We start from the raw sequence: 144,179 nt of genomic DNA, 5'->3' as shown, positions 1-144,179 counted from the left end.
ATATGAAGGTTTGAGCATGAAAATCTAACTTTGGCTTTGGTAGGAATTTTTATTAATTTGAGGAGACAAGCTATTGATGATTTTTTGTAAAAAGAAATTTCAAGTACTTTGCAGGGAAGAGCATGGTTCCGTTCATCCAATCATATCATATTACTTAGAGAGCATGGGGTCCCTATGAAAATAATTGTTCACAAGAAGTAGAAAGAATGTAAGGAATAAAGAGTATGCAAGTTTATTCATGGATGTGCTTGAGTGCAAAGGGTGATAGGCAAGGTTCATTAAGTTTTATTTTTAGTGATTAGCATGAATTCATTTAAACTCAAGAACTTAGGGGGTAAGAGGAGTGTGTGAGGGATGTGTTGCACATACCATCACTGAAGAGGAAGAAGAGGGAACTGCAGGAAGCCATAGGTGGTTTAGTCGAACCAAAAGATCGACCATCCCTTCTTGGATTCCTTCTGTCCTGTTCTTTAGCATGCTGAACCATCGATGATGTGCAACATGTTTGAGGGAGAGATATTAAACTAATTTGAAATTGGTCATGTTGAGAGATCTCCCCCACACTTATTCTTGTACCTGGAGATTTGCCAAGCAACGAACAAAAATGCAAGAGTTAAGCTTCATAAACATGAAGCAAAGCATTGCATTTGTTCATCTTGGTTTCTCGTGCATCTGTCTTCCCTTTGGACCAAGGAGCGTTGTGTTGAAGCTGGAGTTATGAACACCACTCCTTGTGTTGTTGTTTTTTTTCCTGCAAAAGGTTTGTGGACAACAAATACTCGAGCAATGCATAAGGATTTGGATTTTTTTCAGATTTGTTGTTCACATCCATGCTTTAAGGAAAAATCAAGTTCAAAGATCCAATGAGCATCGATCCCAAAATGCTTGCCATCATTTTATTTTATCTTTTTTTCGAGAGAGATTTTTTTAAACAAAGAGTTTTTTTTCTATTTATTGATCACCAAATTTTTATCATTTTAGCAAAACTCAGGCAAGGCTGAAATTAAACTGCATGAACAAAGCATAGGGGCATTTGGTAGAGTGCACAAAGTGCACTTTTCAAACGCGACTTATGCCTCCTTTGCGTGCTGTGCAAATTTTATTATTTGATGCACTTCTGAGCCTTGCCTTATCTCCAGCATGAACTTGAGGATTTAACCCAACAAATTTCAAAAGTTTCTTGTAGAGGTTTGTTCAAAAAGATTTGCATCCAAAGTTTATGGTAGTATTACTCCAAAGTTCATTAACCAAAATTTTGACACCATGTCTCATTTTGATTAAAGAAGGCTATTTAACCTAAGCACCATGCTTAATTTAAAAAGCCTATGGAAGTACCATATGAGAACATCCAAACCAGAGCATATAGACATAAATAGAGGAAGGATGATTTTATAAACTCTGCCCATGTGGAGATAAAGATAAAGGATTGGTGAACCTTACCTTTGCTTACCTGAGTATACTTTCCGCCAGCATGAAGGATCGATTTCTTGGAATTGTTGCAATGATGGCGTGTAACACTCCTACCTCGTGTGTGGGAACAATGCTTCTTGGAGGCCTGATCAATCTGAGTGGAGCAGCAAAGGCTTGGAAAGGAAGTGGAGCAGCCTCTTGATTTGTGTGCGTGTGCTTCTTAAGTGTGTGGAGCCATGGCTCTCTCACTCTTTCCTTCTTCCTTTCTCTCTTTTTTTCTCTTTTTTCATATATCTCTCTCCTTATTTTTTTTTGAGCAAGCTAGGACTGACATCTTCTTGAAACAAGGATACTCCTTTGAATGGTTAGAACTTGCAGCGAGACGCTCAGTGATTTCCCCCACACTTGGACTTTTGTGTGAATGTCAAGTGTGCAATGTTGGGGTCTCCTTTTGAATGTGTTCCAACTCCAAAGAGTATCAAAGTGTTCAGCTGATGCAGTCCTCATGTTCTCGGGCATCGTATGTCCCTTGTTCTTCTTAATCATCACCTGAAATGGTTAGGACCAAGAATACCCGAAGGTGCATACTATGCTTAAAAACATATTCTTGCTTTATTGCTTAGGAGAAATTTTTAGTTTTTAAATTACTCCGGGCTATCTCCCGGTAGTGCTTTGTTTATGGTCGCAAGCTCGACCATGGGGGTCCCTCTTGCAGTTGTCAATTGTGATGTAGTCCCCAGCTTTACCACCATTTGTTGATTTATCATTGTTCAAGCTGCAAGGTTAGTGCACAAATGCAACAGCGAGCCCTGCATAGATATTATGATAAGCATAACCCAAAACAACCATCCTAAAGGGCATCTATGATGGGAAATCCTAAGATGATCGTACGGCTCGTTGCGACTTGGCACAACAGAAGATCTCGGAGAAATCAAGGATGAGCATGGCTTTTGTGATGAATCAGAATAGAACTTCATGCTCATGGAGTGAGAGGGTTGATCTCCGGATAGAGCAACTCAAGAATGTTCATAGCCCCATAATGAAAGAGGATGTGTAACTCTGTGGGCCATTGAAACGATTCTAAGTTCGGGTCATGAGGGAAATGAGTTTCTTTTAACTCATCCCCACCTTAAGTAGGAAGCTTCTTCTGCTCAGAGCATCTGGAAAGCAACGGCCATGTTGACATAGCTTCTTCTGCTCAGAGCATCTGCCACAACATTGGCCTTACTCGGATGATAGTGAATCTCCAGGTCATAATCCTTGACCAATTCTAACCATCTCCTCTGCCGCATGTTCATCTCATTCTGTGTGAATATATACTTGAGGCTCTTGTGATCAGTATAGATATCACACTGCTGCCCATACAAGTAATGCCTCCAAATCTTCAGAGCATGCACAACTGCAGCTAACTCAAGACCATGAGTGGGATAGTTCAGCTCATGCCGACGTAACTGCCGTGAAGCATAAGCAATCACTCTTCCCTCCTGCATCAGAACACAACCAAGACCATCCTTCGACGCATCACAATACACCGTGAACCTCTTGCTCTGGTCTGGCAGAGTAAGGACTGGCGCCGTAGTCAACCTCTTCTTCAGCTCATCAAATGCCATCTGACGCTCATCTGTCCATATGAATACCGCATTCTTCTCTAGCAAGGAAGTCAAAGGCTTCGCGATCTTGGAGAAATTCTCAATGAACCTCCGATAATATCTTGCTAAGCCCAAGAATGACCGGACTTCCTTCACCGTCTGCGGTGTCTCCCACTCGAGCACATCCTTCACCTTGCTCGGATCAACTGTAATACCTCCCTTGGAGATGATATGACCAAGGAATGGAACCTCGTCAATCCGGAACTCGCACTTCCTGAACTTAGCATACAACTGATGACTGATGCTCCCTCAATCTCTGCAACACGAGCCTCAGATGTTCTTCATGCTCTGCCTCTGTCTTGGAGAAAATCAGAATATCATCAATGAAGATCACCATGAAGACATCCAGATAATCCATGAAAACCATGTTCATCAGATGCATGAAGAAAGACGGGGCATTAGTCAAGCCGAAAGACATGACAGTGTACTCATACAGCCCGTACTTGCAGGTGAATGCCGTCTTCGGAATATCCTCAGGTCGGATCCTCAGCTGAAAATAACCCGAACGCAGATCAATCTTCGAGAATACCCGAGCACCTCAAAGCAGATCAAAGGGATCCTCAATACAGGGCAGAGGATGCTTGTTCTTGATGGTAACTGCGTTCAGCTCCCGATAATCGACACACATTCTCTTCGAGCCATCCTTCTTATCTACTAGCAACAATGGAAAAGCCCAAGGAGAGAAGCTGCGATGGATATAGCCCTTGGCTAGCAACTTATCAATAGTCTTCTTGACTTCCTCATGCTCTATTGGTGCCATGCGGTAGGGCCGCTTTGCAATAGGAGCTGTGCCAGGCAAGAGATCAATAGAAAACTCGATGTCGCGTACAGGCGGCATACCTGGCAAATCATCTGGAAAGACATCTAGGAATTCAGACACCACACGAATACCATCCGTGGGTCTAGCCTCCATCTGATGAAGAAATCCCGAGGGCTCTGAAGCACTGACTGTCACCTCTTGGCCATCAGATGCTGACAAGTGAACTGTCCGCTGAGCACAATCAATACGGACTCCCCATCTAGTAAGGGTCTCCATGCCCAAAATCACATCTATCCCCGAGGAATCAATGTCGATCAAACCAGTGCGGAACTCTGCCCCCCTTATGACAATACTAATTCTGGAGCATATAGAACATGTGTGTATCTGGCCCCCAGGTGAGGTAACTACCATAGTTGTCCTCATACAAGAAACTGGTATACCATGCTTCTCGGCAAATGACTTGGAAATGAAAGAATGAGTAGCACCGGTATCGAAAATCACTGTAGCGGGGTGAGAGTTGACCATGAACGTACCAATAACCATGTTAGGAGCCTCGGCCGCTGAATCGGCCGTCACGTGGTTCACCCGACCCTGTGCTGGCGCCCTGGGCTGAGCTGGGCGCCCCTGCTGTCCCGCCTGCGCCTTCCGGGGGCAAGAGTTGGCGTAGTGCCCCGGCTGGCCGCAGTGATAGCACACGCGAGGAGTTACTGGAGCCTGCTGTCCGGCAGGAGGAGCTGCCTACCGTGGAGCCTGCGGTGCTGGCGGAGCTGGTGGAGCGACACGAGCCGGAGGTTCCAGTAACCTCGGGCCCTGGCCTGCCTGCTACTGCTGTCGAGGCGGGTACTACTGCGGCCTCTGCTGGTACGGCTGGGGAGGCTAGTACTGCTGGGGCGGCTGGAGGCGAGGACGGGTGTTGCTACCGGAAGCAACGGGAACAATCTTCCTCTTCTTGTCCTCCATCTCCAGGTGCTTGCGCTCCGTGTTGAGCGCGCTGTCAACCAGATGGTTGAAGTCGTCGAAGTAGAGGTTGAGCAGCGCGTACTGGATGTAATCCTCCAGTCCCTCCATGAAATGCTCCTGCTTCTCGCGATCATCTGCGACCTCGGCAGGGGCGTAGCGAGCGAGCTGAAGGAAACGATCACGATACTCCGTGACCGTCATAGTTCCCTGAAGTGAAAAGGACAGATGTATGACAAATGATTAGCTCATGCTTCAGAAAGATAGAACAAGGGGGATACTAGCTCAAAAGGAAAATGCTGAAAAGATTATATCTGAGTTTACCTGCTTAAGTGCAAGGAACTCCTTCGTCTTTGTCTTCATAACGCCCGCGGGGACGTTGTGGCTGCGAAACCGCTCCCGGAACTAGATCCAGGTGAAAGCCTCGCGGTCCTGAACTGGGTGGGACTCCCACCAGTCCAAAGCTGCCCCTCGCAGCTGTCCTGCTGCGTACAAGACTTTCTCCCGACCAGCGGGGAGGCGAGGCCACGGCGGCGCGGGGCTCTGCTTCGGCGGAGCTGCAGCGCAGGGGTGGCTAGGGTGTGGTGGCGGCTGTGGGGCGAGGATAGGGTTCCCTGTGTGGCTGCGGGGTGGTTTAAAGAGGGAGCGCCAGGATCTCGGCATGCGCGCCCGATAAGGAAGGCCGGCGAGTATCTCGGACGGGGATCGCGGCGTTCAGTTGCGAGACCGGGAGAGGCGGGGAAGACGGGCCTGACCAGATGGAGTCAGCCCGTCAGCGAGAGAGGCGACGTGCGTGCGGGGCGAGCTGGAGACGGGGAGAGGGCGTGTGCTGTGACGGGCCGAGCGGGAGACGGGGAGAGGGGAAGTAGCTAGGCCGCGCTGGGCCATGCGGAAGGGAAAGGAGGGGGGACGGCCTGGGCCGTACGGGGCCTGGCCTGGGCCGGTTTGGGCTGATGGGATTGGGTTTCATCCTTTTCTATTTTCTATTTCCTATTTCAAACACTACTCAATCTAAAACCATTTGAATTCAAATTCAAATTTGAATTCGACCCTAGCATTCAAACAAAAAGAACAATGCACCAGCATGAATGCAACAACAAATTTTAAACTTAGACAAAATTTTAATTACTTGTGATACAAAATTAGATTTAATGCAAGACTAACCAAAATAAACCTTAGAAAATTAAATAAAGCCAATTAAATTTATTAATAAATGCCAGAATTTAAATTAGGGTGTCACAAACGCAGCAACGATGTTTTGTGTATCTCTGTTGTGTCTTCTGCGTGTTTTCATGTCATTCCCGACTTGTGTCCCTGCAATCAACAATTCACCAACACTTGTGGAATTCGTTAGTAATAACTCCTACCACTACTGTTGATATTATTTTTTATGTCTTCATGCAGGAGTTGAAGGCACATATTTTGGACTTAACAGCCGTCAACAATAAGAACAATATCTACAAGGACAAGATCTTACTGAAGATTATAAGAGTTGTTACAAGCAGATTACTCTGCCAAGTACTTCGGAATTTCCTCAGCGATTACTTCTGACTCTTTACAATAGTCCTGGAATTTCTCATCGGAGCAATCAGGAGCTATTCCTTTAGCTATGGGAGTCAAATTAAACTGAGGCAAGTAAGACTTAACAACTCCAATCATGTGGGTTAGATAATTCTTGGAGGTAGCCGTCATGGCGTCAAAGAACTTCTTGGGAGCCTCTTCTAGACGCTCTACCAAGGATTTGCTACTCAACGACCCATCCTCAGAATCTACCATATCCACAATGACCTGAGCTGCTGCTACTAGTCGAGTATGGTCACCTGGAGAACCTGATAGAAGGATATTTCAATGATTATCATTGGCAAAGCAATATCAAGACAAAAGATCAAATACTCACGGGCTTGAGCAATCTGCAACTGTTCTTGAAGCTTTGACTTCTCTTCTTGGAGCTTCAATTTCTCTTCTCCGAGGCTCTTGATTTGCCGCTTCATGTCACAAAGTTCCAGATGATGCTTTCGGTTCGCTTCATAAAGCTTGTTCTGAGTAGCAAGGGATTCATCTAGTCGTTTGGCAATCAAGGCATTATGCTGCTCCAAGGTTTTTCGATTATCAACAGTCTTATATAAAGCATGAGACTTCAAGAAGGACCGATTGGCAACGTCCTATAACATACAAAGCAAGACTGGTCAGATATCACCAACTACTCGATGTAGGCAAGCAGCAGCCGGGGAAGGTTTACCTTGGTATATTTAAAACACCATTGCATGGAATCTGCGAGCTTCTTTACATTGTCCACATACAACAATGGATCGTCAAAGAGATCATTACCCAATTCCTCTTGGGTAGATTGTGGCATTGACTGAAAGGGTACTAGTCGAACAATGGGATTCTTCGACCCTTCAGCTTTATCACTGCCAACTCCAGCAGCACTTGAAGTACCTTGAGCAGTTGCAGAAGGAGTAGGTGCGGGTACCTCAAGAACTGGCTCCTTTGATGTCCCAGGCATGTCCATGTTCGGGGAGAGAGTAGTTGAGTTCTTGATCAACCCAATTATTGGAGACTCGGGGGTGGATCGAGTACTTGTCTCTGGACTACTCTCCATCCAATTATGGAAGTCCTAGATTTGATCTTTCTCCTGTGCTGGAAGATATTGGATCCTAGCCAAGCAAAATTCCAAATCAGAAAGCTGAGGCAAACAGGATGTAATTAAAAAGTATCAAATTCTTACTGGCCAGCATTGAGATGGGGTATCTTTCTCTGTAACAAAGCTCCAGGAGCTGCCTTTCGCTTTTTGCTTTCATCAGGAGCAACATCTCCAGAAGTCGGAGGCATGCAATACCAGGTCTTATAATTTTGCTGCAAAAGAGGCAAGGATTCGTCAGAAGATTAAAAACTTTATCTACAAGTATTCGGCAGTATTTTTTAGCACTTACTCTGGTCTTCTCGGTAGGATTGGCTGCCCAGAAGAGTACTAGAAGCTTCAAAGATTTGTTAAAGTTGTCGAGTACTTTGCAACATCTTCTGATTACCTCAGAGTTAGCCATTGCTTCGGGGGACATCCTAGTGGGGTCCTTTGTACCTTCATATCTGAAGGCAGGATGTTTTCGATGCTGGAGAGGCTGGACCCAACGGCTCACAGAGGAGAAGACCACATGGTCACCGGTAACTCCTTTGTTTTTCCAACTTGCAATGGCTTTAAGTTTGCACTTGACTTGCTTGCCACCAGGTCCTGTACTCGACCAGTTTTCTTGCACTTGGGGGGCGCCAGGAACTCTTTCTGGAAGTGGAGATTCAAAGTTCCCGACATGAAACCAGAATTTTTTCCACTCGGTTCCTTTACCCGCTAGATCAAAAGCTAAGTACTTGTCCCGGGTTTCAGGGCGGAGTACTAGTTCACATCCACCAACAACGGAAGGTTTAGTGGCATTTGGAATGGGCACAAGGATGAAAAAGTGTTGGAAAAGATGGAAATGGGGAAGAATCCCAAGGAATGCTTCATAGAAATGAGTAAAAATAGAAAGATGCCAGATGGATTGGGGAGTCAAATGATGCAATTGGATTCCCCAGAATTGTAGAAGAGCATAGAATAATTCTGACATGGGAAGTACAAGACCTCGTTCCACAAAATCACGGAACACAACGATTTCAAGGGTACTTTGAAAGGGATATTCGTCTCCTTTGCCTGCGCGCCATTGGGTCACGGCCTGACTTTGGAGAAGACCCATATTCTCCAGTTCTTGCACCACTGATTCAGACATTTTGCTCTTGCGCCAGCCCGTTGAAAGATTTGCAACTGCTTTGTCTTCAACCTTGGACTTGTCCTTCTTGGGACCCATCTCAAGGTCACGGGTTTACGCTCGGGGGCTACGAGAGGGGCTAAGGATGTTATAGGCAGCTGGGAAGTGTGAATCTGAATTCGACGGCGGCCAGGAGTTAATAGGGTAAAACCCTACGAAGTTACCAAATGGATTTATATGGTCCCTGGTGGCAACTTTATGAATACTTGGAAGATCAGCGGATTCTTTCCTTTTCAGGGAAGTTTTCATTACTTATTCTGCCATGAGTTTTCCTCGATTCTTAAATCTAAATTGAGAGATTTAAAGTCAAGACTCGGGGGCTGCGGGATATGTGTATCAGAGACTTATTTTTCATTTTTTTTGGAAAACAATGAAGGAAAAAGACTGAAGTGACCCTCAACCTGATTCTGCGATTCAACCTAAGGCTCGGGGGCTACTCCATATGGAGCGTGAGTACTTCGCGCACCATATATGATCAAGATTTCGGGGCTTGAGCACCTCACAGCCTCGAACCAACCAGAAGTACTTGAAGGACTACTCGACGTGTTTGAAGGAAGACCTAGAAGATGTTCTGACTACTTGAAGTACTCGAAGACGCCCAATCAAGTACTCGATGCTTGCAAGACTCGGCTACGAAGAGCTCAGGGGCTTGTCAGACTAGGGGCAGCGGGACTGCTTATAGGCATAGAATGTTCTAGAGTAAGGGATAGCTCATGGATGTACCTTACCTCTCTTGTACCTATCCGAATAGGTGTAGGACTAGTTGCAGTACAAAGGAAACTACCCGATCATGCTGTAGTAGAACTCCAATTATACTCAGCTAGGACTTTCCATGTAAACCTGTCCCCCGAATATATAAGGGCAGACAGGGACCCCCTCGAAACACATCAACACCTAAGGCAATACAAACAACCACACAAGACATAGGGTATTACGCAACTCACGGCCCAAACCTGTCTAAATCCTTGTGTTCCTTGCACTATCGAGTTCCAGAGCAGTCGATCCCTACCTACGAACCCTACTGCTAAGGGTATCCCTAAGCAAGCTTGGCAGTAAACACCGACATGGTAGACCTCGTCGGTTTAGTGAGAAGATGCTAAGGCCGCAGTGTGTGGTAGTGGTGGTTAAGCATTTGAACGTGCTAACCACATGTCGAGAAATATGGTAATCAGTAAGCTTAAGTACCTGATTGGCCCAGCAAGTGGACTTGTCCCTCACCTCCTTTGAACTTTTGTTAGGATGAGCGCAACATGTGGGTGCAGAGTAGTCGTACTTTGTAGTCGAGGGGGTGACACCGATCCACAACTCGGAAAGAAAGGGGAAAAGTCGTGTGGGTGACTAGGTCCCCATGCGTGTGTGTTAGGTTTGCCTTGCAAGGTTAAGAAATTCGATTCGAATTGTCCGCTTCTTATGGTCATTGAGACTGCTTAATGCTTCTCCCACATGGAGTAACAAGTGGAACATGATGATGTTGAATATGAATGGTTGGTTAATATTTCTCCACCATGATTGTTTAGAGATAGTTGCTCACTTAGAATGGTCAAATCAAACAAGAATCTTGAAGCTAAAACTTCAAATTAAGGACATACTCTTTGTTGCTTTTCTGCAAAAGAAACCCCAGAGCTAAAAAGCCTTGCATGTCTAGCTAAGTGGACTAAGTATATCCTTTGGTCGGGTAAGCCTTGCTGAGTATTAGTATACTCAGCCTTGCTTGTGGCATTGTTTTCAGGTGAGTCGTTTGAAGATATAATCGCTGGTTTGACTTGGCCATGTACTTTGCCGCCAGGTTGGTCTATGGAATGGGATGCGTCCCCGACCAACAATGACTCTACCTCTGCCGAGTGATGTCACGTACGGGCTTCATCGTGGCATCAGGATCGCCGTTAGCTATCATGTTTTACCTTTCCGCTGCAATAAAGAACTCAGATGAACTTTATTAAGTTAGACTTTTCCAAATACTTGTTTAAATCTCAGGACCAGTTTGTAATAATAAATTCAGTATCAGACTCTGTGATGTAAGAAGTGTTTAATGTTGTAATCTTTGGGCTCGCCTTCGTGTGAGTTGTTTCTTGTTCGATCCAGGTTTATGTGGCTTTCATCGGGAGTACCCGAGGGACTGCCGAGGTTACCATCTGAGGTGCGAATTAAGCCTGAATTGCCTTTGCGATGACGGTTAGTGCACTTATGCTGGTTTACTTTGGGCGGTTCTTCCACATGGCGCGACCGTGCGAGCGTAGCGCTCGCTAGGGCAGAGCCGTCTACTCCGCCGCCCATGCATACCGCCTCTAGCAGTTGCTACACGCAGTTGGCCGCAGTTGCCTACCTCGCCCTTGCGCGCCGCGCTGCTCCATTGGTGTAGCACCCTCACATTGATCCACGCCATGCATGCGGATTAGAAAAAAAGAAAAGGACAAAAATTAGGAGCTGCCATAAAAAACTAGACCAATCTAGTATCTATATTTGGAACGAACTGACCCGTTTGATGATGATTATTGCCATCGAGTTCCACGGGATCGTCGGTGATCTGTGACACGCTGGACGCCAGCTGTCGGTGTTTTACCATCACGCCTACCCAGGGATACCATTGTGTAGGGAGATGATCATGGGAAGTCGAGATCAAGAACACGATGGTATGAGCAACACAAAGGTTAGACAGGTTCGGGCTGCAAATTGTGTAATGCCCTACGTTCTGTTGGGTGGTTTGTATTGCCTTAGATGGTTGTGGTATTAGTAGGTGTGTTGGTGGGGTCCCTGCCCGCCCTTATATAGGCCGAGGGAGCAAGGTTACATGAAAACCCTAGGTCCATGTGGTGACGAGAGTCCCTCCCGAGTTCTACTCGTGTGGTTATACTCGATCCAACTAGTACAAGATATGATACGAATAGTTACATAGCGTATCTATACATGACATATCCTACCCTATACCTCGTTGGACTTAGTTATCCTGTGGCCCCGGGTCTGACACCCAGGGAAGGCCGTGGTGGTAGGGTAGCAGTCGGGCAGCTACTAAGCTTAGAGCAAGATTGAGTCCTCGACTCCGCAAGCTCAGGCGTCGGCCGCCGCTGCCTAGCACCTTTGGAGTGCCCCGAAGTGCTCAGAAGAGCTACAGTACTGCAACAATGTCCAATGGCATGACATCAGGCACGGGAACCAGGTGTTGGACCACCACCAAGGGGGTTTATCGCCCTCCTTCTCATCCTCCAGCCACTCATGATCGATCCTCTAACAGCAGTCAGCAAGGGATCGGCAAATGGTCCGGGCTGAGCAAACTCAAGCTCTTAGAGGTTGAAGTGATCGAGCGCCATGGCTAAGAGGAAACTGGGTGACTTGGCGCGAAACCAAGGAGCCCATAGCCTCTATTTATAGCCATGCGAGCGGCCTGCATGGTCAAGTCAAAATGGTCCACTGCAATGCCCAGGCGACAAATGCGCACACTTACCCCAACTACTGCACCCCCGAGATAGTATAGCGCGGGGCAGGTGTGACACGATGCCATGAACGAGCAGTAGGCGGGTCAGGACCACATCGTGCACAACGTACTATCATGGAGATGGACGCGATGACTGCCGATCAAGAATCCACGGCACGGTTGCTTCCGTCAGCAGAATCCTACTCGAGTGCCCTGGCATCGACAGAACAGAATGGGGAGATGGAGAGCTTGACAGAGGCACTAGCACAGAACATGCTTGCGAGAGCACACTCTTGACTGGCTTAGCGATGTCCCATCCACGCGGCGGACATGATAAATAAGTGTTTGACTGGACGGGACATCCGAATTCAAAGCATCGAGCTTTGCAATGATAAACTCCTGAAGGAATTGGACGCCCGGGTTCAAAGAATCAAGCTTTGTGACTCCCTTGGGACTCCACCCTCTGCACGAATCTCTGACTCGCCCAGAGGCTCGGGGGATACACCCAGTGAGTGCGCTCGCGCGCACCCACCGGAGTTTGAGAGGGACCCGGCTACTCTCCGACCTTTCCCGATCAACGGTTAGGAATCAAGCCATAACGAGATAACCCTCTGCATGATTCCATGATCCATTCAGAAGGCTCGGGGGCTAGACCCATTGGGTGCCCTCATGCGCACCCAACGTGAACTGTAGCACCGGCTAAGAACGTTTCTACTTAGCAATGAGACCCCATGCGAGATCTAGCAAAAAGATCCCAACAAGGGCTCAGGGGCTAATGTCGAGTTTAAATATCCTGGATACTTGAAGATGGGGGATTAAAAGGTTAAGCCATTCCATCAGGCGAACTGATGGGGACAGTGGCATGAACCGGCCTGACCTACGTGGGAGGGTTCCGCTTCGCCCGACTGGAGAGGGGGGTTTCCTCCCGCCCGACCTTGGGGAGGAATCCCCACCTCGCCCGACCTACTAGATGGGACCCACCTCGTGAAACAACCTAGCGGATGAGGGAACCGCGCTCGACCTATAGCAAGGGCCCGCCACGACCCGCGCCATGCGGGTTTGACAATGGTGTGAGTCGACAGGCGACCAGGCGTGCTCTGCTACGGCCTGCACTGACACAGCGCATAGTGGAGCGCCCCTCCGTCACGTCCTATGGTGGGGTAGGATGTAGGGTAGGGGTCGGGCGTGCTGTACCACGACCAAGACGCCACCACTTATCCTACTCCGAAGACCACGATATCAGATGGACCCGACCGCAGAGGCAAAGGGTAGCAACGGCAGGGTGAAGAGGACCCATGACAACTAGCGCAACAGGAGAGGCACCATGGATGCATAAAGGAAAGATGACAGAGAGGAAAGGGGGGGGGAGAGAGCTCTGGATGATCAAACACACGACTGATCACACCACCAGAGCACACGAGCACGTTCTCGCTGCTAGGAAAGAGGCTGGAGGAACTCCGGGCAGTTCTTGCCGGCAACTTTCCTAATGAGACGAGAGCCACAAATGCGCTTTCTTCCCACAGATTCTAGAGACTTGGGGCGCTCACCCCTCTCTCGACTGTTTGTACCCCCCTACTACAAACCAGTGCAAGATACACAAGCAGCAGGAACTGGATGTAGGTTATTACACTTTCGAGCAGCCTGAACCAGTATAAATATTTGTGTCTTCCTGCATTACCATCTGCCACTAAACGCGCATCAACAAGAATCACTAGCCGGTGCTAAAAAAAAGCCGATAGGTTGGTTTGGAATGAAAAGATTTGTAAGAGATAATCCAAGATCTGTCTTCCTTCCGTTGGAGTAGTGTGTACAAATGAAACCCTGACGGTGATGTCGAGGTCTAGAGAAGACATCATGTCTAAACCCGAGCAAAAGATGTCCAATAATATTTCATCGTGTATAAATAGGTCTAGGCTGGATGCCAAAAGGCATAAGAATCTAGCTCATGCTGCTCCCAAAGACTCGTCTATTTGCTTGAAGTTGTGGATGTCTTTCAGTAGGGAGTCTACGCGTTCTGAAAGGGAGAGCGAGTAGCAAAAGCCAGCTCAAAGTTCTTCCTAATCATAGCTCATACTTCCTATCGCGTTGGTGTACCATTGTTCCACCCTCTCTATGAGAGAAAGGAAATAATTTCCACAGCAAGGCTTCCTATGTCGTGCTCCAACACAGTTCCTCGAACACTTCCAAGTGATTGGAGGGATCTTCATTGAATGCTCCAGAGAAAGGTCGATTTCGATCCATGGCTTTGAAGGTAGAGCGGGGTTCACCGCTTGCCGAAAGGAATGGATTCGATGAGGATAGTAGCTTCCAGAACTCAATTGTAGGGGTAGAGAGCCATGAGAAGGATGGGTGCTGCATGGGTAGCAGGGGTAGAGGTAGAATCAAGGAAAAAGAAAAAGATACGAGGACGAACTAGGTTCTTAGATAATATAGCTGATGTTCCCCCGGCAACAGTGCCATAAAGTTAGCTCACATTTTAGAGTGTCACGAATATAATCTACAAGCGCACGGATATCGTCGTAGCTTTCACCCAGGTGTACTCTAGGGTATCATATCCATTGAGAAACATTAGTATATTATCTAAGGCTTTGATTCGTCCAAGGACACAACACTACCGAAGAGGTATGGGGCAGAGAGGATTTCTATGGCTAAGAATCGAAGGTAAGGTAGAGCTAACTAGTTGTTTACTTCGGGCTATCAGCTTTGCCTAGATAAACTAGAAGTTTTGATAAAAAGGCTACTAACGTACACGAGAACATGAAAGATTACGATGGCACAAAATAGGCCTACCACCACCTACAAGCTACCTCTATGAACTGTGGGATGTCACAATAATCAATAGCTAGAGTCTAGTCTAGACACCACGTCTACACTGTCTTCTACTAACTCTAATGTCGTACGTAATTATCCATCTTTATCAGGAGTCCTACTCTACAGGCATCCACTAATCTAGTGAACTATTGATCTTGTAAACAACTAGGGAACTAGCACTCCTTAACTAAGAAGTTAAAGCAGAAAGAAGATCACAAACACTTACTATGATTGATAAGCATTCATCGAGGTACAAGCTGGTGACACTACATGAAAAAGCCTAACTGATAACAGGCATAGATTGCTATTAGTAATGGGCATAGCGCTCGTTGCCCTGTTTGGGTTACTAATGACCCATCATCGGTAACGGGCATTTTCCTGTTACCAATAACAGAATATTGATAATGGGCATCAATTACGCTCGTTACTGATAACAGAAGTAACGAGCATCAATACGCCCATTACCAACAACAGTTATATGTAACGGGCATTATGGTAATGCCTGTTACCTATGTGGAATTCAAAAAAAGAAATTAAAATTTCTTCTATTCCTTTATTACATCCATACACATTTTTAGAGTCCTACAGAAAACATGAATTGTATCCAACAAAACAAGTAGATGAGCAATGCCATCCCTCATGCCCTCTAGCTCTATACTAGAAACTGATCTGCCCACAAATATAGAGGCCTAAATCATATCAAAATTGAAATCATTAAACACAAATAATGAAAGAAAAATGATTATGCATCACATCACATACAAGTTAGTTTGACATCTAAGTTGCTTCAACTAAAAGAAAGCTCGACTTCTAGAAAAACACATTTACTGCAGTAAATTGCTTCAACTTCTAGGAAAAACACAGTAGAAACAAATTACTTGTGTAGCAGGGATACATAATGGCAAACTAGTCTAATATCTTATTTCCTACATGCTTGTTCTGAAACATTGGGACATGTGAGCTTCTCATGTATTCTTGCCTAGAATGAACATCTTAACAGTTGTCATGCTGGATGCTTAGGTCTATTACTCTTATAAGTGCTTTTCTATGCAGCTATTATAATCTTCAAATAACTTGATGGCACAAAATATGTGGATATCACGGAACATATCCAAAATATGTAGAATTAAGCTTATTGCACATGTAAAATGTTAGTGCAAACATGAAAATATGCAAAAGTTTGCAGATAGATATATGCAATATAAATTTACAAAATGTGCTCTCAGTCCAGATTTATAATGCAATTATTCCAACAGAGCTAAGCCAGCAAGCAACCCAAGTTACAGATATACCCAAGTTACAGATATTGCATTGATTGTACTTTCATCAAACCTCAAGCTAATCTGTAGAATATCTGTTTAATGAAACAGTGCAGGGCCTTTCTTTCTTTGGGGCCTGCAACGAGACACGCGAGCAGATTAGACACCCGAGCAAATTCCATGGACAATATCTTAATTCACAGTAATCAGATTAGACACCCGAGCAGATTCAAGATACACAGTAACTTCTCATAAACAACTATGGAACTAGCACTACTTAACTAAGAAACTAAAGCACAAAGAAGATCACGAACACTTACTATGATTGATAAGCACCCATTGAAGTACAAGCTGGAGAAGAGTGCCGGGGCCAATTGGCACCTCCCCGACTCACCCTTACCCTCTCCCTATTTTCCTAGCACTAGCAAGCCAGCACTAAGCCTCTAAAACAAGCCCCTAACTCCAAAAGTGAGAGAGGAGTAAATGTGAGATGTCTCAGTTTCCCCCAACCCTCATATTTACAGGGGGGAACTAGGGGTGTCTCGGCCCAGAGGAAGCTTGGCACGCCCGGAACCGCCTTTAGGGAAGCACCAGAGACCGCCATGTGGAAGCTGGAGACGAGAGGGGCCACTGTTAGGTCATGGTCGGCCGACCATTGGCCACCATATTTCGTCCCCATCTTTGTCTAGGAGGCTGACACGTGGGTCCATAAGTTGTTCTTGATGATTGGGCAGAAGATATGTCGATTTGCCTTGGTTGTGGGCCCATAGATCCTCGTTCTCACGCCTGATTGGTCGAGAGAGTGTCACCTTGGATGGATGATGTGTTTCTCTTACACTCAAGGTGTGTTTCCTCCTCATTTCAAATGATAAATAACCTACACACAAATATTCACCAACGCCTTGTGGAATTTGTTACTAATAACTCCTACCACTAATGTTGACACTCGTCTTTTATGTGCTCATGTAGGAGCTGACGCTGTGCTCTGGTCCATGGAAGGCTAATTGGCATGCTCTGACTGGTCGGGTTTTGTAACTTGGAGCTTGGAGTATGATTTATCTGCATGTCAGTCCAAATTCCGATATAGCAATATTTCAAAGAGGAAACGTAGAGTTGGCCATTTTTGGGTAAAATGTGCTGGCATGAGATTTGAATTCTCATAATTTTTAGCTCAAAATAAGCGTCAACAATAGTTCGTTGTGGGATAAGTTTATTTCTATTAATCTCAACAACCATCATACCTTTCTTCTTTTGCACAACCTGAATGGGGCTTACCCACTTGCTGTATGGCACATGATACACTATAAGGTTTTTTGGGTAATGCCACGGTTTTCTTGGCAACAACTAATTTTTATTACCATATATAAGGGTTATTGCGACAACAGTTGATTTTGGTTGTGATAGGGTAACATATTGCCACCAGGCGACATATTGCCACCATTCATGTCCTGTTGCGATTAAAATTTTGTTGGTTGCAATAAGTAGAAGATGTCACAATGGATATTTTGTTGTTTGAATTACGGTGAAGTTATTGCCACGCTATTTTGTAATGGTTACAATAGTTGCCTATTTTGCATCGATTATAACAAGTTGCTATTAGTTCTATCTTGTGTCGCAATTGAATCTTAGATACAAAACATAAAGAATACAATACAAGCTGAAATGTCCACAGCCAACCATTCTGATCAAAATTCAATGCAAAAAAACGTCTTGATGCCCCATATAGTGCAAAAGAGGAGTCAAGAGCACCCTCAAGACTAGTCATCGACATATAGAACATCTAGAGACAAGAATTCATAGCTTTTTATCTGCCAAGTAGATGGCGAGCTCGAGTGTTTGCTCCCTTAACCCGGAAGTTCAGCTCGTCGTAATCCTTTTCTGCATCTCCCATTGCCTTTGTTTGCCTAAATCCAACAAATGTAAAAAAAAAAGAATACTCATGTCCGAGGTTAAGCAACAATACTCAAACATAATTACAGAAATACCATGCCAGAGTAACATCACATTGGAATCTGCAGATTACTTTATTCATAAACATTCCTTGTTATGGTATTAAGATAACCAAGATACAACTGAAAGAGTCGCAGATACAGTCAGATACTGGTTATGCATCTAACCCTGTAATTTACTACAGAGTGAGTATCTTTATCTATTTCTAAAGCATGTAACGTTTCCACCAAAAGTCTTGGTTTGGCCCAACAATATTACCGTCGGGTGGACCCGAAGCATATATAATAAGAATTGAACATCAACACTATATTAACCTAAATAGACTTGAATACAATGAGAACGTGAAAATACAACGAAATCAGTATCGAAGAAAGGAAAAATCAGCACAACACGTATATGGGACCTTCTCGATCGTAGCAATGCGCATGAATATTAGCTATTAAAACATAGTATAAGGATGAATTAACGTGACCACAAAATAATATGAAAACAATAGAGAAACGTGATGTTACCTCTCAATTTCAGAGCCCATGTCAACGGCCATCCCTTTCAGCTCGGTCAGTATGTCGCTTAGATCAGACAGAGCCTCATCCTGCTTTGCTTTCTCCATCTAAAAAGAAACAATCATATCATTATGCAACAGACATGTATCAGACACATTAAAATTTCATCACGAGCAGGAGCAGCATAAGATCCACACGTGACTACAATACCTCAACTTTCTCAAGTGCTGATGTTGGTTCAGAATGAAATTCACGCACATCCGATCGAGGCTGACCGACCAGCCCTAATTTCTGCCTTTGCTCCAAATGGCTGCCCCTTCTTATGAAGGAATCATCTGCATCCAAATCCATTCATCCTTTGTCACACAACAAGCACGATAGCCAATATTACGCAGTACAAGTTTCTCTTGTCATCTTGCAGTCTAGGTTAAGGTGGCAATGGAAATTACCTCTACTTAGCATAGGACCCTTGATTGTGCCATTTTTCTTTGGCTTCCACTTCTTGGAAAATAGGCCCCCAAGATCACCCAATAGCTTCTCACTCTAAAAAATGCGTGCAAAACAAAAAAGCATTTATTCAGCACCTGTCAGTGTCACTGGCATGCCAACAATGTGTAAAGGAGCACCACGATTTGCATGTTGCAGTTACAAACATACAACCCAAAGTAGATGCCATGTTACCATTACACTTTGACGTTTTAAACTCCCCTTCCCTATACGTAGAATAACATACAACCCAAAGTAGATGCCATGTTACCATTGCACTAGTGAAGTTATTAGCCAGAGGGGCTTCCCCCGCTGTACAGTTTTCAAAAAAAAAGTTATTAGCCAGAAACCCAAATTTCTGGAACTATTTATATTCTGGTTTGAAATTAGGAGTGTTGTAATAATCCCCTACATTAGCAGAATTAGGCTCTTAGTACAAGAATTTCTTCATCCTGGTCAGTATGTGTAAATGGAGCACCATAAACTTGTAAGAAATGAGCGTGCTTGCAGGTTCCGATTCCCCTCTGCAAATTAGTCAGTTACCACTGGTGACATGGAATTCCATACTTGGTGCTCAGAATTCTGAAACTGTCTGCAATTTCTTTTTTGATAACTTTTTTGGATAATTGTCTGCAATTGGGAGAACAGTCACAATCCCCTCTTCAGCGAATTGAACTATGCTAGTAGTAGAATCTCATTAACTAATGTCACGCGGCAAATCAATAGGAAGAAATTTCTGTAGTCGCAGTTACCCTGGAAAGGTCCTGGTCGATGTCGACGGCCATCATGTGCGTGCGGTGGATCTGCTGCCCCTGCTGGTGGACGGTGACGAGGGTCTTGGACGCGGTATCCCTCATCTCCTCGGCTATTGTGACGCATCCCTGAGCCCGGCGCGTGGTCTCCTCGGCCTTGTACGTCGCGTACCCCTCCAGCTCCTGAACTGACTGGCTCTCCAGGCCGCCAGCGTCGCGGAAGTCGTTTCGGTAGTGGCTGTTCCTCGGCGCCTCCAAGGAGGATAAGAGCCCGCCCCTTTCTTGGCCGCCGGCGCCGGCGCCGAAGAGGGAGACACGCTGTTCGGCCGGGGGCGGCACGGAGGAGGCCTGCGCCGGCCGCTGCTGCTTCTTATCGCCGTCGTCGGAGTCGGAATCGAAAGGATTGGTGGCCTTCTTCTTGGATGCGAAGAAGGATCGCTTCCCGCTCATGCTGACTGACGGGAAGGCAGTCAATTTTCGCGGAAACTGCCGTCCCTGCGGAGAATTTTGGGCACCGAATTTCATGGTCACACATAATTCAAGAACACCAACATCCAAGAACGAATCGACTAACAAGAAAACCCTCCAGAAATGAAACAACGGCGACAAAAGCAACAAGGTTGAAATCAAGCACCTGGACGAAGTCAGCAAGATCGCGGGATCCGCTGGTGGGGATCGGCCAAGAACTGGAGCGCACCAGGAAGAGGAAGGAGTTCGCGGTGCCGGAGGGGCGGAGGGCGGAGGCAATATAACAATGGGAGCACGCGAAGATAATATATCCACGTTGATGCAAGCGAGTAGAACGGGAGAGGGAATAAACGGAGCAAGGAAAGCGGTAAAACCAAGGACCCAGTCGCGGGATCGCGGACGCAGCCATACGGCTCGTGCACGTACACGCGGTTCTTGTTGGGAAAATTATTAATCCACGTGTTTATCGACGCGGTTATGGCTGGGTCAAGGATGTGGCCGGCAGAGGGGCGCGAGAGTGCTAGGAAAACTGATTGCTAGGCTCAGCGTGGATTGGTTGGCGTGTTTTGCTGCTGTTCTCTCTACTTTTGAGAGAAGGAAGAAGCCGGGATAGTGCCAAGCTTGGCTTTTTTTTTTGCCTATCGCAGAAAAAAAAAAGGACCTGAGTGCTATATGTATGCCCTCGCACTTTTTATCTCTACTCCTAAAAATCCCCTAAGCGGGACGCCGCTTTCCGTCGTACGTCCCCGACGTGCGATTTTCGTCCGCTCGCTTCGTTCAGCCGCGGACGAACGCCCACCATCCGATCTTCTAATCCCCGAGCATCTGACGTCGAGCTCCGTGCCCCCCGCCCGCACGCGACCACGCCTGCCCCTGCGCCGCCTCCCCCCACCGCCGTGCTACCCTCCTCCACCCCCGCGCCCCCACCGTCGCGCCACTCCTCCGCCCCCCGCGCCCTGCCTCGCGACGGTCTGCTGTCGAAGACTCCGCTGGTCCGCCTCCTCCATCCCTATCGGTGGAGAGGGCCATTCCGACTGAAACCCTACGCGAGGGACGGCGGGTCCAGCAGCGGCCTCCTCTCCGACTCCTCCGCCGGCGCTCCCCCTCCTCTCCGACTCCTCCTCCACCGTGATGCCCTCCTCGCGCAGCCCAGCCGCCTGCCACCGGCCGCCACCGTCGAGGTTAGTCTCCTACTCCCTCACTCGGCCTCCTCTCCTGGGGTTTGATTATTCGAGGGTGTGGAGGATTGGGCTCTCTGGGCTCCCATTTGGCGGAGAATGCAAGGCCGCTTGCTTGCTGCAGCTGATTCCGAGGGAAACGGGTCTTGGGTGGCGGTTCTGTGGGAGATCCGGTGAGCGGGGATGCAGCAAGAGCAGCGAAAGAAGGTGCGTGCAGGGTTCCTGCGATTCCTAACTCTTTGATGTTTGTTCATGAATTTCCAGGTTATCTTTTGCACCAGCGTTGATGCTTGATGTCAATTCCAGTTCTAGGCTGCTAATAAGCGTGAGTCATCGATTGCTAATGTTGGGAACAACTTTTTTTTTTTTGAATTTTCTGATTTGTTTTATAAGTTTTGACGGGACTTGTTCATGTTCATACCATTTGCGGAGTCTGAATTTGATCTGGGTATTGTTGTGATCTGAGTTCTTTCTCTATCAACTACTCTGGGCCCTCAAATACATTCATACTGATATGAAACCATTCCTTTTATATATTTGCTTGCCACAACGATTCCCTGAATGCCCCATCTGGGATTCCACATCATTTCCACTTATGTTTAGGATGATCGCATTCCCTTTCATCTCCTTTTAGATAGCAACTCACAGCGTACCAGAGTAACTCACAGCCCCATCTGAAAATCACTGGCTTGAGTACTTCAGATTCTTCCATGCAATATTATTCAACATGATATAAGGACAGGCGTGGAGCTCCAATGGGTTGATCAGATTGCGCCACCTGATCCCTGCAACTAACCAGAGGTGATAGGTTGATCCAATTTGCTGATGTTGTTTTGATATACACATGTTCCTTTTATCTATACATTACAACGATGAACTTGAGTATAAGCTATATCTTTTTATGGACAACTTTTTTCTTTCCTTTGTATGGAGATCTTTTTCCCTATTGAACATGATGCTGTGAAGGCCATGATTTATGCGGTATTACTCATTCATATTGATGTATAGCCTTTGTATGGTAACTTAACTTGCTCCCTTTAATTTAAACTGTATACTTGAATATATTTTTCTTGCACTCACTGAGTGTATTTGTATTCTGGATTGTTAGTATTCCAATTGTACCCATTGAGTGATACTTGTAAAGAACTATAATTTTCTTGCAGCCCGTAGCAATGCACGGGCACGACCCTAGTAAGGATTACTAACTCCATCCTGGAAAGTAAGATATTGGATTATTTAAAATTTGTATCCAAATGCATATAGTTTTTTGGACAAAAAGACATACTAATCTTCTTGATTTTGGTTCTAGTTTTGTTAAAAACTAGTGGAGATGCACGTGCCACGACCACGTGTTTAAAATCAAATTATTTAAAAAATGAATTGGATTACATCAAATAATTACTTAATGCTAAGAATCAGTTTGGATCAAACACCTAGAGGGAAATAGAAGCTCGGATCAAACATGGCACGGCCAAAAAGCTACCAGAGACCCTCCTCATGGCTGCGCCGCCGCCGGCCCTCATGCTAGCGCCATCGCTGGCTGGCCATCCAACTAGTGCCTTATCAACCAACCAGTGCCTTATCCATCACATAATTTTAATAGAGATTAAAATTAAACTTTCAAAAGACAACTTTATCTTCTAACCAATAGTAATATAGACTATCCAACCACATGATCCAAACAGAGATGTGTCGTTTGATATCCCTCCTAAGGCCAGTCTCAATGGGAGTGTCATCGACACAGTTACCAAAACTGGAAACTTGATAACTGTACCAGTGGAGTGTCATGGTGACACTCCTCTCTCCTCTCTCCTCATACTATTGGTACAAGTTAACAAATTTAATGTCTATGACACTCCTATAACACTCCCACTGAGATTGGCCTAAGATCTTTCGAAAAGTGTTTGAACCAAACTTTCTTCATCTACTCATCTGATCTCCAAACACCTATATCGTTCATAACGCCTCACTCTTTGTCCGATATCCGGTGGAAGTGATATCCGGTGGAAGTGAACGGTGGCGCATCTCTTCGAGACGTATAGAAATTGATTGCAGATAAGACCGAAAAAATATTTAATCAGTGTCAAGCTAAGAAAAAAGGCTGGAAAGCAGAATACATAAACTAAAAAATCACTCTACCTGCATGTTACCAATGAGAAGAGTGAAGAGGATTAGTCTGAGCACACATAAAAATAGAGAATAGCACTTCTCCAGGGTATATGTTTGTTGAAAGCCCTTGACAAAGGGTGCTGTTCAATGGAAATGGAAATTAAGATAGCGGGAAAAGATAGTCTGTAAAATAGAACAGCTCCTAATACCAGATCTAAAAGGAGTTTGTATTTCGAGAAAGCTGGGCTCATTTTCTGGGCATTGTTCAGCTTCAGAATTATCCAAACAAATCTAAATTCTGCATTGTGAGAAATCTCGTAAATAACAGCAATGAAGTGCCTTAGATTTTGCAATCCCTACCAGAAGCAATAACACAATTTTTGAGATGAAATTTCCTGGACCAATTATTCCAGAGACAAGTGCTTGCTGGTAATGCCAAAGTTGAAAGGATCAGGTTGGGTACCATTGCACAGGTTGAATACTTGGGTACTACTAAGCCATTTGTCGTAGTCATCATGCCGATTATTATTCCAATGCAAGTAGCTGCTATGGCATCCACCATCGGGATCACAATACTGATGCCAGCAGCTATCTTCACGTTGTATGGTTAAAAAGTACCACAAAGCACCTACATTCTGTAGCAAATAATACATATAAAAACTACAGTATAAGTCATGGGGAATATGTAATCAATTATCAGGAAAATATTATGGTCTGTAATCAATTTTTTTTCATATAGCTACACTAAGAAAAATGCATTCAAAAAATAAACCAAGTGGACCACCTTGCTTATAGCATTTCATTATCAGGAGGTCAAAGGCCAATCCTGGTACACAAAAGAACCCCCAAGTATTTCTGGTCGCAAGATAGATTTACCAAATATAATGGTGCTTCGCTATGTATAGATGTTTTGCGGTAGTTTTATGCAACTCATGTGTACTGTATTACCTTTGGCCTCTTTTTGTTTAAATTTTCTTTCTTCTTGCTCTATTGCTCTGTCATCTCCATGAGCCAGTTCCCGGACAATGGTAAAACAGAAATTTTACCCTTCCTTTGCACTCTTGATGCCTTGACCCAAACATTTTATTCCATTTCTCTGTAATCATTATTTTGGGTTCTTCCTCTGCACTGTACACATACCCATCCACCTCATATCGACTAGCCCTGGAATGTAAAGTATGTTAGCATATTGAGACAATCCCTTGGCAAAACAGAATTGAATGAACTGCCCCACACCCTCACAATCAACGATAAATGAAACGGGGTGTACTATAATACTAAAATTAAATAATTGGCAACATCAAGAGTCACTCAACTACAAATGAAACAAGAAATTGATGGTCAATATCATACCCAAACGAACCACATGGCTGGAAATATAGCAGAACTTTGTCTCCAGTTGTCAGGTTTGTCAAGACCATCTCTCCAGGTGAATCAACCCAAGTGCGGTTAGTTCCATCATTCATGCGGTTCCCAGTCTTCAGAACTGCATCTAGCAACTTCATGAATAACTTGCTGCTTCCCAGATCTGCACAGGCTGCCTGAAAAGGTTCTGAAAAAATATTACGTTTTGATAATTGGCCTGAATGTACATATTGTCAGTTTCTCAAATTAACTGAATTGGCAGCAGGTTACCAAGCCTGCAAATGTTTTCTGAAAATCCATCAGTTGCTTATAAACATATAATCTGTGAATCCTACAACAAATCTATATATAAAGGATCCTTGCAATATTATAAACTGCAGATCCTTGCAGGTTCCATGATGGTACAAATCAGTAAAATCGACATTATCTATGTAAAATTATCAATGGTAGCATATGTATTCAATCATACGAGCATCCAACTTGTAGAATTCACAATTTAGCTAGCATAAAACTTAGTTCATCTAAAAACCTCTCATTGGTTCTCCATGTGACACAATGTTCAATCAACAGTAGGTTGGCATGAAGCAAATTTAATAATAAATCTATATATAAAGGAAAGCATGATGTGCTAGCTTACCATTGGAGTTTGATATCATGTCATAGCATCATCTTGTGATTCTTCCATCTGCTTGCAGTTTGCCGTCGGTCTTGACCTTGATGCTGCTAGAAGATAATGCTCGAATTAGAAAACAAGAAAAATAAAGAAGAGCTCCAGAAAATCAGTTAGCTTGATTATGTGATTTACCTTGCCCCCAAAGTTTCTTTCTTTTTTCAATCACCTCAGTAGTGCTCTACAAATCTGATTGGAAAAGGAGAAAAAGACATACTGTCAACGCCATCTGGGGAACAAATTCCATTTGTATGCATATACAGACACTGGATTTATTGGCCAATCGAACCAACCTAGAGCTCGGTCAGGACTCAGGAAGTAGGGGGGGCGTATGGGTGCAGTGTTGTCCTTCAGGTGCAGGACTATGGAGGCAAGGGGGAGCCCTAACACGTAGGTCCAAACTCCAACGTGAGAGGTATGGTGAACCTAATAAAGGCCAATCAGACACCAAACCTAGTTCATGTTCTAGTTGCCGCAAAGATAAGAAACATAATTAGTGATGATGATGCTGAAATTGATCGAATCGAACTGCTTGTATTGGGAGAGGGGATTAACTGGACTAATCCCTAATCTGACTTCAGCTCCAATTTCTACTACGAAATCAAATCAGACGCAATCGCAACTGGATGACACACATTAACCTGGCTCTAGGATCACAAACAAGGAAAATGCACAGGCTTGGACATACGTGTGTTAATTTCTCAACGCTTGGTTGAACGTGATTACGCAGAACGAATTAAACAATCTCATCCAGAGAGCAACAGTGCTTACGATCCAATTCCGTGTCTTGGCAAGTCGCCGAGCAAGCGCATGGATGCAGTAGGCGACGTCCGCCCGGGGCCTCGCGATGGAGGTCGCCGCCACAATCTCTGCAACACGACCACCGACAGACCCATCAGACACCAAACGCGAACCGCGAAATGGGGGGAGAAACAATGGCGCTCGACGATCCGGCTAGCCCCCTCATCTCATCGCCCGCTAAATTAAGCGAAAAAAAAAATCGGAAGCGAGAATAAAGGAGGAATCCACGCACTGCGCAGGTAGCGCTCCTTGGGCGGGCTCTCCACGTGGTTGGTGGCCCTCACGATCGCCACATCGAGATCCTGCAAAAAAGATCATCAGAAACCGAAGGAAGCCACAAGTCCCAATGCAACGCGGGCATCGCACGCCGCCGTAATCCGAGCGCGTCACGAGGGGTGGGGGCAGGAGGATTCGACGGCGGACCTTTTAGTCGGAGTTGAGGTTGGCGAGGCTGACGGTGGTGGAGTCCTTGAGCGCGTACGCCTTGCGCCAGCTCTGGAGCGCCGACATTGCCGCCGCCCGGTGGCGCCCTCGCCCCGCACTCGCTTTGCTGCTACCTCTCCTCCGGTTTGGCTTGGCCCTTGGGGTTTGGTTTGGTTGCGTGAAATTTCGGCCGCGGGCTCGCGTCGCGGGGAACAAACAAGGAAAATGCACAGGGGCAAGGGCGGCCGGACTTGGGCGGCGGCAGTGACCGGCGACGGCGTCGCGCCAGGCGGCCTTGCGCGCGGGCCTGGTGGCGGCCGCGCGAGGGCGATGGCCGGCCGGTGGCCACGGCGTGCGCGGCCAGGCCAGCATCCACGCAGGGCCCGGCGGCCGGCGGCCACCAGAGGCGGGTTAGGGCGGCCGCGCGCGCAGGTACCGCGCCAGGATGGAAGGAGATGCGGCGCGGCGGCGTGGATGGAAGGAGATGTACTGCCGGCGTGATTGGCGGGCGGGATTGGAGGTGGGTGCACGGGCGGGTAGAAAAAAATCGGGTGAAAAAAATAGCGTTAAAACGGCAGAAACATTTTGCCTGATGGTGTTTTTACCTCTCACCTAATTTGGTCAAGCACTAAGTTCTTCCATGTGAGTTTAAAAAAGATATTTTGTGAGAGGGGTGGGTGGGTTAGAATGGGTGAGAATTGTATTCAATTCTTTCATCCTTTATAGTATAGATTCAGCTGCGGTGGACCGGGGAATAAAAAAAGCATGCTAATCTCTTTGATTTTGTTACCACAACTGAAAATTAAGCAATTAATTAATTGACACAATACACTAATGAGTGGTACATACTTCTTTTCTTTATCTTCATAACCTATCTGGAAAAATCTAGAGCGCCCTACATTTTAAGACAGAGGGAGTAGAACATGAAACACACTTTGCGCACCTGATCATGATTTCAGTTTATTACCTCTCAAATTATGATTTCACATCATGACACCTCTCAAAATCATCCAATTATCTTAGCATAGCAGATTATATAGGTTTAGTCTAATAAGATAAGTTTGGAAGGCATGGACAAAGAGTCAACAAAGAGGAAGAAACATAGTCATAGTTCATTATAAGAACATGCGAATGTTGAACACCTCATGCGGAATGAAAGTATGCAAAGAAACAACAAAGGTAGGAAAAGTTCACCATAAGTTAAAAAAAAGTTCACTGGGACAAATTTATGGCAAATGTCTCATATAGATAGCTTATTTTGATAAGTAATAAGATTCAAGAACAAACATTTTATAGAATTTTCATGTTAAGATGTTGGCTGACAAGAAGAAGAAAGAGAACCAGCTAGGCATAAAAATAAACCAAACAGAGTGAGTAGCTTTCCACTTACTACATGTCCAACAATGAAATTGACAATACATAAATCGGTAGACAATAATAGCAAAAATTTAGCATCTCAGCCATTTACATAACTAATATGTCGCTAGATGCAAATAATTATGGGAAACAACACATGAGAAGATCTTATTAAATAACAAATTGGGGCGATCTCCACTTCATCTGGATACAGAAAACTCAGGATAATCATCCTACTTGCTCAAGGAACCATCTTAGCCTACAAGATAACCGTCACAATCTCACTTAGCAAATCACATAACTCTCAATCCAACGAATAATTTAAATTTTGTTATAAGGACCACAAGGAAGATAAAAGCAACGACCGACTAACTTACTATGATACAGAGTTCTAGCTAGAACATGATCATCATTAGCATTTCAGTAGATCCATACCTCCATAGTAAAATGTTGTTAGATAGAACAGGACATGAAGCATTGGTGTGATGGATAGCTCTGGCAGGATTAGCATCCTCAGCTGTTAGCAGGATCTACACAGTCTACTAATTTATGCAACACCAGCAAGCAAGTGAATTAGAAACACGTACATATCAACTAGAGAAAATCATGAACATGGGCAAGACGAAACCCATGATCACACGGTTTGCCTAAGTTTATGACATCCATTAAAGACTGACACTCGAGGAGACAAAGACATGACCTGAATATCGCACAAACCTTAGTTAATCTCATGAAATGAGAGAAAAAACTAAAGAGATCAACTAAATCAATCTTGTAGGGCTAAGGTGTTAGATCTCTACTATATCCTATGAGGTAGGAAAAGTATGATTTAATCAACCATGACTATCATATGACAAGGCAAACTATATGTCAATATGGATGAAAAAACTATCATTTACAGATGCCAGTCCTACTTAGAGAATATTATTGGCAAATAAAAAATGGTAGGACAGACCCAGTGCTGGAAGCTCCCACGCAAGGTGGGGTATGAGAAAGGATATATGAGGCAAGACTTACCCCTGCAATAATTTGCAGAGAGGTTGCGCATGTGGGTGGACTTAACCACTACGGCCAGGTCTGTCCTTCAAATAAAGAATGGTACGTGAAGAAAATTATCCAGCAAAACCAATATCTATTTTTTGCCTCCTATTTTTATTGTAATATGTCTTCAAAATTGCCTCCTTTGCATGGTGATTTCTATCCAAAATTTCTAAAGTACAAGGAATCCTATAGGCCCATATATTTCCCACCCATAGCAAGCCTAACCTAAAAATTATTAGCTACTATTACTAAAAGCTAAGGGAGCCAATTTGGTATTTACTACAACAGTTCTCCTCTTTGAAGAAACTAACATCTTTGAGACTCCATGGCCCCTCTCAAAAAATGTCTAATCATCTAATTTTAGAATAATATAATTAAATCAATAACTTGCTAATCCATTTTTTAAAATTGCTAATCCATATTGTGTATACAGGGCCACAAATATGCTAACCCATATTTGTGGCTATGTATACACAATCGATACTACAAAAAATTAATATATCCCCTTCACACATAGGAAGCTTAGACCGTTCAAAACAAACACCAATGACTGTGAATAAGACAGATAAGTGATTATTCCTTATTATCTTGTTGTGGATGGGGTTGTGGCCAATCTCATTAGTGATTTTGAAATAGCGGATGCTCTTGGCACCTAGGCGCAAATTGCCTTGTAAAGTCAAGCATTAGCTATGATCTTGGCACTTGCTCCTTCTCATTATAGATGTTGTTATATATAGTTTCCCAACTCCATGTATCAGAAAAAAGAAAAAAATATACCAAAGGACGAACACAGAGAACAAAGCAACCAGCGATAGCACCAACAAAGTTTCAACACAAGAAAAGGGTATAGTTTCCTAAACTGCTGCTCAGCCACAGGGTACCTGACATGGCGCGGATTAGTACCGTGTATGGGATGGGGCATGTCCCATACCATGCATCTTGTAACCAGTCATACAAACTTAGAACTAGTCGGAATGGATAGGAACCACCCGAGTAGTACTCGGATAAGCTTCTATGCTCATAACAACCTAGGGTTCCCGTGTAACCCTACTCCCCCAGTCTATATAAGGGCAAGCAGGGGCCCGTCCAACACATTCATGCATACCATGACCATATGAGGCAATACAAACCACCCAATAGGACGTAGGGTATTACGCAATCTGCGGCTCGAACTTGTCTAACCCTTCTGTTGCTCGTACCATCGTGTTTTTGATCTTGGCAACTTCCCACGATCATCTCTCCACCCAAGGATATCCCTGGGTAGGCGTGACGGTAAAACAGCGACAGCTGGCACCCACCATGGGGCCGATCTCTGGCGATCCTCCGACAAACTCGATGGCCATCTTCAACTTCCCCATCGCCATGCCCGAGGAAGGTACAACTTTCATCTTCGAATCATGGGTTTGTGTAGCTAACGCCCCGGGAGGCTTTCACAGCCACCTAAACAACTCTGCAGAACTAGAGATCAATCAACTCAGCGTTATAAATAGCGCCATGGAGCTTCCTAACCTCTAACGATCGAAAAAAGATCCAATTTGAAAACTTTTTCAATCCCAAAAAAGGTTTAGAAGGTCTGCACGATGAGTTCCCGAATAATGAATCAATAATCATTATTGGTCAACATATGGATCTCACAATTATGTCTACGCCACAAGGTCAGTTCATGTACGGGAAGGGCTTGGAGCCCTCATAACTACTCGGACTTGATGCACGACTAGTGGCGTGCATCCCTGACCTTCCATATCAGGAAGGAAACCAAATCTCTCCAATCCAGGAGGAGGGAACATGTCAGACCCAGGGCAGCGGGACTGCTTATAGGCATAGAATGTTTTAGAATAAGGGATAACTCATGGATGTACCTTACCTCTCTTGCAACTACCCGAATAGGTGTAGAACTAGCTGCAGTATAAAGGAAACTACCCGATTGTGTTGTAATAGGACTCCAACCGTACTCGGCTAGGACCTTCCATGTAACCCTGTCCCCCCGGATATATACGCAACTCGCGGCTCGAACCTGTCTAAATCTTTGTATTCCTTGCACCATCGAGTTCCAGAGCAGTCGATCCCAACCTACAACCCTACTGCTAAGGGTATCCTTGAGCAGGCTTGGCGGTAAACACCGACAGCTGGCGCGCAAGGTAGGGGACTCGGCGAGTTCATCGGTGAATTCGATGGCCGGATCAAGCGATGCCAACAATGTGCCTTAGGGCACAACCCTAGTTTTCGGCTCTTGGGCTTGCATGACTGATGGATCAGGCGGCTTCTCCAGCCACCTCGTCACGCCTAACTCGCCTGAGCTGAAAACCATCAACCAACCCACCGAAATATGCAAAATTGCAGAACTCGACGGAAAACAAGCTCCACTCGAGCTTAACTCGGATATCGCAGAAAACGTATCGACTCCCACTCGAATCCACGAGTTAGCCGAGTCCGATATAAACTCAGATTTCGAAAATCTTCACTTTTCCAAAACCCTAGGAAAATACGTGACTTACCTCAAGTCAATCAAACGCCCTAAGATCATCAACACGGAACTACTCGATGGAGTAGATGGGGTCTCACGATCAATAGAGGGGTGCATCAAGCTTGTAGAATCCGCTCTTGGATCATCCAAAATACAGCAGAACCCAGAAACATTGAACCCACCACAAGAACAGTCGGGCGACATGCTCTCAGGGATCGATCGAGTAGATTCTAAACTCATCGACTGCATCAAGATGGCCGAAAGCACTCTGCTAAACAAGAAGCAGAACTCGGGAAGCGAAACCTGTGGGAAACCCGAAGACGCAAACCCCCAGCTTGCTCGGATGGGACCGTCTCCTTTTGGGAAACCCCAGATTCCTTCACCGAAACCTGCTCACAAGTGGACTCCTGAACCAACTGATATTTTTGATCCTCTATTCGATCAGGATTTTGACCAGTTCATGGATAGTCTTGACAACCTCGAACCATTCGACGATCTCGAGGATTGGTCGGACAACGTTGACTTGTTCATGGATGCTATGACCCATCCACCCCAGATGGCAGATGCCCTCTTGTCGGTGTCCAGACCTCGCGTCCTGTCGCCAACTAGAATCAATGCTGCGTGTCCCTAATCCAAGATGGTTGATGCAAGAGGCAACATAGTAACGCACAGGTTTATCCTGGTTCCAGCCACGTGGTCGTACGTCCAGCAGGGGTGTGCAAGTACACTGTATTATCTTGCACCGAAGTGCCTGTAGTAGGGGGATACAAGCAAGGCGAGAGAGGGAGGGAAGCTCACAAGTCTTTGCTAAGTGATTGAGGCAAGTGCCAATATCGGGGAAGTGAGCGAGTGCTCTTGACTTGGGTGCGAGTGAACGGATGGAAGGTGATGAGCAGATGAAGATGAAAGTGCCCACCTCCTCCTTTTATAGACACAAGGAAGGGTGGAGTACATGTACGGGGAGATCAGACGTTGTCGTCTTCTCCCTGAATCGGGGGTGTGTTGTGGATGATCACTGCAGGAAGTACACTGTGGAGCATTGGGGAGCATGGCGTTGGGCGTGGCAGTAGTCCTGGGCAGCCCCTTGGCCTTGCGGAGATCGCGCCGGCGTCCTGGTGACTCTTGTGGGCGTCGTGGTGGTTACTGTGGAGGGTACTGTCCTCCACGCTTGACTTGGCAGTATGCCGAGGGTCCTGCTGACGGGGGTCTTGCTCTGGTCAAGATCCGTACCATGTCCGAGGGTTGTGCCCATGCTTGCCGAGGGTTCTGTAGTTGAAGAAGTACGAAGAGTAGGCAGTACAGCGGCAAGAGCAATGTCAGGCATGTCCGCACAGGGTGTCACAGGTTCCCACAGGGTCGGAACAGTGCCGGGAATGGCGGAACAGTGACCGGAGTTGACGGACGGGACTCCGGTCACAGCTGCTATGCGGCATGATGGCCTGACGCCACCTGACTCTGCACTTTGCGGTGGAGTGGTTTGCAGTTAAATCTTCTGTCAGTCGGGTGGGTGAGCAGATGAGTTGCTTGTTCCATCTGCCGATGGACAACCTCGAGCGAGGCGGAGTTTCCCCCCCGAGCCGAGGTCCCGCAGAGGGCTCGGCCGAGGGGGTCTCGAGTGAGGCAGAGCTGGCCTGCCTTCCGAGGGTAGGTCACTACCCTCGAGCAAGGCGGAGATGGAGTGTGCTACTAGAGGCCTCGGCGGGGAGGCCTCGAGCGAGGCGGAGATCATTGGTGGGTTCGAGGGGGGCCTTGGATGGGTCGTACCGTGAAGTTGGGCCGTGGGCCAAGTGCTAATCGAGCTGCTCGAGAGCCTAGAGAGGATATGGGGTGCTGTAGAGAGCTGAACTCCATGGTATCTGGGTGCAGACCGATGATGTAATTGTCATCTTTGGTGGCTTCTTCCTCTCTAGGATCGTTGTCGAGTAGTCCTTCTTCCCCTTCGGAATGGAGGAAGACGTCTTGGTTTGCCATGACTGTAGAGTATGACGAGGCAGTTGGCACTGTGGGCCAGATTGCCTAATTGTGTTTTGTGTTTTGGAGGGCGTTTTAGTCCCTAGATTAGGGTGCCCCTAATTATAGTACCCGACAGTAGCCCCCGAGCCTTTGAAGGGATGAGTATCAGTCCTGCAGAGGCTTGATCCCTTGGAGTGGTGACTCGGATGCTTTTAGTTCCTCGAATGTGTGAAGTTTCCTCCATGGAGGCGCGTCAGTGCACCCGCGGGTGTAGCCCCCGAGGCCTTGGAGGTGTGTGTGCCCTCGTCCAAGGGCTATAAACATCACGTAGCGTGGTCGATTGGGTGAGGCAACCACTCAACTTTCCTTTCAGCCGGCCTCGGTGTTCCTTTCTGCCAGCTTCGGCGTTCTTCAGTGCTTACACGATGGCTCCCTGCCCTCTTTGAACCAATCCGAACGGCATGTCGAGCGCGCAAGGGAGTTTTGTTGATCATGAGAGGGGGGTTTGTTTGGCACGTGAAATTTCACAATCAACGCTAGTCGATTTATTCGAGGATATGACCTTAGCCGCTGTTGACGCTTCTTAAAGCGCCAATTTACGTACCGCAAGCGCATGGATCGTGTAGCTTTTCCCTTAGAGTATTCCCCCAAGGTTTATCAATCCACGGAATAAGTGTATTACTATGCTTAACTAAGCACTAATGATGTTGGTAAAAGATCTATGTTGAATGATTGAGTGTAAAATAGATCTAATCTAACCAATCTAATCTAATCTAGACTAGTGAGCAATGATAGATGTGTGCACAAGATATGAAGAGCATTTGTCCATAGGGTCTAGGATCACTAGAGATGTAATCGCCGAGCAACGAAGAACGGATCTAATCTACCAAAGGTGTGTTCCAAGATCAAAATCTTTCCCTCCCGCATACTGTCACTACACGAGGATAATCGGTAACGAATCAACAAGAACAGGATAGTTGATGTAATCTAAGTAAACCATGCAAGAGCAAAGCAAACCCAAAACCAAGTCGCGAACTATTAGGCATCAAAACATCATCAACAAGAATCGTGATAGATCAATCTCATAAAAGATTCGGCAATTACAACTCAAGATCTCCTTACAACCCCATGAACAAACGAGGACTTTACCCCCATGAAGCTAAGCGATGCGTAGTCGATCATGGTGGCAAAATCTCTGGCAAGGGATGGATCCCTTGCTGTCCTCCAACTTGCAGCGGCACCGAGTGACGATGAGGCCTCCGGTGTCGCCTTTCTCTTGTGTCTAACTCGAATGTATCTCTGGATGCTCTTCTCTGGATCCTCTAGATCTTTTCTGCTGCCCTCATGCGATCCTTCTCTTTGACGGCGGCTTCGGGGTATTTATAGGCAGATATGGTCGGTGGTTTTGGTAAAACATAGATTAGGGTTGACGCATATTTCGTGCTGAAGAAAACTGAGACCGATTGGGCTCCGAAATAGGCTAGGCCCGCCGGCCCAAGGACTCCAGGCCGGCCGGCCTGGGCCCTTTCTGGCCCCTTTCGATCCCATCTTTCGTGTGTTGAATCTTCCTCTTATTCCTCATCTTAGCCCAGTTGTAACCATGCGTCAAAACATCTCCGAAAATGTCCAATTTCCTGTCAAAATGCAACTTGCTCCAAAATCCAAGACAAAATCGAAAACGGTCAAGTTCGGGTGCCAAGTGGCGGGTTAGTACATGAATCATCCCGAAGAATTTACCAAAACAACTCCTAATCATATAGTAAAATGGGTACTTAAGGAGCGCCAACAACCGCAACGTGCGAAGAGCCCCCGAGCCCTGGCATATGTGAAGGCATTTAGGGGAACCCTCGACTTAGCGTTACAACCCTCGTCGCCCTTCCACAGCGAGGAGGGGTGAAGCAAGTCATGCTACCCATGCCCGGGTCACGAGCTATGGATGCTTCAGTGAGCTGTTAGTGGGTAGTTCAAGTGGACGTCCGTGCCCCGTCCGATAAGGGTCGGCTCATGGTCCGTGGGCACATCACATAAAGCGCTCGCAAAGGTTCGCTAGGCGGGGCTCGGACCCATTAGATAGGGTCCGGGGGCTCGATGCTCTCCCTCGGTGGGATCCCCCTGCTAGGCACCCTCGACTGGCCATGAACACTGCGTAGGACGTCTTGAACTCCGCGTTCGAGGGTAGCTTGTAGGCCACGTCCATGCTGTCCCTGAATCTGGTGATCTGGGGCATCTGTCGAACCCTCGGTGGGCCAGCCTTCAAACCCTTGATCAGTAAGGCCTAGGAATAAGATTCCTTCAATGGTAAGGAACCCCCGGAGGGAATATTCCGTAACAGTCCGCATACGGCGCAGGGACGTGGGTCGCGTGCGGGTCTCCCGCGCAGTCATGGACGACGTGGCCCGACGCGTGCGGTGCGGGCGCACCTTTTCAGGTGGCAGCCTCGGGTAGTCAGTGCGGCATGGGCGGCGACTGGTTGACGCGCGGGGGGTTCATAGGCGCGGGGCCTAGCTGTCAGCGACTACGAAATCTACGGCATTCAATGCGGCAAATCTGGGGCTGCTGCGGAGAATCCGCCCATCACAGTGATAAAAAGAGAGAGGGGGGGTCGGTTCAGCTTACCTAGCCATTGCCTTTGCCTCCCCTGATTGCTCCGCCTCCCCTTCATCAGAGCCCAGAGCCAAGAAGCGAGAGGAAGAAGAGAAGCGAGCGCACCTTTCCCTTTGTTCGAGTCTTTCCTCCATCCGCGTCCCCTTTCGTTGAAGCGATGGCACAGCTTGCTGATCCGGCGCCATGGGGAAGGTCCACCGCCGATACAGCGTTCCTGGAGTCGCAATTCGCCGACGGGTTCTTGCCTCCGAACACCGACGTGACGCGCTCGGTGTGGATCGCCCCGACACCGGCGGAGAGGGAGCCGCAGCCCCCAAGCAGCTATGTCATGAGCCTGGCGCAGCTGCACGGGCGGGGACTCGGCATCCCCACTGGCCGATTCGTCCGTGCGCTCTGCCATCACTACAAGGTGGAGCTGCATAACTTCTCCCCCAACTCCATCTCCCAGGCGGCGGTCTTCGTCACCGTCTACGAGGGCTATTTGGGGGTGGAGGCGCACTGGGAGCTGTGGAAGCACCTGTTCTGCGGGGAGCTCTACACTGAGCACGTCCAGCAGGAGTCAAGGAGGGCCGCCCGCGTCGGTGATCTCACACTGCAAGTGCGTGAGAGGAGGGGGGACCTGTACATCCCCTGCAAGATGACGACGAACAACGCCGGGTGGAGCTGAGGGTGGTTCTACCTCCGCAACGACGGTGAGCGGCTCCCGGCGTACACCAGCATGGTCCTGAGGGACAAGCTGGACGTGTGGGGGTACGAGGTGTCGCCCGTCGAGCGCCAGGCCAAGCTTGGAGTCTTCATCGACGCGTTGCAGCACCTGGCGCACCAGGGGCTGACCGCGGCCGCCGTCATCGCCAACTTCCACCGGCAGAGGGTGCTCCCTCTGATGGAGATGAAGCTGGAGATCTACCAGCTGGCCTCCGAGGCCGCGCTCGAGGGCTCGCGGATGTCGAGAAGGCTGCTCTCCCACGACGCCGCTGCCCAGAGGGCGAAGTGTTGGAAATATGCCCTAGAGACAATCATATTTCCTTGTATTCATGATTAATAAAGTGTTCCTTGAATATCCATGGATGACAACTTGTATTGATTAATGCTTATGTGAAGTATTTATGAAACTCTTTACTTGTATGGATATTCTAAAATTTTCCTAGTCGGAGTTCATGTCTGGACACACATGAATATTAGACTAGCACATGTATTAGTGGATTGACTACATTTCACATGTCATGGACATGGGGATGTCAAACTAATAATGTGGGTTCATGTGAGACATAAGACAGAACTGACCCAACACGAGATGATGACTTCTCATTACACAATATGTGCGCTGTATCCTAAAACCTGAGATCGTCGTATGTACTCAAGATGTGAACCGACTTACTTAGGAGCCATCAAACGCTACACCGTTACTGGGTAGTTATAAAGGTAGTTTTCAGGCCTGTCAAGAAGCATGCTGTGAGACATAGTCGGTCAAGATGGGATTTGCCCCTCTCTACAAGGGAGAGATATCTCTGGGCCCCTCAAGTGATTCGGATCAAGAAATGCATGGCTATGCTAGGGTTAAGAATTAACCAAGGATTCCGAATCACAGGATCGACAAAGAGTGGTCGGCTTCAAGCTAGACCAATTATCGTGAGGCAAAGGGAACAACACGTATAAGATTGTGACGGCTCGACAGATATGATTCGCGCATGCTTAGGAGTTGACACGTCTTGCTAGAGACTGCTATCTGGCGAGTAGGAGTACTGGGCCATATCTATTCACGCGTGAGCCCATAGGGTCACATACTTAAGGGCCAAAAGCCTAATGAGGATGAGATATAAATTAGACTGGGCTTAGATGCATTAATGGGCTTTAGTTGGCCCATTAGGGGACGCCAAAGGTGGGGCCCATGGCGCCCAAGGTGAGGCCCATATGAGCCCACCAAAGGGGGCACCTCCAGGGCTATATAAGCAGAAGGGAGAGGTGGGGGCGCCCACCCCCTTGAAACCCTAGCCGCCCCCTCTTCCCTGCTTTGCTTCCTCGTGCATCTAGCCCTAGTTCGTTCTCGCAGATCTAGCAATCCGGAGTGCGAAGCTTCTTCCCGTATGTGTGGACTTCGTGGAAGTGCTGCGCTTGCTGCACAAGGATGAGCCGTTCGTGAGGAGGTTCACGCAACTGTACTGCCGGCTTCCATCTGCACTACACCGACACGTTACAGTTCCGCAACCGCACGTCTAGTGGTAATCCCGTGATCTATAACTGTAGCAATCCTGTTTTATGCGGTAGAATTTTTTTTTGTTTTTGCTACCCCATATTCTTATAGTGGTATCAGAGCTAGTGTTGTCTCGTTATAGATTTGGATATGTGCATATGGAGATATGCATAGTTTCAAATCGATCTCTGACCAAGTTTCGTAAATTTGCTGCGAAGGTTGTGCAACGACATACTCCTACCGGTCGGTTTTCCACCATCGGAGTTAAGTGATGCACATAAACCCGGTCGCTGCAGTTGGAGATCAATGTGATTGGTTGAATCGAAATTTACGGCATAAGCCAGATGCATGAGATGCATAGGGCAGTAGATTGGATCTACTGCGAATTCTGTTTTGTTGCAAAAGCGTGTTTTACAATAAAACATTCATAACTTTTGCATATGAACTCGGATTGAGGCGAATGTTTATATCGATTTGTATCTACAAAAAAATTTAGACTTGTTTCAGAATAGCTTTGCTGTTTTCGCAAAATTAAGATTTGCGAAATTCGGCTTAGAAGATAGGATTTTCGGCGTTTTAAGTTCGGACGTCGGAATCGCATAACTCCGTTTTGCAGGTTTTGTGATCGGTGTGGCCCCTATGTGTATGTGATGCATGTGTGTAATTGTTTCATGACCTGCGTGTCGTGATTATGACAATTCGGCCGGAGCCATATGAATTGTTGCATTTGATGTAATGGTCTGCGTGCCAACCTGTGATGATCCAAGTTGTGAATGTAATTTTATTTACTAGCTATTAGATGTAATAGCAAGTTCAAGTTCTTGGAGTTTTCATCACATGAAGGATGGTGCACATGTACATGGAGATGGAGATCAACATGGTGAACAAGTTCCATGAAGATGGAGATCTACATGGAGAACAAGTTCTATGGAGATGGAGATCACCATGAGAACAAGGGCCATACTGATTCACAATTATGTGCTTGCCGTTTTTAACGTTTTACAACTACGTGCGTCATAGTAGAAGTAGAACGATCCATCATTAATTTCGAGCAATCATGCCCTACCAACTAAACCTTGCACTGTCCCATGTCTCGTACGATTGGTGGTGGGTCTATGAAATTAGGGCGCCACTGGTTTTCCTTGACTAGACAGGTTGTATCGGATACATGCACGCATAAAGGGTTGGTTAGCTTGACAAGGTCATCTTAATGGTTAAGGACCTTGGGGCATAAAGGTTGGGAGCGAGACATGGAGATGTCACCCAACAACAAGAGTCATATGAGATATGATTAGCAAGAGTTGCTTACCGATCTACCTCGTCTTTTAGCGGTGATGCAAAAGCTCACTAGTGGACGTGTTAGTTGTGGGTCTTGAATCACTAAGAATCAGAAGAGGGATATTGATTTTAGTGGGAGTAAATTCTATTAAATTGTTTAATGTCGTTTACTACATCATGAATACTTTTGTCTTAGTATTTTGCATTTATTTTGTTGTAGATCAATGGCTCAAAACCAACCTTTTTGCTTTACGTTCCGTACTTGAGAGCAACAAATTGAATGAGACAAACTACACGGAGTGGATCCGCAACCTGAGAATTGTTCTCAGGGCAGCTAGCAAGGAAGATGTTCTAGATAACCCACTGCCAGAAGAGCCTGCTGCAGATGCCCCTGCTTACAGGAGAGCGGTTGATAAAGACCGTGAAGTAAGCTGTCTCATGCTAGCTTGCATGGAACCTGAGCTGCAGATGCAATTTGAGAATAACCATGCGGTGCATGATATGGTCGTGGCACTACGGGACATGTTCCAGACTCAAACCAGGACTGAAAGGTTCAATGTGTCCAAGGCCTTTGCTGAAACTAAGCTAGCAGAAGGAGCATCAGTAGGGCCGCATGTAATCAAGATGGTTGGTTACACACAGAGGTTGGAGAAGCTAGGCTTCCCACTTGGCCAAGAGTTGGCCACTGATTTCATTCTTGCCTCTTTACCTCCGAGCTATGGAAACTTCATTTCGAACTACCACATGCACAGGGCTAAGAAGGGCTTCAATAAGCTGTGTGGCATGCTCAAAACGGCAGAGAGTGACATCAAGAAAAGCACAGGTGGCAGCCATGTGATGGTTGTCCAGAATAAGCCTACTTTCAAGAAGAAAGGTTCTTCTTGGAAGAAGAAGAAGGGAAAGGCTAAGGTTGCAAACCCCAAACCAAACCCTACACCCAAGGCGAAACCTGGACCAACTACAGACAAGGAGTGCTTTCATTGTCACCAGCCAGGACACTGGAAGAGGAACATCAAGCTGTACCTAGTCACACTAAAGAATCGTTCTTCCACCTCAGGTACGCTTGTCGTTCATATTACAGAAATATTTCTCGCCGACTCGTATGTTAATTCTTGGGTATTTGATACCGGATCAGTTGCTCATATATGCAATTCGATGCAGGGAATGACAAAGAGTAGAAGCATTGAAAGAGGAGAAGTTGACTTCCGCGTCGGCATTAATGCAAGAGTTGCTACTTTGGCCGTTGGGAAAATGCAACTACACCTACCGTTAGGATTTGTCTTGGAGCTTAATAATTGTTATTTTGTTCCTAGTTTGAGTCGAAACATTATGTCTCCTTTATGTTTGATGAAGGATGGTTATTTTTTTGCGAGTGAAAATAATGGTTGTGTGATCTCTAAGAATAATATGTTTGTGGCTTTGGTTGTCAGACCCGGGGTAGCGGGACTGCTTATAGGCATAGAATGTTCTAGAGTAAGGGATAGCTTATGGATGTACCTTACCTGTCTTGTAACTACCCAATTAGGCATAGAACTAGCTGTAGTACAAGAGAAACTACCCGATTGTGTTGTAGTAGGACTCCAACTGTACTCAGCTAGGACTTTCCATGTAACCCTGTCCCCCCGGATATATAAGGGCGGGCAGGGACCCCTCCAAACAAGCATCAACACCTAAGGCAATACAAACCACACAGGACGTAGGGTATTACTCAAACTCGCAGCCCGAACCTGTATAAATCTTTGTGTTCCTTGTACCATTGAGTTCCAGAGCAGTCGATCCCTACCTACAAACCCTACTGCTAAGGGTATCCCTGAGCAGGCTTGGCGGTAAACACCGACAGCTGGCGTGCCAGGTAGGGGATTCGGCGAGTTCATCAGAGAATTCGATGGCCAGATCAAGCGACGCCAACAACGGGCCAGAGGGCACAACCCTCGTTTTTGGTTCCTGGGCATGCACGGCTGACGGATCGGGCGGCTTCTCCAGCCACCTTGTCACGCCAAACTCGCCTAAACCAAAAACCATCTCCCAAGTCGCCGACGTCCGCAAGTACGCAGATCCCGATGGAAAAAGAGTTCTACCCGAACTCAACTCGGACAACCCAGAAAACGTGTCAACTCGAACCCAGGCTCTTGGTTCAGACGAGTTCGACACAAACTCTGATTCCGAAAAACCGTACTTTTCCAAATCTCTTGGAAAATACTTGACTCATCTCAAGACGATCAAACGCCCTAAGGTCAAAAACTCAGAACTACTCGATGGAGTAAATCGAGTTTCACGATCAATAGAGGGCTGTATCAAACTTGCAGAAACCGCTCTTGGCTCATCTACATCACAGCAGAACCCAGAAGTGTTGAACCCACCACAGAAAAGGCCTGGTGATATACTCTCAGGGATCGATCGGGTAAACTCAAAGCTCGCCGACTGCATCAAGATAGCTGAAAGCACTCTGCAAAAAAAGGAGCAAAAAATAGGAGGAGAAGTCTACGGGGGATCTGGTGAGACAAACCCCCGGCTTGTTCGGATGGGACCGTCTATCTCCAGGATACCTCAGTGCCCTTCACCAAAACCTGCTCACATTCGGACTCCTCAACAAGTCAAGTCCTCGTTCGAACAAGAATTTGATCAATTCATGGACGGTCTCGACAGCTTTGAACCATTCGATGATCTCGAAGACTGGTCTGATAACGTCGATTTGTTCATGGAAACCATGGCCAAACCACCCGAGCATGCTGACGCTCTCTGGGAACTGGCCAAACTCAAAAAGGGAAAATCCAAAACTCCAGAACAATCTAGTGACTCAATTTTCGACAAACCTTGGATTAAGGAGCCCAAAGGGCTAACCTCCACTCAATCATGGCTACACTGGATGAATGAGAACGCCCTTCGTGTAGAGATGGGCATACCACTTCTCGCTCACCCAAAGCACACATACTCTAAAATCAGTGGACTAACCAATTCCGAATCCGAGTACTCCCCAACTCGAAGGACAAGCTGGATAAACTAGTCCAGTACAGCAAGCAAGTCGAGTCCAACTTGGCTAAAAACTCTAAGTCCGATCAGGACTCCCTCCCTTACTTGGTCATATATGCAATGCCGCAAGGACAGACAGTACACCTAAGGAAGACACAAGATCCCAACACTTCTGGCTCGCAGCCAACGGATCTGCCCTTCCAACAGAACAACCCTCTAACCCCGTCCTCGAGCAAACAAGACTAAGAAGTTCAAGATCTTTGCCGTGAAATCCTCATGGTTCGTATCTCCGAAGTCCCAAAACCCGAGGGTGATTCCATGGAGCATCTCAACCTCGACGACTACAACTCTGATGATTTCGATGAGTACCTTTCCGACAACATGGAAACTACTCCTCCCACAATCACAGAAGCCCAGGCTACTACCAAGAAAGATCCGCCTGCACCTCCTCCAGCGGTGATGGTCACCATGCAACTGGAGGAGCAGCATCCAGTGGAAGATCTCTACGTGCGTTGTTGCCTGCTTAACCAAAAAAGGGCGTTTAGGTGCCAACGCCTCGCTAACAGCCAGTAGGAACAGCAGGGCGACAACTACGACTACTCCAACTGTGACCTACGCAATGTGATCAACGTTGGCCGTGACGCACGCAACGTCATCATCTCAAGGAGAAAGGAACGCAAGGAAATCGAGGCTTACAGCCCTTCTTCCAACCAAAGGCTTCCGCACCTTTCAAGAAGTACAAGCCAGTAACACACCCGTCCTCAGGGTAAACCGCGCACCACACATCATGGAGAAACATTTCTTGGCGGAGCCAGGATCAACAAGACTCTACAGCGCAAGTGCTTCATCCACCCGAAGAGCACTCACACGATCTTCGAGTGCGACTCACTCCGCAAGGCCCTCGGGGCACATCTCATGAAGGAGACCTTACCTCAAATCTAGTCGACTATCATATCGACTAGTTTTATCTTCGAATAAGTTTTATTAAGTCATGTAAACCATTGCCCGCGTCCAACGGGCAAGGGGTAGTTCTTAAGAGACAGAGTCTGTCACTTTAGAACTATTGTAATTTCGACAAATCCAAATAAAAGTTGATTCCTTTCATAAATCGACTACTTGGCTTTCACTCATATGACCAATACCCCATCTCGGAAGTCATGCTCAACATTGGAGCAGCTATCGAGTAGTTTTTATGGTTTACACTCGAGTGCTTTTTTGACATTTACGTCTTGGATAACCCGACGGGTTCGTACCTAACAGTTCTGTCTTAAAAGATACTCCAGTCCATGTTAAGGACACCTTACTCGCCTCGCTCGAATAAGCTATGGATATCCCTTCGACATTTACGTCTTGGGCAACCCGACGGGGTTTGTACCTAACAGTTCTATCTTAAGGATTACTCCAGTCCTTAGTTAAAGGACACCTTACTCGCCTCGCTCAAGTAAGTTATGGATAAGTTCGAGTAGTCCGGGATATTTTCACAACAGTTGTATGCTATCTGGGTGACCAAGCAAGGTATGTCCTAATTGGTCAACTACGAAAGTCCCTCAAGGAGTACGAATAAGTCCTTGACACTCCAAAATAGGTTGACAAGAACCTCTTGTTCACCTATCTATCAAGGGACATCTCCCACTCCAAATACTCGATAAGAGTTTTCCCCTAGTGGACAATTAAGTCCATATGAATCTTGCTCAGACAGAGTCTTTCCTTGGAAAAAGGAAACCTACACTAAGGTACGGCTTCTTAACACTCTTATTGTGCTTTTCCCACTTGGTTAATCCTATGGGATTCAATCCTAATCGGTTAGCACTAGATTTCTAATTCAGAATCATGTAAACTCGACACCATTCAAGAATATTTTGCCTTCTAAGGCATTTACGGATACAATTCCTTGTATCTACTATTATAACTGAGTGGGCGCGATGCTGCCTACACTCAGGAACCTTCGAGTACATCTACTCGACACATCAAAGGATTCCACAATCCTAACACAAAATAAGTACTTGATATTACACAAATATTCAATATTTGTTCCAAAGTACTTCTGGCCCATATGCCAACTCAATTACAATAAAGATCAAGGAGACTCAGGCTTGGACAGGGACTCCACAATCTGATTGGCCACCACTGAAGTTTCTTCCACATACTGACGGAATTGTTCATCTGTACAGTCAGCCTTGACTCCTTTTCCAAGCGCATCCAAACGAGTGGTTGGCCAATAAAATTTTACCTGCCCAAGTACGTGACCTACGTACTGGCGGGTGATTGTGGAGACATACCTCTCGAAGGCCTCGGGTACTTTACGAAGTCTCCCCGCCAACGAAAGTGGTTCATCTCCATCCCTTTCGGGGATATCCAAAGCTTCAGCTATTTCCTGGGCGGCGCCCTTGACCTCCCGCAGCGTGACAAGTTCTCGCTGCATCGAGTCTCGGGACTCGGATAGCTCCTTCACCTGCCTCAGGACACCTTCCATTTCCCGGTCTGAATCCGCCTTGATCTTCTTAAGCTTTTTAATCTCATCTGTGTTTCAGTACATAAGAAACTTTAGGTCCAGTACCAAGCTTTCCTGAATCTCTAAAGATTTTGCACAAGCTATGTACTCGATTAAAAGAAAATCTTATAAATACCAAGCAGATCAACTAGTTGACTGCATCATATATGCTAAAAGACTAACCTTTCTTGGATTGGGAGAGCTTCTTAAGCTTCCCCTCGAGAGCGGCCTTTTCGGACGAGAGCGTCTTAACCCTCTATTTCAGAGCATGCAACTCTGTCTCGTCCTGGGACCGGCCTCCCTCCTGTCCCAGCACTTCCTACAAAAATAAAAAGATCAGTATACTACTCGATCTATGCTAAAAGTATTCGAAATATTCGACTACTTACCTCCAGCAGCTTGAAAGCAAGCTCCACCTTCTCTCGCGACAAATCACTTCCCGATGTGACCGGGGAAGTACTCGCCTGCACTTCAGATGCAGCCCTTTTGGGCACATCTTCAATCCTCCCTATAGTATTCCCTGTATTTTGGGAATCTAGAGGAACAATATGCTACTTAATCAAACTAAGAGCAGAGAAAAGATAGTTTTCCTGTACATGTGTTGTCGGTCGAAACCCACCGGCGAGCAGCGACGGGCAACACGAAGAGCCAGGAGGTCGCCGGGGCGCTGGCAGGCACTGCTCCCTCATCGACGGCCCGCAATTCCGTCACGCGCCCGGAGATTCTGTGGAAGCCGGGCATGCCACCTGACCTATACCCGGTCAGGAGGGTGCGAACGTGCTCCAAACAGTTTCCTGCATACAAAGACACGTGTAAATGTAAGTCCAAGCCATGGTCGGCTCCCCGGGACGACTATTGCATCGGCTTTAAAGAGCCGATCGAGTCCCGGTGTCAGATGGGATCTATTGCATCCAGATATTGGTGAATAAAGCAAATAACTATAAAACTGCTTCAATTAAATCTAATTAATCTAACCCATGATGGTAACAGCTTCACTGCTAGATCGGAACATCCTACATGTGACTAGGCCTAATGGACATAACAGACAACTAAACCACAACCCAAAACAGAGGCCTAAGAACTAGCGAGAGCCGATTCCCGGAACAATCCCTATCAAGGCTAAGATAAAGCGTCTATTACACCACCGGATCATCCAATCCGTTTGTAAGGCCTAACCTAGCAGATATTACGCCAACTCTTAAGATAAGAGCGAACCATAACAGATCAGATCTACTAGACATAAAAGAAACAGGGTGTTGCCTCTGTGCAACTAATTCTATGCAACAAGAACTAGCATGAGATTGGAACGTGACTGCACAGAGACAACATGATATTCGTAGATGATAAGCAACGAAGCACAACAGATCTACTAAAAGCCATGCTACGAACATCAGGATAACTAGTACTACTCGCCATCAAAAATGCTTCAGTACAAGTAATATCAAGGCAAAAGCAAGAACAATACTGCCCTGATCGCAAGAAGCGATCAGGGCAGCATGGCACTTACTTGGATGAAACCCTAGGATTAGGGGTGGCGATGAGCCGAGAGTTATTGTTTGCGAGACGTGATGACGCTCTCCTTTACGAATAACAAAGGATAGATATTTATAGTCCGGAGACTTGGGAAACAATCTAAACTAATCTTGTCCCGATCGGACTATATCTCTAATCTTAAACTAAATCTAAGGAAACATGGCCCATGTGGCCCAGACGCTCACGCAGGATCTGATTTACAAGTCTTCTTAGTCTTCCGCTTTGAGCCCATTTTGCTTTCGGCCCATAAATTAATCCTGTTAATTTATGGCGATAACACATGCCCCCCTGGTTTTGGCAATGATAGTTCCAAAACCAATCCGTCGCTTCGTCTTCCCGTTAATGCTCATTAAACACACTACAACCACCAAGGAAGACGCAACGTCTCTGCAACTGGCTCCTCGTAGAATGTGAAAATTGCCGATCCGACTTCCACCTTTTCACTATTTAATCTCACCCGAATCGGCTCTTTTCCACAGCAAACTCCTTCTTCCTCCCAGAGCCAGTAGCGCAGAAACCCCAATCCTCCAGTACCAGTAATGGCAATCTCTTCCTCCTTCGATTCCAACTCCTTCGGAGACTCTTCTTCTTCCTCCTCTCCTTCTTCCCCCCTCCCTGCTTCTTCCATCGACTCCATTCCGGAGAGTCGGGAGCCGATGCCGGAGTGGGACCCAACAACAGCCTACGAGGCGCTGGCTCCTCTGCACTGGGATGCAGAGGAGTTCGACTTCGGGGTCGCCTCCGAGGAGGACGAACCCATGACAGAAGGAGAAGACCTCCAGTTCCTATTCCAGGAGGAGTCGGAGAGCAGCGAGGAAGAAGACCCTCCTTCTTCAGACGGAGTCGACTCCTCTTCGGAAGAGGAGATCGACTCCCCCTCCGATGACGACGAGCCGATGGGCGGAAAGCCCTTCCGGTTCCTCGGGTCCTCCGAGGAGGACAGCGAGGAAGAGAAAAGTGGCGGCGACGACGAGGGCTTGAGCGACTTCGGGTCCGAAGGCGGCAGCAGCGCCTTCAGCAGCGACGACGACAGCGACGATGGCAGTAGCGACGGCAGCAGCGGGGATCTGCCGGCTCGAAGCCCCAAGCGCCGTAGGTACTAGGTACCTACGAGCAGTAGTAGTAGGTAGCATCGTAGGGGTAGGATCATAAAGCTGAAGGATGGATTCCATTGTAAAATCGGCTTTCCTTGTAATGAACTTTCCTTTAATGAAATCAAATTTCACTATAATTCCATATGTCTGATACTTACTTTCCAAAAAGCCGATGGCAACGCATAAGGCTTCTATAAATATCCAAGAGCCGACGGAATTCAAACTGAAAGCAACCCGTACAAGAGCAGAGTATTCCTTCCACCTTGAACTCGACAAACTCTTGAAACCGAGCATAATTCGAAAACCAAGCTTCATAAACTCAAGCAAGAACTCTCCAAGCAGTTGGAATTCGAATCAGAGCCTACAGCAATCAAACCCTAATTCAACGGATCTGAACCATGGCAGATTCTGCAACTCAGACGACAAGCTCTGCAATCGATGATACGGCAATCTGCGGCCTGAAGGTAATATTCGGCCCAATCCTTTAGTTTTCTTCAGCTTACTAAGCTTCTGAAACTGAAACTCTGAAACATGACATCATACGCATACTTCTGAATTTCTGAACTTCAGGTGTTAGACATCCTTTTGCCGCATCCCTCCAATCCAAAATCTTTCTGTCTTGGCCCACAAACCCATGAAAACCCCATAGATTTGATCTCTTGTGAAGCAAATAGGATCCCTTTTGTGAGCCAAAACATCGATTTGAAACTCTGGGCCGACTGCTTAAGAGTCTGGCCTAACCCCCCTGAGAGCTGGATTACATGGTACAGCAAAGTAGCAAAAGCTCATATGCCCTTGTGGCGGGATTTGAACATAGCCGATGCACTTAGTTTATCATTGTCTCCACTTGACAAAGATGAAAATCTTCTGAAAACCATCGGCTACTTCTGGTCTGATGCCCTAAATTATTTCCTCTTTGGTCATGGACCCATGACCATTACTCTGCTAGATGTTACCATGATCACTGGACTAGACATTAATTCTCCTAATCCTGCTGCTCACAAAATGGCAGAAGTCCCCTTCAAGCTTTCTTCCAAAGTTAACTGCACAAACTGGGGCACTTATATGAATCAGCACATGAAAACAAAAGGTCCAGTGACTGAGAAGGAACACACAGCCTTCCTAAATCTTTGGCTAGAGCACTTCATCTTCTGTGGTCCTTCTCTAGCTCCGACTAAGAACTATCTTCCCTTGGCCTACCACCTGGCCCATGGCAATCGCACCGGCCTAGGTAAACTTTTCCTTGGAGAAACCTACAGATATCTCCATTTGATGACATCTAACTTGCTTAACCAAAAGAAACTGAGAACTGGAGGCCCTTGGTGATTTATCCAGTTGTGGGCACAACTGTACTTTCAGCACTATAACCCAAACTTCCAAGGCCTGACCAAGAACTCTTTCCCTGATGAGAGTGGCAAACCAATTAGATGTACTAGCTACGGCCAAGCTTTGTTCAGCCTTCCTGGCAGTAAATTGAACTCAACAGATGCAGCAAATTGGTTCAGAGTCTTCTACAAAGGACTAGATAATCCTCTCTACTTCCCATTTACTGAATCTGAATCCTTTGAGAACCCAACTGCCTTCAGATTAGATAACTTTGCCGATGACGACAGCACTCGGCATCTATATTCTCTGATGATTCGACCTGGCTTCCTCCCTATTGGCATCAGCACCTCCAATAGAATTATCAAGCCAGGTTATGAATCTTACCAACCAGCCATAGCAGCTCGGCAATTTGGCCTAGGACAGGTCCCTCCCCACTTCCATATTCACCACTTGGTGGAGAGCAGAGCCGATCTGCCTGACGGACTCACTAGTTCAAGATGCTACAGTATGTTCGATGACCTCCACATCCCAATACCAGCCGATCTGTCCTTTACCTCTTCATCAATCGGCTTTGATACTTGGTGGAACATGTGGAAAACTCATGTCTTCAGAAAAGCTCTAGGTCCTCGACTACAGCAGATCGATCCTGAATACGTAATCCCCGAGGAAGAGGTACTGAATTTATGCACTTTATTCCCTCCAAACTCTCTATTCCTTTCTCTTGGATAATCCCGCTTTCTTTATTAGCAGCAACAAGATGGTCCAAAACCTATGACCAGCAACGGGGAGCCATTCCACTTTCTTCCAACTGCTCCTGATGTACTCTTCTGCAAAGAATCACCACCAATGAAGAAAGTGATAATGTCTGTTCAGCCAGACTTACTTCGGTCGGCTTTCAAGCGAAGACAAACTTCTGCAAGCGTTGCCCCCCGAGTCTTGACCAAGAAAAGGAAAATGATCACGAGGCGAGTGATCAAGAAACCAGCACCAGCTTCTTCGAGTCCATCAGAGTCTAATACCAACCAGGTAACTCATTTCTCTGAAACTTCTTCTTTATCTCATACATGTGTACTCTGGTTGACTGTAATTCTATTTTCAGGACGCAGCTGAAGAAATCCCCAATGCAGAAAACCTGGATCAACATGCTGCCACTCCTGATGCATTGATGGATGCAAACGAAGAACAAGCCGACACGGTCGATGTCCTCAATGTCAACACAAGCTCTAACAGGACGATTGCTCCTGAATCGCCCAACACCTCTTCAGAACAGGTAACATTATAAAACCAATTCTGAATCAGCCGATAGCTTTATAAATGCACCTTGCTCTAACTCCAGATATGTCCATAGGGCTTTGACATTTCAGGTTTTCTTTCCTTTGACCCGGCATCAATGGGTCTGACTCTCCCTGGAGCAGAAACATCAACTTTACAGCAATCGGCTAGCTTGGCACATCAGCTTCAACTCATCAAGGATCTACTATCTGCTCCGATTACTGCTCTGGTTGATGATTCCAGCAAGATAAAGAACATCTTCGAGCAAATAGAAACCCAACTCCTGGAGCCGTTGCAAATCAAGCTCTGGCTAGCCAGCAACCTTCCATTCTTTCGGATAGAAGTGAATAAAGCACAACAACGGATGAAAGCACGTCGCTCTCAAACTTCTCTGAAAGCTGACATTACCCAAAAGTGCAAGGCCCTCAACCAGAAGAAGGCAACCCTAGATACCAAAGCTGACGTGTCTGTCAACAAGAAGCGACTCGACCTCCTGAAGAAAGAACTGGCAGAACTCGAAGAAAAGGTTCGTACCACCAAGAAGCTCATCCAGGCCGAAGAAACTTCTATTGCAAACTCCGAACAAGAGACCCAGGAAATAACCGAGAAGATACAAGCAGAGTTTGCAGAGATAAGCACCTTGAGTCGGCAGATAGTAACAGGCGATGACAAGGATGACGAAGCAATCATAGCACGAGCAGACGCCGTCCGTATAGAAGCCATCCGTGTCATAGAAGAATTCCTGAACCAGTAGATAGGCTCAAGATACAATTAGTACTGCCTGTTAACCTGAAACTTGTAACTGTTTTAAAAACATCTTAAGTCGATGGTTAAACATCGGCTGTTTCGTTCCTCGTATGTATTTTACTATTTTTTTTACCAGCCAACTCAACGTGTTGGCCTCTCTCTTTTCTTTTCTCCCTTTTTTTTTACCGGCCAACTCAACGTGTTGGCCTATCTCTTTTCTTTTTTTTACTGGCCAACTCAGCGTGTTGGCCTGTCATGATTTTTTTTGCGGCCAACTCAATGTGTTGGCCTATTATACTGCAGCCAGATGGATCTCATCGGCTTTTCGTTACTCGCCGTCCAATTCCTCGAGCATGTATGCATTCCCAGGCAAGACCTGATCAACCTTGTACGGCCCATGCCAAGTTGGAAACCATTTACCAAACTTTTTATCTTTAGTCCCTAATGGCAATACTACCTCCCAAACCAAGTCTCCAACCTGGAAATCCTTAGGCCTGACCTTCTTGTTGTATGCACGAGCAACTTTAGCCTTATTTTCTTTGATCTTCTCCAGCGACCAAAGCCTTAGTTCTGTAAGGTCCTCCACATTATCATTCATCAAGGCTGCATACTGTTCAGCGGATAGATCATTCTGAAACTCGACACGCCTTGAACCGGCCGTGATCTCCCATGGTAACACAGCGTCTTGGCCGTAGACTAGATGGTACGGCGACGTCTTGGTGGATCCATGACATGAAATACGATATGCCCACAAAGCTTCTGATAACACCTCATGCCAGCGCCTAGGATATTCATCGATTTTTCTCTTTATGAGCTTGATGAGGCTCTGGTTAGATGCTTCAGCCTGTCCATTAGCCTGGGCATAATATGGAGATGATCTGATCAGCTTAATCCCCATGTCATCGGCAAACTTTCTGAACTCCTCCGATATGAAGACCGACCCCCCATCGGTCGTAATAGTTTGAGGAATTCCAAATTTGTGGATGATGTGCTCTTTGACAAAGCTGATCACATCTCTAGACGCTACTGATCTCATGGGTACTGCCTCCACCCACTTTGTAAAATAATCTGTGGCAGCTAAGACCCATTGGTGACCCTTGCTAGACGACAGGTTGATCTGACCAATCATGTCCATGGCCCATCCTCTGAATGGCCACGGTTTGATGATAGGATTCATCACTGATGCTGGCACTATCTGAATTTTGCCAAACCTCTGACATGCCTGACATCCTTTATAATATTTGAAACAATCTTCAAGCATGGTAGGCCAATAATATCCCGATCGCCTAATCAGCCACTTCATCTTATGAGCCGATTGGTGAGTACTGCAAGCTCCTTCATGAACCTCATGCAAAAGCCGATTTGACTCTGAAGGTCCCAGACATTTAAGTAGTAGTCCTTCCAAGGTCCTGTAGAACATGTCATCCCCTATCAGAACATACTTCATGGCCTTGAGTCTTATCCTTCTGGGTGCCCCCCGAGCCGAATCCTTCAAGTAATTGAAGATATCGGCTCTCCAGTCTCCGGGTTCTGGAAACTGAACCTCCACGTCAACTCCATCGGCTGCTTCCCTGTACCCGGAAGCCATCTGTGCCAAATCATTGGCTTCATTGTTCAGAGTTCTGCGTATCCAGTGGAAATTGATGTACCTGAACTGCGACATCAACTCACGGCACTGCATCCATATTGGGAAAAGAGCCTCGCTCTCGCATCTATATTCTTCCGTGAGCTGAGAGATCACCAGCTTTGAATCTCCAAAAATTTCCACCGCTTCTGCACCAGCTTCAAGGAGCAGTTCCATCCCTTTGCGAACGGCTTCATATTCCACCAAATTATTAGTGCATGGGGCAGTCATTCTGATGGAAAAGGAGTAAGTCGCTCCACGAGGCGAGACCAACAGAATTCCCACACCGCACCCATCATCACAAGCCGATCCGTCAAAAAACATAGCCCAAGCACGAATAAATAATGCAGCAATATCAGTGCTGATCCTGTCTGCAACAAGATCCGCCAGTGCTTGCCCTTTGACTGCTTTCGCAGGCTGATACCGAATATCGAACTCTGACAATGCAAACATCCATTTTCCCTGCCAGCCTTTCAGGACAGGAGCCGACAGCATATGCTTTATGACATCCGATTTGCATATGACAATTGTTTCCGCCGAGAGCAAAATATGGTGAAGCTTTGTACATGTAAAGTATAAGCAAAGACGAAGCTTCTCGATTTCAGGATACCTGGTCTCGGCGTCTAACATGCGCCTGCTGAGGTAGAAAACCACCCTCTCCTGGCCGTCGTGCTTCTGGACTAACACCGAAGCAATAGAAGTGTCACCCACGGATAGGTACACGTAGAACGGCCTATCTTGCTGAGGAGGAACCAACACTGGAGGCTTTGACAAATATTCCTTGATTTCATCGAAAGCTTGCTGCTGTTCTGCCCCCCAGCGAAACTCATCATCGGATTTGATCTTCACTAAACCCATAAACGGCTCAATGCGTCCAGACAGATTAGAAATAAATCGCCTGACAAAGTTAATTTTACCGATGAGCTTCTGCAACTCTTTCTTCGTAGTTGGTGGCTTCTTCATCTTCACAGCTTCTTGACTTTTCAGGCCGATCTCGATTCCCCGTTCATGCACCAAGAATCCCAAAAATTGACCGGCCGATACTCCAAAGGCACATTTCTTTGGGTTCATTTTGAGCCCAAACCTTCGAGTCCGTTCCAAAACTTGGCGCAGATCTTCTAGATGCCCCCCAACTGACTTGGACTTTACCACAACATCATCAATATAAATCTCTACCAATTTGCCGATGAGATCATGAAAGATATAATTCATGGCATGTTGGTACGTTGCACCGGCATTTTTCAGTCCAAAGGTCATCACCAAGTATTCGAACAAGCCGACTGCGCCTGGTACTCTGAACGCAGTCTTGTTCAAGTCTTCTGGGGCCATGAAGATCTGGTTGTAACCGGCATTGCCGTCCATGAAACTCATCATCTTGTGGCCGGCAGCTGCATTGATCAATGTCTCTGCAACAGGCATCGGGTACTCGTCTTTTGGCGTCGCTCTGTTGAGATCTCTAAAATCGACGCAGACACGCCATCGACCATCCTTCTTTTGTACCGGTACCACACTAGAGATCCATTCTGCATACCGGCATGGCCTGATGAACCCAGCATCCAGCATCTTCTCCACCTCTTTCTTGACTTCTTCTAGGACTTCGGCCTTCATCTGACGTGCTCGTTGCTGAAACGGCCGAAATCCTTTCTTGAGTGGGAGCCGATGCTCAACGATGCTTCTATCCAGACCGGGCATCTTAGTGTAATCCCATGCAAAACAGTCCCAGTACTCTTTCAGTAGTGCAATCATCTCCTCTCGCAAGGCCGGATCCAACTTCTTGCTGATAAATGTCGGCCGTGGCTTATCCCCAGGACCGATGTCAACCTCTTCCAAGTCATCAGCTGATGTGAACCCGTATCCGAGTTTGCCGTCGTCTGAAAAATCAGCTGCGAACGCAAGCGAGTCTTCGTTATCCACAAGATCAGCGGCAAACACAGGGAGATGACAGGAAAAATTATTTGGCCAACTGCATGGGTTGGACGCTTCTACACTTCCATTATCATTCGAAACCAAATAGTCTATGAGTGGCCAACTGCTAGAGCAGGCCATCGTGTGTACATGATGTAACAATTTCGAACCCAAACAGGATTTTTCTATTTTTTGGGGCCGATCGCTGGGATCGGCCTCTCTATTTCTATTACATCCCGTAGCATGCCAGGATGCGTCTACTCTATGAGGCCAGTGGATAAGACCAGCCTCAGTCCATTTTTTGTCGCCTCGATCCGATCACAGTCTTCCAGGGCAATCCCTGAGATCGGCTCTTGTCCATCTGCGTCCCAGGCATTCATATCTGCAAGCGAGACTTCGCTGGAATCGTCTGCAGGGACCAATTCTACTTCATCGCCATCCCATTGGACCAGATACTGATGCATTGTGGAAGGGATACAACAGTTGGCATGAATCCAATCCCTGCCAAGCAGTACTGTGTATGTACTCTTGCTGTTGACAATGAAGAACGATGTTGGCACAGTCTTACGACCCACTTTCAGCTCCACATTTAGGACCCTCATCGCCTCTGATGGCTGTCCATTGGAGTCATTAAGAATCACATTGGTCTTGATCAGATCGGCAGAAGAAGGACCCAATCGGCGCAGCACAGAGTATGGCATCAGGTTGACCGCGGCACCAGTGTCGACCAACATCCTGTTCACAGGCTTGCCATTGATGAAGCCCTTGAGATACAATCCCTTCAGGTGCTTGTAGCTCTTCTCCTTGGGCTTCTCGAAGATGATCGGCTGTGAGCCCAGATCTAGCTGTGCGATGGCCGATTCTTCTGGTTGGGGTGCCCGAAACTCCGACGGGAGTACGAACACCATGTTCACATCAGCCGATGGCTTCTCATCGGCTTTTGTCTGCTTGGGGCGCCACTCTTTTCTGGGAGGGCGCTTTTCCTCTCTTCGCGGTCGCCTGACTTGCTCCGCGAGATCCGGACAAGCCTTCCTTAGCACGTCGAGGTACTTTGCTTTTGCCTCTTCCAGATTACGCAAGCGCTATACTCTGCGCTTCTGCGACCGATTAAGCCCGTCAGGACACCACCGTGGATGATGGTACATGTCTTCTTCTTCTTCTTGCTCGGAATCGCCCCTGGTTGGCCTCTTCATACGGTCATCATGACGTGTTCCAGGCCCTAAGCACCGGAATACTGATGTCTTGTCCTGCTGGTGTCCTCGAGGCCTGCACTCCAAGCAATCATCTATAGTAGGCAATCGGCTCATGCCGGAATTCCAGCAGTACCTGAAGAACGGGCAATGCCAGTGATCGCGTATAGCCTGGCGTCTCCCCAATGTCCTTCCTGAGCGGCGCTCATACTCGTCTTCTTCCGATTCATATCAGCGCTGCAACTTGTACTGGTACTGGTACTTTTCCAGAAGCCGATTAGAAGCTGGAAGCTGATTACGAATGTGACGCACTTGTTCTTCAGTGACATGTTGCTGCCCTGGCTTGTCTTCATCCTGCGGCCGTTTGCCAGAAGCGGCCTCTTTCCTCTGCTTGTCATAGCGGCGCATGGGTCCCACCATGTTGATCTGGAACGCCAAATCCTGGCCCTTGGATCCGAAATCTGACAGCTCCACCACGTTAGCTTGCGGGAAGGGCTTGGTGTCAACCTTCATCGTGTGTTGAGCCAGGATTAATCGGCCTTGCTCGATAGCCGATTGTATCTGACGACGTAGCTCCTTGCATTCACCAGTGGAATGAGTGAACGAGTTGTGCCATTTGCAGTACAGTCTTCCCTGCAGCTCTTGGGCCGTCGGCAACTTGTGATTCTCCGGGAGCTTCAGCTATTTTTCTTTGAGGAGCAGATCAAATATCTGCTCTGCCTTAGTCACATCGAAGTCGAAGTCCTTCAAAAGCCCCTGCTATTTGACCTACTTGCATGGGACAGGATTTGCCCCCCCCCCCCCCGAGTCCACTCTGCCACGGCTACTTCTTGCTCCTCGCCAGAGTCATCAGATTCTTCTGCTTGTGCCATGTTTACATGGCGCTTGAACTTGCCCTGGTACAGCTCAGGATGGTAATGCTCGTATGCTATAAGCTTCTGCACCAGGTGCGCTAGAGATGTGAACTCCAACTGAAAAGCCGCATCCTTGATCGGCTTAGCGAGTCCTAGGACAGCCAGATCGACTGCCTCCTTCTCTGTGATGCGCGATGAGTAGCATCGGTTCTTGACCTCCCTGAAGCGCTGTATGTATTCTGACACAGTCTCTCCTCGCTTCTGCCTGACTTGGGCGAGGTCGGCAATTCCAGCTTCAGCAGCCTCCGAGTGGTACTGGGTATGGAATTGATCTTCAAGCTGCCTTCAGGTCCGAATTGAATCCGGAGCCAGTGATGCATACCACCCAAAAGCTGGGCCTGTAAGGGATTGGCCGAAGAACCGAACCCTCAACAGATCTGATACTGAGATCATCCCAAGCTGCGTTAAGTATCGGCTCACGTGCTCTATGGAGCTGGCTCCTTCTAACCCGTTGAATTTGGTGAACTCAGGGAGCCGATACTTGGGTGGCAGTGGGATCAAGTCATAATCGCTGGGATACGGCTTGGAATAGCCGATCGCTTTCCTCTTGGGCAGGATGCCAAACTGGTCTCTCAGTATTGCGCTGACCTGCTCCACACTAAGGACTCCTGGGGCCGATGGCTCAGCACTCGGCCCAGTAGCGTACTTTGCCAGCCACGCTTGTTTCTCTGCGTCTGCTCCAGAAGCTCCTGGGTTTACCATCTACACCGAGCGTGTTGGATTGACGCTGTCAGGGATGTAAGCGCACGTGTAGCCGTGCGGAATCTCCTTGGGTGGCTCGGTGAGGAACTGGCCTTCTCCAGGATCACCGCCGATCTTGTGGACGACGTAGATCGGCGTGCTCTACGGTTTCGGAGCCGCAAATGAGAATGGCAATACCGGTCTAGAATGCAGCGCAGCTTCCTCTGTGTGACTCCCCAGGATTGGTCCCGATGGAGAGTACTGGTTCTTGATTATCTCCTGGATGACGCGATGCGCCATGCGTTCAAGCTCGCTCATCAGGCTCTGAGAGTGCCGATGGAGCGCATGGGCTACCACGTAGTTCATCTCCTGACGCAGGGCTCTGGTGCGCTCTTCTGATGGTACAGACAGATCTACATTGTCAAGAGCGCCTTCTGGTGAGAACCCCTTCCACCTGATGCCATGGTTGCGGGTTTTCTCAAAAGAGCCGATGAGATCGGCTTCCAGCAGAGCTTTGATCTCATCATACTTCTTCTTGTGTTCAGGAGGGAGCTCTTCATACGTGACGGGCTTGGGAGCGGGTTCTTGATCTTGAGCTCCAGTCATCGTTGCAGTGGACGTTGTTGCCGAGAAGTGTCCCACTGGGCGTGCCAGAATGTGTTGTCGGTCGAAACCCACCGGCGAGTAGCGATGGGCAACACGAAGAGCCAGGAGGTCTCCGGGGCGCTGGCAGGCACTGCTCCCTCGTCGACGGCCCGCAATTCCGTCACGCGCCCGGAGATTCTGTGGAAAGCCGGGCGTGCCACCTGACCTATACCCGATCAGGAGGGTGCGAACGTGCTCCAAACAGTTTCCTGCATACAAAGACACGTGTAAATGTAATTCCGAGCCGTGGTCGGCTCCCCGGGACGACTCTTGCATCGGCTTTAAAGAGCCGATCGAGTCCCGGTGTCAGATGGGATCTGTTGCATCCAGATATTGGTGAATAAAGCAAATAACTATAAAACTGCTTCAATTAAATCTAATTAATCAAACCCACGATGGTAACAGCTTCACTGCTAGATCGGAACATCCTACACGTGACTAGGCCTAATGGACATAACAGACAACTAAACCACAACCCAAAACAGAGGCCTAAGAACTAGCGAGAGCCGATTCCCGGAACAATCCCTATCAAGGCTAAGATAAAGCGTCTATTACACCACCGGATCATCCAATCCGTTTGTAAGGCCTAACCTAGCAGATATTACGCCAACTCTTAAGATAAGAGCGAACCATAACAGATCAGATCTACTAGACATAAAAGAAGCAGGGTGTTGCCTCTGTGCAACTAATTCTATGCAACAAGAACTAGCATGAGATTGGAACGTGACTGCACAGAGACAACATGATATTCGTAGATGAAAAGCAACGAAGCACAACAGATCTACTAAAAGCCATGCTACGAACATCAGGATAACTAGTACTACTCGCCATCAAAAATGCTTCAGTACGAGTAATATCAAGGCAAAAACAAGAACAATACTGCCCTGATCGCAACAAGCGATCAGGGCAGCATGGCACTTACTTGGATGAAACCCTAGGATTAGGGGTGGCGATGAGCCGAGAGTTGTTGTTTGCGAGACGTGATGACGCTCTCCTTTACGAATAACAAAGGATACATATTTATAGTCCGGAGACTTGGGAAACAATCTAAACTAATCTTGCCCCGATCGGACTCTATCTCTAATCTTAAACTAAATCTAAGGATACATGGCCCATGTGGCCCAGACGCTCACGCAGGAGCCGATTTACAAGTCTTCTTAGTCTTCCGCTTTCGGCCCATCTTGCTTTCGGCCCATAAATTAATCCTGTTAATTTATGGCGATAACAACATGATGATACAAACATAACTGCAGGGGTCTCCTCTGCTGCTTCTCGTTGCCTCCCTCAGGAAGCTTCTCACTATCACCTTGTTCAGGAAGCTTGTCGCTCCCACTCTCCTCTGGGACCCTTTCATCGCTCTTCTCGATGTCTGGAAGGGGAGAATCAAGAAGCATGGCATTGGCCATGGATTCCGCATCTCGAGCACTCATATCTGGAGTACTCAAAAGCATCTCCGACGTTTTAGGGGTTAAGTTATCTTCAGCCTCCTCATTCGTCCCCAGGAATGCATCACTGAAAAAATGAGTTAACTACTCGATACATAGACAATTCCTACAACTACAAGTTTTTGACAAACTTACATAGGAGCTCTTCTCAGAGCAAGACCCTTAATGCCAAACTTCCGGGCAGGCTTCACAACTATGGCCTATTTCCCCGCATCAATGGCTTTATTTACACCGAAACTACTCGCCGAAGGAGTAGTCCCGGCCCCCTTTGACGAGTCCACTGTGGTGGAAGGGACGGACTGTCCCACCACAGTATCATTCCCAGATGATGATATTCATGGCATTTTAGCTGCCGGACTATAAAAAGGAAAAATTCAAGTCAAAACCAGCGAATCGAAGACAGAAGTTCTCGAATTACAACCGACTAGCAACATACCTATCGCTAGTAGCCTACGAGGAGCTGCTTCGATTCCTCACAACTAAGCGAGTACTTGTCGGATGACCCGCATGAGTATCTCCACTTCGACTGGGACTATGAACTCTGTTATCATCTCCGGCTGATTCCGCAGCTTCTGCATTAGCAGTCTCATCATCAGAACTAAAGCCTTCAATTTCTGAAGAATTTTTAGAATCAGGCACAAGTTTGTCATAAGCACTCGGAATGAGATGGGATGGGTGAAATATACCTGGCAAAGGAGGACTACTCCTATAAACATTCACATCATCCTACAAAAGGAAAGGGAAAAATTGTCAGTGGCACAAATAAAGTACTCGATATTACAAATCGACTACTTATCACTTACCTCCATGGGAGGATTCAGCACTGAAAATGTGTTGAGGAGATGCGGAACATGTTCCACCTTCTCGAATATACGTTGTACTCAACGAAGGGCTTCTCCATTAGAGATCACTTCCCCAGAACACCGCGACGGGTCATTTCTCCCTCGATATTCGAAACCGAAAGTAACTCTAGCTTGGAGAGGCTGGATTCTACGCTTCATCCAGTCAAAAGCCACAGACTCTCCACTAATCCCTTTTTGCTTCAGACTTGCAATCATTTCCAGTAGTTCTGGAATTTGTCTCAAATCAATAGGCTTCTTCAGCCATTCAGCCCGCTGAATGGGAGGGCCAGCTAGGATGGATGGAAGGTTGTTTCCCTCATTTTCGACATAAAACCATCTTGGCTTCCAGTCGATCACCTTTTGAGACAACTTATAGGGGATATAAACCCTATCCATTCTCTGTCTCAATTGAATTCTTGCTCCACCAACTACATCTAAACTAGCCGAATTGGGCTGAGGCTTAAGATGAAAAAGGTGGCGGAAAAGATCGAAATGGGGCTCGATACCCTGAAACGCTTCACATAAATGTACGAAGACAGACATATGCACAAAAGAATTGGGGGTAAGATGGTGAAGCTGGATCCCATAATAATATAGGAGTCCAGAAAAGAAATTAGAGCTGGGATGACCTAACCCTCACTCAAAATATGAAACAAATCCAACAATCTCGCCCGTATTTTCATACGGACGGGCGTCACCAAACACGGGACGCCATTGGACTACTGATTCTAATGGCAAGAAGCCCTGCTTGACTAAGGATTCCAAGTCAGATCTGGAACACTTACTTGGTTCCCAGCCTTGTTCCCAGGTTGGCTCTGCAGCCGCACCCTTCCCCTTGTTCGCTTTCTTGGGGGCCATCCGGAAATTGACAGATCGCTTCACACGCATACAATGGCGGAAACCCTAGGGCGAGAATGGGGAGCAAAGGGAAGCAAGAACTTTAGATTTGGGCGCTTGAGGGCGAGAACAGAGCTAAAGCAGTAAAAGCGAATGGCAGCCGGTGGGGTAAAACCTAGTTACCGTTTCATTTTATAATGGCGGTGGCAGCATGGTAAAAACACTCAACAGTCCAACAGTCCGTTGCAAATCGTAGAAAAAACGAGATTTTCTAAGACATTTCTTTTTTCTAAAGATTACATTCTGGAAAAAGAAAACACTCACATCCCTAGTCAACTACTCGACTCTTCTTTCCTAGACTAGGATTACATTCCAGAACAAGGAAAAGTATTCGACACAGTACGACTACTTGATATTACAACTCGAGTAGTTTTTCTTAACTAGCTTTACAATGACTCGGACCTGCATGCACATCGCTTGGATCTCTTGGAGCTTCTAGTTGACGCCTGCTACATCTAGATCGGCCCGAGGCCATGACAAAGTATAAACTTGTTATTCCCACTAAGGGAATAATGATACTCGTACCCTGGGAGAAAAGTTTCAAGAGTATGGAGGCAGATTACAGTAATCTCCTCGCAAGTCCTCTTGTAGCATCTTCCGGAGAAACTTCTCCTTCTCCCAGAATACGTTGTGACAAGATTAAGCCTTCCTGCCAGAGATGCCAGTTCTTAGGCACCCAGAAATAGGCAACCCCAAGGATGTGACACAACAAGACCCAACCAGTCCACAGGGAACCTGCCTCATTGGAAGATGCAAGGACATGATCTCCAAAATGGATCCAATGAGAGGATGGGAGTGGCAGGATGAGGTAGCAGGGACTTCTCTTGTCACTCGCAAGTTCTCTTCTAGCATCTTTCGCTGGAAAGGACTACACAAACTTCAGGAGGGCGAGAGTAAGAACACCAAGGATAAGCCATGGCTGCTACACTTTGGTGCTTCTGGCAAAAGCCTCTCCCCCACCTTTTATAGCCACAAGGGGGCTTACTGAAGAAGAACCCGTGACTCTACAGTGAAGGCATTCATGGCAGTATTCATGAAGACATTCATGGTGGCATTCACAGGTGCAGTCAAAGACACAATAATGCAGATTCTCCAAACAGTAACATCCCACGTGAGCGCAAAATAAAGAGCCGTACATCCCGGGTCTTATTCCTGCGGTTATTTCGGGTGCAATCAGTGTGGCGTATTCTGGATCTGATGAATCTTGTACATTAACCTGAAAAAGAGGTCTTTCCGAATTCTGGATCTGATGAATCCTGTAAATAATCTGAAGGATAAAATCTGATGCCACGTCTTGAATCCTTAATTCCAAATCTATGCTCGGGGGCTACTCATAGCAAAAAGGATTTTGATTTAAGGCTCGAGGGTTGCGGGATATGTGCATCAGAGATTTATTTTTCAAATTTTTTGAAAGATAATGAAGGAAAAAGACTAAAGTGACCCTCAGCCTGATTCTGCGATTCAACCTAAGGCTCAGGGGCTACTCCATATGGAGCGCGAGTACTTTGCGCACCATATATAATCAAGATTTCAGGGCTTGAGCAGCTCACATCCTCGAAGCAAATGAAAGTACTTGGAGAACTACTCGACGTATCTAAAGGAAGGCCCAGAAGCAACCAGAAGGATGTTCTGACTACTTGAAGTACTCGAAGATGCCCAGCCAAGTACTCGAAGCCTGCAGGACTCGGCTACGAAGAGCTCGGGGGCTTGTCAGACCCGGGGTAGCAGGACTGCTTATAGGCATAGAATGTTCTAGAGAAAGGGATAGCTTATGGATGTACCTTACCTCTCTTGTAACTACCCAATTAGGCGTAGAATTAGCTGCAGTACAAGAGAAACTACCCGATTGTGTTGTAGTAGGACTCCAACTATTCTCAGCTAGGACTTTCCATGTAACCTGTCCCCCCAGATATATATAAGGGCGGGTAGGGATCCCCTCCAAATAATCATCAACACCTAAGGCAATACAAACCACAAAGGACATAGGGTAGTGTACAAACTCGCGGCCCGAACCTGTCTAAATCTTTGTGTTCCTTGTACCATCGAGTTCCAGAGCAATCGATTCCTACCTACAAACCCTACTGCTAAGGGTATCCCTGAGCAGGCTTGGCGGTAAACACCGACATTGGCGTCCATTAAGAATGGGCTATTTATTTTAAATCTTCATGATTCTCCTATCTGTAATATAAGTGCTAAAAGGCCTCAGCTAAAAGATTTGAATCCTACCTACATGTGGCATTGTCGTCTCGGTCATATAAATGAAAAACGCATGAAGAAGCTCCATGAGGATGGACTTCTAAGTTCATTTGATTTTGAATCATACGAGACATGCGAAGCTTGTTTGCTGGGCAAGATGACCTTTACATCGTTCACAGGTTTTCCAGAGAGAGCATCGGATTTCCTGGAACCCATACATACGGATGTGTGTGGACCAATGAGCTCGACTGCTAGAGGAGGATTCCAATACTTCATTACTTTTACTGATGACTTAAGTAGATATGGCTATGTCTACTTGATGAAGCATAAGTCTGAAACATTTGAAAAGTTCAAGGAATTTCAGAATGAAGTTAAAAATCAGCATGGCAAGAAGATTAAAGCCTTGCGATCTGATCGTGGGGGCGAATATCTGAGTCACGAATTTAGCGATCATTTGAAGAGTTGCGGAATTGTTCCACAACTTACGCCGCCTGGAACGCCTCAAAGGAATGGGGTTTACGAGCGATGTAATCGAACTTTGTTGGACATGGTTCGATCAATGATGAGCCAATCAGACCTACCCTTGTTATTTTGGGGTTACGCTCTAGAAACAGCAGCTTTCACACTGAACAGGGTGTCGTCGAAATCCATAGATAAGACACCATATGAGATATGGACTGGCAAGACTCCCAATTTGTCTTTTCTAAAATTTGGGGTTGTGAAGCATTTGTCAAACGACTCAAGTCTGACAAGCTTGCACCCAAATCGGATAAGTGCATATTCATGAGATACCCAAAGGAGACCTTAGAGTATTACTTCTATAATCGATCTGAGGGCAAAGTGTTTGTCGCTCGGAACGGAGTTTTCCTAGAGAAATAGTTTCTCAAAGGAGGGAAAAGTGGAAGAACGGTGCAACTCAAAGAAGTTCGAGATGAACCAATAGGTCAAGACTCTACAAGTGATGCTAATGTAGCTGAACAAGTTGAGATGCCTATGGCAACAGAAGCACCTCTGCAACCACGAAGGTCAGCAAGGCTCCGCGCAGCGCGGGAATTGTTATTGTTAGACAATGATGAGCCTGCGACATATGCAAAGGCGATGGCAGACCCTGACTCCGAGAGATGGCAAGATGCCATGAAATCCAAAATAGAATCCATGAAGGAAAATCAAGTTTGGAACTTGATAGACCCGCCTGGTGGTGTGAGAACCATATAGTGCAAATGGATATATAAGAAGAAGAAAGATGTGGATGGAAATGATCACATCTATAAAGCTCGACTTGTCGCAAAAGGTTTTCGACAAGTTCAAGGAGTTGACTACGGCGAGACCTTCTCGCCCGTAGCGATGCTTAAATTTGTTCGGATTATTCTAGCTATTGCTACATATTTCGATTATGGGGTACCGGGCTACGGGCACCACTTTGGCGCCAAATGGCCCAGCCATTGGCGGGAAGGACGATCTTATCCTCATAAGGCGGTACCCATATGTTTTCATATTTATTTCCGGAGGGAACCGACCTCTTTGGGCTATAAAAGGACCCCCCCCCCTCCCGCCTCACCCCTCCAAGTGGCATTCCACCATTCACCATTTTCTCATCCATTCCACTCCCACACACCACTAGAGGAGAGATGTAGAGGGGCTCTAGTTGTAAGATTAGGCTAGGGAGTGTGCGAGGAGAAGATAGAGAGGAGGGCCGGAGTTGTCGTCTTCCCTCTGCTTGTACCTCGACAGATATGACTCTCTTTCGAGTAAGTATCCGGGTCTTCATCTACTTGGTGAGTTCTTATCTGAGTTAAGCTTTCGTTATCATTTGCTTATGGGTTCATCGTCCGTTCTTGTGACGGATGCTCTGGTAGAGGGCCCCTGATGAAGACGGGTAACCCTGATCAATGCTAGAGTATGTAGTCGAAGGCTTAAGCGTGGTGCTTAGGTCCTAGATTGCCTTTGTTTGCCTCGTGCTCCACAGTATTCCGAGGTAGACGGCAGGTGGTGACAGCCCTGTCCGTCCGCTACGAAGCTGCTTCGTGGTTAGTGCACGCCCCCCTGTCCGAGTACGGCGTAGAGCTACAAGCCGGAGGTCCCTAACAGTACCTGGGTCAGACCGGTGCCCGAAGTAAGCAAGTGAGAGCTAGTTTATCTCTCTTAAGTATCTCTTCTCTTAGATAGCCACACTAAGTAAAGGCCACCCTTGTCTCTCTTTCTCCGGGTATTCTAGTTAGAAGGCCATTACACCTCTGTTCCTCGTGGAAATTACGATACCCTGAATACTTCCGGGTGAAGTGCTGCAATGGTATTTTCTGTGTGCTTGCGGATCTTATCTGTGAACATTAAGAAATACCAACAAGCATTTCTGGTGCCATTGCCGGGGAACGGTTGTTGTAGTTATCTTCGAACCTAGTCTGTCCGTTATCTAAAAAAAATCCTTTTTGTTTTTCATACCACTGCCTTCACCCCCGCTACCAAATTTACCCTCATATCCTTTTTCTTTTCTTTATCTCTACCCCTACCCCTGCTACCCAAGAAAGGTTATTCTTGTACACACCTTTGGACCCTTCGGGGTGAGTCTTTAGAGCCATCCTTTCCGGAACCCAATTCCTTATCCGGTTGTGAGATTCATTCCTCTCTCATAGCACTAGTTCAGAAAAACTCCTTCTTAGGGTTAAGCTATGAGAACCCTCACGAGGAGGAATCATTAGGCACAGCATGAGCTTGGCCATGCTTGCCTACGGTTTGATGCTCTCTCCAAAGGCTCGTTTTTGCTTTAGATCCGAGGGAAGGAAATCTTGGGTCTTACTCGAGAAACTACTCCCTCGTTGATCTGCAAAACGAAGCCCTGTCAAGAGGAGAGTTCATTAAGCAATCGAGGACTATCGTCATCAGGAATTCGAGCTTTCATCTCGAATGTATCTAAAGTTCCACTGACGGTACCTCTCCTGAACTACAAAAAAAAAAGCATTCTCTTCAGGTGTTGCTTCCGAATTTTCCTCGAGACCTTGCTTCAAGGAAGGTTGAGGAAGGAGTTGTTGGAATAATTCAACTACAATTTCCTCAAAGAGGCACCGTAAGAAAGCCCATCATGTTCCCATATCAAGGTAACATCCGAGGTGTTTTTCACCAAGGAATATGCCTAGACATTGACCATCGTTTCATAGTCCGTAGGACTCATTCTCTTGGTCAAGGGATCACAGGGGCCAAACCGATCGAATCGAGTGAACCAAACTCCTATGCTTATCCTCGATTATTGATCGATGCCAATCAAATTAAGAGAATAAAAAAGTCACTTCTTACTCCTTGATTTTGATTGATGCCCAATAGAAGTCGCAATCATATTTCATATCAATTGAACTTTTATTGGAAGCTTAGGATGGATTGTTTTGCCATGCAAAGCTTTCCACCTAAGGAGGGGATGAGTTGAAACAAACTCATTCCCTTCGGGACCCAAACTCGGAATTGTTCATATGACCCACAGAGTTGCACATCCTCTTATATTATGGGGTCATGAACATTCTTATGTTGTTCTCTCTAGAGTTCCCTTATAAATCCGAGGTAAAGTTTTTTGAAAATTTCAGAAAATACCTCGAATTATCCTTGAAGACCACAAGTTCCTGAAAAACCCCTCTTGATCTGATAAAAAGGGCATTTCCTAAAGAAAATCTTGAGGGGATGACCAATAGTTTTGCACAACCAGTGGTGAAAAGATGTGAAGTTATTCTTCTAATGAAATTCAGATACGCACCCACTCTAAAATCACTCGATGCCACATCCAAGGAACTAAAGTGGATATTTTGCACGATCTCGTTGCTAGTGCAAGTTTCTCGCCGAAACCTCTTGCTTTCACCTTCATAGGTGCCGAGCCCTTAGCACCAGCTAAAACCTTCATGGAAATCCTAGAAGGACTCGAGATCTTGCAAATAGGTGTCACCCAGTCCCAACCAGAATTCCCAATGATTGACACCTCGAGGTAGTGATGTCCTTGCACCCTTCGCTGCTAACCTTTCTCCTCCAAATGACCATCACCTCCCTCGTTCAAAGCCTAACCCTTGTTCCTCTGGCCCTCAAACTCCTATTTTGATGTTCTTTAAAGAACATAAGGGCCATGAACAACTAGAACAACCTAATCTGGAATCTCCTAAGGACGAGATCCTTTTCTTCTCATGAGAGTGTCATCTTTAGAAAATTCCATCATAACTCTCATGAATCTCCAAATTCATCATCCCCTTGTGCTTGGAAAGTTCAACAAGTTTTACATCCTTCCTGAAATCTAGTTCATAATGCTCCTTATGAAAGGATGTAAATGCTTTTGCATATTGTAAATTCTGCACATCTTGTTGCACTGGGGCACTAACCTTGCTGCACTATTTTGGAACAACAATTGGTGGTGGAGTTAGGGTTTATATCACCAATCATGGCTGCAACTGGAAAACCCCCCATGGTCGAGCTTGTGACCATAAACAAGCACTGCCGGGAGACAACCCGGACTCTTAAAAAAACAAAAAAAAAACTTTATGCTAAACCAGTAAAAAGAAAGAACATGTTCTCTAGTCAATATGCACCTTCGGGTATTTTTGTCACTAACCATTTCCAGGTTGGGATTGAAAGAACAAGGGACATACGGTGCTTGAGAATATGAGAACCACACCGACTGCACAATTGGTACTCCCAGTTGACGGGACACACTTGGAGATACTGACACCACACCCGTGGCTCTTGGTGTCGTGAGACACAAAAGTCCAAGTGTGGGGGAGATCGGCGAGCATCCCACAACAGCAGCCATCAGTACTAAGTATGGTGCTGGTTCTACCTTGCTTTAAAAAAAAGAGTTGGACACATGAAGGTCCAAGAAAAAAAAGTTGGACACATGAAGGTCCAAGAAAAATAATACAAAAAAAGAGAGTTAGACACATAAAAGTCCAAGAAAGAGAGAGAGAGAGAGAAAAAAAAAGTAATATATAAAAAAGAGAAAAAGTTAGAGTGAGCTAGGGGGCTCCACATGGACAGAGGCCGCATTATATGCCTGCCTCCAAGCTTGTATTGCACGCTAGTAGACACCATCCTGCCTCCTAGCTCCACCCAGCCTTGCTCTCGCACATGCTTGCAAAGCCTTACCATAACACCTATCCAATCCCAAGCTTTGCATAGCTTCACTCTAGCAGCTCCTGCGTATTCAAGCAAGAGGAATTGCTCCTCTTCCACTTTAGCTTTTCACTGCTCTACTTCAATTGGTACTCGCTGGCATACAAGAAAAGAGACGTACTCTGCGTCTCCAATCCAATAAAGCCATGTGCCACCAGATCATGTTACCAAGACCCATGGTCCCTATGCACTAGCCGTGTGCAAGACCTAGTCTTGTTGTCCACCTGAGTCGGCATGGTATAAGAGCCTTCCTTCGCTTCAGCCTACATCAACATGGAGGAAACATCGACAACCATTTGCGACCATGCCACAGCCACATCAACTTCAAAAACTTCTATCACATATGCTGCTGGTAAGGGCACTCAGGTACGTGCAAAAGGTAAGATAATGTTCGTCTGTCATTTGTTCATGTTTTTCTTTTTATGAGCTTAGCTTGATCAAACAAATGCATGCTTCTTTTATCTAAGTTCGTCTGCTCTGGTTTGGATGTCCTTCCATGGAGGCACATCCATAGGCTTTTTAAATTAAGCATGGTGCTTAGGTTAAAAAGTCTTCTTTAATCAGATAAGACATGGTGTCATGTTTGATTAATGAACCGTCAGAGTTAATACGATCATAGACTTGGGTTGCATGTCTTCTTGGACTAACCCCTGCAGGGAAACTTTCAAAACCGATGGGAAAGTCCTCAAGCTAAATTCATATCAGAGATAAAACAAGGCCCAGGATGAACTTCAATAAAAACTGCACGACATCACAAGGAGGTACAGATCACCTTTCAAGGTTCACAGTGAGTATATTGTCAAAATACCTCTTTGTTAAGTTTATGCAATTTTATCTTAGCCTTGTTTAAGCTATTCTAAAAATGGTGAGCAGTAAAAAAATCAAAATAAAAGAGTCTCTCTCTCAGCAAAAAAAACAAAAATAAAAAAATGATGGTAAGCATTTTTGGGATCCATGCTTTTAAATCTTCAAAGCCATTTTTCCTTAAAGCATGGATGTGAACAGCTAATCTCAAGATGATAACAAAATTCTTCATGCAAGCCTCGAGTATTTGTTGTCCACTAACCATTTGCAGGGAAGAAAATAAATACAATAACTCCAACACCGACACAACGCTCTTTGGTCCATGGGGAGACAGATGCACGAGGAACCAAGCTGAGCAAAATACAAAGCTTTGCTTCATCCATATGAAGCTTAACTCTTGCTTTTTTGTTCAAAGCTCGGTGAGTTCTTTCAGGTAAGTATCCCACACACCTCGTGCATCTTGCCTCATGCTTCCACCCTGCTGAGTTACCCATCATGCCATCTTGCCATGTAAAAGAAATAATAAAAATAAAATAAATAATAATAATAATAATAATAATGATCCAAATAAAACCATGTTTTGATTCAATAAAGTTTAGCCTCCCCGGTGTTCAAAATTGGCAGAGTCCTTGTTTGTTTGCACCTTTGTTTTTCTTGTTTTGAATAAAAGCAGGTACAAGAATAAGTGTGGGGGAGATCTTTCGAAGACACCAATTGCAAACTCACTCAAGATCTCTCCCCCAACATGTTGCACAACATCAACGGCCCAACACAATGAAGAACAGGACAGATGGGAACCAGGGAAGGATGGCCGAACCTTTGGTTCGACCAAACCAACTCTGATTTTCCTCAGTTCCCTCTTCTTCCTCTTCAAACAATGGTTTGTGCAAACACACTCCTCATACTCCCGAAGTTATTGAGTTTAAATGGATTCATGCTAATCACTAAAAATGAACTCAATGAGCCTTGCCTATCACCCTATTCACTCCTTGCACTTCCACGAATAAAATTGCATACTATTTATTCCTTGCATTCTTTCTAGTTCTTGTGAACAATTATTTTAATTGCAGAAAGTACATGGGATTTATTCCTTGCATTCTCTAAGTAATTGACTAATGCAATATGATTGGATGAATGGAACCATGCTCTTCCTTGCAGAAAGTACATGGGATTTCTTTTCAAAAAAATGCAATAGCTTGCCTCCTCAAATTAATATAAATTCCTACCAGAGCCAAAGATTGAGCATCATGCAAAACCTTATGCTTATGCAGCTTGTCTATTGCTTTGAGCTTTGTCAAATTCTATGACCTGTGTTAGAAACTTTTCATATTCCCATGATCAAGATCACGTACACGTCCACTCACATGCTATACTTCTACATTGGAAGATAGCAACCATTTCCATCCACCACAAAATAAAACTCCAAGTCATACCATGACCCTCTCTCTCTCCAAAGTTACCATCAGGGATGTGGGCTATGAAAAAAAAGAGGGAAATAAAAGATGCATACCCAAATAAGGTATGCCACATGATCACAAGAGCATGTTACAAAAAAAAAGATGCATACCCAAAGAAGGTATGCCACATGCCCACAAAGCATGTCAAGAAAAAAAAGAAGAAAAAGAGAAAAAGATAGCCCACATCTAAGAAAAATAAAGGAGAGAGATGGTTCATGAAAAGGAGTTCATACACCATCCACATATATATATATATATATATATATATATATATATATATATATATATCACCACACACTTGCGCATCTTGATCAAGGTTTATGACTTGTTTCTTCTTGAATCTAGTCTTTGACTTAGCAACATAAGCAAAGCAAGCATGCCTCTTTACTCCTACCCTGAGCTCCACATAAGCCTAATTAAATGATAGGAGAAAAGAAGGCAACGACTTTGCCATGGTAAGGAACTACACAAAAAAAGAGTGATTCGAGAGTTTAATTTGAGGACCAAGTCTATTCTTTCCTTTTAAAAATAAAAAACCCAAGTTTCTGAGTAGGAAGAGCTAGGAACCTGAAATCTACATCATTCCATTCTTCACTTACCCAAGAAATCATGGTAGACACTCAAAAAGTTTCACAAGGATTGGAAGAAACTTGGAATAACTTGTATGCAGGTTATATTAAGGGAGTTGCTTCCACCTTAGTCTTCGCCTCTTTACTCGAGGACGAGCAAAGGCTAAGTATGGGGGTGTTGTTGATGGTCCTTAAGTTAGAAATAAAGCCGTCAACGCTTGCATCTTTTCATAACATTTAATCACCAAACGTAGTTGTAGGACTTAATTCTAATCAATTCCACGAGTTTTGGTGATTCTTGGTTTGCAGGCACCCATACGCGGAATAAGGAGAAAACAAGCGCAAGACGCAATAGAAACACACAAAATACTTCATCATGCGTCACACTCACAAGATGGGCCCATTTGACAGAGAAAACTGACGTACAGAGCCCTGGCACCGACATACATAAGATGGGGGCCCACCCGGCAGTGTCCAGGACGAAAGGCGGCGCGAGAGGCGGGACCCGAGGGCCGGCCAAACCCAGGGGTAGCCCGGCACCACTTTGGCGCCAAACGGCCCAGCCTTTGGCGGGAAGGACGATCTTATCCTCATAAGGCGGTTCCCAAATGTTTCCATATTTATTTCCGGCGGGAACCGACCTCTTTGGGCTATAAAAGGACCCCCCTCACCCCTCCAAGCGGCATTCCACCATTCACCATTCTCTCATCCATTCCACTCCCACACACCACTAGAGGAGAGATGTAGAGGGGCTCTAGTTGTAAGAATAGGCTAGGGAGTGTGCGAGGAGAAGTTCGGTAGGAGGGCCGGAGTTGTCGGCTTCCCTCTGCTTGTACCTCGACAGATATGACTCTCTTTTGAGTAACTATCCGTGTCTTCATCTACTTGGTGAGTTCTTATCTGAGTTAAGCTTTCGTTATCATTTGCTTACGGGTTCATCGTCCGTTCTTGTGACGGATGCTCTGGTAGACGGCCCCTGATGAAGACGGGTAACCATGATCAACGCTAGAGTATGTAGTCGAAGGCTTAAGCGTGGTGCTTAGGTCCTAGATTGCCTTTGTTTGCCTCATGCTCCACACTATTGCGGGGTAGACGGTAGGTGGTGACAACCCTGTCCATCCGCTACGAAGCTGCTTCGTCGTTAGTGCACGCCCCCTTGTCCGAGTACGGCGTAGAGCTACAAGCCGGAGGTCCCTAACAGTACCTGGGTCAGACCGGTGCCCGAAGTAAGCAAGTGAAAGTTTGTTTATCTCTCTTAAGTATCTCTTCTCTTAGATAGACACACTACCTAAAGGTCACCCTTCTCTCTCTTTCTCCGGGTATTCTAGTTAGAAGACCGTTACACCTCCGTTCCTCGTGGAAATTACTATATCTTGAATACTTTCGGGTGAAGTGCTACATTGGTATTTTCTGTGTGCTTGCGGATCTTATCTGTGAACATTAAGAAATACCAACAGCAGCCAGAGGGTTTTGTCGATCCGACCAATGCTGGAAAGATATGCAAGCTTTAAAAATCCCTTTATGGATTAAAGCAAGGATCTCGGAGTTTGAATATTTGTTTTGATGAAGTAGTCAAAGGGTTTGGCTTCATTAAGAACGAAGAAGAGGCTTGTATTTACAACAAGAAAGGTGGGAGCTCTGTTGCATTTCTGATCCTGTATGTAGATGACATACTGCTAATTGGAAATAATATTTCTATGCTTGAGTCCGTAAAGACTTCACTGAAAAATAGTTTTTCGATGAAGGATTTAGGAGAAGCAGCATACATATTGAGCATCAAGATCTATAGAGATAGATCAAAGAGGCTTATAGGATTAAGCCAAGATACTTACATTGACAAAGTGTTGAAGCGGTTCAACATGGAAGAGGCAAAGAAAGGGTTCTTGCCTATGTCACATGGCATACATCTTAGGAAGACTCAGTGTCCTACGACGACTGATGAGCAAGAGCGCATGAGCAAAGTTCCATATGCCTCAAAAATTGGATCAATTATGTATGCAATGATAAGTACATGCCCAGATGTTTCTTATGCTCTAAGTGTTACGAGCAGGTACCAGTCAGATCCAGGTGAGAGTCACTGGACTGCTGTGAAAAACATCCTCAAGTACTTGAGAAGAACTAAGGATGTGTTTCTAGTCTATGGAGGTGAGAAGGAGCTCGTTGTAACTCGTTACACTGATGCTAGCTTCTAAACCGATAAAGATGATTCAAAGTCTCAGCCCGTTTTTGTGTTCAAAGTAAATGGTGGTGTGGTTAGCTGGAAGAGTTCCAAGCAGGAGACGGTGGACGATTCTACAACAGAAGCCGAGTACATCGCAGCTTCGGAAGTTGCGAAGGAATGTGTTTGGATATGGAAGTTCCTTATTGAGCTTGGTGTGTTCCCTAATGCCTCTAGCCCACTGGATCTCTAATGTGACAACAGTGGAGCTATTGCGCAAGCCAAGGAGTCAAGGAATCACCAGAAGAGCAAACACGTTAAGCGGCGATTTCATCTCATTCGAGAGTTCATCAATCGTGGTGAGATCAAGATATGCAAAATACACACGGACCTGAACATTTCAGATCCGTTGACAAAACCCCTTCCACAGCCCAAGCATGAGAGGCACACAAGAGCAATGGGTATTAGATACATTCTAGATTGACTCTAGTGCAAGTGGGAGACTGTTGGAAATATGCCCTAGAGACAATCATATCTCCTTGTATTTATGATTAATAAAGTGTTCCTTGAATATCCATGGATGACAATCATATTTCTATTGGTATGCGCATTTCCCCTCCGATGTCACGCAGCTCTAGGCAATCAAGATGCGCCCCACGGAGGAGTACATCCAGCTGGTAAGTTTTGCCTCGATTGTTGTTGGTTTTGCACTACTTCCCCTTCCCCTTCCTAATCCTTGTCATGTTCGCAGGGACTGACCCGCACCGGGTACATCTCCGAACCCTCGCTCTCCGAGATCCGCGCTGCAAACCGCCTGCGTGGGCAGGAGGAGAAGAGGAAGAAGGATGAGGAGAAAGCGACCCGCGAAAAGAAGAGGCTGAGGAAGGAGGCCCATGACAAGGAGAACAAGAGGCGGGAGAGGGAAGGCCACTCACCAGAGACCACGCCTGAGTCCACCCCTGTCAGACCCGGGGCAGCGGGACTGCTTATAGGCATAGAATGTTCTAGAGTAAGAGATAGCTCATGGATGTACCTTACCTCCCTTGTAAACTACTCGAATAGGCGTAGTACTAGCTGTAGTACAAAGAAAACTACCCGATCATGCTGTAGTAGGACTCCAACTGTACTCGGCTAGGACTTTCTATGTAACCCTGTCCCCCCGAATATATAAGGGTGGGCAGGGACACCCTCGAAAAATATCAACACCTAAGGCAATACAAACCACCACACAGGACGTAGAGTATTATGCAACTCGCGGCCCGAACCTGTCTAAATCTTTATGTTCCTTACACCATCGAGTTCCAGAGCCGTCGATCCCTACCTACAAACCCTACTGCTAAGGGTATCCCTGAGTAGGCTTGGCAGTAAACACCGACAACCCCGGAGCAAAGCTCCTCGTCCGGCAGGGGTGGACTTCTCGGAGTCCGAGGACTTCGACACGGAGGTGGCCGGAAGCCCTCTGCCGATCCAGCAGCGGGCTGGCATTGAGACCTCGGCGTTGACGGTGGGCGAGAAGAGGCCCGCGCCGGTGATGATTGAGAAGACGCCCGCGACGACAGCGGACAGGAGGTCGCCCACGCCGGCGGCGGGCAGGAGGTCGCCAACGCCAACAGTGGGCCGGAGGTCGCCCACGCCGGCGGCAGGAGGGAGGTCGCCCATGCCGGCGGTGGGCAGGAGGGTGCTCGCAACAGCGGGCAGAGGATCACCTATGCCGGTGACGGCGGCGGGCGAGCGGACGCCTGGGTCCGCGATGACGGCGGGTGATAGGACGTCCGCGGCGAGTGCGGCGACCCTCGGGCGAGCAACGCCGTCGAGGGTGCAAGCTGGTCGAGGGGCGATGCCCTCAAGCCAGCCGTCGAGAAGCGGCGAAGTGCCACGAGCCACGAGGAGCGGCTCGGGCAAGCGCAAGCTGAGAGCCCTTTCGGGCTAAGTAATTCTAGTTTTGCTCTTCTTGTTTGTTTGTTCGATTCTTCGGTCCTTGCTAATCTTGGCTTTCTCCTTTGCTTGGATCAGCCTGAGGGCTGCTACCCCGGACACTGCCCCGTTAGCGCCGTCCAAGGTTCTTAAGTCAGGGGCAAGTGCTACGCCATGCTCGGTGGCGCAGCCCCCGACCAGAGGGCCCCAGGCGCTGGAGGTGACCATCGCAAAGTACCGGGAAGTGCTGACTCGGGGAGCCCAGAGGGCCCAGGCGCAAGCGGACGCGAGCGATGCCTGCCAGAGCAGCACAGCAGTGGCTACTCAGTCGGGCGCCGAGGGAGAGACCGGCCGAGGCAGCGAGGATCGCGCTGCCCTGCCAGATGAAGGAGAAGACACCAGTAGAGGCAGCGCAGAGGACGCCGCCCAGCCGAGAGCCGGAGGAGAAGAAGCTGGCGGGGATGCATCGGAGCACCTCGCCAGCCAGACAGAGGGAGGGGTCCCCACCCCTGAGCCCGCAAGGGCCGGAGACGAGGGTGCCGCAGCAGCAGCGGTGGCACAGACGGCGCCAGTGGCAGTGCCGACGGAGGAGACGCCAGCGGAGGTGACACCAGGGGCGGTGGCACCGAGACAGCATGAAGGCCCGTGGGAGGTCGCCGCAGCGGCCGCCGCGCCTGGCACCTCGCCGGTGATGGAGATGCCGGCGGAGGACCCCTAGGGGGTCGCCGTCATGGCTGCCAGCAACGCGCCCACATCCGAGGGTGGCCTCGGCGCCGGGCCGTCCGAGGAGCCCGGGCGCGAGGACAACCGGGCGATGGTTCAGCCCGGGATTCCCCCGGTGTTCAACCGCAATGAGCGATGGGAACACGAGGCCTGGGGGGAGTATTTCAAGGTCAGTGCTAAGATCGACGATGCCCTCACTCTTGCCCTGGACCTCCATCAGGGGAGGAGTCTCCAAGCCGGCAATGTAAGTGACTATCCCGCGATTTGCCCATTTTTAGTTGCGTTTTTGTGGTTTTTTGCTTATGCTTTCCCGCTTGCAGCTGCTGAAGCAGATGTCGTGCGACAAAAGCGACGAGCTGGCCCATCAGTTCACCAGGGTGTATTGGCTCGAGAAAGATAACGCTCGTCTCATCACGCAAATAGATGAAGCCAACACCCTGGTGTCCGACCTGGAGGCGCAGGAGCGTGTGCGGGAGGAGGCACTTGCCCAAGCCTGTCGCAAGCGCGATGTGCAGAGAGCCGCAGCAGAGTGAGAGGCCCAGGATGTCGAGGCGCAAGCGGCCGCGCTGCAACAAAAGGATGCGGCACTTGAGGCGAAGGAGGCCGAGCTCCAGTGCAAGGAGGCCGAGCTCCAACGCGAGAAGGTGGCCGTCACGACGCTCACCGATACCCTCGTGCAAAAGGGCGTTGTCCTTGAGGCACAAGAGGTGGCCGTTCAGGATGCAGAGGTCGCCCTCCAAGACAAAGGAAGCCTCCTTGTCTGCGCTCCAGGAGCAGGCAAACGCTGCGTGGACTCGGCTGGAGAAAGAGCAAGAGCGTACCGAGGGTAAGTATCTGAAATTCACTTGAATTATTTTCAGTTCACCAAAACTTATCTTCGTTTTCTTGTTCAGCGCTGAAGAAGGCAGTGGCGGACGAGACCGCGGTGAAAGAAGCCGTCCAGGTCGCATACTCGTCGGCACAAAAAGACTTCTTTCACCGTAAGTATCTGAAATTCACTTGAATTATTTTCAGTTCACCAAAACTTATCTTCGTTTTCTTGTTCAGCGCTGAAGAAGGCAGTGGCAGATGAGACCGTGGTGAAAGAAGCCCTCCAGGTCGCATACTCATCGGCACAAAAAGACCTCGTGGACCTGGAGGGTGCCGCCGTGGCCACGTGCCAAGAACTCGAGGGGGAAGGGGGCTCATCTGGTAGCTCGGTAGCCAGTCACCTGCGATTAGGGGTGGTAATGGGCCATGGCCCTAATGGCCTCTTCACAGCCCAACAAGGCCCTTCAATTATTTAGTTCAAAATTGTATAAGATTAGAGCTCGGCCCTTTTAGGGCCCGTCCCTTAGATTTTCTAGTTCAAAATTTTGGGCCCTTTACCACCCCTACCTGTGATCATTGGGTAGTAAGGTGGCCGAGCATCTCAGAAGCGCCTTCCGCCTCGGCGTTCAAAGGACCCTTGGCGTGGTGTCGACGCACGATGTCATGGACCTCGAGCTGGTGGCGACAGGCTATGTCGTCGCGCCTAGTGTCGAGGGAGATGACGCGGTGGCTGCTATGGAGCAGGCCAACGCCGCCATCGAGGGTGCTGCCTCTGCCTTATCCGTGCTGCTCGAGGGAGACCTCCTCCCCGATGCTGAAGATGACGCCGCCGAGGGTGCACGTGACGGAGAAGGAGACCTGTAGAAAGTCTGGGATGTAGAGACCATGTAATCGGATTAGTATTTTGTTTCAGTTGTTTTTCTACATGAGAAAACTAAACGGTGTAAATTGATAGTGTGGCCTCTCGGGGCCCTCGTGAATTTGTGCCTTCGTTTTCTTTACTCTATTTTCGTGTACTCGTATGCAACTTAGATAAAGTTCTGCGAGGAATTTTCGTTCATAAGCGACTTGGGCGTAGGGTGGTGAGTGGAGATGTCGATCCCGGAGGCATAGGCAGTCCCGCGGCTCGGCCGAACCCGTGCCGTAGTTGCTTACGTGTTGCGTCCGTTTTTCTAAGTATACAAGAAACTTAGGTACGAAAAATTTTCGCAAAAACGGTGGCGTTTTTTGGGACGTTCGGGGGTTCACTCCGTAGTAGCCCCAAGGGAGGCTTGGCTTTGCCGAGGGCAAAGCCAAGTCTACCTCAGTGTTCGTGTGCGCCCAAGCCCCCGAGGGTTCGGATGATTCCCAAAAAAATAAGAAAGTAAAGCATACTCTTTATTATTTCGGGAAGTACACAATACAAGTACAAACTATGTACAAAGAGCTTGGAATTTCAAGGGTAGAAGCGACGTAGCTATTGAATATTCCAAGAATTGGTGAAGACTTCGCCCTTCTCATTAGCTTGCTTGTACGTGTCGGGCTTGAGTACTTCTGCGATGATGTATGGGCCTTCCCATGGCGGTGTGAGCTTGTGGTGCAATTAATGCAAAAGTTCGTGCCATGAACTCGCGTAGGAATTTTTCGCAACGAATGCACCCTATCTACACCATTGGATCCTAAACTCATGGTTTGGTGCATTTTGTATTGTTTCGGTGTATTTGGGACCGTTTCGTTACTGCACGAAACTTGGTACAGAATTGGCCGAACTGGTGGTATTAATGCAAAAGTTCATGCCATGAAGTCGCATCGGAATTTTTTGCAATGAATGCACCCAGTCCTCACCATTGGACCCCAAACTCATGTTTTCATGTGTTTCATACCATCTGGGTGCATTTGGGACAGTTTCGTTACTCCACGAAACTCGTTGCAAAATGGGTCTAACTAGTCCAATTAATACAAAAGTCCGTGCCACAAACTCGCGTAGGAATGTTTCGCAATGAAACCACCCTATCTGCACCATTAAACCCTAAACTCATGTTTTGGTTCGTTTTGTATTGTTTTGGTGCATTTGGAACCGTTTCGTTACTGCATGAAACTCAGTGCAGAATTGGCCGAATTGGTGCAATTAATGCAAAAGTTCATGCATGAAGTCGCATAGGAATTTTCGCAACAAAAGCTCCTTATCCACACTGTTTGACCATAAACTAATGTTTTGGTGCGTTTCATACCATTTGGGTGCATTTGGGATAGTTTCGTTATTGCATAAAACTCGATGCAGAATAGGCCGAACTGGTGCAATTAATGCAAAAGTTCATACTATAAAGTCACATCGGAATTTTTCTCAATAAACACAGCCGATCCAAAAGTCATGTTTTTGTGCATTTCATACCGTATGGGTGCATTTGGGACTATTTTGCTATTGCATGAAACTCTGTGCAAAACGGGCCGAAATGATGCAATTAATGCAAAAGTTCATGCCACGAAGTCGCGTCGGAATTTTTCGCAACGAATGCGCACTATCCGCACCATTGGACCCTAAACTTATGTTTTGGTGCATTTTGTATTGTTTGGGTGCATTTGGGACCGTTTCTCTACTGCACAAAACTCTGTGCAAAACATGCCAAAATGGTGCAATTAATGCAAAAGTTTGTGCCACAAAGTCGCCTCGAAATTTTTCACAACATATGCACCCGATCCACACCATTAGACCCTAACTCTTATTTTGGTGTGTTCAGTAAAGTTTGGATGCATTTGGTACTATTTCGCTACTGCACAAGACTCGGTTGGAAATGGGCCAATGAATGCAAAAGTTCGTGCCACGAAGTCCCATCGGAATTTTTTGCAAAGATCGCAGCTGATCCACACAATTCGACCCTAAACTCATGTTTTGGTGTGTTTGTATTGTTTTGGTGCATTTAGGACCGTTTCATTTCTACACGAAACTCGGTACAGAATAGGCCAAAATGATGCAACAAATGCAAAAGTTCATGCCACGAAGTCACGTCGGAATTTTTCGCACAAAACACACCCGATCCACACCATTGGACCCTAAACCGATGTTTTGGTACGTATCGTTCCATTTGGGTGTATTTGGGACAGTTTTATTACTGCACGAAACTCGGTACAAAATGAGCCGAACTAGTGCAATTCGTGCAAAAGTTTGTGCCACTAAGTCGCGTCGGATATTTTGGAAACGAACGCACCCAATCCACACTATTGGACCCTAAACTCATGTTTTGGTGCATTTCGTAATGTTTTGGATGCATTTGGGACAGCTTCATTACTGCATAAGACTCGATGTAGAACGGGCCGAACTGGTGCAATTAATGCAAAAGTTCGTGCCACGAAGTCCCATCGGAAATTTTCGCAAAGAACTGACCCGGTCCACACCATTGGACCCTAAACTCATGTTTTGGTGCGTTTCGTACCATTTGGGTGCATTTGGGACAATTTTGTTACTACACAAAACTCAGTGCAGAACGGGCCGAACTGGTGCAAGTAATGCAAAAGTTCATGCCATGAAGTCGCATCGGAATTTTTCGCAATTAACGCAGTCGATCCACACCATTCGACCCTAAACTCATTTTTGTGGTGCATTTCGTAATATTTTGGTGCATTTGGGACCATTTCATTACTGCATGAAACTCTGTGCCAAACGGGCCGAAATAGTGCCATTATTGCAAAAGTACGTTCGATGAAGTCGCGTATGAATTTTTCACAATGAACACACCCGATCCACACCATTGGACCATAAACTCATGTTTTCGTGTGTTTCGTACCATTTAGGTGGACAGTTTCTTTACTGCATGAAAATCGGTGTAAAAGGGGCCAAACTGGTGCAATTAATTCAAAAGTACGTGCCACAAACTTGCGTAGGAATTTTTCGCAACGAACGCACCCTATTTGCACCACTGGATTATAAACTCATGTTTTGGTGTGTTTTGTATTGTTTGGGTGCATTTGGGACTGTTTCGTTACTGCATGAAACTCGGTGCAGAATTGGCGGAACTGTTGCAAATAATCCAAAAGTTTGTGTGCCATGAAGTCGCGTTGGAATTTTTCGCAACGAATTCTCCTGATCCACACCATTGGACCCTAAACTAATGTTTTGGTACGTTTCATACCATTTGGGTGCATTTGGGACAGTTTTGTTACTACACAAAACTCGATGCAGAACAGGCCGAACGGGGGCAATTAATGCAAAAGCTCGTGCCATGAAGTCGCATCGGAATTTTTCGCAATGAACGCAGCCGATCCACAAAATTCGACACTAAACTCATGTTTTGGTGTATATCGTACCGTTTGGGTGCATTTGGGACCATTTCGTTACTGCACGGCAGAATGGGCCGAACTAGTGCAATTAAAGCAAAAGTTCATGCCACGAAGTCGCGTCGGAATATTTTGCAACGAAAGCACCCGATCCACAACATTGGACCCTAAACTCATGTTTTGGTGCGTTTTTTTTATTTTTTTGGGTGCATGTGCGACAATTTTGTTACTGCACAAAACTCGATGCAGAACGGGTCGAACTGGTACAACTAATGCAAAAGTTCGCGCCATAAAGTCACATCGGAATTTTTCGCAGAGAACGGACCCGATCCATACCATTGGACCCTAAACTCAAGTTTTGGTTCGTTTCGTACAATTTGGGTGCATTTGGGCAGTTACTTTACTGCACAAAACTAGGTGCAGAACGGGCTGAATTGGTGCCATTAATGCAAAAGTTTGTGGCACGAAGTTGCAAGAATTTTTCGCAACGAACGCACCCTATCCGCAGCAATGGACCCTAAACTCTTATTTTGGTGCGTTTTGTAATGTTTGGGTGCATTTGGGACATTTCGCTACTACACGAAACTCAGTGCAAAACGGGCCAAACTGGTGAAATTAGTGAAAAAGTTTGTGCCACGAAGTCGCATCAGAATTTTTTGCAACGAACGCCCCTGATCCACACCATTGGACCCTAAACTCAAGTGTTCGTGTGTTTCTTTCTGTTTGGATGCATTTGGGACCGTTTCACTACTACACAAAATTCTGTGCAAAACAGGCCGAAATGGTGTAATTAATGCAAAAGTTCGTGCCTCGAAGTTGCGTAGGAATTTTTCGCAACAAACGCACACGATCCACACCATTGGATCCTAAACTCATGTTTTGGTGTGATTTGTAAAGGTTGGCTGAATTTAGAACCGTTTGGTTACTGTACGACACTCGATACAGAATGGGTCGAAGTGGTGCAATTAATGCAAAAGTTTGTGTCATCAAGTCGCTTAGGGATTTTTTGCAACGAATAGTCATGATCCACACCATTGGACCCTAAACACATGTTTTGGTGCATCTCTTTCCATTGGGTGCATTTGGGATCGTTTCACTCATGCACGAAAGTCAGTCCAAAACAAGCCAAACTGGTGCGATTAATGCAAAAGTTCGTGCCACGAAGTCGCGTAGGATTTTTTCATAGCGAACGCACCCTATCCGCACCATTGGACCCAAAACTCATGTTTTGGTGCATTTTGTATTGTTCAGGTGCATTTGGGACCGTTTTGTTACTGCAGGAAACTCGGTGCAGAATGGGCCGAACTAGTGATATTAATGCAAAAGTTCGTACCACGAAGTCGCGTCAAAATTTATTGCAATGAACACACCAAATCCACACCATTGGACCCAAAACTCAAGTTTTGGGGCGTTTCATAATGTGTTGGGTGCATTTGGGATAGTTTCATTACTGCACAAAACTCGGTGCAGAACAGGCCGAACTGGTGTTGAATGCAAAAATTGTGCCATGAAGTCGCATTGGAATTTTTCGCAAAGGACGCAGTCGATCCACAATTCGATCTTAAACTCATGTTTTGGTGCATTTCATACCGTTTGGGTGCATTTGGGACCCTTTCGCTACTGCACAAAACTTTGTGCAAAACGTGCCGAAATGGTGCAATTATTGCAAAAGTTTATGCCACGAAGTCGCGTAGGAATTTTTCGCAACGCTCGGACCCTATCCGCACCATTGGACTCTAAACTCATGTTCTGGTGCATTTTGTACAGTTTGGGTGTATTTGGGACTGTTACGCTATTGTACGAAACTCAATGCAGAATGGCACGCAAGGCTTTGAGTTGAAGTCTGGACTTGTCAACATGGTCCAAGCAAGTCCCTTCTGCAGTATGGCATCAGAGGATGCCAACGCTCATCTTTAGAATTTTCTAGAAATGGAAAGCATAATCAACCCCAAAGGCACTACAATGGATAATGTTTGTCTTCGACTGTTCCCAGTCTCTCTGCTTAGGAAAGCAAAGATGTGGTTCTACACCAACAAGGACGCATTCGTCAATTGGGAAGCATACTCCAATGCCTTTCTAGCCAAGTACTTTCTGGTGGGCACAACCAACGTCTTTCGGAACAGGATTTCTAGTTATCAACAACTCTAGGATGAAATAGTCCCGGAAGCCTGGGATCGTCTCCAGGAATACATTGAAGCATGTCCACACCATGGCATGGAAGAATGGCTTATCATTCATAACTTCTTCCATGGCCTGAGCTAGCGAGCACAAGACCACATGAACGCAATTGTGGGAGGAGCATTCATCTCTCTCGATGTTGCAGGAGCTAAAGCGCTCGTCGACAAGATTGCTTCCAACCAATGTTGGAAGGGTGAAAGGCAGTCGGCACGTGCAAGACAAGTACATCAATATGCTGGCAGCCAAGATGGATCTTCTCATTAGAAAGTTGGGATCTCCGCCCTAGGGATCAACCAGATTATGGAGTCTCGGATCACATGTGAGACATGTGGCAACACTGAGCACTCGGGCAACACTTGCCCGTTCACTTAGAAGGACGTGAACTTCACTGGGGAACAACAATCCCAATGACTTAGCCTACCATCCTCAACAAGGTTGGACTCCAAGCCCGGCCTCCCCTTCGGCTATTAGCAAGGTAACAATCTTAATGATTGAATTTAGCCTTTGCTTAAAGACCTAGTGCTCAGCCAGCAACAAATTAATGATAGCATTAGTAAGAAATTTCTAGCTAATGATAGAATTCTTGAGTTTTTGGATGCACAACTAGAGGAGCTTAACTCTGTTATTAAAAATCAGCTGAGTTTCAATAAAGTGGTAGAAACTCAAATAGCTCAGCTAGCCTCATCTTGCCTTAACCACAACATGGGGAACCTACCCGGGCAACCGGAAGTGAACCCAAAAGAAAGTGTGAATGTGGTGACTACGCGGGCAAGACAATTCGGCAAGACAATTCGCGCCGAAACCACCATTGCCGCAGGATACAGGAACACGGTGGAAGATCGTAAACACCGGGAATACTGTTGCTGAAGCCGAGATGTTGGAGGAGGCCGAAGAATCCAACACCATTGCTACCCAGGAAGACATAGAGGAAGTCCCAAGGACTTCCCGAGAGTGTCACAACACAACCTCCTTACCATTTCTAGACCGAAGAAGGAGGCCGGTGGCCAACGAGCGATTCGGCAAGTTCGTCAAGGTAATTAATAAGCTTTATATTAACATAGCGCTTCTTGATGCTATGCAGGTTCTCACGTATGCCAAGTATATCAAGGATATCTTTGGCAACAAGAGGGCTCTGGCGGCCACCGAGGTGGTACAACTCACTTAAGAGTGTAGCGCAGCTATACTCAACCCTCTCCTAGAGAAGAAGGACCTAGGATGCCCCACCATCACATGTTCAATCGGAGCTCTACACTTTATGCACGCTCTTTGTGATCTGGGAGCAAGCATCAAGGTCATGTCAAAGGTAGTTTATGATAAACTTAACCATCATGCGCTTGCTCCTACTGCTATATTCTTGCAGCTAACAAACCAATCGGTTCATTATCCCATGGGGATTGCCGAGAATATTCCGGTGAAAACACAGAATTTCTTTGTCCCCGTTGATTTTGTCATCCTCGACAAGAAAGTCGACACTAAGACCCCTCTTATTTTAGGAAGGTAATTCTTGAGCATGACGAATGCACACATTGATGAGAGAGCCGAAGAAATTCAGCTTAACATCGATGAGCAGAAGGAGATGTTCGCCTTCACACCGAAGGACGAACAATGCTCACAGGTTACAAATTTCAACCGGAAAAGGTCTAAGAAAAAGCTGGAGAAGCCATCCATCTACACCCTCATTGAATTCGTGGAGAATCTTCGAATTCGAGAGGAGATCAAGGTGTATAATGATTGGAACATGAAGCGAAGTATCCAACGTAAGAAACTTCTTGAGCTCGAGAAGAAAGATCAAAATAACTCTGCGTACACAGAAAGTGTGGCGAAAGAAACCGTCGCCGCCAACGTCATCATCAAGTGACGACGACTGAACTTAAGGTATGGATAGTCTCGCTCAGGACGAGAAACTTGGGTCCTTGTCATGAGGTACATGGTAGTTATCCATTCTTCCATTTGGATATAGGATACTTTATTTTCTTGCATAGTATCTCCTTTTTCACATCATGGCATGTTTAGATTCTCGCAAATCCAATAATTTTACTTTACACTGCATATAAAAAAACAAAAAAAAAACGTGGCCAACCCCCACTCGTCGCCAAGATGGCAATCCTACTAAGCTTCATTCAAGCTGGGGGGAGGTGCCAATATATCTAGTTAAGTCACCCAACGTGTTCTTTCATTCTAACCTTGCCATGCCCCATAATAAAAAAAAAGTGCTAGGATCTTGAGTCCTAGAGAGAGAGAAAAACAAACAAACATACTCAATTTGAGTCATTAAAAATTCAAACTAAAAAAATAATAGTAATAGTAATAATAAAATAAAGTAAAATGAAATAAACAAAATAAAAATGTTTCATGCTTTGAATAAAACTCTCAACTTATATGTGTGGAAATCCGTGTAAGCTCTTATTTTGGAAATGATGAATAATTGCTCTATTCATGCTTTGCAAGTGCCTCATTTACAACTTGCTACTCTCCTATTACTTGAACTAGTTGACACATATTTAGCTACCACCAAAAATCTTGTTTGTGTGGGAGCGTGAGCTTGATTTCCACAAGTCTAAATTATTGTGAGATTTGAGATAGCCTAAACCGGAATAAAACGGCATGCTCTAGTAGGGAACCTCATAGAATTCTTTTAAAATGAATCATGGTTAAGAGTTCCTCTTTGGTTTACATGTCCTATCCAGATCCATAATGTTTTATCATGTAAGCCAATTTTAAGATATCTTGAACTTTGCCGAATAGTGAGTCCGTTTGAGGAAGGTACATGTTATCTACCGATCTTTCTCCTTTGCGTAGCCATTGTTTTGCTAGCCTGTTGTACAGGCTGGTAATGAATGTTTGGCATGTCAATTACCTAGCCGGGTATTGATATCCACCTTCGCTAGACAATTCCCCTCACAACAAAACCCAAATTCTCCATAGTGAGCCCATCCATTCCAAATGGTCTGTCCAAATACTCCATCTTCAAAACTCTGTCGCTATGGAGTATGAGTCATCTTCTTAAAAAAAACTGGAGAAAAAGCAATGAAAGAAAGAAAAAGAAAAGGGGACAAGACCCATACCTCAGTGCAAAAGAGCTGCAAAATAAGGAGCAAAAATTTTCCAAGTGCAAGTCCATTTCCTCCCTCTCCCCTGAAAATTTTACCTTCCATAAGATCGGGATTTGATCAAATACCAACCTCTTACGAACCACTCTTCGGCTCGACAACAACTGGCTTCATACTTTTACAAGTTCAACAAAAAATCGAGGAGCAGACTAAGGCATAGGAGATGTGATGCACCAAAAAGGAAGCAAAATACAGTGGCTGGAGCTCAAGCATCTATAGTGTTATTTGGGAAGGGGAAATAGCCAGAAAGAGGGATAAGAGGAAATCATAGATGCTACAAGGATTTGGGAGCGTAGCGAGAGGGATGAGGCGGCGGAGCGCCGGTGGTGATGGCAGCAGACATAGGTGAGGAGCAGTAGGACGCACACTCCCTGCCCCTAATGGGACCACATAGGCTCCCCAACTTCTTCGAGGAGAGGGCCTTGATGTCGATAGAGAAAGGGAGGAGGCCGGAAAGGGAGGAGGCCGTACACGCGTATGAAGCGGAGTGCTGCCGCCTGCGCACTATTCCGACAGGATGCAAAAGCGCTCATGATTCTCGATCTCCTGCAGTGCCTTCAACCACCCTCACGTGATCTGCCGTGTTTGTCACCAAATGAAGGGTTTGCTCGCCAAGGAGATGCGAGAGAGGAGCGGAGGAGTGATGGCGGCGACCGTGATGGAGTGGAGAAAGAGAGCTGGGAGGCGTGTGCAGCCACGAAGTGGGATGACGACGATGGGGGCAGCGAGGAGATGAGAGAAGAACGAAAGAGTTTTGTTAGGTTTGAAGTTGGTCTCTGGATTACTTCAAGCCAAATTGGAGGGCTTCTTTAAAAAAAAGATGCCAAAGGACACCTGGCAGGTTTGTAGGCGCCGAGCCGCCAGGGCTATATATCACCCGAGCGATACAATCTGTTTCCATCACCTGAACAATATTAATATGCTGACGGGAGTAATTTCGGCTCAAATTTTATGTTGTTATGGGCTCTCGATGTTTGTTCCTTACTCACGTGGTCACCATGCATACCAAACTGCAATAAAGTTGATCTAATAAAGTTACTCCCAGCTACTGGTGCTTGTGCTTGTACGTGTGGATAGTGAGCAGCAGAGTCCATTAACTTCATAGACCAATTGAATGTTTTTCTTTTTCCTCTTTCTTTTATTTTATTTATTTTTAATTGTTTTTTTTCTAGCTGACGCTTCAAATGAGTTGACCATTATCTAGCATTCTGTTCTATATTTTTTTCCTTTTCCTTTCTTCTCTTTCCGTTCTACATTCCCAATTTTATTTCTTTATACCACTACAAAAAATCATTTAATTTATGACAAAATAAATTCTTCACAGATTACTAAAAAAACATCATAAAACATCTATGACGATTTCGGATAACGTCATGAATTGAGCATCACAGATTAAATCAAGTAACGTTTTTTCTGTAATCGTCACAGATTGGCACGATCTATGACGTTTCTAAACTGTCACAAAACGACCCGAAACCCACTTAACCCAACCCAAGCCCAATGTCTATCCCAATGTCTATGCAACCCAAGCCCAATGTCTATCCCAATGTCTATGACAAATAAACGTCCCGGCGTGGCATCCGATGTGGTGGCCAATGTAAATGCTGACATGGCAGCTGACATGACGCCGGACGTGGCTTTTTTTTTGGCTGCTGACGTGGCATTTTTTTTAGCTACTAATATGACAATTTCTTTTTTGTTTGCTGACATGGACAATGACGTCACCAACTCACCGTTACAACCCATTTTATTAATGGGCCAGTATCAGAAGCAGGCCATTAATTTAGCACAAACATTTTCCAGCCCACTGAATTCAACCAAAATTAGACTTTCAGACCATTTCCAAAATTACCATTGCAACCCAAAACAATATACAAAGCTTATTTTTAAAGAATATACAGTATCAATCATCCAATACTCAAGCCTACTGTATCGATCATAACAATATAAAGGCTATTTCAACAAAAATAGACAAATACATGAGTTCATCTTATGATCCGAACAAGTAGACAAATTATATCATTGTTCTGACACATGCAATGGTCCTCCTTTTGTCATGTCCACATGCATCCAATGAATCTTCTCGTCAATAAGCTGTAACAACAAAAATATATGCATAAGAACCAATCTAGTAGCTGTTGTGAAATCTTAACATTGGAGGCATTTACTCAAACATAATGCATGCAAAAATGGCTACTGTTCTACCAAATCACTACAGATTATTGTTCTACCAAAATGGCTATGTTCTACTAAAGCTCTACAGATTATTGTTCTACCAAAACACCGTACAAACATGTAGAATGAAATAGTAAGAAGACTAAAAGCAATCTGATAATGTCCAAGTTAGTTGTAACTTGTAAACTTGTTCTACACATCAAGAAATTAATTGATCAAACTTAGTTTGGCTCTGCACATTTTGAACAAGCAACACAGGAAGCAATCTCAAACTGAGCATAGTACAGACTAGTAATTTTCAAATTGGATTAAATCTATAGGTGAGTCTTTGTCAAAAGAAAATATATAGTGCGAGGTTTGGATTATATTGCAATTTAGGACAGCAATCATAGTTCAAAAAGGGCAATGTCATCTAATTACAAGGCAGATTGAAGATATAAACGCAGTTACCTCTCTAGGATTTGCATCACTCACCATATCAATCAGCCTGTCCACTTCAATGGTCTTCATAAGGGATTCTTCAGGAACTTTATCAGCTGCGCATATAAGTACAAACACAGCTGTAGTAGTAATCAATACCTGTACAAATCGGAAACACATAAGGCTATATCCTCAGTGGACTTGATGCTAACTGAAAGAAGAGAGACAACTTTTGATATAAGTATCACTACTACTATCATTTAGCAGAGACAATGCAGGCAAAAGGACATGCTAAAAAAGTTCATGCAATAGACATTCAGAGCTGAACAGATGCATGTAGCAAAAGAGATCCCTACATTATTTTTGATGCATGTAGCAAATAGATCAACTATATTATCCTAATAGTATTCTAGTAACAGAAGCAATCCGGGGCAGTTGTCGTCTTTCATAAATCATAAGTCAGAAGTAACAACCAATTATTCACTCAATAGGCAAGTGCATAGCTATCAGATATCTCTTGTACATTACACAGGCACATTATTCAATCAACAGGCAATGACAAAGTGAAGAGCATTCATGACATTAGACTGATACTAAGATCAGTTCAGATAAGTTTATTTACTTGTCTCATGGATGTCTTGAGAACAACACATTTCCCTTTCCTTTGTGAGTCCAAGTCAATATTAGCACCATCCTCTTCGGCCTCGTCCTCAGAGTTCATTTCCAAAATCTGAAACAGTTGAGAAAATATATAGGCTGCACACGGAAAACATAGGCTGAAAACTCACTGATTTGGTATAGGACAAGCAGCTAGAACATTTCCTCCAAGCACAAGCAGGCAAGCAACTCACTGATTTGGTATTCTTGTATGATTATAGTAGTCAGAATTATTAGTTTTGATTCATCGGACAAACAAGCAAACCAAAATTGGCTTTGACTAGAATAACCATGACACTGTGAAAGCTTGCTACCGTTTAGTTACTGATACACCAAAAGTAAAGAAAGATCAGAGTCAGAGATGAGAGCATCAGCAATGAGTAGTGAGATGAATAACTTCCTCTTCCTAGAAGCTAGAGATATTTTAGTGTTTCTAGCAGAGGAGACAAAAAAAATGCAACATCGAGCATCAGACATGAAAAGGCTTTGGCAGGTATGTTTGTAGAGTAGATGACTTTAGAAAAAATTACTCCTCACTGCAATCCGTGAATAGGATAAGACACTGTTACCCAAAGATGCAATTATCAGTCAGAGAAAACGTTATTGCTCTAAGATCTGATTTACTAATTTAAAAGAACTAAACTAATATGAAACATTTTAACTGGAATCACAATTGTAGTAGCTCTAATTATTCTCTATGTTTTTTCCAAAAGAATGAATGCACAAGTACTATGAGAAACCTCATGGCCAACTCCACGTTGGTGGCACTGAGCAGCCGCCGCACCACGAGGGCTCGATGTAGAGGCACAGGCACTAGGCGGCCCTCGATCTTGCGCTTGGGAGTTGGGGAGCAGCGTGTGGATTTGACGAGCAGCAGCAGGTGGATCTGAGGAGGGGCGAGGTTGGCGGCTTGGAGCAAGCGACGATAGCGTCCCTCACAGTGTTGTCCCGCAGCGGGGCGCTGCCGACCTCCAGCACGCGGAGCCGCTCCATCTGGTCCCATGCCGGCGCGGCCATGAGCAACATCCTGTTGTGGCGCCTGCTCCAACCCGGCAGCCGCGACCTTCGGTGCTGCTCCAGTCCGCCTGCCGCAGCCTCCGGCACCTGCTCCAGCCCGGCACCGCGACCTCCGGCGTCTGCTCCAACCCGGCCGCCGCGGCACGGGTGCTGACGGAGGGGAGGAATGGGCGGAGGAGGAGATTGCGCGGCGGCAGGATGGCGGCCAAGGGGTCGTGCCCGCCGCGGCGGGATGGTGGCGGAGGCGTCGTGTCCGACGCGGCTGTCGGCGAAGGAGGAGGAGATGAGGGCACGGCGGAGGAGGGCATGGGGGTGCGGCGGAGGAGGAGGAGATGGGGGTGAGGCGGCTGTGGAGTTGAGGAGATGCGGATGAGATCTGAGGCCTAGGGTTTTTGCGGGATTTGAGGCCTCCGAGTGGTATGGGTGAGTTAGGGGTGTTTTGGAACAGGGAATTAAAAAAGTCAAGGGATATTTTAGTATTTAGAAGTATTAAATAAATATTAATTATAAATCTAACTGCAGAATTCTGGGGCTAAACTGCGAGACGAATTTAATAAGATATTTTAATCCATGATTAGCGAATGGTTACTGTAGCATCAATGTACCAAATTATGAATTAATTAGTATCATTAGATTCGTCTCGCGAAAAAGCACTCAGCTGTCAAAAAACATTTATAAACAGATTTTATTTAATATTATAAAATAGTAAGATTTCTTTTAATGTGATATGGATTTCTGAAAAAAGTTTGGAACCAAACAGGCCTAAACAATTACCAAGCTATTCTTCTAAAGTTGGCTGGTTCAGACAGCAAGCGGGAGTAGCATCGTAATTTGGCTATGAATTTTTTTGGCTGCCGCACTCTGGACTGAAAGGAGTAGGCGGCAGGAGGCAAAACTGAAATTCAGCCAACACGCAAATGAAGCCCTTGTGAATTGAAGTTTTTTTTCTAAACAATAAATTAAGACAACATTTAAAGTAATTTGCAAATAATAAATTATCACGAGTATGCGAATTCTTTTTCCCATGTAATAAATAAGGAGCCCAATCGTGAACTAGTAATTTCATCAAGAACTTTTTAACCAAATTTGATATTTTCTATCATTTAAATGTATTGTTTTGTGTTTTTTATTTGAATTTGAACTATGCGTGCTTCCAACAAGATTTGAAAAATTGAACAAAAATTATATTTAAGCTGCTATGTTCTGTTGTAAACCATGTCCAAGGGATAGGAGAAAAATTCTATTGCCTAGTAGGGATATTTCAAAATTCTTACTCCAAAGTGCCACGCATAATAATCATCATAATATGTAAATGTGATAAGAAAATGGTATAAATTGATGTTGCAGCATATTTTTGGTTCATAAGTTTGCCAAAAAAAATAAAATGACTTGGATAAAGGGGTACACATTGCTCATAAATGGATACATCTCTCACATAGTTTCTTACAACTCAACTCAAATTTTGAGATTTAAGTAGCACATAACATTTTCGAACTTGTATGAACTTCAAATTTGGATATGACCTTATGTTAAGCATAACATTATACAATATGAAGTTATATTACCAATTGTTATGCAAAAATATATGTTTCTATTCTATTCGAAAGTGGGAGAAATGCAGTCATATAAATTCGATTCATAATTTCACAATAAAAACATAAGAAAATACTATTAAATGAAAGATCGTGATTTTATAAAAAGTTAGAAAAAAGAATCGACAAATTTAAAGTTAATATGACTGAGAAATACAAGTTTCAAGTTTATATTACGGATTTAAAAAAGAAAATATGAAGCATACAACAACCTCGTCGCGCCATGTGTCCCCGTTCATCGTGCGACCATCCGGGTGGTGCCTGGTTGTCGTCTTTCATAATAGTATATTATCCTAATAGTATTCTAGTAACAGAAGCAATCCGGGGCAGTTGTCGTCTTTCATAAGTCAGAAGTAACAACCAATTATTCACTCAATAGGCAAAGTGCATAGCTATCAGATATCTCTTGTACATGACACATGCACATTATTCAATCAACAGGCAATGACAAAGTGAAGAGCATTCATGACATTAGACTGATACTAAGATCAGTTCAGATAAGCTTATTTACTTGTCTCATGGATGTCTTGAGAACAGCACATTTCCCTTTCCTTTGTGAGTCCAAGTCAATATTAGCACCATTCTCTTCGGCCTCGTCCTCAGAGTTCATTTCCAAAATCTGAAACAGTTGAGAAAATATATAGGCTGCACACGAAAAACATAGGCTGAAAACTCACTGATTTGGTATAGGACAAGCAGCTAGAACATTTCCTCCAAGCACAAGCAGGCAAGCAACTCACTGATTTGGTATTCTTGTATGATTATAGTAATCAGAATTATTAGTTTTGATTCGTCGGACAAACAAGCAAACCAAAATTGGCTTTGACTAGAATAACCATGACACTGTGAAAGCTTGCTACCGTTTAGTTACTGATACACCAAAAGTAAAGAAAGATCAGAGTCAGAGATGAGAGCATCAGCAATGAGTAGTGAGATGAATAACTTCCTCTTCCTAGAAGCTAGAGATATTTTAGTGTTTCTAGCAGAGGAGACAAAAAAAATGCAACATCGAGCATCAGACATGAAAAGGCTTTGGCAGGTATGTTTGTAGAGTAGATGACTTTAGAAAAAATTACTCCTCACTGCAATCCGTGAATAGGATAAGACACTGTTACCCAAAGATGCAATTATCAGTCAGAGAAAACGTTATTGCTCTAAGATCTGATTTACTAATTTAAAAGAACTAAACTAATATGAAACATTTTAACTGGAATCACAATTGTAGTAGCTCTAATTATTCTCTATGTTTTTTCCAGAAGAATGAATGCACAAGTACTATGAGAAACCTCATGGCCAACTCCACGTTGGTGGCACTGAGCAGCCGCCGCACCACGAGGGCTCGATGTAGAGGCACAGGCACTAGGCGGCCCTCGATCTTGCGCTTGGGAGTTGGGGAGCAGCGTGTGGATTTGACGAGCAGCAGCAGGTGGATCTGAGGAGGGGCGAGGTTGGCGGCTTGGAGCAAGCGACGATAGCGTCCCTCACAGTGTTGTCCCGCAGCGGGGCGCTGCCGACCTCCAGCACGCGGAGCCGCTCCATCTGGTCCCATGCCGGCGCGGCCATGAGCAACATCCTGTTGTGGCGCCTGCTCCAACCCGGCAGCCGCGACCTTCGGTGCTGCTCCAGTCCGCCTGCCGCAGCCTCCGGCACCTGCTCCAGCCCGGCACCGCGACCTCCGGCGTCTGCTCCAACCCGGCCGCCGCGGCACGGGTGCTGACGGAGGGGAGGAATGGGCGGAGGAGGAGATTGCGCGGCGGCAGGATGGCGGCCAAGGGGTCGTGCCCGCCGCGGCGAGATGGTGGCGGAGGCGTCGTGTCCGACGCGGCTGTCGGCGAAGGAGGAGGAGATGAGGGCACGGCGGAGGAGGGCATGGGGGTGCGGCGGAGGAGGAGGAGATGGGGGTGAGGCGGCTGTGGAGTTGAGGAGATGCGGATGAGATCTGAGGCCTAGGGTTTTTGCGGGATTTGAGGCCTCCGAGTGGTATGGGTGAGTTAGGGGTGTTTTGGAACAGGGACTTAAAATAGTCAAGGGATATTTTAGTATTTAGAAGTATTAAATAAATATTAATTATAAATCTAACTGGAGAATTCTGGGGCTAAACTGCGAGACAAATTTAATAAGATATTTTAATCCATGATTAGCGAATGGTTACTGTAGCATCAATGTACCAAATTACGAATTAATTAGTATCATTAGATTCGTCTCGCGAAAAAGCACTCAGCTGTCAAAAAACATTTATAAACAGATTTTATTTAATATTATAAAATAGTAAGATTTCTTTTGATGTGATATGGATTTCTGAAAAAAGTTTGGAACCAAACAGGCCTAAACAATTACCAAGCTATTCTTCTAAAGTTGGCTGGTTCAGACAGCAAGCGGGAGTAGCATCGTAATTTGGCTATGAATTTTTTTGGCTGCCGCACTCTGGACTGAAAGGAGTAGGCGGCAGGAGGCAAAACTGAAATTCAGCCAACACGCAAATGAAGCCCTTGTGAATTGAAGTTTTTTTTCTAAACAATAAATTAAGACAACATTTAAAGTAATTTGCAAATAATAAATTATCACGAGTATGCGAATTCTTTTTCCCATGTAATAAATAAGGAGCCCAATCGTGAACTAGTAATTTCATCAAGAACTTTTTAACCAAATTTGATATTTTCTATCATTTAAATGTATTGTTTTGTGTTTTTTATTTGAATTTGAACTATGCGTGCTTCCAACAAGATTTGAAAAATTGAACAAAAATTATATTTAAGCTGCTATGTTCTGTTGTAAACCATGTCCAAGGGATAGGAGAAAAATTCTATTGCCTAGTAGGGATATTTCAAAATTCTTACTCCAAAGTGCCACGCATAATAATCATCATAATATGTAAATGTGATAAGAAAATGGTATAAATTGATGTTGCAGCATATTTTTGGTTCATAAGTTTGCCAAAAAAAATAAAATGACTTGGATAAAGGGGTACACATTGCTCATAAATGGATACATCTCTCACATAGTTTCTTACAACTCAACTCAAATTTTGAGATTTAAGTAGCACATAACATTTTCGAACTTGTATGAACTTCAAATTTGGATATGACCTTATGTTAAGCATAACATTATACAATATGAAGTTATATTACCAATTGTTATGCAAAAATATATGTTTCTATTCTATTCGAAAGTGGGAGAAATGCAGTCATATAAATTCGATTCATAATTTCACAATAAAAACATAAGAAAATACTATTAAATGAAAGATCGTGATTTTATAAAAAGTTAGAAAAAAGAATCGACAAATTTAAAGTTAATATGACTGAGAAATACAAGTTTCAAGTTTATATTACGGATTTAAAAAAGAAAATATGAAGCATACAACAACCTCGTCGCGCCATGTGTCCCCGTTCATCGTGCGACCATCCGGGTGGTGCCTGGTTGTCGTCTTTCATAATAGTATATTATCCTAATAGTATTCTAGTAACAGAAGCAATCCGGGGCAGTTGTCGTCTTTCATAAGTCAGAAGTAACAACCAATTATTCACTCAATAGGCAAAGTGCATAGCTATCAGATATCTCTTGTACATGACACATGCACATTATTCAATCAACAGGCAATGACAAAGTGAAGAGCATTCATGACATTAGACTGATACTAAGATCAGTTCAGATAAGCTTATTTACTTGTCTCATGGATGTCTTGAGAACAGCACATTTCCCTTTCCTTTGTGAGTCCAAGTCAATATTAGCACCATTCTCTTCGGCCTCGTCCTCAGAGTTCATTTCCAAAATCTGAAACAGTTGAGAAAATATATAGGCTGCACACGAAAAACATAGGCTGAAAACTCACTGATTTGGTATAGGACAAGCAGCTAGAACATTTCCTCCAAGCACAAGCAGGCAAGCAACTCACTGATTTGGTATTCTTGTATGATTATAGTAATCAGAATTATTAGTTTTGATTCGTCGGACAAACAAGCAAACCAAAATTGGCTTTGACTAGAATAACCATGACACTGTGAAAGCTTGCTACCGTTTAGTTACTGATACACCAAAAGTAAAGAAAGATCAGAGTCAGAGATGAGAGCATCAGCAATGAGTAGTGAGATGAATAACTTCCTCTTCCTAGAAGCTAGAGATATTTTAGTGTTTCTAGCAGAGGAGACAAAAAAAATGCAACATCGAGCATCAGACATGAAAAGGCTTTGGCAGGTATGTTTGTAGAGTAGATGACTTTAGAAAAAATTACTCCTCACTGCAATCCGTGAATAGGATAAGACACTGTTACCCAAAGATGCAATTATCAGTCAGAGAAAACGTTATTGCTCTAAGATCTGATTTACTAATTTAAAAGAACTAAACTAATATGAAACATTTTAACTGGAATCACAATTGTAGTAGCTCTAATTATTCTCTATGTTTTTTCCAGAAGAATGAATGCACAAGTACTATGAGAAACCTCATGGCCAACTCCACGTTGGTGGCACTGAGCAGCCGCCGCACCACGAGGGCTCGATGTAGAGGCACAGGCACTAGGCGGCCCTCGATCTTGCGCTTGGGAGTTGGGGAGCAGCGTGTGGATTTGACGAGCAGCAGCAGGTGGATCTGAGGAGGGGCGAGGTTGGCGGCTTGGAGCAAGCGACGATAGCGTCCCTCACAGTGTTGTCCCGCAGCGGGGCGCTGCCGACCTCCAGCACGCGGAGCCGCTCCATCTGGTCCCATGCCGGCGCGGCCATGAGCAACATCCTGTTGTGGCGCCTGCTCCAACCCGGCAGCCGCGACCTTCGGTGCTGCTCCAGTCCGCCTGCCGCAGCCTCCGGCACCTGCTCCAGCCCGGCACCGCGACCTCCGGCGTCTGCTCCAACCCGGCCGCCGCGGCACGGGTGCTGACGGAGGGGAGGAATGGGAGGAGGAGGAGATTGCGCGGCGGCAGGATGGCGGCCAAGGGGTCGTGCCCGCCGCGGCGGGATGGTGGCGGAGGCGTCGTGTCCGACGCGGCTGTCGGCGAAGGAGGAGGAGATGAGGGCACGGCGGAGGAGGGCATGGGGGTGCGGCGGAGGAGGAGGAGATGGGGGTGAGGCGGCTGTGGAGTTGAGGAGATGCGGATGAGATCTGAGGCCTAGGGTTTTTGCGGGATTTGAGGCCTCCGAGTGGTATGGGTGAGTTAGGGGTGTTTTGGAACAGGGACTTAAAATAGTCAAGGGATATTTTAGTATTTAGAAGTATTAAATAAATATTAATTATAAATCTAACTGGAGAATTCTGGGGCTAAACTGCGAGACGAATTTAATAAGATATTTTAATCCATGATTAGCGAATGGTTACTGTAGCATCAATGTACCAAATTACGAATTAATTAGTATCATTAGATTCGTCTCGCGAAAAAGCACTCAGCTGTCAAAAAACATTTATAAACAGATTTTATTTAATATTATAAAATAGTAAGATTTCTTTTGATGTGATATGGATTTCTGAAAAAAGTTTGGAACCAAACAGGCCTAAACAATTACCAAGCTATTCTTCTAAAGTTGGCTGGTTCAGACAGCAAGCGGGAGTAGCATCGTAATTTGGCTATGAATTTTTTTGGCTGCCGCACTCTGGACTGAAAGGAGTAGGCGGCAGGAGGCAAAACTGAAATTCAGCCAACACGCAAATGAAGCCCTTGTGAATTGAAGTTTTTTTTCTAAACAATAAATTAAGACAACATTTAAAGTAATTTGCAAATAATAAATTATCACGAGTATGCGAATTCTTTTTCCCATGTAATAAATAAGGAGCCCAATCGTGAACTAGTAATTTCATCAAGAACTTTTTAACCAAATTTGATATTTTCTATCATTTAAATGTATTGTTTTGTGTTTTTTATTTGAATTTGAACTATGCGTGCTTCCAACAAGATTTGAAAAATTGAACAAAAATTATATTTAAGCTGCTATGTTCTGTTGTAAACCATGTCCAAGGGATAGGAGAAAAATTCTATTGCCTAGTAGGGATATTTCAAAATTCTTACTCCAAAGTGCCACGCATAATAATCATCATAATATGTAAATGTGATAAGAAAATGGTATAAATTGATGTTGCAGCATATTTTTGGTTCATAAGTTTGCCAAAAAAAATAAAATGACTTGGATAAAGGGGTACACATTGCTCATAAATGGATACATCTCTCACATAGTTTCTTACAACTCAACTCAAATTTTGAGATTTAAGTAGCACATAACATTTTCGAACTTGTATGAACTTCAAATTTGGATATGACCTTATGTTAAGCATAACATTATACAATATGAAGTTATATTACCAATTGTTATGCAAAAATATATGTTTCTATTCTATTCGAAAGTGGGAGAAATGCAGTCATATAAATTCGATTCATAATTTCACAATAAAAACATAAGAAAATACTATTAAATGAAAGATCGTGATTTTATAAAAAGTTAGAAAAAAGAATCGACAAATTTAAAGTTAATATGACTGAGAAATACAAGTTTCAAGTTTATATTACGGATTTAAAAAAGAAAATATGAAGCATACAACAACCTCGTCGCGCCATGTGTCCCCGTTCATCGTGCGACCATCCGGGTGGTGCCTGGTTGCCGTCTTTCATAATAGTATATTATCCTAATAGTATTCTAGTAACAGAAGCAATCCGGGGCAGTTGTCGTCTTTCATAAGTCAGAAGTAACAACCAATTATTCACTCAATAGGCAAAGTGCATAGCTATCAGATATCTCTTGTACATGACACATGCACATTATTCAATCAACAGGCAATGACAAAGTGAAGAGCATTCATGACATTAGACTGATACTAAGATCAGTTCAGATAAGCTTATTTACTTGTCTCATGGATGTCTTGAGAACAGCACATTTCCCTTTCCTTTGTGAGTCCAAGTCAATATTAGCACCATTCTCTTCGGCCTCGTCCTCAGAGTTCATTTCCAAAATCTGAAACAGTTGAGAAAATATATAGGCTGCACACGAAAAACATAGGCTGAAAACTCACTGATTTGGTATAGGACAAGCAGCTAGAACATTTCCTCCAAGCACAAGCAGGCAAGCAACTCACTGATTTGGTATTCTTGTATGATTATAGTAATCAGAATTATTAGTTTTGATTCATCGGACAAACAAGCAAACCAAAATTGGCTTTGACTAGAATAACCATGACACTGTGAAAGCTTGCTACCGTTTAGTTACTGATACACCAAAAGTAAAGAAAGATCAGAGTCAGAGATGAGAGCATCAGCAATGAGTAGTGAGATGAATAACTTCCTCTTCCTAGAAGCTAGAGATATTTTAGTGTTTCTAGCAGAGGAGACAAAAAAAAATGCAACATCGAGCATCAGACATGAAAAAGCTTTGGCAGGTATGTTTGTAGAATAGATGACTTTAGAAAAAATTACTCCTCACTGCAATCCGTGAATAGGATAAGACACTGTTACCCAAAGATGCAATTATCAGTCAGAGAAAACGTTATTGCTCTAAGATCTGATGTACTAATTTAAAAGAACTAAACTAATATGAAACATTTTAACTGGAATCACAATTGTAGTAGCTCTAATTATTCTCTATGTTTTTTCCAGAAGAATGAATGCACAAGTACTATGAGAAATCTCATATTTTTGGTGCGCCTCGATTTTTCTAAAGCGCGGAAAAAAGGCAAAAAAATTGTTCTAACATTCTAACCGCGGCCAACAGGGTCATAAGTAGGGGCACAACCATTTAGCTACCTGCGTACAAACATTCTAAACATTCTTCATTTGTATAAGACTTTACTTATAAGAATAATGCTCCACAACACTTACAAGAAATAGCTTACAAGAAAATTTCAATTATCTTCTAGGGACAATTCAAACTTCTTTCTCTAAAGTATCACATAGTAGTAATTAACATACAAACAAATACCATTAAATGGAAGATCACGAATAGAAAAATTTAGAGAAAAGAAGCATCAAATTTGAAGTTCGTATAAGGAATAAATTCTAATTTTATATTTTAAATTTGAAGTGAAAAGTTAAATATTTTGAAATAAATTATCTGTTCTTCAAATTTTAGCTGGGCTCGGACAGAGTAGCGCGCGGCGCGGCCAGGCGCTCGGCAGCCCAGCGGCAGACTGGCTCGGAGCTCCCAGCCCAGCTAGCAGGGCACGTGGGTCTTGTTTGGATGCGCGCTAGAATCCTAGCGCTAGAAGAGAATCTTTCCCGCATGAAGGACTGAATAAAGTCTATTTGCAAAAACCTTTTTAGAGATGGGTGAAACTTTTCGCGACGAATCTAATGACGGTAATTAATCGATGATTTGCTACAGTGATGCTACAGTAACCATACTCTAAACGTGCGGTTAAAGACATTATTAGATTCTTCAAGGTCACTAGCGCGGGGGTTCTGGAGTTGGTTTTGTAAACTGATTTTGTTTGATACCGTAATAAATAGTCAAAGTATTACTATTCACTGGCGCGCTACGAGACCAAATGGAGCCGTGGTAAAGGTGGACAGCAGGCTGACAGCACCTGTAGGCCAATCGGAGGACAACGGCCTGCTGCAAGAACGAGGTGGGCTCGGCCCAGCGCGGGACAAGAGTTGCTGCATGATTTATTTAAAATTAGATAACCAAATTTGGCACTGTTAAGGAGGTGGCTTGGTGTTTTGTTCATCTCAACTCGAACCCACAGGTGCATTGTTCGAATCCCCCTTGCTGCATCTTCTTGGATTATTTTTGGACCAAATGTAGGTTAATTAGAATATAAAAAAGTCATGGCTAAAGAGGACGGGATTACGGGAAGGCGGAACCAAAAGCACTAGCGCACTGTTGTGTCTCTGCGAGGAGCACCTCCGGGGCCATTTTTTTAAAGCCATACTTATAGTTAAACTAAAAAACATAATGCCAAGCTCAATGGTAAATTATATTTTTTGGATCTTTAAGACCAGATTTCGATTCTCATTTGTGTCAATATTTTTGCTTCTTTTTCAAATCCATGACAATTTCTAGGTTCATTCTATGACGTTTTCAGTGGTTTGTCACAGAAACAAGGCCCAAATTAGAACCCATATGGGCTATTTGCAAATCTATGATGAAGATTTATAAAATGTCATAGATTCTGTTTGTTTATGACGATTCTCGTAAACGTCATCGAAAATTCGTCACAGATTAAATGATTTCTTGTAGTGTACCTTTATATAACATCTTGTTTTAGCTCATGAACAATTATAAAATAAAATTTTCCAATGTAGAAATATTATTCTTCATATAAAATTGTTTATCTATGTGTGAATAATTTGTTTCCTACATTAAAATATTTGTTCACTTTTTAGATTAAATTATTCCGTAACGTTGACTCATTTGTTCGTGATATTTGTTTTTCATTATTTATCCTATACAATCAAATGTTTGTGATGCTTAATTTTTTGTCCGTAGTACATTACTGTTTTGTTGGTCATGATTAATTCGTGTTGTCAAAATATTTGTTCGTAGTCCAAAATTAATCATTCAGTATAAAAGAATATTTTTTTAAAAAAATTCAAACAAATATATGCCAGTGTGGTCTTATTTTATAAATCTATCGTTGCAAGAAACTTAATAGTGCAATCGAAAAAAATTTGATTCTCAGTTTAGAATCTATAACCTTTTTTTATTTGTACTTGTATGCATACATGATTATATCATTAATTCAGTCCTTACTTTGCATGCAGATATGCAATCTCTCTCCAATATAAAAGCAGAATTAGTTAATTGGGTACAAATTGATCCAATTAACTTTGATGTTGAGCTCCAATCCTTAAGACGATAGGGACGAATTCGATCGCTTCTAGCGAAGTGGCGATGAGCAACTCTAGTAGGGAGAGCAAATGGGCTGCCATATGATGATTTAATTGGTGGACGTCAAAAATCAATCTCCAACAGGGGAATAAGACTGCCATTTTGGTAGACCTTCCAAATTTCTCCTCCACCCCCAATTTGGTAGCTCTCTATTTGGGCTGCCAACTGTGTGGGTCCCACCATTTTCCCTTTTCCTCTGTGCGGCCCGGTGTGGCGCCCGATCTGTGCATCGGAACCAGTCCTCGAAGGAGGGCATCAGCGACGGCGACGACTCGGCGCCGGCGTCGGAGAAGTCGGAGAAGGCAGGGGAAAATGACACGGACGAGGAAGGCGAGCAGCAGAAGCTTCACTTTGTAGCAGGAGCAGCTTCCCGTCATCGGCGCTGCCGGTGAGGCCGCCGGTGAGGTCGGCGCCGTCCTCCAGGCACATGAGGGAGAAGGAGCAGTCGGCCGAGCCGTCCTCCTCTGCCTCCCCAATTATCAGTTCATTGTCTCCACCACCCCTCGTTTCTTCTCACGCTGGAGCCATCTGAATCCGGCCGCCGGAAATAGAAGCTCGGAGGGGGTGGGAGCCGAGCAAGCAAGGCCGGCTCTAGGGGGTGGGCGGGAGGTGCGACCGCCGGGGGCCCATGGCTCTATGGGGCCCAAGATCATATATGTAACTAGTAGTATTAGTAGATATAATAAGTCTTTAATTGAAAACCTATTAGACCTAATCACCCGTCCAAGTGATCACTGACCAGGTCCAGCCCGTGACGTGAGGGTGAGGCTGTTTCGAGGCTTGCAGTTGCAGAGTAGCGACGCTTTGTTTTCAGCCGTCGCCGACTGCCACGAGACATGATCGCGACTTGAAAGTTGCCCTGCTGCCTTGCGTGTGCATCCCTACGAGTCGGAGGCAGGCTGCGATGAGCCGATGGATGATCTGCTGGTCTGCTTAGAGTGGAGGCCGGAGAGGAGTAGAGGACTAGAGGAGACGAAAGTGCGATCTGATTTTCTCCACATCATGCACGGCAAGCGACAACTGGCAAGACAGCAACGTGATCACAATAAGCAAAGCTATTGTTATTTTTTACACTATTGTTATATTTTAACTGAGATATACATATATTACAAAGTAATTTTATTATTCGTACTATATATTATTATTTTGACGCTAAAATTAATTTAACAGGTTCTTATTTTCTTTGTCGCTCAAGGCCCTTGAAATTATAGAGCCGGCCCTGCGAGCAAGTGGCTGTTGCTCGAGTTGAGCACCCTCTATTTAAGTCCTCTCTCTTTCACTGCTCCCTCACTCCAATCACTCGTCGACATTTTTTCCTTCTCAATGACCTCGAGGCGCTTGTTGTTCCAGCGCCGAGTGAGCATTTGCATTTTCTTGATAGAAAAGAAAATCTAGGCCGAACGGAATCTGACCAACAAAGCAACCCACGCGTGGACGCCGAGCGGGCGGCGAGGGCAGGGCAGCACGCTGGGCTCGGACGGGCAGGGGAAGGGAAAGAGAATATGACAGGTGGGGTCTGGTGGTTAGGTTAAAAAAATAAAAGCCTGTTTACTCAGTTCTACCGGAGTGAAGACTTATATTTGGGCAAGCAAAATTTAGAAATGAGCTTCTTGCTCGCCCAAATTTAGCAGCCTACTGGAGTTGCTATAATGGTGTGTTTAGTTGAAGAAAAAGTTTAGGATTTGACACTGTAGCATATTTCGTTATTAATTGACAAATAATGTCTAATTATGAATTAATTATACTTAAAAAATTCAGCTCGTGCTAATCAGTTAGACTGTGTAATTAATTATTTTTTTAATTATATTTAATGTTTCATACATATGTCTGAATATTTAATGTAATAGGTAGTGTATAAATTTTTTTGGAACTAAATAAGGCATAACCGCGCCCGCGCCGAGCCCTCTTGTGACAGGAGAAGCACCTCTCTTTAATAAACCGGATCAGGCAGCCACCTTCTTCCTTTGTGATCATTTTTTTATGCGTCCTCCGCCTGCAAGTTGCAACTCTCAAACTCCACCATTCCAGTCCCTTCGTACTAAAGTACTATTGCCGACTATAGAAATTTCATCCTCATTCCTGCCTTTACCCTTCCCACTCCTCGCCCATCCGCTCCTCCGTCAACACCTCGGAGGCCGCCGCTGCCGCGGCCGCGGCCGCATCCGGTGTCCAGCCACCCTGCCTCCCTGTCTTGGTCGGTACATCCTCTGATCACTAACCCTTCTGCCAGTACTGGTTGCTGCTGTTGCTCAATTTGTGTGTGCTTCTGCTTTAATGGGGAGATCTGAGCGCGGGGATTCGGTGGAATGGCGTGGTTCTTGATTCAGCTCTCCGGCGGCAGATCGGTGGAGCCGCTATGAACTTTGGGTTTTTTTTTGGGTGGGGGAGGGGGGGGGGGGGGGTGGGCTGTGGGTTCCCTTGTTTTCTCTTCTTCCCCATTTGGGAATGGGGCTTCTTGGCAGGCTTGATGATTTGGAAGATGTGCTAATGTAGGATGATTGTTTACTAGTGCCTGAAGTTCCAGTTCTTCATATCCTTGTTGTTCTCCGACTTGTGATTCCTTCGTGTTCTTAATACTGTGCTTAGAAGGCGTCATTCAGATCATCACTAGTCATATCAGTACAGTAGGCCCTAATGCATTGTCTGCATTAATTGTTGCTCCTGAGTTCTTTACCAAGCTCCAAGCTATTCATGTGTTGTAATAACCTTGTTTCTGTTATAGAAGCTTATTTATAATTCCTGTGACGAAGGCTTAGTGGCCGATCGCCCGATCATCATGTACTGCACACAGTATACGAATTACTACGTCACTTTTGAGTGGGAATGGTCCCCTTTAGTTGGGGTTAATTCCTTTGTTGTTTCACATATTTACAATTTCGTCACCCTTTGTATTTAGAGTAATTTACATACTTATAAGATTATTATAATAGTAGGAACGCAAATACTGACACGCTGAAAGTTTTACAATCCTATGTTTATTACTGTTGCCATCAAAGCAATACCATCCAAGTTTCAAAATCGGAAAGATGCAAATAGGAACAAATTATAAAAAAAAACCTTGACCTGCGGGGGGTAAGACAGCCCCCGGGCATTGCATTTAAGAAGAAGACCTTCTCATGCAGGTCAAGAAAACCCCCGAACCCCTGCCTCATCCTTAGACAGCGGCACTGTAGCCCATGTGAGACGACCACGACCGGGGCCGGGCCTTAGACCTGTGCTTTGGCCATGGGACAGACGAGAGGATTTTTTAACCTCAACCTGAAATTCGCTCCCACGAGGAGTCGAACCCAGGACCTGAGGAGTGCCGCTGGGTTCCTCTAACTAACTCAGCTAGAGGCCCTTTGGCAATAGTCTGTGATATAGGGCTCTGAATAGTAAATACCAGCCATTCTGATTTGGTTTGATCTATTTGTTGTGGGAAATTACTTCCTCACTTTCTTGGTGTTTATCACAAACACACTAGTATTTCTTCTCTGGTGGCACATCCATACCACTTTGCCTTCATGGTTTGGTCACATATATATAGCTCGTACAGGGCTGCACACCTACCCATGATATCCTCCTAATTAGTGCAGTCAATGACCACATGATCTGCATATTATTCTCTTTTAAATACGAGCTAGAATTTAGCTAGCGCTAATAGCAATGAACCTACGCACTTGCTGAACGTGGACACAACTCTCTAATAACAAGATTAATGCTAAGATTTGTCATTGTCAAGAAATCTTAATTTATCAGGTTTTGTAGTATATACAAAACAATGAGTTTATGTGCTAGAGGTTGACCATCATTTTTCAAAAGAAAAGAAAAGTTAATTTAAAGGGGTCCTTTTCATTAAATGCTGAACTACATCGATCTCATAATGCAGAGTTGCCTATTTATTGCATATTTGTCAACTGTACAGACTGAAAATCATGTGCAAATTTCCATGTTTTATTTATTAAGGATAACACACGAGTAGACATCATTTAAAGATAACTTTATAGTGCCTGAAAATAATAACAGCTGTCCATCAGCTCTGATCTAATGATTTCAAAATGAAAGGTACATATTATGAGGAACCTAAATTGTTGGCCAGGATCTAATTTTAAAATTATGTGGAAGGACATATTGGTATTTTCATGTGAGGCACATTCAGGCAGGCTGACCAATCCAAAGATGCCAACGGGCCCGTTGTTCTTAATGCCGCCATCTATCACCATGTGCTGCTCGCGAACTCCCGGAAGCAAGGGCTTGTCGTGTTGAGGAACTACGATAGCACGACCATGTACATGGCAGCGCTGCACACCTCTACATTGATGGAGTACTTGTGGTGGTACACATGAAGGATCTTAAGCAGCTCGATGGCTGCCTGACGGGACAGGTTGCAGGCCACGATCATGCCTGAGCGCCTGAGGAAGTAGGCCACGACCTTGACACCGGAGCCAATGGGACATGCCACGGCAGACAAGTACAGCCGTGTCACGCTCGGTTGCATGGTGACGGGACAGGCTGCGGGCCACGATCATGCCTGAGCGCCTTGGGAAGTAGGCCACAACCTCGACACCAGAGGCGATGGGGCACGCCATGGGTGATGAGTACAGCTGTGTCACCCTCGGCTGCATGGTGGTGGCCATGACGTTGCTGGATTTCGCGAAGGGGTCTTGTGTGGCTTTGGGTGATGGCGCGTCGACCGTCGGTGATGGATGGCTATGGGATCCTCCATTTCACTGAACTGGAAGGCAGTGGTGACACCCTGCGCAGTTGTACGCGTGAGCCCCTTAGCAGGTGCAGTGGAAGAGGTATTTCTTTGATCCAGTGCAGCGATGAATAAATGGTGACAAAGTAGGGGAATAATTACTATACTACCCTTATTTGCAATAAATTCTCCCTTCCTAAGATCAACGGCTCAGAATAATTACAATGGGCAATACATCTCAAGCACCATAACAAGATCAATCAGATGCTTTTTGGTTCTGTGATACTTGGTTGATTTTCTTCATGCTTTAGCTAAATTAATATAAGCAATTAGATGTTTTATAATTCCTTCATACTTGATTGATTTTCTTGATGCTGTAGCTATGTACCTTGTAAGTACCTTTTGGTATGAACCATTAAAGCAGTTTTATTTTTGCTTCTGTGCTTTTCTGCAACATATATGTCTTCTTGCTCAAGAGCACCTAGCCACCACCCATAACTTATTGTGGTTGTACTGGTCATTTATGCTTCAATCAAATCTGTGGAAAAGTTAATTGCTCGATGAGGCGAAGAAATGGGAATGTCTCCATTGGTTTATATCTTTAGGCTGCCACACTGTTAGGCCATACAGGCTTTTGTGTTTTTCCCTGTTCCGCCATACAATTTTGTCTGGCTTCATTTTTTTTTCAAACGTGCAAGAGAACTGCGCATCAATATATTAAGAAGAATAAATGGGGGTAAAGAGCCCCCAAGAACAAAACTGTTAGAGGATTGAAGGGTCTGCAAAACACCCTAAAAAAGCACTGTAAACTGAGGCAGGACTAGACCAGAAGACCCAAGACCCAAACAGAACTAGGATGTAGGAACCAGGGCATGGAGATAAGACACTCCTTTAGGCCCTGCTACTGACCACTGGTGTGCTTCTTCCCTAAAAGCCGAGATGACCCGGATTAAGTTAGGGATCCCTCCATCAAAAACACAGTAATTACGATGTTTCCAAATTAACCACATACCCAGGATAATGATGGAGTTGAAACCCTTTTTTACTTGACCAGAAAACCTGCCGCCTGCTTTATCCCACCAGTCCACAAAAACCGGATCATCCATCTGTGGAGCAACAGCTTGCAGCCCAAAGAGATGCAGAATGCTATACCATGTTTGCCGGGTCAAAACACACGAGACCAGCAGGTAGTCTATTGTTTCACCAACCTGACCACAGAGAGGACACTTTGGTGGTCTATTGTCTGGCTTAAGTATATTATTAGTCTGGAATGACCAATGAAACTAACTGAGCGTACGCCTTAAATGTTTTCACTTTTTTTTTCTCGAATTAATTTCATTTGGTTTAATTTTGTGCGCTTAAAGGAACAATTGTTGTAGTATTCGCGACTGTCTCGTCCTCTTTGATAACTTACTCTTTACTGTTATGTGGGGCAAACACTATGTTCGGCGTGCAATGGTGGCAGGCTAAGCCACGTGTATCCTAGGTTAGTTACCAGGTTATTTGGTCAATCAGATTTGGTTGTTAGCTTGATTAGCTCGGATAGCTTCAGAGAAGGTTTGTTAGCAGATTTGGTTAGTAGGTCGGTTTGTTAGGCTTGCACATGAGGCAGCAATGCTGGGTATATATCCAGCCGTGTAATCTCTAAACAGCAGGCAATGAAAGTATCTTCTTCCTCTCTTTGATCTACTCAAGCGTAGAGCAGGAGGGACTTGATCCCTCTCCTCTATCATCATCTACCCGCCTAGGCCCTAGCCATCACACCTATCTATTTGAAAGCGTAATAGATTGGTGATGCTACAGTTATTGTAATTTGTAAATACCAATAGAAAAAAATCATGGAGGATGTTCCTTATGACTTCTTGCCTTCTATTTTTTTCTGGTTTTTCTTCCATTTTCATTTAGTGTGTATTTTGCTCTTTAAAGCTGAGTAATGAAAGATGGTATTTTTTCTTCTTTTAATGTACAATAGCCAAATTGTTCATGATAATATAGTTTTATTTGTCCTATTGTGTACTGTACCATTTTTCTGCTGAAAATGCGAAGCTATTGTTATTTTCATTCTCATTTAGTATGTATTGTTGATTATATGAAAACACTATTTCGATCTGATGAGTTCCCAAGCTTTGTATAATGGGCTGGAGCTTACAATACAGACACCAATATTGAGGTACAACCAGAAACAACTGCAGTGTATTAGTACCTCAAATCGCTAACAAAATGATAATAATCTTATCTCATTCACATGGTTTCCATCTCGTAGGCTTGCTATCAAACCGGTAGCCAAGAACAAAAAGGTTAGCTAGTGGTGCTATGTAACAAAGTTTTCATATGTACAATATACTAAAGCTGAATTTGTGGCCTGCAATAAGGTGGTCCTCATTCTCCATATATATTCATCTAGAGCAACCACATGCTCCTCGGCAAGGGGTATTTTTTTTACCCTATCGCAACAATTTAAGTTGTGCTATTTTACAATTAACTTAATCTTCAACCTTCAATTTTTGTTTGCTTTAACATGTCTATTACATTCTTATAGTTAAGTGATTGCTGAAATGCTACCTCTGCTCCATTTTCTGACGTTTTTATGCTTGAATCTTCTGCAGAGAAAGACTACATTTATGGGGCATGACCATATGTCTCGCATAAAGGTAATTTGGTCTATCCGTTAAGTAACAGTATGTAAGTATATAAGCAATATTCTGACATCTTTGGTGGTTTATTTTTTGAGTACAGATGCATATGGCAGAAGGTTCACTTGTTGGTACGTTTTCCATGCCTTGCTGACCACAAAACCTGTGATTTTGCAAGGGTGCTTCTTTATTCTGTTCAATAAAATGTTCTGTTATTTTGGTTATGTTTCATTGATTTGGTCTGCAATACACATTGCTGCTACAATACACATTGCTGCTACATGTGCGATGTACCATTATTAGTCTATATGATTTTCCTCGAACTAGTCTTGAGGTTAATTTGCTGACATGTTCTATGTGGGACCTACCTCCAGATTTCGTGTGCTTGTGTTCGTTGGTAGATATCCTTTCTCGTAAATTCGGGAATTAATGTATGATATGTTGATGTAACCAATTACTTTTAGTTTGTGGTGTTCCATTATCAGCTTTTCTTTGTACGTGATAGGACTAGTAATCCTACCGCGATTGTGCAACTGATAGGTGTAGGAGGGCCGCGGCCGGGGCTTGAACCCCCTGCGGGGAGCAGGAGTTGTGGCGAGCGGGCAGCGGTGGCGAGCATGGCGATCACCTTGTTTACGACCTCTGACTGGCCATCCATTTGGGTGTTGAAGGCCGTGCTTAGGAGGAACTTGACGCCCGCCTGCTTGAAGAGGTCGCGCCACATGTTGCTCGTGAAGACTGGATCACGATCGTTGACGATGGAGGTGGGAAACCCATGGAGGCGAACAATGCCTTCAAAGAAGACGCGGGCGACTGATGCCGCCGTGTATAGGTGGCCAAGGGCGATGAAGTGCGCGTAGATGCGGTCGACGACGGTGAGGATGACGAATTTCCTGTGGACCTTTGGAAGGCCCTTGATGACATCCATCGAGATGTCTGCCCACACCTGGGATGGCACGTCGAGTGGCTGCAGTAGACCTACCGGCTATTACGCTGGGAGGTGATGCGCGGCGTGCAGTCGTGGACAATTACGCTATCGCCAGGGAAGTAGAGGTCCTTGTGCAGCCGATGAAGTGTCTTCTGGATCCACTTGTGGCCCACGGTTTGGACCAGTGTGATGACCTACTAGCGCAAGTCTTGAAGCGCTGGAACGAAGATGCGCTTGCCGTGGAGAAGAAACCCATCGGTGGCACACCATGGCGCTGAGAGTGAGGCGTCTTGCAACTGCTGGAGTAGGCGGTTGGCCTCCTCATCTGTTCCGGTGGTGGCACAGATATTGTCTAGCAGGCTGAACGTAGGTCCCGACAAAGCGAGCAGATGAAAGTAGAGAGGATTGCATGGAATGATTGCTTGATTAGGGTTTAACACAGGGGTTACATTTATTGGCAGGGGATGGCCTGCCCGATCTAAATCAACTGGGCTCGGCACATGAGCCGGCCCTGGCCCAGGCGCACAGCGGACCTGGGCCCTATCGCGCACACACACAAATACAATTCTAACACCCCCCCAGTCTGATTGTCGGCAGCCTGAATGTTTAGACTGGACCTGAACTCCGTGAACACTGAAGAGGGTAGGCCTTTGGTGAAGATGTCGGCGTACTGTGAACTCGTAGGAACATGAGAACGCGGACAGCTCCTGTAGCAACACGCTCCCGAACAAAGTGAAGATCGATCTCAACATGTTTGGTGCGTTGATGTTGAACAGGGTTGGCAGACATGTATACGGTGCTGATGTTGTCGCAGTAGACCAAAACAGCTAGGCTGACTGGAACATGTAGCTGGGCTAGCAGTTGGCGCAACCAGGAGACCTCAGCCGCAGCATTGGTGATAGCTCGATACTCTGCTTCGGCGCTCGAACGGGAAACCGCATTTTGTCGTTTTGAGGACCAAGAGATGAGATTGTCACCAAGGAAGACAACATATCTGGAGGTGGACTTATGAGTGTCAGGGCAGCCTGCCCAATCGGCGTCTGAGTAAACCACAAGATCAGACTGAGCAGACGGACGCAGCAAAAGCCCCAGGTGTAGAGTGCCCCGAACATACCGCAAAATCCATTTGAGAGCAGCTAGATGAGGCTCCCGAGGGTCATGCATATGGAGGCAAGCTTGTTGAACAGCGTAGGCGATGGCTGGAAGAGTGAAAGTCAAATACTGCAGAGCTCCAGCAAGACTGTGAAAATCAGTAGGGTCGGAAACATGAACTCTGATGGATAAGTCTTTGCTGGTTAGTCAGCATTGTACCACTGCAGCATCTCTTTGCTGCAGCACATGGTCCTTGAGGGACAGTCTGTACTGGTGGTCTTTGTGGGGCTGCTGCAGCATCTTTCCTTACTGCAGCACGTAGTGGTCTTGCTGCCCCTAGGACAGCATCTTAGAGGACAGCATATTTGACTGGTTAGTTTTAGCTTTTAGACTAGCATCTTAGACTAGTTTGGCATGTGCCTTGGCTGCCTGCACCTGGCTGCCTATAAATATGTACCCACCTCTCCCGTGGAGAGTATGACATTGTGAGTGTGAATGAAGAAAACCCAGAAAACTTCCCCAACTTGAGTGTCATCCTCTCAGCTCAATGAGAGTGAAAATTGAGCTGCTAACATCTGGTATCCGAGCCGTACTTTCCTGTAGCTTAGACATTTCCTGCACTTCTCCCTCCCAAGCAGCAGCTAGCACAGCAGCAGCTAGCGCAGCAGCAGCGGCAGTTAGCGCAGCAGCGGCAGTTAGCGCAGCAGCAGCGGCTAGCGCAGCAGCACCTGCTGCACCCTCTACTCCACCTTCCTCACCCGAGCAGCTCGTCTGAGGCTGCGTCTTCTCCACGCAGCAGCCCCCTGGAGGCGCGCCATGTCCGACGCACCGTCTCAGCGCTCGGTCGCCTCGAGCGCACGGCGTCAGCAAGATGCCGAGCTCGCCGCGGCAGAGGAGCGCAGGCGAGCGACGGCACAAGCCGCTGCAGCAGCGGCGAGGGCGGCCAGGCTGGCTGCAGCGGAGCTGGCGGCGGCCAGGGCGGAGGTGGAAGCAGAGGCGGCGGAGGATGCAGCGCGTGCGGCGGAGGTCGAGGTTGAGACCTTGCGCGGCAGCCTCAGCGGCTCCATCGCCGGCGACGCCACCGCCGACGAGGACCTTGAGGAGTTGGAGAGGGAGAGAGCGCGGGAGCGGACCGCGCGGTGGGCAGCAGTCCACCCCGGCGGCGGCGGCCTGGACGGCGGCGCGCCCGGCGGCGGTCCAGGGGCCCGCGCGCCCGGCGGCGGCCCAGGGGGCGGCGCGCCCGGCGGCGGCCCAGGGGGCCGCGCGCCCGGCGGCGGAGGCGGCGCCCCTGGCGGCGGCCGCGCCCTTGGCGGCGGCGCGCAGGGCGGTGGCGGAGCTCCTGGCTGGGGTGCGCGCGGCGGCGCCCCCGGCTACCACGGCCTCCAGGCGGTGGTCAGGGACGTCGGTCCCGGTGGTGGGTGGCCCACCCTCACCAAGACCAACTACGTCGAGTGGGCCGCAGTCATGGAGGTGAAGCTCCAGGTGCGGCATATGTGGGAGGCAGTCCGGTACGGCGACGTCGACTACGATGAGGATCGACGGGCGCTGGATGCTCTCATCGCAGCAGCCCCGCCCGAGATGCAGTTCACGCTTTCCAAGAAGCGAACTGCCAAGGAGGCCTGGGACTCCATCGCTGCGGCACGTATCGGCAGCGACCGCGCCCGCAAGACCACTCTCTAGGCACTTCGCAAGGAGTGGGAGAACCTGGCCTTCAAGCCAGGTGAGGATGTTGATGACTTCGCCCTCCGTCTCAACACTCTACTGCAGAAGGTGGTGCAGTTCGGCGACAACACCTACGACGAGGAGAGAGCCGTCGAGAAGCTCTTCCGCTGCGTCCCCGAGAGGTACAGGCAGACCGCTCGCTCGATCGAGTCTCTGCTGGACCTCTCCACCATGACGATCGAGGAGGCGATAGGTCGCCTCAAGGTCGTCGACAGCGACGAGCCACAGCCTCCCTCGGGAGGCATCTCCATCGGTGGGAAGCTCCACCTCACTCAGGAGCAGTGGGAGGCTCGGCGCGGTGACAGGAGGAGGGGGGAGCCCTCTTCCTCGACTGGTGGCCGCAAGCGCGGCAAGCCGCGAAAGGGGCGCGGAGGTGCCCAAGCCGGGGCACGAGGGCGCGCCGAGGGTGGCGCCCGCGGAGATGCTCAGGGCGGCGCCGCTGACAGGCCCAAGGCGGCACGAGACGACGCCTGCCACAACTGTGGCAGGCCCGGCCACTGGGCCAGGGACTGCCCGCAGCGGAGGCATGGGGGCCAAGCCCACGTCACGGAGGCCCAGCCGGATGACGAGCCGGCTCTGTTCCTACTCCACGGGGACATGGAGCCGCAGCCGGCGGCACCGCCTGTCACCGCTCTACTCCACCTCGACGAGCCGCGTGCCCGAGTTCTCCTCGGCAACGGCTCCGACGACGACAGGGTCGATGGCTGGTACCTCGACTCCGGCGCCACGCACCACATGACCGGGCGGCGGGAGTTCTTCTCCGGCCAGGACGTCGATGTAGGTGGCTCCGTCAGGTTCGGGGACTCCTCCGCCGTGGAGATCAAGGGCGTGGGCTCCGTGATCTTCACCGCCAAGTCCGGAGAGCATCGGATGCTCACCGGAGTCTACTACATCCCGGCGCTGCGGAACTCCATCATCAGCCTTGGGCAGCTCGATGAGAGCGGCTCCCGCGTGGTGATCGACAGCGGGGTCCTCCGCATCTGGGACCACCGTCGCCAGCTTCTCGCCAGGGTGGTTCGAGGGAAGAACCGCCTCTACATTCTCCATGTCGGGGTGGCCCAGCCTCTTTGTCTTGCAGCTCGCAGGGACGACGAGGCATGGCAGTGGCACGAGCGCTTTGGGCACCTCCACTTTGAGGTCCTGAAGCGGCACGGCGCCAAGGAGATGGTGCGAGGCCTCCCGTGCCTCGACCACGTGGAGCAGCTCTGCGACGTCTGCGTGCTGACGAAGCAGAGGCGGCACTCCTTCCCCCAGCTGGCGAGCTTCCGAGCCAAGGAGCGGCTCGAGCTCGTACACGGGGACTTGTGTGGCCCGGTGACACCGGTCACACCAGGAGGACGGCGCTACTTCCTGCTGCTCGTCGATGACCTCTCCCGCTTCATGTGGGTGATGATCCTCGGCAGCAAGGGAGAGGCTGCGGACGCCATCAGGCGTGCTCAGGCTGCTGCGGAGGCGGAGAGCGGCCGCAAGTTGCGCGTGCTGCGCACCGACAACGGCGGCGAGTTCACGGCGGCCGAGTTCGCGGCGTACTGCGCGGATGAGGGCATCCAGAGCCACTACTCCGCGCCGTACAGCGCGCAGCAGAACGGCGTCGTCGAGCGGCGTAACCAGACGGTTGTGGGGATGGCCCGGGCCCTCCTCAAGCAGAGGGGGATGCCGACTGTCTTCTGGGGAGAGGCGGTGGTGACGGCCGTCTACATCCTCAACCGCTCGCCCACCAAGGCACTCGACGGCATGACACCGTATGAGGCTTGGCATGGGCGCAAGCCGACGGTCTCCCACCTGCGGGTCTTCGGCTGCCTCGCGTTCGCCAAGGAGCTTGGCCACATCGGCAAGCTCGACGACAGGAGCACTCCGGGAGTGTTCATCGGCTACGCGGCGGGTTCGAAGGCCTACCGCATTCTCGACCCGGAGACACAGCGTGTGCGCACGGCGCGCGACGTTGTGTTCGACGAAGGGCGAGGATGGGCGTGGGACAAGGTGGTGGACGACGGCTCGGCTCCGACGTACGACGACTTCACCGTCGAGTACGTCCACTTCGAGGGAGCTGGGGGAGTAGGCAGCTCTTCTTCGCCGAGCGTGCCTACCCCGGTCCCCGAGCCTCCACCGACTCTGGCGCCCGCCACACCGGCGGCACCACGCCCTTCAACTACGACTCCGGCTGCGCCGAGTTCCTCAGCTGTACCACCACAGCCGGCGACGCCGCGCACTCCAGCACCGACAGCCACTCCTCCGGGCACGCCTACTCCAGCACCTGCTCACAGCCCGGTGGAGTTCGCTACTCCGCTCTCTCACGACGAGGAGCGCATCGACGCGTACCACGACGGTGAGCCGCTGCGGTACCGTACGATGGAGGACCTTCTCGGCGATCAGCCGGTGCCGGGACTGGTGCCTCACGACCTGGAGGCGCAGTTGCACCTCGCGTGCGACGACGGCGAGCCTCGGTCTTTTGCAGAGGCCGAGGGACACGCGGCATGGCGTGCCGCGATGCAGTCGGAGATGGACGCGGTTGAGAAGAACCGCACTTGGGAGCTTGCTGATCTCCCTCGCGGTCACCGCGCGATCACCCTTAAGTGGGTGTTCAAGCTGAAGAGGGATGAGGCCGGCACCGTCGTCAAGCACAAGGCTCGCCTGGTGGCACGAGGTTTCGTGCAGCAGGAGGGAGTCGACTTCGACGATGCCTTCGCTCCCGTGGCACGGATGGAGTCCGTGCGACTCCTCCTTGCGCTAGCTGCCCAGGAGGGCTGGCGTGTCCATCACATGGACGTCAAGTCGGCGTTTCTCAACGGCGACTTGAAGGAGGAGGTCTACGTGCACCAGCCGCCGGGGTTTGCGATCCCCGGCAAGGAGGGTAAGGTGCTACGTCTGCGCAAGGCCCTCTATGGCTTGCGGCAGGCCCCGAGGGCGTGGAACGCCAAGCTGGACTCCACGCTCAAGGGGATGGGCTTCGAGCAAAGCCCGCACGAGGCGGCCATCTACCGGCGGGGCAATGGCGGAAATGCCCTGCTGGTGGGTGTCTACGTCGACGACTTGGTGATCACCGGCACCAAGGATGCGGAGGTGGTGGCGTTCAAGGAGGAGATGAAGGCCACCTTCCAGATGAGCGACCTGGGGCCTCTCTCCTTCTACCTGGGGATCGAGGTGCACCAGGACGACTCCGGGATCACACTTCGACAGACCGCCTACGCCAAGCGCGTCGTCGAGCTCGCTGGGCTCACCGACTGCAACCCAGCTCTCACTCCGATGGAGGAGAGGCTGAAGCTGAGCCGTGACAGCACGGCGGAGGAGGTGGACGCTACTCAGTACCGGCGTCTTGTGGGGAGCCTCCGCTACCTCGCCCACACACAGCCGGACTTGGCGTTCTCCGTCGGCTACGTTAGTCGGTTCATGCAGCGACCGACGACGGAGCACCAGCAGGCCGTGAAGAGGATCATCCGCTATGTTGCGGGGACTCTCGACCACGGTCTCCACTACCCGAGGTGCCCTGGAGCGGCACACTTCGTCGGGTACAGCGACAGCGACCACGCCGGCGACATCGACACCAGCAAGAGTACGAGAGGGATCCTCTTCTTCCTCGGCAAGTGCCTCGTTAGCTGGCAGTCGGTCAAGCAGCAGGTGGTGGCCTTGTCCAGCTGCGAGGCCGAGTACATAGCGGCCTCCACCGCGTCGACTCAGGCGCTCTGGCTCGCTCGACTGCTTGGTGATCTACTCGGCAGAGACACTGGAGCAGTGGAGCTCAGGGTGGACAGCAAGTCCGCTCTGGCCTTGGCGAAGAACCCCGTTTTCCACGAACGGAGCAAGCACATCCGGGTGAGGTATCACTTCATCCGAGGCTGCTTGGAGGAAGGAAGCATCAAGGCGAGCTACATCAACACCAAGGATCAGCTTGCGGACCTGCTCACCAAGCCCCTTGGGAGGATCAAGTTTCTTGAGCTTTGCTCCAGGACTAGGATGGTCCAATCTTCCCACAAGACGACGCGCAAGACTTAGGGGGAGAATGATGGATAAGTCTTTGCTGGTTAGTCAGCATTGTACCACTGCAGCATCTCTTTGCTGCAGCACATGGTCCTTGAGGGACAGTCTGTACTGGTGGTCTTTGTGGGGCTGCTGCAGCATCTTTCCTTACTGCAGCACGTAGTGGTCTTGCTGCCCCTAGGACAACATCTTAGAGGACAGCATATTTGACTGGTTAGTTTTAGCTTTTAGACTAGCATCTTAGACTAGTTTGGCATGTGCCTTGGCTGCCTGCACCTGGCTGCCTATAAATATGTACCCACCTCTCCCGTGGAGAGTATAGCATTGTGAGTGTGAATGAAGAAAACCCAGAAAACTTCCCCAACTTGAGTGTCATCCTCTCAGCTCAATGAGAGTGAAAATTGAGCTGCTAACAAACTCCACCATCCGCAGAGAGCTTTGGATTTGTGTCAACTGGCGTGGCACAAGGCTTGCAGTCAGACATACCGGCACGCTGAAGAATCTCCATCATATACTGGCGCTGGGACAGAAGAAGGCCAGAACCACTGCGCTGCACATGCATACCCAGAAAATGATGAAGCTCACCGAGATCCTTCATGGAGACCTCCCGCTGGAGGGCACTGATGACACGGCGAAGTAGCTGCGGTGATGACACCGTGAGGACGATGTCATCAACATAGAGCAGAAGATATGCAGTGTCGCTGCCCTGGTGGAAGACAAACAAAGATTTGTCTGTCTTGGCCTCCACAAAACCAAGCTGAATGATGTAGGAGGCAAAGTGGCTGTACCTGGCCCTAGGCGCCTGCTTAAGTCCATAAAGTGACCGATTGAGCTTGCACACATAACCAGGATAAGCTGGGTCCTCAAAACCTGTCGGCTGCGAGCAGTAGACTGTCTCAGACAAGTTCCCATGAAGAAAGGCATTCTTGACATCCAACTGATGAATAGGCCAGCTGCGAGAAAGAGCCAAAGACAGAACTGTGTGAACTGTAGCTGGTTTGACCACTGGGCTGAAGGTCTCATCAAAGTCGATGCCGGGACGCTGAGTGAAACCGCGGAGAACCCAACGAGCCTTGTAGCGCTCCAGTGTACCTTCCGCCTTGAACTTGTGTTTGAACACCCACTTGCCACTCACAATGTTGCAGTGCGGTGGCCGTGGAACAAGATCCCAGGTACAATTCATCAACAGAGCATCGAGTTCCTCCTGCATAGCGCCTCGCCAATTTGGATCAGCAAGACCTCGGTAGGAGCGAGGAACCGGAGAGAGCGTCGAGGCGGTGTGGATGGATGGGAACCGCATCCCACTCTTCGCACGTGTGATCATCCCATGTTGGTTAGACACGTGTGATCATCCCATGTTGGTTAGACACAGGCTGCGTCGGAACGGCACCACATGGAAGAGGTCGAGGAGGGGCTGGTCCATTGACGGGCCGACGAGTGTAGACGTGGACGTACTCCCGCAGCGGACGTAGTCGAGGAGCAATGGATGGCGAGGCCGCGGCCGGTGCGGCTGGAGGCACAGGCCACGACGTGAAGACCAGGGGCGTCGGGGAGGGCGCCGCAAGGGCAGCAGTCGAGGATGCCGGGGCCGAGGTCGGAGACGCCGCGCCAGGACCCGAGTCTAGTGAAGGTGTGCCTGGAACGGCTGGGGCGTCCAGCACAGGAGGCAGCCCCAGGGCGGCCTACTAGGACGGCGCAGAAGACGGTGCGCCTGTCGTGGCCGCACGTGGCAGTGCAACTGGCGCCATGGGTGGCAAAGACTGTACGGGTCTGATTGGAGCCGGCACAGGGTCAGTCTGATCCAAGAGGAACTCAAAATCCGTGGCATCAGAAGTAGACTGTGATGCGAACTGGAACGAGGTCTCATCAAAGACAACGTGACGTGAGATGAGACCCGGTTAGACTGAATGTCAAGGCAGCGGTACTCTTTGTGATTAGCGGAATATCCAAGGAAGACACACGCGGCTGAGCGGGGAGCGAGTTTATGTGCTGCCGTAGCGGAGAGGTTAGGATAACATAGACAGCCAAAAACCCGAAGATGACCATAAGACGGTGCTGCGCCAAATAAGGCAAAGTGAGGCGTGGCAGACTGCAGAGTTTTGGTCGGGAGGATGTTCGGCACGTGTGTTGCGATGTGAAGGGCCTCAACCCAATAGGATGGAGGCATGCTGGCCTGAAACAACAGGGAGCGAGCAGCGCTATTGATGGTACGAATCATGCGCTCGGCTTTACCGTTTTGAGACGAGGTGTATGGGCAGGACATGCACAAGTGAACACCGTTGGTGAGGAAGAAGGTGCACGCGCTGGAGTTATCGAACTCACGTCCGTTGTCGCACTGGATGGCTTTGACCACCATGCTGAACTATGTGCGAACATAGGAGAAGAAGTTTGCCAGTGTGGAAAAAGTGTCAGACTTTACACGGAGAGGAAAATTCCTCAAATAATGAGAGCAGTCATCAAGAATAAGCAAATAGTATTTGAATCCCGAAACACTAGGAACCGGTGAGGTCCACAAATCACAGTGTATAAGATCAAAATTACTAGTAGCACGCGAGTTTGATGACTGAAAAGGCAAATGAGTATGGCGCCCTAGCTGACAGGCATGACAAGTCTGGCTAGGTTCTGTATTACAGTAGGGAATGACTGAAGCGACTTTTGCTAAGACCTCATGACCCGGGTGACCAAGATGGCGATGCCACAACGAGGGGGTACAAGCAGCTACAAAAGCGTGCGCCCAGGGAAGTTGCAGAGGGTACAGGGGGCCGGAGCTATTGCACCTGAGGATCACCTTCCGCGACGCCAGATCCTTCACAGAGCAACCAGCGGGGTCAAATTCAACAGAGCAAATGTTATCAGAGAGGAATTGGCGTACAATAATAAGGTTCTTAATAAGTCTAGGAGAAACAAGAACATTATTAAGAGACAGATGACCAGGAATAGACATGGCGCCAGTGGCCGTGACGGGAAGTAAAGAACCGTCACCGACAACAATTGATGAAGGAAAAGGGTACCACGGAGGTAAAATATGTGAAAGAGTGGAGGGACTGGAGGTCATGTGCGAGGTAGCACCTGAGTTGAAGTACCAGTTGGTTTGCTGGGGCTGATGGAGTGACATGGTGCTGAAGGTCGAGGCCAGCGACTGCTGATCCCAGGGGGGCGCCTGTGGGGCAGTAGCAAGAGCAGTGCCGTAGATGTGCTGAGGCGCCATGATGCCGTACTAGGGCGGCAAGACAGGCTGAACCTGTCCCTGCAGCGCCTGCTGGTGCACAAGCAGCGCCTGTTGGTTCGGCACGGGGGCGACTGCTTGCTGCGCAGGCGGAGGAGCGGGAGGGCGCTGGGTGGGCCACATTTGGATGGCGCCCTTCCACGGGTTGTAGAAGGACGGCCACTGCGCATTGGTGGCCGATGAAGGCGCAGTGGAAGACCGAGTGCTCGAGCCACCGCCACCTGCGGTGGGCTGAGCAGAGTTGGCGCCCTGGAGCGCTTGCCCCGGCTGCCCTTGCCGGAGGAGCCGCGGACCTGCCCCCCTCCCCCCATGTTTCCCTTGCCACCGCCAGAGCCGGAGCCGGAGCCAGGTTGGCTGGACTGGCGCTGGGTGGGTGCAGGAGGGCGTTGGGAGGGGGTGGACGTCCCGGCGAGAAGCGCAGTGGAGGGGGTGGCCGCCTGTTCTGCCATGGTGAGCTTCTCCAAGGTGAGGTCGTCGCAGACCTCTAGGAAGGAGGGGAAGGGACGACTCCAGCGAAGATGACGCCCGATGGAGGCGTACTTCTCGTTGAGGCTGCGGAGGACGTTGAGAACAAGCGTACGGTCAGTGACGGTCTCGCCAAGATCGGCGAGGTCATCAGCCATACGTTTGAAGCGCTTGCAGTAATCCGTGATGGACAGATTGCCCTGCACAAAAGTTCGAAACCGGGCGTCAAGATGAAGAGCGCGCGCTTCCTTGTTCCCAAGGAACTGAGCCTCGATGGCGAGCCAGGTGGTGCGGGCGGTGGCGCCCTGGGTGCTCTGGGAGAGGACGATGTCGACAAGATCATTGGCGAGGGTGCCGTAGAGCCAAGATCGTACGACGCAGTCCATCCGCGTCCAGTCGGGGGAGGGATGCGCAGGGCGATCATGGAAGACGTGATCCTGCAGCTGGTACTTCCCCAGGTTGAGGAGGAACTGCTCCTGCCATCTGGAGTAGTTGCCGGAGTTGGTGTCGAGGACGACAGGGACGAGGCTCCGGATGCTCTGCACGGCTACCGCCTGGGCATGCAGATTAAGGACGGTGGCGGCCTCATGAAGAAGCATGGCGTCGTTCAGATCGCCCTCGCCATCGGGAAGGGAAGCGTTGGTGGCGATGGAGTGGGCGTCGTCCTTGTCGTCCAGGGCGTCAGCGGCTGCTTGGCGCTCGCGCGTGGCGCAATCCAGGGCCGCGCGCGCGTGGGCGGCCGCGGCGTCGCGCTCGTGGGCGGCGGCAGCGGCCTCCTGCTCGGCCTGGCGGGCGAGGGCAAGAGCGGCCTCGCACGCAGCCTGGCGGGCGACGAGCGCGTCGGCCTTCAGCGTGGCGTCCACAGCAGCCTTGGCGGCGGCGGCGTCTGCCTGGGCCTTGGCGGCATCCGCGGTGTCCTTGGCGGCGGCGGCGTCCTCGGCAGCCTCGGACGCGTCGGAGGCTTAGAGTCCGGCCATCGGCAGCGACAATCGGAAGATCGGTGCATGATGGGCGGCGCCGCAGGGGGTGCGGCAGGACTAGCGGCGCAAGGAGGCGCTCGCTAGGGTGCGAAAGCGGGATCGTGGGGATCCCAGACTCGTGATTCCATGAAAGTAGAGAGGATTGCGTTGAATGATTGCTTGGTTAGTGTTTAACACAGGGGTTACATTTATAGGCAGGGGATGGCCTGCCCGACCTAATCAGCTGGGCTCGGCACATGAGCCGGCCCTGGCCCAGGCGCACAAGGCACCTGGGCCCTATCACGCACACACACATATACAATTCTAACAGCAGCATTGCTGGCTCGGCTGTGGTGTTGCAGTCGCGGCGCGACAGGGCATCCGCCTCCGTGTTAATTGCCCAGGGCGGTACTCAACAGCAAAGTCAAACTTGAACAGCTTATTGATCCACTAGTGCTAGGGAATTGTGGACAACCGCTGGTCTAGGAGAAACTTCAAGTTGAAGTGGTCGGTATGGATGAGGAAGCGACGTCCCTAGACGTACGGCTTGAGTGCCACGAATGCCTCCACCGCTTCCGAGGTCCAGGCGAAGGAGTCCTTGCGCAGTAGGCATGTCAGGGCCTGGCGATGGTGCCGAAGTCGCGAATGAACTTCCTGTACCAGTCCGCCAGCCCTAGGAAGCCACGCACGCCCAGGCTGAGCGGGGCTCCGGCCAAGAAGCGATGGCGGCCACCTTGTCGCTGTCCATGGTGATGCCGTCGATGGAGATGATGTGGCCTAGGTACGCAACTGACGGTGCCCTGAAGGAGCACTTGGAGCGCTTGACATAGAGGTGGTGCAAGCGCAGAGCATCGAGGATGAGGTGGACATGCTACAAGTGCTCTGCCCACGACGAGTTGTAGATCAGATTGTCGTCGAAAAAGACCAACACAAACCTACGAAGGGATGGAGAACGTCGTTCATGAGCACCTGAAATGTAGCGGGCGCATTGGAGAGGCCAAAGGGCATGACGAGGAACTCGAAGTACTAATGATGAGTACGGAACGCTGTCTTGGTAGTGTCCTCTGGATGCATCCGGACCCGGTAGTAGCTTGATTGAATGTCCAACTTGGTGAAGAATCTAGCACCGTGGAGCTTATCCAGGAGCTCGTCGACCACTTGTATGGGAAACTTGTCTTTGGACGTCCTGTCGTTCAACGACTTCTACTCGATGAAGAAACGCCAGGAGCCATCACCTTTCTGACCAAGAGCACTGGGGCTGAGAAGGGGGATGTGCTAGGGTGTATGATGCCCGGCTTCAACACAGTTGCGCATTGCCGCTCAAGCTCATCTTTTTGGAACTGGGGGGTAGCGGTAGGGGTGCACGGCGACGGGCGCTGTGCCAGAAAGGAGGTGGATCTGGTGGTCATAGGGGTGCAATGGGGGCAGCCCGTGAGAGGATGGTCCAGTAGCGGAAGCTTCCGGTCAGTGGTGATAGCGTTGAGCATCGATGAAGATCTGGCGTCGTGACAGCCATAGTCCGCTCCGTGCCACATAACTTTGTGGCCGCCCCGTCGGAACGACAAAGTGTGGGTGTCGAAGTCCCATAGGATGGGCTCCAAGGTGCGGATGTAGTCGACGCTGAGGAGGTCGAACCTGCCCAAGTCGAGCTCGAAGCAGGTGACAATGAAGTGCTCTTGACTAATGCGGAGGGCGACATGGTGCACGACACCTTCGCAGGTAAGGCCGTCCCCATTGGCGACCATGACGCGCAAATCACCGTTATCGAACGGCGTCAATCCGATGCAGCAGCATGATGCCTGCATTCGTGAAGTTGTGCGATGAGCCAGTGTCGAGGATGGTGAGGAGGTGGTGGCCTAGCAATGGCATGCAGGTGGTGACATTGCTGCTGCGGAGGCCCGCGCGAGTTGCATCGCCGTCTGCAGTTCTTCGGGTTCCTGAAGTTCGACATCGACGCGGATGTGCTCGGGAAGACCCCCCACGAACAGATCATCCTTCTAGCGAGGAGACACCGGTGTGTTAAAACGCTCCTGGTAGTCCTGGAAGGGCAGCCGCGTGAGCTCGACAAGGTGGTTGCAGCGGATTGGCAGCTCGAACTGCATGTTGCACAGGTCGGCGAAGCGCTCCTAAGACGGCATACCCTCATCTTCTTCCAGGGTGTAGTACAATGTCTGGGCCACACCGGTGAGGTGGTAAGAGGAGAGCCAATACAGGGGGTCCTCCATGCTTTTGTACTTGGGAGTCCAGCTTGCTGAAGTGAAGAATGCCCATGTTGGAAGGTGCCGGGTCCGTCGGGCATGATGGGCGCCGGAACTGAGAGTGGCGGCTGCGGCGGCGCGGACATGTCGGGAATGGCGAGCGGGGGAAATCGATCATGTGGATGGGAACGGGGGTGCTCTATTGAGATCGAGACATTGATTTACGAATAGTTGCAGTTCCGAATTTGAGCAACAATTCAGAGCTGCGCCATGGCCTCGGTGGTGGTGAACTCCACATGTGAATCTTTGTCACCTGCATAGCTGATACCAGATCGATAGGTCTAGTAATCCTACAACGATTGCGCAGATGATAGGAATAGGAAGGCGGTGGCCGGGGCTTGAACCCCCGGTGCTGAGCAGGAGCCGTGGCGGGCGAGCGAGCGTGGGCGAGGGAGAGAGATGCATGCTTGAGGGTTGGCCCCTTGAGGCCAGGCAAAGAATTTGCCTAGCTCTCTTTCTTCCAAAGAGAGTACAGGGGTTTTATCCCCCTTTCCTTACAACTGATCCATTCGGTTCCGATAATTAAGGGAAATAAATCAACAACTTAGGGAACTCTATAATATCTAGCCACTTGTGTGACGCCTACGCTGGAATGTGACGCTGGTCATAACAGTACGCCATTTCCTTCAATATTTATATCTGCTGTATTTTATATATTTCTAATATATTGGTTTTCTTCTTAAACAGACAGGAACCGTTGCCAGCAACCTGGGTGCAACGAGGTTGTCCATGGAAGGGTACTGTATTGCAAAATTCACAGCGGGGGGCTGTCGTGCCAACAATACAATCACCTTCAGAGTGCACAGGGAAGTTCTGGTTTATTGGTGTCTCCTGTTAACGACAGCCAATTTAATAGACCTGTTTCCAGTGCAGTGACATGCACTGAGCAAGAAATGCACGTCAAGCATGTAGGGGATGATCGCGGTAAACTGAAGGATAGTTTTGGGAACACTCAGGGTCAGACTACACAGTTGGTCTTTCGTGGGGCAGGCAGGCTTTGTAAGCATGAAAGCTGCAGCAAGCAGGCGCAGGAGAACTCAATCTACTGCAAGTTACATAGTGGTGTTAGCAAGGGCTGCATGGTACGGGGCTGTGCAAGAGGCGCACATGGAGGCACACCTTTATGCATTGGCCATGGAGGAGGGAAGCGGTGCATTATCCCTGGATGTCCAAATGCAGCATGTGGCCAAGGCCGTAGTGACCGCTGCATAAGGCATGGTGGTGGCAAGAGATGCAAATTTGAAGGGTGTGCAAAGGGTGCACAAGGGAACACAGATTACTGTATCAGGCATGGTGGGGGAAGGCGGTGCAAATTCGAAGGATGTACAAAGAGTGCACAAGGACGGACAGATTTCTGCATTAAGCATGGTGGGGGCAGTCGGTGCAAGTTCCAAGGATGTGGCACGAGTGCGAAATGGGGGACATATTTCTGTTCAGTACACAGGAAGAGTCTATTGAGTAGTGATAATGCTATTCCTGAGGCTTTGCCGGCCTCTTCAGAAAAGCGACGCCGAGCCAAGAAACCCAAAAAGGCAGTCAAGCCGTATGAACCCTCGCAAGAGAGTGTCACCACAGCAGGTATTGCTGGTAGCAGCACACAGCAGATGGGTGTTCTTCTCGTAGCTACCCCGGTTACCAACCATGACATATTAACTAAGGGTGTAACAGTGACGGCACGAGCTGCAATAGCTCCCCCACAGATAGTAGCGCCGCTATCCCTGAAATCACCAACAGCATCTGGATCTGTTGCTTCAGTGGAGAGGGAGGCAGGAGCAAGCAGGGCAATGTTGGGTCTGTAGAAATATGGTGGCAGTGCATAATTTGGGAAGCTTGCACAAATATTGTCAAACTCGTCCTTTGATTATTGCTTTCGCCTGAGAAACGTCGAAACTTTAGGAGCTGTTCATATTAACAGGTTCTCTACGACAACTGACTCTAGTGATGTCCTGTGGCTTTACAATTTGTCCTATGAAACTCTAGATGTTCTTGTGTATGTTCTCTTGTGCCTTGTAGCATGGAAACCGGTAAGCGGACCATACGGAACTGTGGACAATAAGTAAGAATACTGCATCATTGTCTAGTTTGTGTTCGGTGTACTGTACTGTCCGGGTGTAGAGGTTGATTTCTGCTTATGTGATACTAGTAATGGTGAAAATGGTACAGAATACTTTCCGACCCATCGTCTTCCGGAATACTAGTAAATGGATAATCCATATCCGAATCTTGCTATTCAAGATCTGATCCGTATCTGCATCTGCATAATCAAAGATGGATATCTTTTATTGATATTCTTTGATGGAACTTTTTTCTAACAGCTGCGCGTGTATGGCTTTGTCTAACGTGTTGTATTAGGTACCTGTTCAAACGCCAGAGGGTCCTAAAACAATCTCGCCGGATATAGGCGGCGGTCTAACAATTGTGGCTGCTGGTTATTGGACCAGAGAAGAATGAATATTTTTTTTGAACGAACGAAGAATATTTTTTAACGAACGAGCATGTGCCCCTTTCTATTAATAAAGAGCCTAGAGCCACGGAAGGCTAAAAAAAAACAGCGGTCAAAATACCGTACAAAAGGTGGCCCGAGGCATGCCACCAGACTCCGGTGAGATCGGGGGGGGGGGGGGGGGGGGGGGGGTTGATTGGATGCCTGGTTCACAGCCCAGCCAGGCTCGGTGAATGCAAGCTCCGGTTGATTGGATGTCTGCACCAGCTAGGGGTGCCAATGGGTATCCATTAGGTGTCCCTTCAACATTCTTTAGTTCAAAATTTTGTACTAATTCTCTAAAATAATTTGAAAAATTAGTACAAAATTTTGAACTAGAGAGAGTTGGAGGGGCACTTAATGGATACCAATTGCCATCTCTAGCACGAGCTATCTAGCCTGGCTGACGGGGTGCAAAACGGATGCTGGAACCTGGCTCTGGGGATACACGAAAGATTTCCTCGTTTCCGCAGGTCCAGGCTCCCGCGGTGCGCTGCAAAGCGTGTGAATGCTTGCGCGGTAGCCAAAACTAGTGAACGCGTGGTGCAAGTTGAGCAACCAAACACCAGATCAGTCTAGCCAGGATATACTCGTGCTACCATCCAAACAGATCTATTTCGCATGAGCTCGGCCAGGCTAGCGGGAGCCTGGTTATCGGAAACGAGCCAGGCTCATGAGAGAAAGGAACCAATCACGCCCCAAGTGTCGGGCTCCCACGATTCCCCATGCTCGCACCTCCTCCTTGATTTTGCTAAAAAGCATTATTAGCGAGGTCTCTGTTAGACTTGGGGCAGCGGGATTGCTCATAGGCGTGAAATATTTTAGAATAAAGAATGGCGCATGGCATGTACTGTCAGACCTGGGGCGGTGAGACTGCTCATAGGTGTGTAATGTTCTAGAATAAGGGATAGTGCATGCCATATACCTTATCGTATTATAACTAAAGTAGGACTAGTCGAATAGAAGGAAACTACCCGATAGACATTGGGAAGGATTCCATAAGTAGTATACGGCTAGGATTTTCATGTAACCCTGTCCCCGCAGACTAAATAAGGGCGGGCAGTGATTCCCTCGAAACACAACATCATCTAGGGCAATACAAACAACACACATGATGTAGGGTATTACGCATCTCGCATGCCGTACTTGTCTAAAGCTTTGTGTTCCTTGCACCATCGGTTCCAGCACTCGGCAACTCCCTCCTACAATCCTACTGCTTAGGGTATCCGTGAGTAGAATTGGTGGCTAAAGATCGGCAGCTGGCGCGCCAGGTAAGGGATCCGGCGAGTTTATCTGCGAATTCGATGGCCAATTTTGACGACTCAAACAATGTACCTAAGGGCACAACCTTCGTTCTCAGCTCCTGGGCCTGCACGGCCAACGGATCGGGTGGCTACACCAGTCACCTGATCGCTCCCGAGGAGCCGAAAACCCCCGACAACGAGCAAAATCAACTCGCCGACTGCTCCGACAAACTCAGCAAGATATCCACAACTAGGGCATCATCTGCCCTCAACTCGGAAAGCGTTGAGAACGATTCGGCTCCAACTTGCCTCGGCGAGTAAATCAGGCCCGACGTTCTCCCCGATTCCGAAAATTTCCAATTTTTCGAAACACCCAGAAAATATGTGGGTTACCTCAAGTCAATCAAGTGTCCCAGGGTCAGCAACTCCAAACTACTTGACAGAGTAGATCGGGTCTCGCGAACCATCGCGGGATGCATCGAGCTTGCTGAATTCGCTCTTGGCAACCTAAGACGTATCAAACCCCAGAGGACCCGAGTCCACGACGTGCTTGGATGGGTGATATCTTCTTTGGGTTTGATCAAGTCAATTCTACATTTGCTGGCTGCATCAAGATGGCTGAAGACACTCTCCAAACCGAAGATTCCAAAAAGTAGGACATGACAGCAAAGCCCCGTGGGAAAACCGACAAGGCTAACCCCCGACTTGATCGGATGGGAAGGCCTATCTCAGGGACCGACCGGGCGAGCTCATCGAGTTCCTCCCACAACAAGATTGAAACGAACCGGGTTGCCGATAGGACAACCCAACTCCCTGTATCCTCGTGATAGTCCCTGAAACAGTAGCTATCACATACAGAACTCATTCCAATTACATATCATAGCAGTGCTTTTTGATAATTTCATTACAAGGGTTTATTTACTACATAATCCCGAAGGATTGGGTTATGAGCTTACAATATAAGCCACCTTGGGTACGGTCTCCTGTGAGTGACCCTCCCAGGACTGTGAAGCCTCTCCCTACTGTGTCTGGGCTCGCGAGGTCCAATACCGCTTCATGCCAATACTGGCTCTCCCCATGCACTAATCTCTATCCTCCTGCAGGCTTAGTGCCATGCGTAGCTAGCTCGGACCGGATCCTTCCTCATAAAGGATAAGTGGTGTGCACGCTAACATAGTTCCATCACCAGGTCCAGCTAACTCGGTCCTTACTTGCCGAAATGAGCATCTTCGTCACTTGTGCGTCTCCGCCTCAACAGTCCGCGATCGGCACCCATCACATGTATCACCTCTCTACGCCTCCTACCCTCTCTCTGATCCCGAAGGATCGAATTCTCAAGGGAATTCTCACGTACCCGCCATAGGTACTCCCAGGACGTGCCCAACACGTCCCCAGCCCCCAATCAACGATTGGGTTAGTTCGCTCGCTCCCGCGGTATACCCTAGTCACCAACTCCTCATATCTTGATCGCCACTCACGCCAAGATTATAACCACATAATCCCCATGCTAACGCATGCAAAGCAATGATCAAGCATCTCATTTAGTTGATAATGAGATGTAGGATTCAAGGAGTGCAGGTTAGTGGTTATGTAGGTTTATATCATCATAACGAGAAAGTAAAGCGAGAGCATTATCTAGCAAGCAATGCCTAATAGGTTCTCAAATTGTAGATGGGCGTGAACCTGGCTGTTCTTGGTGGTCTTCTCGGGTCTCCGAGGCTCTTGGTTATCCGGGTAGTCTCCCTGGGTCTTCTGGGCGTCGAAGAAGTCCTCCGGGGTCTTTTGGTTGTTTGGGTTATTGGCCAATTCTTTCTTGCAGGGACCTAATCGTAGATTCATATAAACTTCCCAAAATGCAAAAGTGCATTAAACTACTCAAAATAAGATCCAAACTAAGACTAAACCTACTCCAACGGGTGGATCATGATTTATAAGAACTATGAAATTTGTTTCATATTTTTCGGAGGTCCGGTTGATTTATTTTGATTTTTCGAAGCTTAAATTGATTTTAGGAAATATTAAAGGATTATTGAAAACAGAAAACCATACGGGGTGACATGGCGGCCCCTGGTTATGCCACGTGTCATGCTGAGGTCATCACGGGGTTCGATATGTTGACGTCAGCAATGGGCCCTGACCCGGTCAACATTGACTAGGTCAACATTGACTGTTGATCGGTCAACGGTCTATGGTGGGGCCGTGGTCAGAGGGAGCCCACTGGTCAGTCTCAGCAAGAGGCTGACAGCTGGGTCCCACGTGTCGGGTTCAAAAGAAATGGAAAAGAAAAGGTGGTTGTGCTCACGGGCTTTAACGGGTCGAAAGAAATTGGGCCGGTGCGAGGGTTTCGACCTTTTGGGCCAAAATCGGCCCGGTCAGGGTTCCTCCTGTTCCTCTTTTTCTCCATTTTCCCCTCTTCCTTCTCTCACTGACAAGGCTGACCCATGCGTCAACCCTCTCCCTCCTCTTCTTTTACACGCGGGGTCCACCCGCCAGGCATTCGCCTCCTTCACTCTCTCACTCTCTCTGGTCGTAGGGCCCAGGGCATCAGCGCCTGCTGTCCCTGGTAGGTACGGCCCGTGTGTCAGCGCCCTGAGGATCTCGTGCGGTAGCCACGGATCCCGTATGGTTAGCGTGTGTGTGGGGACCGTGTATGTGCGCGTGCGAGCAGAGCTGTGTGACGACGAGCGGCGGCGAGCGATCCTCCAGCATGGTAGCGATTTCTGGCGGGCTTCAACGGCGACTCCAGTGGCAAGGGCTGTCCCCGCAGTCCTGCTCCCTTGGCTGCGGCCCTCCCTCTTCATCTCCTTATTTCCTCTCCCCCTTCCCACTCTCCTCCTTGTTCTGATCCCCGGCACGGCGGGCGTCGACGGCGATGGCTCTGTGGAGGTTCTTGGTGGCTCAGACGTCGAGTTCCTACTTACGGCGATGATTCTCCCCTCTACTGGGCCCGTGGGTTTCCTCAGTTTGGCGAATCGAGCCAGCGGCGTGGTCCGGTGGCGAGGCCCTACGCTGCGTGCAGGGCTCGATGGGGCAACTTGGGTAGGCGGCGGGGTGGTCCGTGGTCCGGCAATCATGTGCCAGGGCCAAATGCTCGGCCTTGGCCCAACGGCATGCTACTACTCGCGCCCACGCAAGTCCCGGCATTGTGGGAGCACGGGCGGTGGCGATGAGGCGGGCTCTAAGGCAGCGAACAGGCCTAGGGCGACAGAGCGGCCCTGCGGGTCCGGTGAGGGTACTGGGGTGCACGAAAGGGGCTAATAGCTCGGTTTTTTGGCTTGGGTGGAGGCCGCGCGCATGGGCGGCGGTGACCTCCGTCCGCGGCGGTGCTGGGTAGTCGGGTTGGTGGCGCCATGGCGGTCTAGGGCTTCGGGTTCGCACGCGGGCTTGGCTGGCCAGACCCACGGCGGCGCTACGGTGGACTAGCAGCGGGGCTTGATGGTGCGCTAGTCCTGCATGAAAAAGAGGCATGACCATGACGTGCGTGCGCGACGTTGCGGCGCGGGCACGTGGTGACTGCGCACGGTGAGGCCAAGCCACTAGGCGGCCATATGGCTCAGCTTTTGGGCTGGACCAGCCGGTGTACGGCCGCGTGGGCACGGGCCCCTGGGAAGCCAGAGCCGTGATGCGGCCGGTGGTGATCGTTCACACAGCGAAGCAAGAAATGGAATGGTGAGGGCGGTTGACGGCTTACCGGCGAGCTCGAGGCAGGGCGAGGCGACGCTATGGTGATGTGTGGCAGGGGCGAGGCGACGCGGTGGAGGTAGAACCGCTGCGGCGTGGTCGTGGCTCGGGCGCTGGCTCGACGAAGCTCGGGCAGCGGCGGTACCTTTTTCTTCTCCGCCCAGCACCTCCCTTCTTCTTCTTCCTTCTCCTCCCTCTTTCCCTCGGTGACGGCAGAGTGAAGAGGAATTGAGCCGGGGTTCTAGGGTTTTGGGGTGGCCACGGGTCTTATAGGTGGCTGGGCTAGGGTTTGCGGTCCGCGCGTATCGATCCCGAAGCATGGACGCCAAGGATTGCCAGACGGGCATGGTGCGTGCGTGAGTGCAACGTGGCGAGCATCGCACGGTGCTCCTCGGGGCCTAGGGTTCGGCGCGATGCGCGGGCGAGCACGTGGGCGGTCTTGGTGGCCGACAGCGGAGTCACATGGTAGGAGGGTGACGCGAGTGGGTGCAGGTGGTGTCGTAGCGGCGAAAAAGCAGAGCAGAGCAGGCGGCACGAGGGGAAGAAAGGGGAATACTCCCCTGACAAGCGGGGCTCGGGTGGCAGCGGCTCACGCGACGACAGTGCTGGCGGGTCGTGCATGTGCGTAACGGGCCAGCGGGGTGTGGTACTAGGTGGGCCGTGTAGATGGACCTGCGGGCTGCGAGTGCAGCAGGGCGAGCCGGCTGGTTACGCGCGCGGGCAAGTTAGTGAGCAGGCCGCGAAGCTGGGCTGGGCGGCGCTCAAGCGGGGCTCGGGGGCGCAAGTGGGCCGGGCTGGCCGCGCGGCAAAAACGGGCCGGGGAGAGGGTTGGGTGGGTTGGGTCGGTGTGAGTAGCTGTTAGGTTAGGGTAGGTCCGGATGGGTTTTCGGGCTGGTCCCAGGTAGGGTTTTGGATCGGGTTAGGGTTGGACTGGGTTCGGGCCTGGGTCTGCTAGGGTTAGGTTTTCGATTAAGGTTAGAATTAGGATTTAATTTGAATGGCTCGATCCAAATTAAATCCCACTCATCCTAGTTAGCTTTTGGATTTAAATTAAGGGGCACACTTCAATCTAATTCCCACACAATTTCTCACAACAAAAGTTAAATCCATTCGAATCGAATAAACAAGGTAGATGCCATCAAATCCGATTAACTCCCAATGATTCACACTATCACCTTAATAGTCCTTAATTTATTCTAAATTTTAATTACTAGAGATTCTCAAGACGACAAAAATCTACTTAAATGCTATTATTACAGTATTACCACAATTTTTTTTTGAAATTCGCATTTTTCGTCTTTTCAACATTCTGGGAAAAATCCGTGATGTTACAAAGACTCCAGAAGCTACCCACTTTTCTGATCCTCTGTTTGATTAGCATTTTGACAAATTCATGGAAAGTCTTGACAATCTTGAACCCTTCGATGATCTCGAAGACTGGTCAGATCACATCGGCTTGTTCATAGAGGCAATATGCCGGCCACATACGCCACTTGATCTGCTGGGTGAAGGTGCCAAGGCCGACTGTAGTGAGGATCAATTTGATCAATATTTTACAGAGACCTCACCCATTGGGGACAAGATAGTGGACAACTTGAGCAGGTCCTGATTTTCCTGAAGTTTATGTATAAGAATGATGTAATGGGCTTCTGGGGCCACAAATACTCTTTTATTGTACAAATACTTCGATTTGCTTTGAGTATTTGGTGATGTTTGACTGGATCTTCAAATCCATTGGTTGTCGAGTAATATTTACTTAAAAAGTATCACAATGAGTACTTTTGTAAGTTTGGAGGCAACGCGCCTACTCGATTTAGTGGTAGATACAGAGTATCTTGCCTTGTAGTATACTATGGGTATTTGCCTTGAGAGGAATTGTTTACTCGACAGTGTAGCGAGTAGATCTGTTGGTGTTTACCGCCAATCCTGCTCAGGGATACCCTTAGCAGTAAGGTTTGTAGGTAGGATTCCACTGCTCTGGAACTCGATGGTACAAGGAACACAAAGATTTAGACAGGTTCGGGCCACGAGTTGCGTAATACCCTACGTCCTGTGTGGTTGTTTGTATTGCCTTAGGTGTTGATGTGTTTTGAGGGGGTCCCTGCCCGCCCTTATATATCCGGGGGGACAGGGTTACATGAAAAGTTCTAGCTGAGTACAGTTGGATTCCTACTACAATACGATCGGGTAGTTTCCTTTGTACTGCAGCAAGTTCTACGCCTATTTGAGTAGTCACAAGAGAGATAAGGTACATCCATGAGCTATCCCTTACTCTAGAACATTCTATGCCTATAAGCAGTCCCGTTGCCCCGGGTCTGACAAGCCCCGAAGCTCTTCGTAGCCGAGTCCTGCAGGCGTCGAGTACTTGGTTGGGCGTCTTCGAGTACTTCAAGTAGTCAGAACATCCTTCCGGTTGCTTTTGGGCCTTCTTTCAGATACGTCGAGTAGTCCTCCAAGTATTTTCGGTTGCTTTGAGGCTATGAGGTGCTCAAGCGCCGAAATTTTGATCATATATGGTGCGCGAAGTGCTTGCGCTCTATATGGAGTAGCCCCTGAGCCTTAGGTTGAATCGTAGAATCAGGCTGAGGGTCACTTTTGATTTTTTTTCTTCATTATTTTCCAAAAAAATTGAAAAAAAATCTCTGATGCACATATCCCACAGCCCCGAGTCTTGAATTTAAATCCCTCAATTTAAATTTAAGAATTAAAAACTCGTGACGAAATATGTGATGAAACTACCCGGGGAAGTAAACAATCAGTTGATCTTCCAAGTATTAACAGAATTGCCATCGGAAACTGTATAAACCTGTGTGGTGACTTTTAGGGTTTTATCCTTTTGACTCCTGGCCACCGTAAATTTTAGATCCAAACTTCCCAAATACTTGAGCCATCCGTTAGCCCCTCGTGTAGCCCTCGAGCATAGCTCGTGACGCTGAGATGGCTCCCAAGAAAAACAATTCCAAAATCGAAGATGAAGCGGTTGCAAATCTTTCCACGGGCTGGTGTAAAAGCAAAATGTCTGTAGCAGCTGTGCAAGAATTGGAGAATATGGGTCTTCTCTAAAGTCAAGCTGTGATCCAATGGTGCGCAGGCGAAGGAGAAGATTACCCCTTCGAAGGTACACTTGAAACCATTGTGTTCCGTGATTTCGTGGAACGCGGTCTTGCAATACCTGTATCTGAGTTCTTCCATGCTCTTCTGCAATTCTGGGGAATCCAATTGCACTATTTGACTCCACAATCCATCTTGCATCTTTCTATATTTACTCATTTCTGCGAAGCATTCCTTGGTATCCTTCCCCACTTTCATCTTTTCCAACATTTCTTCAGCCTCGTACGCATTCCAAATGCTACCAAACCCGCCGTCGTCGGAGGGTGTGAATTGGTGCTCCATCCCGAGACCCGAGATGAGTACTTATCTTATGATCCATCGGGTAAAGGAACCGAGTGGAAAAGTTTCTGGTTTCATGTCGGGAACTTCGAATCTCCACTTCCAGAAAGGGTTGCTGGCGCCCCCCCAAGTCCAAGCAAGCTGGTCAAGTACAGGACCTGGTGGCAAGCAAGTTGAATATAGTCTTTTCTTTGGCGCCATTGCAAAATTCAAAAGCAAAGGAGTTACTGGCGATCATGTAGTCTTTTCCTTTGTGAGCCGTCGGATTCAACCTCTTTAGCATCGGAAACATTGTGCTTTCAGATATGAAGGCACAAAAGATACCACCAGACTCTCTCTAGAAGTAATGGCTAATTCTGAAGCAGTCAGAAGATGTTGTAAAGTACTCGATAACTTCGACAAGTCTTTGGTACTGCCAGCACTCTTCTCGGCAGTCAATCCTCCTGAAAAGACCTGGGTAAGTGTTGAAAAACACTATCAAGTACTTGTAGATATGCAATTTGATCTTCTGATGAATCCTTGCTTTCTTTGTAGAAGAATTATAAGACATGGTACTGCATGCCTCCGTCTTCGGAAGATGCTGTCCCTTTTGATGATAGTAAGAAGTGGAAGGCAGCTCCTGGATCTTTGTTGCAGAGGAAAATACCCCGTCTCGACAGTGGCCAGTAAGAATCTGATTTTCTTAAATTAGATCCAATTAGCCTCAACTTTCTTATTTTGAATCTCGCTTGGCTAGGATCCAATATCTTCTGGCACATGAAAAGGATCAGATCCAGGACTTCCGTAACTGGGTGTGAAGTGATCCAGGAACAACTACTCGATCAGCCCCCGAGTCGCCAGTAATTGGGTTGATCGAGAACTCAACTGCTATATGTCAGAATGCAGACACACCTGGGACATCAAATGAGCCAAATCCTAAAGCACCCAAGTTTACTCCTTCTACAGCTACTGAAGGTACCTCAAGTGCTGCTGGAACTGGCAGTAATAGAGCTGAAGGATTAAGGAATCCTGCTGTTCGAGTAGTACCCTTTTAGTCTTTGCCACAGTCTGCCTAGGAGTTATTGGGAAATGAGCTCTTTGATGATCCATTATTAACTATAGAAAATGTAAAGAAGCTCGTAGATTATATGTAATGGAGCTTCAAATATACCAAGGTAAACCTTCTTCTGCTGCTGTTGCTTATATCGAGTAGTTGGTGATATCTGACCCATCATTCGTTGCACTTGTAGGAAGTTGCCAATCGGTCCTTTCTGAAGTCACAGGCTTTGTATCAGACTGTTGACAATCGGAGAACCTTGGCCCAGCAAAATACACAAATTGCCAAACGCCTTGATGAATCCCTTGTTGCACGGAATAAGCTTTATGAAGCAAACCGAGAGCATACTCGAGAACTTTATAAGATGAAGAAGCAGATCAAAAGCCTTGAGGAGGAGAAAGCCAAACTCAAGGAACAACTACAGACTGCTCAAGCCTATAAGTACTTGATCCTTCTCTTGACGATGCTTCACCAATTGATTGAATAATCATTGAGATATCGTTTTATCAGGTTCTTCAAGTGACCATACTCGACTAGTAGCAGTAGCTCAGGTCATTGTAGATATGGTAGATTCTTAAGAGGGGTCGTCGAGTAGTAAGTCTTTGGTAGAGCATTTAGAAGATGCTCCCAAGAAATTCTTCGACGTCATGATGGCCACCTCCAAGAATTATTTGACCCATATGATTGGAGTTGTCAAGTCTTACTGGCCTTAGCATAACTTAGCTCCCATATCCAAAGGAATAGCTGCTGATTGTTCTGATGAGAAATTCCAAAGCTATTGTAAAGAGTCAGAAGTAATTGCTGAGGAGATTTTGAAGAACTTGGCAGAATAGTCTGCTTGTAACAGCTCTTGTCATCTTCTGTAAGAACTTGTCTTTGTATGTATTGCTTTTATCCTGTTGGTGTGTCTGCAGAAGCATGATATGATACCGTAGGATAAATACAAACTACTCGAATGATCAAGTAGAATGTTCGCATGGAGTAATCTCCGTAGTTAGTCAGTTAGGATGAATCCCGTCGGATTATCCAAGTAGGAAAAACTTTGTAGAGATATCCATAAACTACTCGAGCAAGCGAGTAGAGTGTCCTTATCAAGGACTGAAGTAATTTATAAGATAGATCTGTTAGGATGAACACCGTCGGGTTACCCAAGATGAAACCATCTTAAAAATATCCAAGGCCCACTCGAGCCAGCGAGTGTAGGGTCGAGATGGCGGACTAGAGGGGGGGTGAATAGTCCTTTCTAAAACTAATTGCGCCGGCTAACCGAAACTTATGCGGAATTGAAACTATTCGCTTAGCCAAGACTACACCCCTCTAACTATAACTCTAAGGCACCTCCAAAAGATCCTACACAAAGCAAATGGAGTGCCAAGCTAGTAAGAGCTCTCTTAAAACTTCTAATGCCAAGTCACACAAGCCTAAGTACTAGTACTTCACAAACCGGGGGAGCTCCTACACAAATCTTATGAGCAAAAGCACAAAGCCAACCTAAGCTCACTAGATGCTCAAGGACAAGGATACACAATCCAAATCCAAGAGCTCAACTTGCTTAGTTACACAATCTAAGCAAGAGCAACTAATAAAGCTACACAAGCTAACTAGATACACTAGGATCTCTACTTCTAGCTACACAAGCAAGAAGATGATTAGCAAGCTACACAATCTAACTAATCACTAGAGAGCAACTACACAAGCACAAGATATAGAAGAATGTAAATACAATGCTTGTGATTTGGAGAATGCAAACCACCGAGAAGAGTAGACAAAGTTGACACGGTGATTTTTATCCCGAGGTTCACTTGGTTGCCACCAAACTAATCCCCGTTGAGACAAGCTCCAAGGTTGCCGCCGATCCTCTTGCTAGTGGTGACTCTCAAGTCACACTCTCCCACGTGGAGTGCTCACACTGAGCTCTAGCACATGATCCGGCTGGACCACTTGTTGCTCTTCACGTCTCGCTCAACTAGAGTTGCTCTTCGCGGCTCCCGCGGGGTGAGCACAATACCCCTCACAAACTCTTCTCCGGAGCACCGCACAAACTTCTTGCGGGCTTCAACGGAGTCTCTTGCCACCAAGCCGTCTAGGAGGTGGCAACCTCCAAGAGTAACAAGCACACCGGCTTGCAACACGATCACCTAGTGCCACTCGATGCAATCTCTCAAAGCAATCGCACTAGAATCGCTCTCTCACTCGATCGGATGATTACTATCAAGTTAGAGTGAGTAGAGGGCTCTCAAGCACTCTCACATATGGACACTAAGTCCCCAAGGTGCTCAACCTCTCAAATGGCCGGCCACACCCTCTATTTATAGAGGGAGGCCCCAAACTAGCCGTTACACTCAAATCCCGTGAAAACAGAGTTTTCGCGGACTGTCCGCCTCACAAAAACCGGACTATCCGCCATTTAAAACTAACGGCTAGAACTGCAATGATTATGTGTCAGAGTCGACCGTTAGAGCCCCGGGCGGACTGTCCGCGCCCCTGGGGCGGACTGTCCGCGGTTCAAAACTTCGAACCAACCGATTTGCAAACGTCTCTGACTAAATCTGGAAGTTACCGGCGGACTGTCCGCTCCCCAGGGGCGGACTGTCCGCAGTTCAAAAGGTGAGCACACACAGAAACCGCAGTGTTTCTGTCCCAGAATTTTCAGTAGGAGGCGGACCGTCCGCCCCCAAGGACCGGACGGTCCGCAGGTCATTTTGGGCACCCAAGACAGAACAACCAAGTTTCTGCGCCCGTTTCAGCTTTTAAAGGCGGACCGTCCGCCCCCATGGACCGGACGGTCCGCAGGTCATTTTGGACCACCCACAGAGCCAAAAACGGTTCTGTTTGAGCTCAACCGAGATAACGGCGGACCGTCCGCCACTCAAGGGCGGACCGTCCGCAGGTCTAGCGGACCGTCCGCAGGTCTATTTCCAGCAGAAATGTACCTCGGTAAAACGGCCATAACTCTTAGCTCCGATGTCCAAATTAGGTGATCTTGGACTCTATGGAAAGCTAATTCAGAGGGCTACACAACCCAACTGAATACTTGATCCAAAACACAATGGATCAAAGCAGTATTCCACTCCAAGAGCCACCTAATTTCCGGAGAACACCGAAAAACCTTTCTTACTTCCCAATGTTGATCAACAACAACTCCAACTCTTTCTCCTTTGCAAATGTGCCAACACAACCACGTGAACAACACCATGTGCATGTGTGTTAGCATTTCACAATCATTTTCAAAGGATTTTCACTTGATCTCACCACGCCACTCGATCCTAGCTACATTACAATGTTAGATCGCTCAAGTGGCACTAGATGACCGATATGCAAACAAGTTTGCCCCTCTTGATAGAACGGCCATCTATCCTAAATCCGGTCATGCACTTCTCTACACAACCTTTGACCGGTGAAATGAAATGCCCTACAAGTCATACCTTTGCCTTGCGCATTCCATTTCATCTTTCCAAATATTGATGCCACACAAGCACCAAACTCCATCAAGCCTTTTGATCATCTTCATGAGTCAACACTTGGCTTGATCTTTCTTAAATGATATGATCCACTCCATATCATCACATGACCTCTTTGGTCCATCGATCTTGACCTTGCTCGCTCTTCACCGTTGCCTCGGTCCATCGGCGCCAAATCTTGCCCAAGCTTCACCGCCTCGCGGTCCCTCGCTTCAAAGCCTTGACTTGCCCTTCTCCATTGCAACCGGTCCATCAAGCCAAGCATTGTCTTGATCTTCTCCACTTTGGTCACATGACTCCATGTCATGTCTCATATGCAATGAGCTCCTCGATCACACTATATGAGCATAGCATCAATCCCTTAGCCATTTCTCCACCATGGCACATGTTGCTCATACTAGTGTCTTTGTGTGGACTAATTTCCTGTGTATCTCAACATAAACACTTATTAGTCCACCTAAGTTGTCACTCAATTACCAAAACCAAACAAGGGCCTTTCAATCTCCCCCTTTTTGGTAATTGATGACAACTCTACAAAGATATGGAAATTAAGCATATTCCAAGCTAGCACTTCACACATGTGTAAATAGCTAACTTGGTTTGGATTTTATGTTTCTTATCCACTATTAAGACCACTTGTAAAAGATTGGATAAGCACCATAAAAAAAATCCAACTTGGTAGTGATAACTCCCCCTACATGTGTGCTCAAGAGATTTGGTTTTAAACTCACACACATGCATAAATATGAAATTTGTGGGATTGTTATCACTACTAAGTGATGCTAAGGTATATAGGATAAACCTTTGAAGCGTGATACCAACTTGAGTTGCATCCTTGAAGTTCATTCCTTAGCATCAATGAGTAACTAGACATTCATCAAAAACTCAAGATGCCTCATGAGATCAACAATATTAGCAAGGCTCTTGATCCATTTGTAAAAAAAAATGTCTAGCTACAATCTATGCATGCTAGTTATCAAATCATCAATTAAGTTCTATGACTAGCATACATCACACACAAGCAATGCATATATAAATTTTAAAACTTATGCAAATGCAAGCAAGCACATGAATATGCACATATCAAATGCAAACAACCAAGTTCATGAGCTTGCTCCCCCTACTTGTGTGCTCCTCTTGTCCAAGAATATTGATCCTCTTGATCCATGTCCATGATCGCACTCTCATCTCATCTCCCCTTTGTCATCCAAGGATAATTCATATCTTTGTTCATTTTTCTCCCCCTTTGTCATCAATGACCATAAAAAGGCTGAAACCACATGAAATTGGCCATGTGAAGATCAATGGCTACCACTTGAGGTTGTACCTCTTGTACTTATAGGGTTACCACTTGAACACCCCTTGTAGGCAATCATATGAAGCATTTGTGGTTTGATACAAATAGTTGGACTTGGGTAGATGGTTGAGTCTTGAATCTTCATTTTTGATGGACACTTTCAATTTGATTGGAATTGACACCACTTGTAACAACAACATGTGGAAGCATGAAGATCACCTTGAAATGCCACATGTAGGATACTAGTAGGATCCTTGACCTTGATACTTTGTAGTGGGGCTCCTCCCCCTATGTCAAAGAGTTTTGTCAATCTACTTGAATCTTGAGCTCTTCTTGATGAGGATAGTTTTCTTGATTTGAATTGATCACTTAAAGTTGAGGATCACTTGTGGAACCACCATTGTTGTACTAGATCTACTTGAATGAGTACCACTTGTATGACCATGTATATCACTTGTAGAGATACAATGATATACCTTTTGTTGAATCTAGTATCATTTGTAAAAACATGATGGATCACCTTGTTGAATTTGACATTGATAACCAATTCTTGAACTAGATTGTTTCCATGAGCTTCTTTCTTTTTGACTTGATCTAGACTACTTGCCCAAATAATTCAACTCGGTTTGAACCAATGACAAGCTTCTTCACACCTCATTCAAAGGGTTATCTTGACAATGTTGAGTTAAACACTTGAAAACTCATTTTCTAGATCAACTACTTGGGTTTACTAGCTCATGAACATGTCATATGTTACCACTAGATCATATCAACCATAGAAGCAATAGTGGCATCATAAAACATTTAAAAATATTTTATTTTTCATGAATGATCACTATATGTGACTATATGCACTAATCATGTCCTTAGCATATAATGAATGCATATGTCAAGCAATTTCACCTTGCTATGTTGGAGTAGAGGATAGTCATTAGATTCCGATTTAGTTCTCCAACTAGCATCATGAAGTCCAATTGTAATAGCTTGGTGAAGACAATGAATACCATCCTTCACCCATATGAAATGAATATCACTTATCATCAAATGCATTATCTTGTTGTGGTTGGCTTGCTTCATCTCTTTGATCCTTGCTTGCATGAGAGAATACCATTTGAATATACTTGAATTATCATGAATCTCTCTATATTGAGTATTGCTTGCTTTTCTTGATCTTCCAATTTTAGTACCAAAAATGTGATAAGTACACTCTACAATCAAATGGCCTTGTACCTAATACTTGTCATGCTTCTAGCTCCTCTCAAAACCAAACCTAAGTTCTTCAACCACTTGTAACGATGATTCCAACTTGAGGACCTTTCAATTTAAGTGACTCAAGATCAATCCAACATTTGTCACTTTTCTGGCAGATTTTGTACTTCTCAAAGAATATATCAAATCTCTCAAAGTACATGTTGAATTGCCACAAAAATTTGTGGAGATGTGTGGCACTAAGTCATCTAGTAGCCATAAAAAATTGAGCTTCAATGCTTTTCTAGATTGCTACCAGATTTCACATCTTCACTCATGGGTGCATGCTGAAAACTGCTGCACATGCATTGACAAGATCCACTCCAAAACTAAAGTATTTCTCATCATATTCTCATGAAATTTGTACAGCAACTAGTACCATAAGTGTAGGGCATGCATACCAAATTTCAAGCCAATCCAAATAGATTTGATCATCCACTTATGGCTATCTTCTCAGCTTACTCAGATTTTCAATAAAGGATAGATTTTGAGCAATTGAGCTATACTTCATCAAATTGAATCAAACTTGATGTCAACTTGTTTGAATACTCTCACAAGACATATATTCAATTATATCGCATACTAAAAGTCATCTCATGATCATATCCATTCAAATTAACTCAATTTTGAATACTAAGCATTTAATCCATTCAAACATCTTATAGCAAGCAACACGAGCATAAATATCCAATTCAAACATCTCATATGCACCCAAATGAATGTGATCAACTAGGGATATACCTTTGTAGCTCATGATAAGTTCAGCTGTCAGGATCCTCCTTTTTGTCCATTCGCGGACTGTCCGCGATATCCTAGCGGACCGTCCGCCTTTGAATTTTCACACTGCCGCTCGACTGAAACTGCCTCTGGCAAATACTGCCCAACACAGGCGGACCGTCCGCGGTCCTTTGGCGGACCGTCCGCAGTGTATTTTTGCGATTGAGAACTTCTCTGGTGAACAAGTCCCATGAACGGCGGACTGTCCGCCTCTTACCCGCGGACTGTCCGCACTACCAAAATTCAGACAGCCCAGAATTTTGCCAACTTTCACAAGTTCAATTTTGAATTTGTATCATTGCTCATATAAAAATCTAAAAATCTCAAATCTTGCATGAAAACCTTCCAAAGACTCATATGAACAAGTTACAATAAGAATTCAAAAAATAAAACGAGTAAAATCATGAAAACTCATAAATGGCTCCAAATTGCTCAAAAAATCAGAAAAATGAAACAAAGAGTATACATAAGAACCAAATGTCATATGTACTAGTTTTCAAACCATTTTTGAGAAGTCAATGACATGTAACTCATTTTCCAATATGCAAAATGATTTTTCATCCAAAACAAGATTCAACTCAAATAAATTTGCAAGCCATCAAATATTTCCAATAAATCATCGCAACTAGAAAAAAAATACTTGTATGTTGTAGTATATGGACTTCATTGTTTTGATTCATTGTTTTGACTTGACATTGGGATGAGAATAGCACTAGGCTTCGATTACTTGACTCAATCACATGATGAACAAGATAAAACCAATTGAGTCAAGCCTCCAATGTCATTGGTACCTACACACATTTATCCACGTTTTGATGGTACCCAAACTAGGTTGGGTCCTCTCAAGTTAGGAGCAACATACTTTGGCAAAGCCTTAGTATGAATAGCGGGATGTTTTGCAATAGTAACAAATGAGGTACCATTACCATCCTTTCTAAGCATAATATTTGCATCAATTGAAATAAGCTTAGAATTGTTACCTAAGGGACATGAATAAGCCATGTGTCCCCTTTCCCGGCATAAGTAGCATCTTCTCTTTTGTTGAGCCTTTTCTTTCTTACTCATTTGATGCTTCTCATTGTCTTGCTTCTCATAGTTTGCTTGAGCCTTCTTCTCAAGCTTGTTTGGGCAACCCGAAGCTAGGTGACTCAATATTGCACAACTATAGCACTTGATGTGAGCATGTGGATTCTTATCTTGAATCTTGTTCTTGCTTAACATCTTGGCATCTTGAATATGAGTTGGATGCCTTGCTCTTGCCTTGCCACCCCTTCTTGTTCTCTTTTTCATCATCTTCAAGTCATCAACTTGATCATCATGGTTGATCTTGACTTGAGGTTGGGGTGCCTTCTCTTGCTCAACTTGTGGCTTTGGTTGAGGTTCTTGTTGCTTCACCAATTGCTTGGTTGGGCACATTGAGGTGAGGTGACCCCAAGTGCGGCA

The 144,179-nt window shown here is 47.0% G+C and overlaps 4 protein-coding genes, 1 long non-coding RNA gene and 1 other non-coding gene across 12 annotated transcripts; 3 read left to right on the top strand and 3 right to left on the bottom strand.

Annotated features, from left to right (window-relative positions):
* Positions 1-17,648: 17,648 nt before the first annotated feature.
* On the bottom strand, positions 17,649-20,758 carry LOC120655541 (putative SNAP25 homologous protein SNAP30). Its single transcript, XM_039933403.1, has 6 exons — positions 20,378-20,758; positions 19,744-20,238; positions 18,955-19,048; positions 18,716-18,840; positions 18,515-18,612; positions 17,649-17,956 (listed from the first exon to the last, which is right to left on the bottom strand). Exons 1-6 carry the CDS (start codon positions 20,618-20,620, stop codon positions 17,857-17,859), a joined length of 1,155 nt encoding a protein of 384 aa, XP_039789337.1. The 5' UTR covers positions 20,621-20,758; the 3' UTR covers positions 17,649-17,856.
* A 95-nt stretch (positions 20,759-20,853) lies between these two features.
* Positions 20,854-22,505, top strand: LOC120655542. Its single transcript, XR_005667572.1, has 2 exons — positions 20,854-21,392; positions 21,514-22,505. It is a non-coding gene; the product is annotated as an uncharacterized LOC120655542 (long non-coding RNA).
* Positions 22,506-74,184: 51,679 nt separating this feature from the next.
* LOC120653431 (nascent polypeptide-associated complex subunit alpha, muscle-specific form-like) lies at positions 74,185-76,169 on the top strand. Its single transcript, XM_039931181.1, has 4 exons — positions 74,185-74,214; positions 74,289-74,488; positions 74,894-75,280; positions 75,551-76,169. The coding sequence occupies exons 1-4, from the start codon at positions 74,185-74,187 to the stop codon at positions 76,167-76,169; spliced, it is 1,236 nt and encodes a 411-aa protein (XP_039787115.1).
* A 7,175-nt stretch (positions 76,170-83,344) lies between these two features.
* Positions 83,345-83,451, bottom strand: LOC120657785. The gene has a single exon (XR_005668322.1). It is a non-coding gene; the product is annotated as a small nucleolar RNA R71 (small nucleolar RNA).
* Positions 83,452-88,346: 4,895 nt separating this feature from the next.
* Positions 88,347-99,974, bottom strand: LOC120655540 (26S proteasome regulatory subunit 6A homolog). Of its 5 annotated transcripts, none has more exons than XM_039933399.1 (6): positions 99,206-99,974; positions 96,051-96,158; positions 92,896-93,003; positions 89,741-89,848; positions 89,149-89,277; positions 88,347-88,617 (listed from the first exon to the last, which is right to left on the bottom strand). In XM_039933399.1, the coding sequence occupies exons 1-6, from the start codon at positions 99,302-99,304 to the stop codon at positions 88,543-88,545; spliced, it is 627 nt and encodes a 208-aa protein (XP_039789333.1). In that variant the 5' UTR covers positions 99,305-99,974; the 3' UTR covers positions 88,347-88,542. The 5 variants fall into 5 exon arrangements, 4 of the variants coding, with proteins under 4 accessions (XP_039789333.1, XP_039789334.1, XP_039789336.1 ...); XM_039933400.1 differs by having other exon boundaries at positions 89,173-89,277; XM_039933402.1 differs by lacking the exon at positions 99,206-99,974 and adding an exon at positions 96,826-97,510.
* Positions 99,975-104,142: 4,168 nt separating this feature from the next.
* On the top strand, positions 104,143-126,349 carry LOC120655539. 3 transcript variants are annotated; one of them, XM_039933396.1, is made up of 4 exons: positions 104,143-104,378; positions 109,469-109,513; positions 109,599-109,626; positions 124,808-126,349. In XM_039933396.1, the coding sequence occupies exons 2-4, from the start codon at positions 109,484-109,486 to the stop codon at positions 125,917-125,919; spliced, it is 1,170 nt and encodes a 389-aa protein (XP_039789330.1). In that variant the 5' UTR covers positions 104,143-104,378; positions 109,469-109,483; the 3' UTR covers positions 125,920-126,349. The 3 variants fall into 3 exon arrangements, with proteins under 3 accessions (XP_039789330.1, XP_039789332.1, XP_039789329.1); XM_039933398.1 differs by having other exon boundaries at positions 104,152-104,382; XM_039933395.1 differs by lacking the exon at positions 104,143-104,378 and adding an exon at positions 104,604-109,292.
* Positions 126,350-144,179: the final 17,830 nt, after the last annotated feature.

Source organism: Panicum virgatum, chromosome 1N, assembly GCF_016808335.1.
Source record: "Panicum virgatum strain AP13 chromosome 1N, P.virgatum_v5, whole genome shotgun sequence".
Lineage (NCBI taxonomy): Eukaryota > Viridiplantae > Streptophyta > Magnoliopsida > Poales > Poaceae > Panicum > Panicum virgatum.
This window is presented reverse-complemented; position numbering and strand designations above follow the sequence as displayed.

Bases quoted from the DNA above. Each gene is read 5' to 3' on its own strand.
- LOC120655541 (XM_039933403.1), bottom strand. From the start codon at position 20,620: ATGGCTGCGTCCGCGATCCCGCGACTGGGTCCTTGGTTTTACCGCTTT. The intron at 19,049-19,743 runs GTAACTGCGACT...CGCATTTTTTAG, and splicing joins TCGACCAGGACCTTTCCAGG to AGTGAGAAGCTATTGGGTGA. The intron at 17,957-18,514 runs GTAACATCACGT...TGTTGGATTTAG, and splicing joins ATGGGCTCTGAAATTGAGAG to GCAAACAAAGGCAATGGGAG.
- LOC120653431 (XM_039931181.1), top strand. From the start codon at position 74,185: ATGCGCCCCACGGAGGAGTACATCCAGCTG. The intron at 74,489-74,893 runs GTCCACCCCTGT...ATCCCTGAGTAG, and splicing joins TCACCAGAGACCACGCCTGA to GCTTGGCAGTAAACACCGAC. The intron at 75,281-75,550 runs GTCCGCGATGAC...TGCTTGGATCAG, and splicing joins GCGGGCGAGCGGACGCCTGG to CCTGAGGGCTGCTACCCCGG.
- LOC120655540 (XM_039933399.1), bottom strand. From the start codon at position 99,304: ATGAACTCTGAGGACGAGGCCGAAGAGAATGGTGCTAATATTGACTTG. The intron at 89,849-92,895 runs GTAAATAAGCTT...CAACTGTTTCAG, and splicing joins TCAAGACATCCATGAGACAA to ATTTTGGAAATGAACTCTGA. The intron at 89,278-89,740 runs GTAAATAAACTT...CGATTTGTACAG, and splicing joins TCAAGACATCCATGAGACAA to GTATTGATTACTACTACAGC.
- LOC120655539 (XM_039933395.1), top strand. From the start codon at position 109,194: ATGTACAATATACTAAAGCTGAATTTGTGGCCTGCAATAAGGTGGTCC. The intron at 109,293-109,468 runs GTATTTTTTTTA...AATCTTCTGCAG, and splicing joins CACATGCTCCTCGGCAAGGG to AGAAAGACTACATTTATGGG. The intron at 109,627-124,807 runs GTACGTTTTCCA...CTTCTTAAACAG, and splicing joins GGCAGAAGGTTCACTTGTTG to ACAGGAACCGTTGCCAGCAA.